Source organism: Panthera leo, chromosome B3 (genome assembly GCF_018350215.1).
Source record: "Panthera leo isolate Ple1 chromosome B3, P.leo_Ple1_pat1.1, whole genome shotgun sequence".
Lineage (NCBI taxonomy): Eukaryota > Metazoa > Chordata > Mammalia > Carnivora > Felidae > Panthera > Panthera leo.
The window spans coordinates 97,401,224-97,521,261 of NC_056684.1; the positions used below are offsets into that span (position 1 = coordinate 97,401,224).

At 46.9% G+C, this 120,038-nt stretch overlaps 1 protein-coding gene, 1 long non-coding RNA gene and 2 pseudogenes across 4 annotated transcripts; 2 read left to right on the forward strand and 2 right to left on the reverse strand.

Annotated features, from left to right (window-relative positions):
* Window positions 1-24,409: 24,409 nt before the first annotated feature.
* LOC122222648 lies at window positions 24,410-26,066 on the reverse strand (annotated as a pseudogene).
* An 8,084-nt stretch (window positions 26,067-34,150) lies between these two features.
* On the reverse strand, window positions 34,151-67,937 carry LOC122222542. Of its 3 annotated transcripts, none has more exons than XM_042943115.1 (2): window positions 67,312-67,937; window positions 34,151-34,916 (listed from the first exon to the last, which is right to left on the reverse strand). In XM_042943115.1, exons 1-2 carry the CDS (start codon window positions 67,705-67,707, stop codon window positions 34,614-34,616), a joined length of 699 nt encoding a protein of 232 aa, XP_042799049.1. In that variant the 5' UTR covers window positions 67,708-67,937; the 3' UTR covers window positions 34,151-34,613. The 3 variants fall into 3 exon arrangements, 1 of the variants encoding a protein (XP_042799049.1); XR_006203791.1 differs by lacking the exon at window positions 34,151-34,916 and adding an exon at window positions 45,711-45,864 and having other exon boundaries at window positions 67,312-67,625; XR_006203792.1 differs by lacking the exon at window positions 34,151-34,916 and adding an exon at window positions 64,753-65,521 and having other exon boundaries at window positions 67,312-67,625.
* A 512-nt stretch (window positions 67,938-68,449) lies between these two features.
* LOC122222543 lies at window positions 68,450-71,190 on the forward strand. Its single transcript, XR_006203793.1, has 3 exons — window positions 68,450-69,983; window positions 70,819-70,904; window positions 71,026-71,190. It is a non-coding gene; the product is annotated as an uncharacterized LOC122222543 (long non-coding RNA).
* A 12,224-nt stretch (window positions 71,191-83,414) lies between these two features.
* LOC122221324 lies at window positions 83,415-83,780 on the forward strand (annotated as a pseudogene).
* The last annotated feature ends 36,258 nt before the right edge of the window (window positions 83,781-120,038 follow it).

The following is a 120,038-nucleotide window of genomic DNA, read 5'->3' on the forward strand; positions in this document are numbered from 1 at the left end:
TGAAATTTTGGGGTCACAAACAATGTTCTATCAGCCTGGCCAATTATATTTGTAAGTTTCCTATTAATATGCTTTTCACATTAATTACTGCATGGTTTGTATGTTATTGATTTGTATGCATTCTATTTTATACTGGATGTTAATTCTGTGTTATTCTGTTGTAAATATTTTCTCTTAGTCTTTATTTATATTGCTTTTTATTTCACAAAGTTTAAAATTTTTATGCAGTTGAATCTATAAATCTGTTTATGGCTTTTGAGTTTTATATCTTGCTTAGAAAATCCTTCCCTATCTCAAGATTATAAATATTCTCTTCTGTGCTTCCTTCTTAAACTCATTTTAATTTTTACATAGGCTTTTTAATCAGTCTGAAATTTTAATCAGTCTGAAATCACCCTTTGTAAGTGAACAAAGTTATACTATTTGCTGCCTAGATTTTTTAATATTTATTTTTCAAAATAGGTGACAACATCAAAGAGCTAAGAAACTGTCAAAGATTTATTTCATTAATTTATTTTTTTTACTTTGGAATAGTCTCCTGTAAGTTAAGCCTGAGTTAGATTCTAAATGGAGCAAATGTTCTAAGTCGATGGTTGCCACCCACATTGCCAGGCATATAAATGGTCAATGACTATTCATTTATTGTGTATTTATGGAATGTTAAAGGGTGGTTTTCATGGACTTAGGGTCCAATGAGGAAGAAGACCCCATTCTGGCATCCTCAAGGTAGCCTGACTGCACATTGGATTTAGATTCTTGGGTCAAGAAAACCACGGCTGCTTTTCTTTCTCCTAAGGCCCCCTCCGAGACTGAGTAGATGCTCCAAAATGGATCATGTGCTCTGAACCCCTCCCCAGTATAGACAGAGGTCCAGCCCAAACTTTACTGCGAATCTCCAGGGTCAGCTTCTGGTTATAGACATGACTTCGCCAGCCAAGTTGCCCACTTGATGAAAACTATTTTCTTGGCTGGCTGGGTGATTGGTATAGGGTCACGTAACAGGAGATCCTCTTCCTTTGTGTGAAATGAGAACCAGCTTCTAGAGCCTGTTAACTAGCAGTGTTCGGTGCTCAGCATGGAAACGTTTGGTGGTAGGCTGTATTTCCAGATGCTCAGTGTGCTTGTACCTCCTTTTTCTTTCTTCCTTAAATATTTTTGGGAAGGCCAGTTACTTGTGACTTAGCTAACATGTTACAGGACTGGAGCTTGAGCTAGGGTATAGAGAAGCAACATCCTCCTTAGCCTGACAAGGACCTTGGTTTTAGGCTGGCGAACTGAATGTGCAGCTATGAACTGTCTGAGCTCGTTTGCTTGGAAATGGCTCTGCTGGGCACGCTCCAGAAATGTAATCAAAAGTGGCCTGAAATCCCAAGGTCTTTTTGCTTGCATTCTGAGTTTTCCAATTTAAGGATTTGGCTGGTGCCTGTCCTAAAGGAATTTTCTACTGTTTGTAACACATGATGTTTGCGTGTGTGTATGTGTATGTGCATGTGCACGTGGGCTTGTCCGCACAGGCATGTTTTACAGCGAAACTGTTTATACCTACAGGCAGGCAGTGATTAAAGAACACAGTGTGTGGCAGATTTGCTTTGATTTCAAGCATCACGTAGCTGGATTTGCAGTTTAGTGTCTTTGGAGAAATGCGATGGAGAATCTCACATAAGTGCACAACCGATCCACTAGGTACAGGACCTTGCCTCAGAAATATCTGAGGATAATTTACTTAGGAGACTTCGCTGTGCCATTTTTGGAGGAACAGGTGTATTTGGCCACACGTTGGGGGAAGTGAAGACCTGAGCTTTGAGGAAGTCAAGTTTCAGGCCATCGGAGGCTGTTATTTATATCAGAGTGATGTGTATTGAAAGCCAAAGACTTTCATTCTGCCACTGTCACGGAACTAGTTTAGAGAAGAGGAAGGGTGTGCATTTTGCCTTGTTAAGGTATCTACTGTGCTAAGAGCTTCTGGCATGGTTCAGATTTCTGGTAACTTGTACCCAGGCTCTATTGTGCTCTATTGTGGACAGAAGGAGCCTACACGGTCTTCCTTCAGCCTACTTTGTGGATAAAGTGGCCCATTTCTGACTGGCTGATAGATGTGTGGACTTGATTCTTGACCCTTTTCCCAAGATGTGAGCAGCCTGGTGTGTGTGTTTAGGGGAGGGGAGAGACCTTGCAACTCTAAGCTCAAGATGAAGGCATTGGACTCTAAGAACCAACAAAAACAATACATTCCCTAATGTATTGTGTTTGCTATTAAAATAAATGAAGTCTCACAGAACTAGCTTCTATTTTTATGTATTCTGAGTTCTAAAGATCTCCCCCACACCCCAACACACCACAGAGCTCTAACCACAGACAGGAGGGGGGGTTCCTGGGTGGCTCAGTTGGTTAAGCGTCCGACTTCTGCTCAGGTCATGATCTTGCGGTTCACAAGTTCGAGCCCCGTGTCGGGCTCTGTGCTGACAGCTTGGAGCCTGCTTCAGATTCTGTGTCTCCCTCTCTCTCTGCCCCTCCCCCGCTCACACTGTATCTCCCTCTCTCTAAAATAAAAATAAACATTTAAAAAATTTTAAGAAAAGAAACCAGAGACAGGGAAGCCCCATTGAAGCCCCATCGGGGTCATTAACAGTTAATCTTTCTTAGGGAACCACAGAGGATATTTCTTCACAGAAACATCAGGTGTCTGTAGGAGGGGAACTTAGTCCCACTTCTACCAGGGGTAAGTGGAAGTTGAAAAGAAAAAAATGTGTGGATTTTTGCTCTCAATAAGACCAGGAGATAGATGTCCAAAAAGCAGAACACCCAGAATGATAGCAATAAGGAAGTGCTAGGTGGCATGAAACAATGGCACAGTTTGCATAAGGGTTGAGATTTTTCTGGGCTTGCCTAATCCCAGTCCTTTGGAGTTTGCCTTTTACGAGGGTAAACATGGTTTAATAGTGAGCAAATATTAGTTCACATAATTAAAACCTGTTGAGTGGAACAGGAAACATTCAAGGGAAATCTGCAGGTACCTTCAAGCAAGGGTGCCACTAGAAACATCGTGGTTTGTCAGTTCCCTCTCCCCCAAGGGGAGTGTCCCTGGAACGAAGCCACCAATGACACGGGAGGAAACAGACGGCTTGTAAAAAAATAGGAGCAGTGTGGAAATGTTCTAAACTTATTAATAATCTGCTCGCCCTGGGGAGAGTGTAAAAGGCATCTGGGGTATTTGCATTTTTGTTTATTGAAGGGAGAAAGGCACTTCACAACTCGCTCTCTCCCTCCCCCTCTCTCTCCCTCCCTCTCCTCTCTCCACTTCATTCGGGACATGAATTTTCCAAGTCAACTGCCATCCTAGGGGTTGAATCTGTTTTCAGCCTCACTCTGGGTTTCACCACACATATTAAAGAAAGATGATTCCAGGATGATTTAAAAAGAAAAGCCAGCCTGCCTTCTGTGATCCAATTTTGCATAGTGGATGCGTTTTCTTCCGGAAGGGAGCCACGTGATCTCTCTCCTCACCATCCCGCATTCTTTCCATTCCCAGGCCTGGTCACATCAGGACAGAAACCCTCATCCTCAGGCTCTCCCTGATGAATGGGAGGTGTGCCTCGCTCCGGCTCTGCCTTAAGTTTCTTCCAAACAAGAGTGGAGACAAATGGGTGTGTAACTCAACATAATCCGTGGCAAAATATGATCCCGACCATGAGAGAAAAAAAAATAAAGTGCTGATGGAAAATTAATCTTATTAGGGAGATTTATTTGTGGTGACATTTGAAATGAGCCCGAAAAACTAGTAGGATTTTGACAGATGGAAAAGAGTGTTACTAGCATTATGATGGTATTCATGTCCAATAATAGCTAAATGAATCTGTATGTGTTTAGGACATCTGGAGCTTCCGCGAGGCCTGGCCTCCGCCTGATGTTCTGCTGGCAGGAACACCCCAGCTATCCTTTGGAGGACCACCATCCCCCCACCCTCAACCTAAGTGGATTGAATGGGACTGACCCCGCCCCCTGGCTCCAGGTGTAGACATGTGACCCAGACTAGCCAATAAGAGAAGGAACTACATTGGTTTACTACATTGGTTGGTTCAGGGGCGGGTGTGTGACCCAAGTTGGACCAGTTCTGGAGCTTTTTCTGGAACCATTGCCCAAGAGGAATCGTCTTTCTGCTGGCGTTGTTAAAACTGGTAGGTAGGAGTTTCGGGGCTGCAAGGGGCCTGTTTTGTAACGGCAGAGGAGAACCTGAGAGATGGGGAGATTCCTGAACACCTGGGTCCAGTCATGCCTGAAACTCTGCCGTCGGTGGTTTTAGTCAGTCAAGCCAATACATTCACTTTGTAATAAGCCATTTTGTGCTTTTCCCTCGCAAATGAAAAAAGCCCTAACCGACACAGACGGTTTAAATAATCTGCTTAAACAGACCAACAAAACCTTAAGGGTAGGAGGTTTGCAGATTCACAAGGCAAGTTCCTGGCAAAGAGAAATCTTTTCTGGTGCTCACGTTACTTTTTTTTTTTTTTTAATTTGTAAATATGTTTATTTTTGAGAGAGAGAGAGAGTGAGCACGGGAGGGGAAGAGAGAGAGGGAGACACAGAATCCAAAGCAGGCTCCAGGCTCTGAGCTGTCAGCACAGAGCCTGATGATGGGTTCGAATTTGTGAACAGCGAGATCAGGACCTGAGCCGAAGTCAGATGCTCAACCGACTGAGCCACCCAGGCACACCTGTTGCTCACATTTTTCAGGTCATCTTCCTAGTTTCCGGTAATGAAGACATTGGAAACTTTGTTCTTAAACCCCCTGGTCTGAGGCTTCTCCCCAGTCTAGCTGACTCCTGTGTGCTGAATATTTTTCCATGAATCAGAAGTGAAATATGCAGCACTGTTACCACAAAGGAATGAAAACAGTTCATTTGCCTTTTGTATTTCTCCAAGCTTTGTGTTTTCTGGGTCACACGTTGTAAGTGAAGAATCATAACGATAATGCTGTTTGGATTCATGAATAGTTGAATAGACTATTGAGAAAAGACTCGTTCATCATCAGAAGTAAATTCACTGTGGAAGAATCACAGACAGTGGGGGAACTGCCTTGAGCCAACTCAGTTTCTGCTCCTTCAGGGAAAACCGTTGGCTGTTTGAGTCGAGTGCCACATCTGCCAATCCAAGAAAGATAATTATTTTTATTGAATGCTTATTATGTCCTTGGTACTAAGAATCCTATTTTGCCTACATTCTCTCTTAATTTCATCAACTCTGCGAGGCGGGTCCTAATCCTGCTTTTCGAGGTAGGGGAATGGAATGAGGCGGCCAATACCAGTTGTTACCCAACATCTATTCTTGCCTTGGTTTCTACAGAGACAACTCCAAGCAGCAGTTACTGCCTCTTGTTCAAAGTTCAGGCTCTCTGGGCAATTTCTGCAGACATTTGTCATTTGGCAAACTTTTTTTTTTTTTTTTTTTTTTTTGCATTTCTGCCCTGCAGCTGTGGATAGCCATGTGCTATGGTTCTAGCCAGTGAGTTTTGAATAGAAGTCTCATGAGGATTTCTGTAAAAGTGTTGCTTTCCTGATTTGGGCATTACCCCTTCCTTCTTGTTCCTTCTGTCTCCCTGCCTGGAATGTGGGTAGGAGGCTGGCGGTGAAGTAGCCATGTTGTGACCTCGAGGCAACCATGGGGAGGACAGCCATAGTTTGAGGGTAGCAGAGCAAGAAGATAGAAGGAAACTAGAATATTCTGGCATGGTGAAACTAACGTTTCTGTCCTGGAAGGCCTACTTTCACACTTGTTGTAGGAAAAAAACCAAACCATTATTTGGTTCTCTCAGTGAGGTTGGGTTTCTGTTACAGACAACTGAATGCACTCCCTAACTGACACAGGGAAACTGAGCTAAAAGGAATTTAAGGGACTTACTTGCATTTCCATATAAAGTATGTCTCAAAGCCGAATAAGACATAGAAGCTACCCTTAAAGAGTTGGAGTCTAGGGTGAAAGGCAGATGCATAAAGAGACAACTGCAATGTAATGTCTTTAATGCAATGACAGCGATTTGCCTAGGGTATCATGGGTACCTAGGAAGAAAGAAAATGAGACAAAAATGGAACAACAGTTCGTCTGGCAGAGGACAGGGTTGGGAAAAGAGATTACAGCTTGAATAAAGGCTTGGAAGTGAGACACAGTGTAGTATGTGCAGAGAGCCACAGGCTGATCTGAGTTGTTGGAGCATAACGTATCGGGCAGGCAGGGGTGAGCAATGCAGTGGGAGACGAGTTTCATTTAGCTCGTGTGGTAAAATAAGCCAGTTCCAAAACTTAGTGGCTGAAAACTAGCACGTTTTATCCTTACCCATAATTCTACAATCTGAGCTGAGTTCAGCTGCATGGTTGCTTGTCTGTTCATGGAATATCTGTTGGGGTTGGAACATCCAAGAAAGCTTCTTTCTTTTCTTTTTTAATGTTTTTTAATGTTTACTCATTTTTGAGAGACCAAGAGAGACAGAGGGTGAGTGGGGGAGGGGCAGAGAGAGAGGGAGACACAGAATCCGAAGCAGGCTCCAGGCTCTGAGCTGTCAGCATAGAGCCAGATGAGGGACTCTGACCCACAAACTGGGAGATCATGACCTGAGCTGAAGTCAGATGCTTAAGTGACTGAGCCCCCAGGCACCCCCCAAGAAAACTTCTTAAGTCCTATGTTTGGTGCCTCAGCTGGGACACACGGAATAGCTGGAGTTGGCTAGGCATTTCTCTTCCCCACCCCACCCCCCACCCCTACCTCTCTGTCTCTTTCTCTCTCTCTGCCTCCCTCCCTCCCTCCTTCCTTCTCTCTTCTTTTCTTTCCATTTGGGTAGCTAGGACTTCTCAGGGTAGTTGGACCTCTTCCATGGCTGATGGCTTCCAATTAAGAAGAAGAGGACACTGCCAGTGCATTTAAGGTCTAGGCTCAGAAGTACCAGAACATCACTTCTACTGTACTTTGTTGATCCAAGCAAGTCACAAGGCCAGTCCTGAGTCAGGGAGAGGAAATAGCTGCTACTTTTTGATGGGAGGAACAGCATGCACATAGAGGGAGAGATGAATTAACAGTGCTAATCTTTAGGGACTATCTACCACAGACGTAAGAAGGAGGCAGGTGAAAGACAACCTTGTCTGCTTCTCAGGTAGGTGAATATGAACACCAGACCTGGGGGGTTTGCCCTGCTGCATGTTTGGGATCTGAAAGGAGAATGCCTCCCAGGCTAACCTGATGGATCAGAGTAAAACAAACCAAGTCATGTGATTAGGCAGAGAAAGGGCTGGAGTTTGGCATCTCTGAACCCTCTTCGGTTTCCATGTGGTGTGGGTGGGACTCAGAGGTTCCCATATGTCATGGGAGATAGTGGAGAGACAGAGAGCTTACTCTGTAGTCTGCAATAGTGGAGGGCAAGGTGCGCCCACAGCAAAGGCTGGAGGGGAGACTCGAAGAGAACCCTTGGAGTCAGAATGGTAGGGAAAGCTGAGCAGGATGACTGAGCCCTGGCTAAGCAGAGAGACCAGAGGAGGAGTTCCCAGCCACCCTGTAGTAGAAATCAGTGAGGATCTGGAGGACACGTTATGGTTTTGAACACCTTGTCTCTTACCCTCTCTACCTCCAGTCCTAAGGTCACAGAAGACAGCACCCCTCCTACCCAGTGAGTTACCCAGACACCATGTCGGAGAACAACAAGGGGAAGAAGAGACCACCTGAGAACCTGAGAATGTGCCTGTGAAGGGACTCCTTATGTATTTAGTAAAAAAAGATTTTTTTTAAGTTTATTTATTTTGAGAGAGATAGAGCAAGCAGAGGAGGGGCAGAGAAAGAGGGAACAAGAGAATCCCAAGCGGGCTCAGCACTGTCAAAGTGGAGCCCAATGCAGGGCTGGAACTCATGAACCATGAGATCATGATGTGAGGCAAAACCAAGAGTTGGAAGTTTAACTGACTGAGCCCCCCAAACGCCCTCCAGGACTCCTTACTTAAATGAGCTCTTCATAGCATTTCCTGGACTCTGCAGAAACCACAATTTACCTGGCAAGAGAGGCTCACAAGGAAGAATAAGTTCTAAGGAAATAAAGAAACCATGTTAAGTGAAGTTACAAAGAAACAATAGGAATAATGACAAATGCAGGACAGCAGTTACTTCTGTGGGAGAGGAGGGGGATGTGGGAGTCCATAGGAAGCTTTGGCTGTTCTGGTAAATTAGAGGATGGGTATATGTGTGTTGCTATACTCTTTCTTCCCTTTTGTGGGCTTTAAATAGTTCATAATGTAACTTTGTTAAAAGCTAGACTTCTGAATAGAATCCTGAGCCCCTGACACCAGGTTTAGGTCTTGAGCATGTTATATGGGAATGGGGATATGGAGGTTTGAAATAAGAGTCAGGTTTGCTTGTTAGGAGAATCACCCTGGCTGGATTTGAGAAAGGCAAGAGTAGAGAAAGGGAGGAGGCTGTCATACTAATCCCGTGACAGGTGACGGTAGCCCGAGCTCCCAGGTGGTGGTCGGGGTAGCTTGGGAGTTTAGTTGCCAGGACTTGGTAATTGGCAAAATGGGGATGGGGAGTGGGCAAGGTTACCCATTTGAGTGGGTGGGTGGCTGTGGACCCCCCCCCCCCCGCCCCCCGACTATTGACTGAGATGAGAGAATCCAAGTGAGGGGTGTATTTAGTTGGAACCGCAAAGGGTTCATTTAGGACAGGTTGGGTTTGGAGGACCTGTGGGATGTCCTAGGGTGGGTGCATGCGTCTGGACCCCATAGTAGAGATGTGAGAAGCTCTAGCATCAATGCAAATTGGAGCTGTGTAGAAGTAGGGGAGATGCCCTGAGGGAAAGTGAGTAGGAGAGCAGAAAGGAGGACCCAGGACAGACTGGAGGCAGCAAGCCCTCAGTCACAGAAAGGGAAGCTCTAGCTGTCCCCAGCTCTACACCCACCCACTTGCCAACCCTTCTGGTAAGCAGAAAGAAACCCCACCCACACCCACTACCACCCCTGCTGGGAGTTCCCCCTCTGGCCTCCCCCTCCGGTGGCCCATCCCTCCCTGCCCCTGCCTAGTCCATTGTTATTTGCCCTCCAGGTATGCCTGCTTGCCTGGGACCTTGCTTTCCTTCCTCCCCTTTAAAAGGGGCCTGGGTGGCTCAGTCAGTTACAGTTTGTAGGTTTGAGCCCTGCATTGGGTTCTGACAGCTCAGAGCCTGGAGCCTGCTTTGGATTCTGTGTCTGTCTCTGGCTCTCTCTCTCTCTCTCTCTCTGAAAAATAAACATTTTAAAAAGTTTAAAAAAAAAGTTTGTTTTTTTTTTTAATATTTATTTATTTTTGAGAGACAGAGAGAGACAGAGCACGAGTGGGGGAGTGGCAGAGAGAGAATGAGACACAGAATCCGAAGCAGGCTCCAGGCTCTGAGCTTGTCAGCACAGAGCCCGACATGGGGCTCAAACTCACAAACCTTGAGATCATGACCTGAGTTGAAGTCGCACATTTAACCGAGTGAGCCACCCACCTCCCAATTTTTTTTTTTTTTAAAGGGGCAGAGAGGAAGGCTTCCCTCCACAACCAGACAAGGTCCTTAAAGGCCCAGCAACCCTGTAGAGCCTGGTGAGACCTCAGATGTGGGAGCCTTCTCTGAAGTCTGGACCTCGGCCTCCCAGATCAGAGGGCAGCTTCCTCCTGGAGAATCTGTTCTGTGGAGAATGACCGAAAGTGAGAGGACGTGGGCCTGCTGAGTGCGGCTTGGAGACGCTTGGGTGCCTTCGCTTCTGTCAGCTTCCATGGCCACTGGGGGTGTGTACCCGCCTCTGTGTGCCAGGCCTTTCCTAGTTGACCGACCCCTCAGCCCCCTCATCTCCAGCCTTTCGGTATTCCTGTTGTGCTGCCACAGTGCCTTCAAACTGAATTTCTAAACGCTGGTCTCTGTGGAAAACTCCCCGGCCTGAGTAGCTGACACTTGATGGTATTTTTCTCCTCTCGATCCCTTCCTCTTTCAAAAAAGGGATAGAACATTTCCTTCATGATGGGTGGGCTGGCAATAGCAGAACACGTGGAAGCTGGTCAGAGCAGTTTGGGTTGAAGGCAAGCTTGGAGGAAGTGGCTATAAGAGGGCCTACAGCCTGGCCGGCCCCTTCCCTCCAGCTTCCCATCTCCCTTTACTTTTTGTTATAATAAATGCAAGAGAGACTCAGTCTTTGTCCCTGTTGACAACCTGGGCATCCCCTCTTCCACCCAGACCTTGGAAATCTCTTTGCTTTTTAAAAGTTGGATTCTGACATGAAGTTTACATTCCGGGTTGGACAGGGAACTGCTCTAAGCTCTAGAGAAAAAGTGTTTCTGCCCTAAATTGGATTAAGAGAATTTGGGGAGTGCCTGGGTGGCTCAGTCAGTTAAGCATCCAACTTCGGCTCAGGTCATGATCACACAGTTCCTGACTTCGAGCCCCACATCCGGCTACGTGCTGACAGCTCGGAGCCTGGAGCCTGCTTGGGATTCTGTGTCTCCCTCTCTCTCTCCCCCTCCCCCGCTTGCACTCTGTCTCTCAAAAATAAATACATGTTGAAAAAAATTAAAAAAAGAGAGAATTTGGGAAAATCAAAAACAAGAAAGTTGCACTTCAGAAATACCAAGGCATTTGTCTAAAAAAAAAGTAGATTTCAGTGTATTTGTAGTGATGTTAGAGGGTTTGGTTTCCCAAGACCAACCCTAGAGCCAAAAGTAATACAGCTACAGCATAAGATAATTGAGAAAGTTGTTTTCATACAGAAAACATGTTAACGAATCATTCCAAACCCTTGTGGCATCTACTCAGAGAGCTTAGAATGGCTTTTAATTTTTTTTAACATTTATTTATTTTTGAGACAGAGAGAGACAGAGCCTGATGCGGGGCTCAAACCCACAGACAGTGAGATCGTGACCTGAGCCGAAGTCGGACGCTTAACCGACTGAGCCACCCAGGCGCCCCTAGAATGGCTTTTAGAGGGATTTACTTGCTAGCACGTTGGAACTCACCTGTGTAAACTGTAACCTTCTGGTATAAAATATATGCCAAGAAGAATAGGCATGTGCAGATAAGCACTCTCCATTTTCAGGACCTTCATTTTTACTCCACTGCCAGGTTTTTATGGAACGGTGCAGGAGATCGCAAAAGGTCCTTTGGTTCATTCCTCTGCCTCCACACTGTGACTATAAGCCATCTCAGATAGCAGGGCAACTGCTCTCTTTCAAGGACTACACTGGAAATCTGCCCACTGCTTTGGCTTTTGGTTTCCTTATCTTAAGCACCTGATTAGTTTCTTTTTTTAAGATTTCACTTTTTTACTTTATTTGTAGTTTATTTGTTTTTGAGAGACAGAGAGAGAACGAGCAGGGGATGGGCAGAGAGGGAGAGGGAGAGAGAACCCCAAGCAGGCTCCGCAATGTCATTGATGCAGATCCCACAAGCCGTGAGATCATGACCCGAGCCGGAATCAAGAGTGGGTCGCTTCATCAACTGAGCCACCCAGGTGCCCCCAGGGGTCTCATGAGTTTTGATGTGCCTTCTAGCTCTCAGGACCTTCCTTCACTGCCACCATGCTTACTCTGGGCTTGCCCTTCTGGGATTGTACCCCTGCCCCAGCCTTTCTATCTGTCCTTATTTTGGGCCAGGTGTTAACAAACAGCTGATTGGATCGATAACCTGGGGAAAGGGTGTGCTAGTGAGGTCAGGAAGTTCAGTGGGGTACTTTTCCCAGGTAATATATTTGCATTTGCACCCACGGTGGGGTGGGGAGTGTTAATTTAAAGACATTTCCAGGCAGGAACTAACTGGGCTCTTGTGCACATGTACATGCTGTGGGAGGAAGAGAGGAGAGGAAGAGAAGGAGGAAGAGGAAAGGCAGGAGGAGGAGGAGGAGGAGGAGGAAGTTAGTGGCTGCCATTTATCAATGTAGCAAAAAGAACATAGAGAACACCCTTTGTCACTCCTGTCCAGAGATGACTACTGCTAATATCTTGGTATATATCCTCCCAAGCACCTAATGTCATAAATATGAATGAACATCCTTATCTCTAACAGTCAAATTGAGACACTTTTATAACACTCAAAAGTTGCACTCATGGTTTCTATGTGTACCTTTTAATAACACTCTCCTTGTTCCAGTAATCCCACTTCCAGGAATTCATCCTACAGAAAAGTCTAGAATAGTAAGACTAACATTAGCTATCATGTATTGAGTTTTAATTGTGTACCAGGAGTTTTACACACGTTGTTCATTTAAGTCTCGCCCCAAGCCTGCAAAGCAGATAACATCATACCTTACCTGTGGCTGGAGAAGTGAAAGGTTTTGTCCAGGGCTGTCTGCTAGCCAGGGGTCTGGAGCTGGGGCTCAGTGTCGGGGAGGGTACCCCAGGAAAAGGTCTCACCCACCTGGGTACTCTCAGAGACGAGCGTACCCCCTTGTCCCAGAGTCTCCTGTCCTCCCCGGATGTCCCAGGGGCCCTGGGTGGGAGGAATGCGATCCAATGTCCCGCCTTCACCTTCACGGGCAGGCTGCAGCAGGTAATGATGCCTGCTGGACTCCCTCCCTGCCTAGTTTCAGCTCCTCTTTGAGCTCCTCTTCCATGCAAGCCTTCCTTTGCTTTCTCCGACCAGTTCTGTCCTCCTTTCTCTGTCCTACCTCAGTATAGCCCAGAAGATATTCTATCGCCTTCCAGCTCATTACAGTGTTTCTCAAAATACGTTCCTAAGATCCCAATCAGAATTCTCTGGGGAGCTGTTAAAAGTGCCGACCAATTAAATCGGAGTCTCTGGTGGTGGGGCCCAGGAACCGGCATCTCGCAAGCGTGCGGTGGTCCTGGTGGTGCCCTCAAGTAGGAGAGAAACTGCCCTGGCACTTACGCCTCTTCAGAGCAGGGACTCGGTCGCGTCGCCCTGGTGCTCCCCGTGGCTTTAGCACAGTGGTGAACAGCGGATGTAAGTGGTGAATTCGATGCAGAGGTGTATTTCTTGGGAAGAAAATGAGAGTGAAGGAGGTGGAAAAGGGGGAAGAAGGGTGCGGGATCATCGCAGAGGGTGTAATTTGAGAGCTTCTGCAGGAGAGTCAATGAGATGGGAAATCTCAGGGCTGATTTGGGAAGCCCACTCTTGGGGTCCCTTGAGGACTCTCAACAGATATTCAGTCAACATCTTCCCCCCCCCCTTTTTTTCCCCTCACAGATGCATGCTTTAGTCCCAGGAATTTTTTTTTGAAACCTAAACTTTCAATGCCAGCATGAGTAATTGTATATAAAGTGGGTCACAAGGAAGTGATAACTAATGCACAGACTATTTTCACTGCTGAATCAGATATCTCTATGCTGTATTATGAAATATGCAGGAAGGAAAATAAGCAGATGATAGGAGGGGAAGGAATCCTAAAATAATGTTTTCACAAACAGTTCTGGCCCCACGTATGCCTGGAGGATGAGGGTAGGGGAGCTCTGATGATACACACTGTTGAGAGTTGAAGGATTGGAATAAAATTGCAGAACTGGAAATTGTTCCAAATGACGTAGGACCTCCTGAGGCACATGACCACTCAACCCCACAGCTCGAAAGGCTTTGGCAATGTCACAGGGCATCTTGGTCTGCTTCACAGCAGAGGTGGGCAGGGCGTAGAGAAAGCAAAGGCAAACAAAACCAAAACCCAGACAATTTTAATGTCTGCTCTGTTTGCTCTTCCTAAAACAAACAAAATCCACCTTTTTTGATTTAATTTGTTTCATAGATTTTTCATTCTTCCACAGCATAAAAATGACCATTTTAATGACCGCATTTAAACGTACAACTCAGTGGCATTAAGTACGTTCACAGTGTTGTGCAACTGGCCCCACTATTTCCAGAAGTTTTTCATCATCCCAAACCGAAACTGTGTACCCAGTCGATAGGAACTTCCCATTCCGCCCTCCCCCCAGTCCATGGCAACCGGCATTCTACTTTCTGTCTCTATGAATTTGCCTATTCTACATACTTATATAAATGCAATAACAACAATATTTTTTTTAGACAAAAATAATGCAACGTTTGTCTTATTTCAAGTAGCACACTGTTTTCAAGGTTCATGCATGTTGTGGCATGCATCAGGATTTCGTTCCTCTTTACGGCTGCATAATATTCTATTGTGTGTACATTCTGTTTATTCCTTCATATGCTGCTGGACACCTGGGTTGTTCCCACCTTCAGCTATTGTTAATAATGTTGCAACGGGGGTGCAAGTTTCTGGTTCAGTCCTTAGCTTCAATTCTTTCAGTATATGCCTAGGAGTGGAATTGCCGACTCATATGGTAATTCTATGTCTAACTTCTGAGGATCCATAGTGGCTGCACCATTTTGCAGTCCTGCCATGCCAGCTCCTCTCCATCCTCACCAGCACATGATATTTTCCTTAAAAAAAAAAAAAAAACAAGACAAAAACAAGAACAAAATCAAGGGCACCTGGGTGGCTCAGGAGGTTAAGTATCCAACTCTTGATATCCGCTCAGGTCAAGATCTCATCATTCAGGAGATCAAGTCCTGTGTTGGGGCTCTGTGCTGACAGGGCAGAACCTGCTTGGGATTCTCTCTCTCCTTCTCTCTCTGTCCCTCCCCTGCCTGCAGGAGCCACACCTCTTTCTCTCTCTCAGTGTAAAAATAAATATTTAAAGGGTGCCTGGGTGGCTTAGCTGGTTAAGTGTCCAACTTCAGCTGAGGTCATAATGTCACAGTTAGTGGGTTCATGCTCTGCATTGGGCTTTTTGCTGACAACTCAGAGCCTGGAGCCTGCTTCAGATTCTGGGTCTCCCTCTCTCTGTGCACCTCCCCCACTCTCTCTCTCTCAACAATGAATAAACATTAAAAAAAAATAAAAATAAATAAATATTTTTTAAAAATTAAAAACTAACAAAAACAGATCCTGGGGTGCCTGAGGTGGCTCAGTTGGTTAAGCGCTGGACTTTGGCTCAGGTCATGATCTCACATTTCATGAGTTTGAGCCCTGCATCGAGCTTTCTACTGTCAGTGCAGAGGCCACTTCAGATCCTCTGTCTCCATCTCTCTCTGCTTCTCTCTCTCAAAAATAAATAAACATTAAAAAAAAAAAAAAAAAAAGTAGGCTGGAACGCCTGGGTGGCTCAGTCAGTTGAACGACCAACTTCCGCTCAGGTCATGATCTTGTAGTTTGTGGGATTGAGCCCTGAGTTGGGCTCTGTGCTGACAGCTCAGAGCCTAGAGCCTGGAGCCTGTTTTGGATTCTGTGTCTCCTTCTCTCTCTGCCCCTCCCCCTCTTGCACTCTGTCTGTCTGTCTCTCTCTCTCAAAAATAAATAAACACTACAAAAAAAAGCTTTTTTTTTTAAAGGTAGGCTTTAAAGAAAAAACAAAACAAAACAGATCCTAATGGGTGTGAAATGCTAGCTCATTGTGGTTTTGATAGATGAAATTTTTTTTTCCATTTTTTTTATTTTAGAGAGAGAGAGAGCAAGAGCAGGGGGTGAGAGATGGGAAAGAGAGAGAATCTCAAGGAGGCTCCATGCTTGGCACAGAGCCCGACATGGGGCTGGATCCCACAACCCTGGGATCATGACCTGAGCTGAAATCAAGAGTTGGATGCTCAACCTACTGAGCCACCCAGGTATCCCAGTTTTGATAGATTTTTAAACAGGAATTATACCCAAGACACATATTATAGGTAATTTCACATAGTTTAGGTTTAAAAGGCAAGCTGGGAATCATAACATGTACAGAAAATAATACTAAATAATTACTGTTTGTAATTCATCTTATTATGCACAGTATCTTTTTGTTTATCGTAATTTGGTGTAAATTTCTAAATTGCCCTCCTATATTCTCATCTTGTATATTAATTTTTCTCTTGATACAAGTTTCAATGTTTTTAAAGACATGTTTTAAGTTTTTTAATTTATTTTGAGACAGAGATCGAGAGGGGTAGGGAGGGGCAGAAAGAGAGAGGGAGACAGAGAATCCCAAGCAGGCTCCATGCTGTCAGTGCTGAGACTGATGTGGGGCTCGAACTCATAAACCGTGAGACCATGACCTGAGCTGAAGTCAGACTGTTAACTGACCGAGCCACCCAGGTCCCCCACATGTTTCAAATTTTATCTAATCTTCCAGAAATAATGTTTGTACATGACATTAAAGATTTTCATCTCTGATGACTTCTGGTATCTAATTGAACGAGCCTTTAAGGTTGAGTAGATTCTTTTATTTAAAAAAATTTTTTTTTAACATTTATTTATTTTTGAGAGACAGAGAATGAGCAGGGGAGGAACAGAGAGAGAGGGAGACACAGAATCCAAAGCAGGCTCCAGGCTGTGAGCTGTCAGCACAGAGCCCAATGCAGGGCTCGAACCCACAAACTGTGAGATCATGACCTGAGCCGAAGTCAGTTGCTTAACCAACTGAGCCACCCAGGTGCCCCTTGAGTAGATTCTTTTAATTTCATGGTTATGTTATGCAGCATTTTATAGTCATTAGGAATAAAAAATAAGTTGTTTTTCTGAAGTTGAGCTGTGGTCTTTTCTCAGAACACTTACTGTAGTCAAATGATTGATCTAATGTATTGAAATACTTGTTAAATCTTAATTTTCTTTGGGCCAACATATTTGACAAAGAGCATTGGTGAACACTTGGTCAATGAACACTTGACCTACTATGAACCAGCTATGGTACTGGGGGTTGGATACACACTGATAACTAAACAGATATTGTGGCATGTGATAGAAGTTTGAAGAAAGAGAGTCCTATTGTTTTTATTGCCTTCTTGACTAACAGCTTAAGGGATAACTTGAAAAAAATTAGGGATAAATTTGGCTCAGGACCAAATTATACTTATTAAAGCTGATTTTACATGTCTTTTCCAAAGAATTGAGTTAGCTTATGAGAGACACATACACTAATGTTAATACACAGAGAGCTAGAATCAAGATCAAGAAGGAAGGTGGTAACATACTAGAGCCCTAAGTTTCACATGTTTGACACAACTGCCATTATGCAATTACTATGTTACTACTTTGACACAAGCTCTAGGGATGTGTTCGCTTGGGGAAAAAATTAACATTGATTGAACAGGTAAAGGCTCATTTATCTCATATAAAAAAAGCCTGAAATTGTGCAACCCGGGGCTAGCATAGTAACTCTCTATCAGTGACCCAGGTTCTTGGTCCTTCTGCTCTGCCATATTTAGTTTTTATTTTAATGTTTATTTATTTTTGAGAGAGAGACACAGAGACAGAGTATGAGCAGGGGAGGGGCAGAGAGAGAGAGGGAGACACAGAATCCGAAGCAGGCTCCAGGCTCTGAGCGGTCAGCACAGAGCCCGACGCGGGGCTCGAACTCACGGACCGCGAGATCATGACCTGAGCTGACCTGAGCTGAAGTCGGACGCTTAACCGACTGAGCCACCCAGGCGCCTGTCTGCTCTGCCATCTTTAGATGTACACCTTTGCTTTCTTATGCCTCATGACCATATGTTCCCCAAATGGTTGCTGCACCTCAAGGCAGAAAGAAAGGAAAAGGGCAAAGGGGCAAGAGCTTTATCTTATCTTCCTCTGGGCAATCGAGATAGACACCCAGGAAGGCCTGCACACACATTGGGTTGCCTTATTGAAGAGGAACCCGGGGCTTAGGGACCCCAAATCTTATGTAATAGGCAGTAGGCAGGCCTGCCCTTTGCTTTGGAGTGAAACATTATTTCTGTCTTCCAAGGTTCCAAGCAAGCCTTCCCTTTGCTCTGGAGAGATAGTATGTCTGTTTTCCAAGGTTGTATGCCTTTCCAACATGCTTGAGAAGATAGTCTGAAACAAAAGACACTCAGTGCCCCTGCTTGCAAGATACACAGTGAGAGACCATGGAGAATTGTCTCCCAACAATATCCTCCTTGAGGACTTCTGCCTGTCTATTACTGGCCACCTCTAATTGCAAGGGAGACTATGAGATTGAGAATTTGGGGTTGGGCACATTGCTTCTCTGAATAAAATTGGTGTTCTATCAGTAAGAAAAGGCAAGCAAGGGATGGAACTTCATAAGAGCAAGGCAAAAACTGTCCCCAGGTGTTTTTATCTGTGCGGCCAATCTCTTTTCCCCACTGCATAAATAGATCTTATGACGCTGTATTTACTGAGCCTGCCAGAAATAATTTGTGCAACTGAGATATAAGAGAATTCCCAGTCAAGTACCATTTTACAAATCTCAGTTAAGCTACTGGGAGTTTAGCGCCGAATTTTAATGTCACAGTTGTTTAATATCTAAGTGTACAAGTCTGTAATTCTTAGAGCTTTCCCCATTAAATAAATCTGTATTAGTTATTTTGACAGACCATTGGCAGGGGGTGAGAATAAAAGTTCTTTGAATTTAAGAGAACATTTATGCCATGAAATTTCCCTCAATCTTGGGGTATCTATTGCTTAAAGAACACATTCTACTTTGTGAACAGATAGGTGTTTAGTAAGAGGTTTATAAATATACTTTTTCTGGTTTCATTTATTTTAAGAGGATTTTTTTTTGTCACCTCATGACAGTCATTTGGGGCTGACAATGTTACCATGGTAACCATGCTCCAAAATGCTGGTTGCCAGTGAATATTGATCCTTAGCCCCTCAGCACCTTTCACTACAGTGCTCACTCCCTTACGTGAAGGAGGCTTTGCTCAGAGCACATTTAGGTCAAGGAGTCCACGCCCGGTGGTGGTTAGGTACTGTCACCAAAATCGACTGGAACCAGTCTAAGGATTCCAATGAGAATCCAGGCCCAACCCGCATCATCACGGCTTATATTTTCACGGCAACAGATAGAGGCAAAACTTCTTTGTTTTCTCTTCAGCTGCGTTGTTACTGTTCCTTTTTTTCTTTCTTTTAATGTTTATTTTTGAGAGCGAGAAAGACGGGGCGTGAGTGGGGGAGGGACAGAGAGAGAGAGGGAGACACAGAATCCGAAGCAGGCTCCAGATTCTGAGCTGTCAGCACAGAGCCCGACGCAGGGCTTGATCCCACGTACCATGAGATCACGACCTGAGCTGAAGTCCGACCCTTAACCTACTGAGCCACCCAGGTGCCCCATCAGCTGTGTTGTTACAGTTTCAAAGCTCAGTCAGTGCAACATACGAGGCATTGAGGGAAAATTTCAGATGTGAAGGGACATGACTTTCCAAGAGGGAAAGAGGTTCCTCAACTACTTTTCAAAGCCCGTACTATATGATTTTGAAATAAAAATGTTTCTCTCCTGAAAGGGAGGGAGAGGTTTTAATCTGGGCAGGGCACTGGAGATTTAAAGATCGATCCAATTCAGAGTCCAGGGATGTCCTGGAGGTGACAGTTCTCAGGGCGGTAGCAGGGCGGTTGCAGATGGAGTTTGCCCCTCTTCTCCATAAATAGGGAAGTGCCCCTCCCCTCAGCAAGGGTTTGTGCATGAGAAAGGGAGGCTTGTTGGAAAGGGCAGCATTGAAACTTAATTCTCTTTGCCAAGAACTAATGGACTGTCTTCAACGTGCATGAAAATATGTTCAGCTCGGTGACCAGAGAAGCCAAAATGAGGCCTCCACAGACCTAATTTGGCATCAGTTTATCTCCACGTGAGAAGATCTGGATGTGCTTATTTTACTCGCTGCTGTAACCAAGAAAAAAACAAACAGAAACCCTCCAAAGGTTCACTGAGACAGCAGTCAGTCATGAAAAAGGAATTTGAACCAAGATAACGTTAGTTACATTTTATCCACATGTTCCTGAAGCCTGAGCCCTAACAGTTGAACCAATGTGCTTTAGCCTTTCATCATACATTAAAACCTAACCAAATCAGCATAGACTTTGTGTCATTCAAAGGATCTGCATACACAGACACCGCACAGACATCTTTGGACTACTGACAGAATTAAAGGGTTCCAAGACCAAGTGAGACATTTCACTTTCTTAACCATCCTTGTTCTGTGTTTGGAGAGGCCAAAGGGTGGAAGTGGAAATCCAGGGAGAAGATGTAATGGAAGAAATTGCTCACCTGTTTCATGCAGCAATAGCTAGCCTTAACGGAGCTCTGACTACGAGCCAGGGATTGCTCTTTGATAGGATTTTGTTGACTGCTCGTTAACAGTCCTATCAGGTAATGGTGATTATAATATCCATTTTACAGTTGTGGCAATTGAGGCACAGAGAAGTTAAGTGACTCTCCCAACATCACACAACTAGTACAGGACCTATACCTCTTGTGCAAGATTATAGACATCCTCACCACCCCCCCTTTCCCCCCAGCTTCGTGGCTCAGGGTGACCTAAGCAAAATGCTACAGCAGGAAGGGGAGAGGAGATCAGGCTGTGGTATACTGGAGGGGAAAAGCAAAGGGAGGCACTTAAAGTCAAGGCAAGGACAATGTCTCCAAGGACAGTGCAATTTCTCATTAGTGAAGTATTGGTCAAGCTCCCCAGCCTCAGAGGCCCGTCCAGGGTTTCTTTGCTGCCAGGGTCACATTGCTCAACTGCCTGTAGGGGTGCTGCAGCCCTGGAAGGAAGCCCAGGCTGTAGGGCTGCCAGGACCCGGCTGGTCTTCTACTCAAAGACAGAGGAGAACGTCATTCCGGGGTAAATTCTCCTTCAAATGACCTTTCTGAGATAAACCTTGTCTGTTTCAGGGTCTGCTCTCCTTAGTGCATCTTCTCTGGCTCCAAAAAGACATGTCCTGGGGTGTCTGGGTGGCTTAGATGTTGGAGCGTCCGACTTAGGCTCAGGTCATGATCTCGCAGTCGGTGAGTTCGAGCCCCACATTGGGCTCTGTGCTGACAGCTCAGAGCCTGGAGCCTGCTTCGGATTCTGTGTCTCCCTCTCTCTCTGCCCCTCCCCCACTCACGCCCTGTCTCTCTCTCTCTCTCTCTCTGTGTCTCAAAATTAAATAAACATGAAAAAAATGAAACAAAACAAACAGACACATCCTCTGCTATCCAACCGGTTCCCCTGATGTGCTTGAGTACTGGTGACTATGCTCTTGGGGGGAGGGGTGGTGGTGGCAGTCATTCCCACTAGGGTTTTTCTGCAGCGATCCTGTCCTACTGACGGCAGTGTGATGCCTAGGACTGATTGGCTTATCAGCAAAATGTACCTCTTTTTAACTTATGCTGCCTGTTTTCCCTGAAGAATAAAGCTCTGTCTAATCCAAATAATATGGAATATGGAGTAATATGGAAATATTTGTAACTGTGATGTCTCTGGTTGGAAACTGAAAAGCAGAGAGGACGTATGCCAACACCTTCCTCTGGGATTTCTTTACCTGCCTTTCAGTATAGGAGCAGAGCCTCTTAGATGTCAGATCATTCACCATTCGTTATTGGTCGCCAAGATGATGAACACCTCGAGTCCTAAAACATGCATTGTTGCAATCATTTGGTTTAAAAATATATGGATAGTTTCAATAAAAGGAATGACTAGACCAATTAACAAACTTTCTGAATCCAAAGTCAAGCCTTCCTGGTTAAATCTATCATACAATAGACTTATAAGGTCTCTTAGGTTTACTTGTTTGTTTTTTCAACAAGAAGATTCCTTTATAATGGTGAATTTGATAACACACAATACTAGAGTAATGATGGCTTCAGTCACTGGTCCACAGGAGGCAGGAGGGAGCAGTGAGAAGAACCAACTTTCCAGGGCTCACATCACACCGACATCCACACCAGGAACGACTGCCATCGACTGCCATCGACTGCCAGGAACGACCTCCCTGAAGTTTCGCCCACCTACTGGTTCAGTCAAGAGCTATGTTGCTTTTAATTTGTCGTTTTTTAAAGTTTATTTATTTTGAAAGAGCGGGGAGAGGCAGAGAGATGGAGAGAGAGAGAGTCCCAAGCAGGCTCTGTACTGTCAGTGCATAGCTGGATGCAGGCCTCGAACTCATGAACTGTGAGATCATGACCTGAGCCAAAATCGAAAGTCAGATGCTCAACTGGCTGAGCCACCCAGGTGCCCCTTAATTCATCATTTTTGCTCATTGAAGATAAAATCCACCGTAGTGGCAAGATTTCAGCACAACACTCTTTCCAGTCATGATAGATAGGGACATCCCAGCTCTTGATGAGAAACAAAATTTCATTTGACTTCTCTTCAAAGGACTGGAGAGAGAATTTTGTTCTTAATGAACTGTTTCAATATTTGTATGTACTTAAAAAAAAAAAAAAGGCAACTAACAGTATATTTATTCTGTGCTCTGTCTCCCTGGAAGATTTCTCATGATCTGGGAGCCAATTAATACACTTCAAAATAAGCAATAAAAATTCTAGTGCAATTCTCAGAAGCAGATGGTGGGCTTGCTGGGGTCGGAAGGGAGAGAAGCAGGTGCCCCACTTGGTAGCAGGGTGCGGCCTTTGGGAAAGCTGAGTGGACACACAGACAGAAGCATCGCCAAGCAAGAAACACAGCCAGGGAAGGCCTGCTTCCTTCTGTGCTCCCCCCAGGTATGGAGGCATCGCCTTTCCCGCAGCCTGACTTCTCAGGGACTGAGGACCCTATCCCTCACTCTCCACTCTCGTGACCTGTATGATAAATTGGGTGGTCTCTGACTGAATCAGGCTTACGCCAAGAATTGGGATCTAACTCTGGAGGACCCAGGTAGATTTCCTTCAGGCTATTCCAAGCAGGAAGTACCTGGGACACTCACTTCAAGTAGCTGTGAAGCATAAAGGGAAAAGGCAAGGAAAGGAGACGCTGGGAAGACAAAAGTGATTAGTGGGGCGCCCAGGGGGCTCAGTCACTTGAGAGTCTGACTTCAGCTCGGGCAGTGATCTCACAGTTCATGAGTTTGAACCCCGTATTGGGCTCCCTGCTCTCAGTGCAGAACCCACTTTGGATCCCTCCCACCACCCCCCCGGCTCACACGCTCTTTCAAAAATAAACATTAAAAAAAAAGTGACTAGCAACACAGTGGCTCTTGACCCAGCTCTGTTTGTGGGTAAGACCCGCTGCCACGGCCACGTTATCCTTGTGCTGGGGACAGACTATGATGAGTCTTCACAGACACTAGCAGCCTAAGGATATTCCATGCTGCTTTCGTATGTATGTATTATTACAAATAATAATTTGTATCATGTTTACCTGACGTAAATGCAACTGATTCGGTTCATTCCCTTTAGCTACAACTGTTCACTTCCCTGCCCTGAAGAGTTCATGGCTTCAGCCCTGCCATCAGGCTCACCCTGGCTTGCCATATGCCCCGCTCCCACCATGGGAAAGTGGCCCCAGGTCAAGCAGAGACGACACACAGTGCCAGAGGTGACTGGAAGGAGGGCCTACCTCAATGAGACTTCTAATTCTGAGAACAAAAGTTACTGTGAAGGACTCAAAGAGGGAGCTGAGCTTAAATGTCACGGCTTTCTTTTTTAAAGTTTATTTATTTATTTATTTATTTAGAGAAGAGGGGGAGGGGCAGAGAGAGAGGGAGAGAGAGAATCCCAAGCAGCCTCCACACTGTCAGCATGGAGCCTGATGTGGGGCTTGAACTTACAAACCATGAGATTATGACCTGAGCCAAAGTTGGATGCTTAAATGGCTGAGCCACCCAGGTGCCCCAAACGCCACTGAGTGTTTTGTTTTTTTTAATATATATTTTGTAACGTTTTATTTATTTTTTGAGAGAGAGAGTGCACAAGCAGGGGAGGGGCAGAGAGAGAGAGGGGGACAGAGGATCCGAAGCAGGCTCCACATTGACAGGCTGAAAGCAGTGAGCCCCACAGGGGGCTCGAACTCATGAACTGTGAGATCATGGCCTGAGCCAAAGTCGGATGCTTGACCAACTGAGCCAACCAGGCATCCCAAAGCTCACTGGTTTTAACTGCAGTTAAAGCAGACTCAGGATGGTCTCAGTCTCCACAAGGGACAACCGGTGGTCATGACAGCACTTGTCACAGAAGCCCTGTCCGCAAGCCGGGCGGTGGTAAGCTGGATGCTGAACTCCTCCCAGCAGCTGTGGCAGTGCTGGATCTCGTACTCGGGCCCCAACCATGACAGCCTGGCCGCCTCCCTCACCAAACCTAGTGATACATCAGTGGCTGTCACCATGCCCCCACAGCATTCTGCACATTCTCCCCCATCTCCCAAGCATCCAGCCTTCCTTGCCCACCCGCCTCAGCAACATCTCACTGGTTCCGTCAGCAGTTGTCATGCATCCGCTCAGGCACTGACCGGGCCTTGGATGAACAGGTGTCACAGAAGCCCTCCCCACAGTGGTGCTTGGTGTTGTTATCTATTTTTTTTTTTTTATTTATTTTTGACAGAGAGACAGAGAGAGTGAGTGGGAGAGAGGGAGAGAGGGAGAGAGAATCCCAAGCAGGCTTTGCCCTGTCAGCTCGGAGCCCGATGCAGGGCTCAAACCCACAAACCGCGAGATCGTGCTCTGAGCCAAAACCAAAAGTCCGACGCTTAACCGACTGAGCCACCCAGGTGCTCCTTGGTGTCTAGCAGATGGTTGCAGCTCCAGTGGCGGCGGGGGGGGATCTGCCCATGAGCCAGAAAGCCACAGCACTGGTGGGCCCATGGCTAAGCTCAGACATGGATTGAGCCAGGACCTTCATTCCAACCAAGAGGCCCTAGGCAGCACTGTTTCTGTCCTTCAGAAATCCGTCAGCTGCAGGCCATACGTGCACAGTCTCAGCCCGCACCGAAGTACCCACAGGACCTTGGTTCCCAAACCATACTGTAGCTACCATAGACATTCGATCACATGCCCAGACCAGGCACAGTTTTCGAGACCCATCCAGGGGGAGTTGGTGGCAGCTGATATCCTGGGCACTACGCTGACTTCCTTGCCTTTTTCCCAGAAGGCCTTGAGGGAATAAACTCGGTCGTCATGCTGGTGTGGATATCTGCAGTGGCCCCTGACTTGATGAGCTACTCCTTTCCTGTGATTTGTGTGGTTCTTACAGCCAGCCCCACAGCAGAGCCACAGGAAGGAGCAGGTGGAGTATTCATCCGGAAAAAAAGGAGTTGTGTGCCGTCTGGTCACTGGGATCTCACTGCTGGGGTGGTCGGCCGGTTGCTCAATGCCTTCAGGGCTTTGAGGAGGACCTGGGGGTGCCAGGCACAGAGAGTGGTGGCACAACACACGCTGAGGCCCAGAGATGCCTGCCGGGTGGTTGGATGTCCTTGTTCCCCTGTAGTGAATGGAACTGCAGGCTTCAGAGCAGCAACCCAGCTTCCAGAGCCGGTTCTGGACAAGCTTCTCTGGCTCGTCTGAGGGGTGATCAGAGCCCAGCAGGTGAGCGTGCACAGTGTCATGGAAAATGACAACCACGTCCAGGCCACGGTGGGCAGTGGGAGCTCCTCGGTGAAGCGCTTCAGGTAAGCTACTGACGTGTCCCAAGGGACTCAAAGAGGTCCATTATGCAGCCCATCTGTAGGAGTTCGAAGGATGACGAGGTCTGAGATGGCCAGGACCTTAAGCAGCAGGGGTGTTCTCTGGCTGAGACTCACCCTAGCCCCTAGGAGCCCCTCAGCGTCTATTACTGCTACTTTGTGGCCTGGGTCACGAGCTGCTCACATCTCCACGGTGCGGGGCTCCTGGGAAGGGGAGGGTCTGAAGGCATCAAGGCCATAAAGGAAAGTGTGGTTGAGGTGTGAGACTTTCCATCACCAGTATTTCCGGAGATGGAGACCACCCTCAGGTGCCGCCCAGGTTTGCAGTCCAATTTCCTCTTCACTGGGTCCCAGAATGTCTTTGCTTTTCTCCACCAGAAGGAAACTCACTTCTGGGCCGGTCATCTTCTTCCTCTTGGCCTCCTCCTGCTCTTCTTCCTTCAGTAGCCCCCGGACCTTGGTGACACAGTACACAGTGAGGAAGTGTCTCCTGTTGCGAGTCCCCCAAGGTGAGTCCTGTTCTGGCGCCCCAGGAACATGTTGATTTTACAGGCCGGGCACCTCACGGCCACCCTCTGCCCTTCGCCTGGTGAGTGGCCCTTGGGGGCCCTCGCTGGGGATCACTAAGGGGGTGGCCAGGTTGGAGTCCTACCCACTCAGGGTTTCTCAGGTGCTCCTGCAGCTGGTGCTTCTTCTCGAAGCAGAGACACTGGGGGCTGCAGGCAGCACTCACCACACCACAAAGACAGCTTGGTCAGCCCCGCTGCAGGCCTAACTTTTCTGACTTCAGGCCCTTCTTTGCTGGGGGAATCTGGGCATTTGCACTCACATGGGTAAGGAAATCACACACCATACAACTATCCCTGGGCTTTCCCCAGGAGTGAAGACAAAGGCTTTGAGTCTGAAGACTATGCAGAATTTCCACAGAGCTCTGAACACCTTAAAACAAAACTGTTTGTTGTCCTATGAGAATATTCACAAATGTTCAAATATTGAATTTTCTTCCTCCACGATTCCCGTATCAGCAGCAATGTTGGTCTGATGCTTTCATTCTCTGCCAGGTGTCAAAATGAACTTGACAGGGGGGTCAAGGGTCTTTCATGGCTTTGAGAGATCTAATGGGTTCACTGAGGTGGGCTTATCAGTTGGGCGTCAGCCACAAGGTTTGGGTAATGCCAGAGAGTGGTCAGGAGCTTTTCAATATAATCGGCCTCACGTCAGTATTTCAGGGGGTATCTCAGGGCAGCGTGGTGAGGGCAAGGTGGGGTTGGGTGACAGCTGGACACTGGTGAGGACAGAGGCTGTTCTTCAGGGCACCAGAGGACCCAGCCTCACCCCCATCTCTGTCCCCCTTCTCCTTCACTGCCTCCTGGGCTCCTCCCCTCCTGTTGTCATCTGGGACCCGCTCATAGGTTTAGGTTTTTTTTTTTTTTTTAATGTTTTTTTAACATTTATTTATTTTTGAGACAGAGAGAGACAGAGCATGAACGGTGGAGGGTCAGAGAGAGAGGGAGACACAGAATCAGAAACAGGCTCCAGGCTCTGAGCAGTCAGCACAGAGCCCGACGTGGGGCTCGAACTCACATACCGCGAGATCGTGACCTGAGCCGAAGTCGGACGCTTAACTGACTGAGCCACCCAGGCGCCCCTCATAGGTTTAGTTTTAAAACTGTGATTTAAAGCACAATTTAGCTGCTAGCTACTCCTCTGAAGACTTTAACTTCAAAAAAAAAAAAAAAAAAAGAATCCAACTGGGGATAATTGTTCACATCTGCCTAATGATGTTTCTATTTGAAGACACAATACAATTTAAAATTTTGAGTTGTGATAGCTCTCAGTTTATAACTGAAATCAAAAGGGTAAAAATTCAAGTGAAAGAGCTAGATACTTCCGAAAGGTAGTCTTTATGTGAGGATTCAAGGCAACACGTTTTGTTAGCAATATCAGAGGTTGATTTTTTTTTTTTTATTCTGATTTTTTCTACTTTCGTGCAGGTGAGGTAGGGAGGAGCAGATGTTTTGTGTTTGGCAAGACAATAGTTCACTTCAGTACGACTAGATGGCTTCACCTTGTTTGTGCTGTTCATTGCTAAGAGGCCCACGATGCTGTCAGTGGGGCCTGAAATGTGCTGTGGGGAGCCAGAGGGCCTTGGGGGAACTGAAAAAGAAATCATTGCTCTGGCCTCACTCAGTCATCTGTTCCCAGGCAAAATCATACCCTGTCATCCATGAAGATTCAGAGAAACTCAACCTTGACTGAGCTGCTGTTTCAGACCACAGCCCTTGTTTCCCTGAGCCCACAAAGGCCTTATCCATGGGACTGAGAACACTAATGCCAGAAAGATGTTAGAAACCAATGGCCCAGGTCATGATCTCACAATTCATGGGATCGAGCCCCATGTCGGGCTCTGTGCTGACAGTGCGGAGACTGCTTGGGATCTTCTCTCTCTGCCTCTCCCCAGTTCTCTCTCTTGTTCTCTCTCAAAATAAATAAATAAACTTGAAAGAAAAAAAGAAAGAAAGAAAGAAAGAAAGAAAGAAAGAAAGAAAGAGAGAAAGAAAGAAAGAAAGAAAGAAAGAAAGAAAGAAAGAAAAAAAGAAAGAAAGAAAGAGAAAGAAAGAAACCAATGGCTGAAGAGTAGGCTTGTGTTGGAAAGAACATAGCTCTAGGGAAAGACTGGTGAATGAGGAAGGGTAGGTGTGAGTGGAGTCTGAGTGGGGCATGACAGAGAAGAAGTCCAAGGGTGCTGGGAGTTAAACCATTGCCAGGATTCCAATGAAAGACTAATGTGGTCTAATACCAGACAGTAGGTACTCAATGAATGCTTCTTAACCAGATAAATGGGAAGATGCTGGTCAGAGGATCCTGGGTGGGGGTGGGTTAGGGAACCAGCTTGGGTTGTTAAGGGTCTGTGGAAAGAGTTATTGAAGCTTAAACCAGGGGGTTTCCTGGGAGGAACAGGCACCAAGCAGCAGAACTGAATACAAAAGCCAGATTTGTTTAAGTAGGGTGGGGCAGAAACTGCTAGTTGCCTACCCAGCATCTACTCTCCCCTTTTTTCCTTAATAACGCAACTCAGATTTTAATCTGGGTGGCAGTGTGCCCAGCCAAGCGCTACATTCATCAGCCACGTTTATAGCTGTGATGGCCATTGAGGCATATGCTTAAGTCGTTGGGTGGGGCTTCTGTGAAGATTCTTTAAGAGGCGTTAGTCTCCTGACACACTCATTTTTTCCCCTTCTCTGTTCCTCATGTGTATTCTTGGAATAGGAAGATCAATGTGATGGCTGGAGCTCTAGCTGCCACATTGGACCATGAAGTGAATGTGAAGATGGAAGCCATATGCTAAGAATAGCAAAACCCGGGCCCTTGATGACACTAGTTCCCATACCAGCCAGACTCCAGCCTTCTTTTATGTGAGAGAGAAATAAGCTCATTCTTGTTGAAGCCACTGTTATTTCTTCATTCACCTAGGACATCACAAGCCTAGTGATCTTGAGAAGGCTTTGAAGACTGAAAAATTAGGGTTTTTATTTGTTTTTCATTTTGGTGTGTGTATTTGTTTAAGTAAGCTGTAAGATAAAGGTGATTAAAAATGACAAAAGATTGTCTGTGTCTCTGGGCTCAGTCATAAAAAGAAACTAAGGGGTTATGTATTATTGTGTTGTGTGTTTATTTGGCTTAATAAAAACAGGCTTTAATCTCTCACGTAACTGAGAAGTGCAGAGGTCAGGTAGGCTTCAGATAAGGCCCGATATAGTAGCTAGAAAATTCAATGAAGACCCAGTATCTTTGGATGTCAGTGAAGACATCAGTCTCACCTAATGACCACAAGAGTCCTGAAGCTCTTGGCAAAGTCTTCTTGCATCTAGTCTGGGTCCCCAAACTAATCCTGTGGCTAGGATGGCTAGGACAATGGAGCCCACTAGATGGACCACTCAGAGACTTGTAATGAGGCCTTTCCTCCCAAAGGCATTGTTGGGAAGCATGGGACCCTGCTAGGAGGGAGGAAAGGAGGCGAATGCATGTGGGGAGGTCACCTCTCCTGGCCATGTTCACCAGCTAGCGTTATGTAAAGGAGCTCCAGTTTTTAAAAAGGCAAAGGTCTGTTGCTCTCAAATGACTTCTTACTAGCCTGGAAGCCAGTAATAGGCTTACTGGTTTGAGGTAAGGCATAGGATTTCCAGAGAACCTTTCCTACTCTTACTTTCATTCATTGATTCAACAGTAAATATTTCCTGGGTGCTAGTTATGGGTCATGCAGCCGGCAGGTTGTGCCTGAGAGGATAGGCACATATTAACCCATTAGGATTGGTCGGCACTAGCAGATGGGGGTACCCAGACTCTTTCAGAAAGTCAGAAAACAAGCAGGAGGGCCTGGGAAAAAGGACAGGTAAGTCTTTCTAGGGATAAAGGAATGGGACTAGACGTTGTGCATAGGGGGATGCCCAGACAGAGCACATCTATGTAGGGGCCTCAGCAAGGCCCCTGAGAAGGTTGAGTTCCGTAAATCTGAGAAAGACAGAGTGGAGTGGGGGTGCATATGGGGACTGCATGTTGTGCCCTTTTAGCAGTCTGACCAGGGCTGGCTTTGTGATTAGGGTTCTGAATTTCCCCGGGTTAGAAAGTCTCTGCGGGGGAGGATGGGTAGGATTAGTGGTTCCTAATGTGGGCTTGGGAGAGTTTCGTAGGTAAAATGCTAGGAAGTGAGAGTAAATCCCTGAAACTCCCAGGGAGAATCTTTCCCAATCCAACTAGCTTGCTACTCTCCTGACCCTGGAACAGCTTGGGGGTTTTCAGTTTATCCTGACACAATTCTTTTCTTCCTGCAGGAGTCAGAGAATAAGGGCTTCATAACCCAAATAGTTCACAGTATGGTATTTGTCTCTATTTAAAATCATCTCCCATGGGGTTCAATTAACAATTTACATGTCAAATTATGTCACACCTTTTACTTGCTCTAATTTGGTCAGGCTGGGTCAGGCAGTCCCTGAACTGATGGAGCTCCTAGCCTCCCAGCTGACAGGCACAGCCTCAGCGCCCGAGCTGTCCTTGGCCTGAACTGCGTCAGGGTGTGATATCCCACTAGGAGTACCAGGCAACACTGTGTGAAAGGTCAAGTTCATGACGACAGCGATCTGTAATAAAGCCCCATTTATCAGAGCTTTGCCCCTGGAGACTGGAGTATGTGGGCTTGAAACCTGGCTCTCTCATTCAGCAACTATGTGATCTTGGGCAAGTTCCTTAACCTTCCTGAACCTCATTTTCCACATCTGTAAAATGGAAATGCTCATAACATTTCATTTACAGGGCTGTAACTGAGGATTAAATGAGATAATGCATGTAAAACATTTGGCAGAATGTCCAGCACTTAATAAGAACTCTGTGCTAGCTATTTCCTAGTAGTAATACTTAATTTCTTTATCTTGTTCAGTCCTTCAAAATTGGGGCTCCTCCAAGGATTACCTACAGGAAATATTTCACCAGCCCTCCAGAAACCCAGAGAAGACAGGCAGCCCTTCCTGGAGGGCATGCGGGGTGGCCAGAGAAGCCACAGTGGTATTTTGACACTAGAATGATTAAAAATGGGGCAAGAGCAGCCTTGACTTTAGGAATAGCTCTGTTGTGGGTACAGAAAACTTCTCCCTTTGCCACGTGGGGATCACAGAATGCCTTTGTGTGGCCATTCAATTGGTCTGCAGAGCTCCAAGAAGCAGATGTAAGAGTGCCGGGTCAGTCATTCTCTCCATTTTAAATAGAGGTAAACTGAGGCACAGAGCAGTCTACATATGAACTGCAGTTCTTTCCCGCCTCTCAGTGGACAAGTGAAACTGTGGTAATTACAGAGCTAGAAGCAGAAGCTCCTGCCCAAATGACTTGGGACTGAGGCATCTGGGTCATCAACCACAACGGAAGCTGATATTGGGGAAATTATCTGGGGTTACAGGCACAAAGTCTATGCCTCTTACTGTCTTCTACACCCAGAATCTCTGCGGTTGTGTGCTACCCACTTTGTGGGTACATCCAGCAGGTGGTATATTATAGAGAAAGCCCCGATGATATTCAAGAAACCTATACTCTGACCCTAGTCCTGCCAAACCAGCTGTGTGACCTTGGAAAAGTTACTTTACCTCAGATTGTACTTCAGAAACAGAAGTGAAGGGTTTCAATGACATCAGTGTTTCCCAAGCCTGACAGCTCATGACTGTACACTGTGTGTGTCAGGGGGTGGGGTTGGGGGTGGGGTGGGGTGGGGTGGGCAGAGCTCTGAAGCATGAAAATCTGTTCTCGGTGATTCTAGACAGCAGTCACCATTGGCAACTCTGGATAGATGCTATCTGAAGTGCCCCTAGCTCCAGTGTTTTCCAAAGCCAAAGCCCCTTTTACCACATTCCACACAATTCCACACAGTTCAGGCCAGAGATGGCAGTCCTCATAGTGAAATCCCATGAAAAAGTCGGTGTGTAATCCCAGGGAAGAGCCAACATGGCAGGGCACCTGGCTAGGGTGGTGCATGGGAGAGGGCGGCCGCATGTTCTGGGGCTCAAGGTCCCTGCCTTTTTGTTGGCCAGCTGGGCTTTGGAGCCTGCAAATTGGGCTTGCCTGGGTCCAGTAGTGCTTTGACCCTGACTGTGACCATCCACTGCCTTGCTCCTGAGGGTCTGGGGACTTCTCACCATTAGGCTGTGGTCTAGAACACCAAATACACCTGTCCTGAAACTGAAAAACACATCAAGAATCCCAACAAGCTGGCCTTGCATCCTCGAGGCTGGCATCCATCACGTGTGCTTTTGAGTTCAGTCATGTATCTCCAGCTATCCTAGAGTTACAAAAAGTTCCTCTTTTAATGAGAAGCTGTGGAATGCTAAGGCTAAAGCTGCCTTTCGCTCTTTCAAAAGTTTCACTTATGGGTTAATCCTGACATTCTTTGGCTTTAGTAAATGCGCAGGAGGTTTTTGTGTTTGTGTGGGGGCCGAGGCAGGAATCAATCATGGCTCTTGGCCTGAATTTGATCCAGGAAATGTGTGTCTAGACTCCCTCTGGGTGGCAGAGAGAACAGGGGAGCGGGGTTCCATGGCGGGAGCTTCAGTGGGGCCCCTTGTGCCTACAAGGCACCCAAGCAGGAGAGGGGCTGCATGGGTGCGTTGGTGGGGGCGGGAGAGGGTATGCCTTGGCCAGTGGGGGCAGCCACCACTTGTTCATGCACTCTGCTGCCATGCGCCAATCAAAGTCTAGTGTTGCTGACACTCCCGGTTCTTGAAAGGAGTCAGAAATCTCAATCTTATCTGAATTCTTCTAATTTTAAAATGCTGAAACATTTCGTTTAGAAAATTCCTCAGATCAAGCAAATCATAACATCCAGCCACAGACTGGGACTCTGAGTAGAGAGCCTGGCCTCTAGCACTGATCTAGGGGACTCTAATATTCTGCTTCCAAATGAGCAGAGCCCCCAAAGGAGGTTCTCAAATCTTAAGAGTGAAATCCACCTTCTACTTGGCAATTTCCTTTGTTGGAGGGAAAGAAGGCCCTGGCTTTCTGAAATCCTAGAAGTCCCCTTTCTCTGACGCAGCATCATGGATCTATGGTCCCCACCTTCCCTCTCCCTCTGTCTGCCCTTGTTCCCAGTAGCCCCCAGTAACAGACAGCCCACTCCCTGGACCATGTCAGGTGTGATGTCCAGTATATAGGCTGTACCACTGTCTCTGTTCTTATGCTAGACAACATTCAAACCCAAATAACAGATGACACCTTAGGACATGGACAACCTCGAGCTATCAACTTAGTTTTAGAGGTAAATAATGTGTGTACTTTGGTACTCTATCAAAAACAATTTACTCGTGACACATGTCCCAGAGGATTGGTAGTAGTAGTTCTAGAATTTCTATATAGGAAAATCTTGGGGGTAGCATTTTGTTTGGCAGCAAGGAATTGCTAAATGACTTTTCCTAAAGGTACATAGTATATTAAATGCTCTTTTTTTCTTAAATTGCACACTTATCTAAAAACCAAAGAAAACCTCTAGGAGCCAAACCTTGGCCCTGTCATTGTGATTGGTCAGGACACATGCAAGGACAAAAAGATAGGCAGAGATATCGACCCCCTTCTAAATGGGGAGGGGGATGGGCAGGATGGGGTCCCAGAACAATCCAGGTGTAACATAAGCCCCATAGCTCAAGAAAACATTCAATTTGGATGTTGAGAGTTTTAAGCCTCGTTCCTGAAAGTGTCCTGGATGAAGAGGATGCGTTCTTGACCACCAGGCTGAGCCATTCTGGAAAAAACCAAACCTGCTCCTTGGCAAAGGTCAGTGGTAATGTCAGAATGTCCCAGACACCTGCTCCCATGAGCTCCTTCCCCCAAGCAGCCAGATGGCCCATTATGACCAACACGCAGCTATCCCGGCCTGGTGCCCTGGCTCATTGGCAACAGATGGCCTGGGGAACAGGGACTTAACCCCATTGCTCAGACTGTAGCCCAGGGGATTCTGCTCATGGTCCCCCTTCTTGTAATCAGCAAACTCAAGGGACCCCAGGGAAGATTTTCTTAGAGTTTACTTTGGAGTAACCTCTAAACTCTAGAAAAGTATCATAAAATGTAATACTCCTTACTTGTCAGGAAGTGGTCGAATTCTCCCCCATCACCATAATGCTACTATTTGGTATTATTTCAAGTAAGTGATCCATGTATAACCCAGAGGGTTATTTACTTTAAAATAAACAAGTAAGCCATTGACCCTTCACTAAATTGGTGGTTTCATCACACTTAATAACTGCCTCACCAGCACATTGTTCCCTTCTGGAAAACCGGTAATCAGCAACTGGCTGGAAATCACACTGTTCTTGCTTAAAATTATCGAATAATCGATGGTTTGACATTACTTTTTTCCCTTTCACTTTTTAAACACCGTAGTAATTCAACACTGAAAGGAATGCGATGTTTGTAGCTTATGCTTCTCTCAGGGAACAAAGGAATCTGGCAGGACATACACACAGGTATGGACAGACACACAGGTGTGAACCTGCCTTCAGAGTCATGTACCATTAGTGTTTTTCAGTTGGAGTGTGTTTGGGGGTTCAGGGGGACAAGAAAGCCACTTGTGCAGCAGGGCTGGTCCACACTGGAGCTTCCTCTGTCCTAAGCCACGCCCCCTGCAGTGGGGCGGGGGGAGGGGGGGTGGTTCATGCTGTGCTCACGGCACCATTGCTTCCATCTGCCTCACTGAGCTCACCACAGCACTTCCTCCCTTGGGCCAGGCTGGCCAGGAAACCCAGCCCCAGCAGAGGCTCCCAGCTGAGCATCTTCAAGGCCCTCGCCCTCCTCCCAAAACGCGGGCTAAGTCACATGGTGCCATCAAGGGCAGGACTGAGGCTGGGGGCCACTTCGCAGGGTGACCACCTTTCGACTTTTCATTTCGGTTTAGAGCTCTGTTGGATTTCTTTGTCTCAAATGCCTTCATCAGTCTGCAGCTCTCCCAGTTTGCTCTGTGTTGGTCTGCTAAACACAGATGATAAGATGACAGATGAGACACGAGTTTTGGTAATATTAGTTCCTGGTAACACGAGATGTAGATGATATGTGTGCGATTTTTCCACACGCAGTCAGCCTGTTAAAGAACCAGAATTCGACTAAGTAAATTTAAAGGTCTAATCGGCTTTATTCAACAATTCGTGAATCAGGCAAATGGAAGGGCACTCTGAGGAGCTATACAAACTGGAAGGCTTTTACTTTTTTTTTTTTTTTTTTTAACGTTTATTTATTTTTGGGACAGAGAGAGACAGAGCATGAACGGGGGGAGGGGCAGAGAGAGAGGGAGACACAGAATCGGAAGCAGGCTCCAGGCTCTGAGCCATCAGCCCAGAGTCTGACGCGGGGCTCGAACGCACGGACCGCGAGATCGTGACCTGAGCTGAAGTCGGATGCTTAACCCACTGAGCCACCTAGGCGCCCCCAAAATGGAAGGCTTTTATAGGCAGAAAAGGGGCGGGGCAAAAAAGTTACTAGCAAAAGAAAAGAAAGGATTGTTTCAGGCAAGGTCACCTTCCCATAGGAGTCAGGGCAGGGGTCTTGGGCAGATGACCCACTAGTGCTGACCAGGAAATTTTAGACTGACTGGTTTAAAACCCACTCCTGGGAGAGGCTGAAACTGCAATTAGATTAGGTGCTAAATCTTGGGTTGGGCCTAACATAAGTGACTCCATTTTGGGTTTGTTTTTCCTTTTTAACAAGCCTCAACACTTGCACATACAGCATCTTCAGAACAGAGTGATTTTAATTTCTTTTTTTAGGGAATGATAGCAATGCAGCAAGTACAAACTGCCTAAGAACACTTACTGTTTTCCAGGCACTTTTGTAAGACCACGAAATTCAACATCAGAAAGTCCCTGCCCTCTGAAGTTTTACAGTTTCGTGAAAAGACATTCTTGCTAACAAGTACAAATCCGAATTACTCTCTCTTCTCATATGTGAGGGTGGTTATAAGCGGGGGTGAGAAGTAGCCTGCAAAGTGGGGGGCAAGCAACATGGAGCCATGGGCTAGACACGGTCTATACTTTCCTGGAATCAAAGGTCCTCAAAGACTTGGAACACTAATTTGTTTTTTATTAAAATAACCACAACACTACCGTGGAATCACATGCAAAGATCATAGAGCCCACTCCACCCCCCTCCTCCCTTGCAGCCCCTCCTCCACCCATGTCTCCTAGTGGAAAGGATGCAGTGGTGGAGGCGCTGGAGGGAGAAGGGGCAGCTGGAACTGTGAGTCAGACAGAGGGCGGAGGCGCTGAAGAGGTGTAACCCCCTGCCAGGGGGAGGTCCACTGCCCAGGTTAGAAGGAGAAACACAGAAATGCTTTTGGGGGACAACGCAAACTTCAGTAGCTCTTCATGTGTCGCAAGTGGGGGAGGGGCACTCCCTAAGCACTTCAAACTGGGGAAGACAGTCTTTGAAGCACCCCAGGGTCCTCTCGGTTGCGGGCTTGTCTGCTTTGAAGCTCTCCTCCACTCTCCAAGGGCAGTGGGGAGGCCCTCAAGTGACTGAAGCAGAGAAGTTGCTTGGAAGAGAAAGAGCAGAGGGCACCACATTATGTCCTGCGGCTAGTCAGCCAGGCAGGAAGCCCTGCTGAGCAACTTTGGTTTCAGTTGGAAACGTTGTGTCATGTTCTTGTCCATGAGGCAGCAAGCAGCATAGGGGAGTGTGGTTAGATTTCCTGTTCCTTGGGGCGTTTGGGGGGATGGGGGTGAAGCAATGGATAAGTGGAGAAGTGATTTACAGAGGAGGTGGAGGTCACACAGAGGGTTTTACATTCACAAAGGCATTTCTGCTGTGGGGAGAACGAGTGGCAACTGCCTCTGGAACAGGCCACTGGAGATTCCAGAGGAGGGATCCACCCAGGCCTCCTCACTTGTGGCTTTAATTATCCAGTTAGTCATTGGTTTACTGTCATCCAAGTTTAATAAGCTTGACTGTGACCTGTGAGCCAAAAAGTTAGCCAGGCTGGGGGCGGGGGGTGGGGGGATGGGAGGGGTGGGAAGCACCACTCTGGGCTGTCGGCAGGCTGAGGCAGGATCCACAGAGCCCACCAGCCCTGGGGAAGTGGGGACCGCCTGCCTTTTCTTTTCTTTCTTTGCAGCTTGTGATCTTGAACACAGGGCCCCAGGCACTGACCAGGCCAGTTAAACTGAAGAAATTTAAGAAGCAACAGCTTATAACTAACTGCTCAGAGAGAAGTTTCACTAGCACAGAGCAGCCTTGGAAAGCAGAACCTGATTGACAAGCCAGGGAGGGTGTGGGTGAGGCGCTAGGATCCTGACAGTCACTGGGCTCCTCACCCACTTTTGCACGGGAAGCGGCAGATCCCCTGTTGGCCCTGGCCCCCTGCCCATGCCCTGGGAGGAATGAGCACGTTTGGGTGGCATCCTCCTGAAGGGGGATAGGCAGGGTTTTGTCCCCCTGACCTTGGAGCGAAGCGTGAAGCTGTGTGCACAGGTCACGTTTCCATTTTGAGAAGCCTGATCCGTCTGACTTGAACACACGGCTCTTTGTCTTTTGCACAACAGGACGGTCCTGCTCCTAGCTCAGCTCAGCGCATGTTCTGGCTTCCAGCTTCCCTCCTGAGCACCTGGTGGCTGTCGGTTTACTGTGACCTCACTGCCATTATATCTGCCTGGGCTTCATTTGCAGCATCTCACCAGGGCTGCCAGGATCCATCTCCCAGGCAAGGCTTTCTCCACAGAGGCTGCGGGGCCAGCAGGAGAGGAGACCTCCGATCCATCTGTCAGCATGTGAATAATTTCATCCACACATACTTCTCTTCCAACCCCCCGGGCTATTTTAGTTTCCCTGAACCGTGCAAGCCAAAGGCGCCTGTCAGCCTGCTCCCTCTCATGAGCAGGACGCATCCCCTTGAGCGCTCCAGGAGCCCCACCACACTGGTTTCTTTGTGAGGTCATCTTTGCAGTGGTTTCCGGGCACTCTGGCCTCCTTCCTGATAGCTTCACACATTCTGATTTGCCAGAGTTCAGTTCAGTAAAAACATAAGGGCCTTCTGAGGGCTCACCCCTGTGCTGTGCATGGTGGGAGATATGAAAATCACAGGGGGGTATCTGGGGGATAGGGTGTAGTCAAGAGTTACCCAAGGTGGGTCGCCCAACTTGAGTCCCAAAGAGAGAGAGTTCAGTTGCCAATTAGATTGGGGAATTTCGACAATTCAAAACACATATTTATATATCAAAGGTTCTGAGAAGTCCTGTCATAAAGAAATTCTGTTCCCCCTTTTTAGCCTACCATTTCCCCAACCCAGCATAATATTGACCATGAAACTTTTCTTATCACAACGACTTACATCTCGATGAACCAATTCATGGTTTTTTGTAATGCATTTTAGGAAATGATCTACAAGTCGTTTTCGGTCTAAGGAGGCACCTCAGTCTCCAGGGTATTTGGATTTAGATGGTGGCATTTTTGCCTGTCACCAAGTTGCGGAGGTGCTTCCGGCATTTGCTGCAGGGGGGTTGGTGGGGGGCAGCTAGTGATCTACACCTCCTGCAGCCCAGCCTGTCCTCACTAAGCCAGGAAGAGCTGTCCTGCCCCAAATGGCCACGGTGCTCCCACCCCCCACTGAGAAGCAGTGGTTGGACAAGTGCTCAGCATTTTGTTAAAAACAGTCTCTGCAGGTCCAAACACCCTGCTATCTTATCCGCCTTCAGATTCCTTGCTTCCTCTTGTTGGGGTGCCTGCATGGTTCATTCTTTTTTTTTTTTATAAATTTTTTTTTTTTTTTTCAACGTTTTTTATTTATTTTTGGGACAGAGAGAGACAGAGCATGAACGGGGGAGGGGCAGAGAGAGAGGGAGACACAGAATCGGAAACAGGCTCCAGGCTCCGAGCCATCAGCCCAGAGCCTGACGCGGGGCTCGAACTCACGGACCGCGAGATCGTGACCTGGCTGAAGTCGGACGCTTAACCGACTGCGCCACCCAGGCGCCCCCTGCATGGTTCATTCTTGACCTTCAGTGAGTCTGGTCTGAGCTGGAGGTGACAGAGGCTACCAGAGGGCAGGGCTCCTTGGTTCCATCTATTCTGGACATGAAAAAGGTTGTGTTCAGGTGACCCTTGGCGGGTGAAGAGGAAGCCGCTCACCTACCTGACAGTCCTCTCGCCTCACCCCGCAGGGAAAAGAATGCCTCCTGGCTCAAGCCTAAAGTGAAAATGCCTGGCGCTTAGCCAAAGTCAGGTGGCTTGAGAAAGACAGTGAAAACGCCGGGCAACCCCCCCCCCCCCCCCCGCCCCGTCCTTCAGGGGTAAAGCGGAGGAGACCCCACACCCAAGATCGGCAACTCCAACTCCAAGGATCAGCGGTGCCCCTGCTCCTGTCAAAACAGAAAACGCCCGTGGCAACCGGCAAGTGTGGCCTGAAACTGCAGAGTGTGTGTTTAATAAAACAAGGGTGGCTCATTGATAGAGTCGCCCCAGCGAGCGTCTGGCCGGGCGCCCGCGAGGCAGCAGGTCCTGGGCGGGGGGGGGGGGGGGGGGGGGGGCGGCTCGGGCTGGAGCTGAGCTGGCTGGGTTTGCCTGCGGGGAGGAGCCGCTGCCGCCCGCACGCCTGCAGCCCCCCTCCGCCCCCGCCCCGGGCGATGCGGCCTTGGACTTCTGACCCGCAGGTGCGCAGTCAGCCTCCTGGCCCTCACTCAGCGGGAGGAGGTCCATCTCTCTTCTCACTGCCCGCTGCCCCGCAGGACTGGGCGGTGTTTTCTGGAGCAGTCAAAAATTATCCTCTCCCAGCCCCGGGAGGTGGGGGGCGGGGGGCGGGGGGTTGCTCGTGTGAATTGCCTCTGTGCTGTTTCCCCTTTCCTCTTTCTCTCTCAGGATTAGTGTGGTGAGGGGCGGGAGGAGGAGTTGCCATCTAAAAATTTTTGAAAATAACTTTTAGGGCAACATCGTGCCAAGTGTGCAGCCCAATAGCCCCCATTTTATAGATGAGGACACTGAGGTCCAGTGAGATCAGATTTGAAGTCATGCTGCTGGGAGCTGCCAAGCCAGGTAGAGAACCCTGGTGCCCACATTCACAATTGTTTTCCCTTCTTTAACACCCACTGAGGCAAAATGTTGATTTTTTTCTCAGTTACGAAGAATTGTTAAAATTTGACAGCTGGGGGGTTAGGGAGTGAGCCAAAAGGCCTTTCAATATTAAAGCGATGTTTTAAGCAAATCTGGGGGTCTTCTGGCTCTCCACCGGAAGGTAACTTTGACTTCATATTTACTATCAATTGGAGTCCAGGCATGCATAACTCTGTAAAATTAGATGACGTTGTGTAGTAACTGTTAAAATGTAAATGACTTTTCTGTTCAGTAGAGAGGCAAATGATTTCTATCTGGTATAAAAAAATAACCCCAAAGGTTATGGTTTTGTTTGTTGCCCCATAGGACATTAACCAGTTTTGAATCTAACTTTGTGGTCTTCAGCATTCCTTTTTGTTCTTTACGTGCACAAAAATCTTTGTTCCCATGTTGTAAACCAGCTTTCTTACCCTGAGGATTCTCTCAGTAATGGATTAATTAAATCATCGACACATACTCATCATCTCTTGTCAAGGCTTCATGTTCCTCTTCCTCTAGAGTCCCCCTCAATCCCCTATCAGCTGAAGTACACACTAAACACCCATTGCCGATTTTCACATGACATCAGGGGGCACCTGGGATACATGCTCCCCAACTTTGCAGAGTAAAAGAAATCCCTGTGATTGTCAGAAACACACTAGGACTGTCAAAAGTGTACAAACTCTACATGTTACTCCAAATAATCTGTTCCCCTCCCCTCTCATGTTTTAATCATGCCATGTCTCTGAGCAGGGGCTGGGGGCTCTGGCCTGCGAGACACCTGCTCTGCTCTCAGTCCCACAAAAGAAACCTATGCTCACACACAGAGCCATACCGGTGGCCCCACCCCGCAGGGTCAGGCACCTGGTCCAAGCAGCAGCCCACTTACTGATTGGTCAGCCAGTGAAGGCTCAGCCCAGCTATGCTAATGAGGTCTTCTATCTTGGCAAATTTGACAGGCAAATTCTAGGTGGAACACTTAGTGGTAAAGGAACAGATAAGGCAGACATTTGAGGTCCGGAAGCAGCAGACACTTAAATAAGCAGCAAGAAGGGCAGGGGAAGAAATGACTATCTGAAAGCCCCACTGGCAGAGGATGAGGGCAAGGATGGGCAAAACCTATTGCTGGGCTGGCTGGGAGATGGGGCGTCTGTGTTTAAAGCTGTGTTTGATTTTGAAAGACCTCTTGGTTCCTGACCTACATCTAGCACTCTGTCAGGCTCCACAGAGTTCTGTCGCCCTGTTCCTCCCAACAGGTGAGCCATGCGGCTTGTCCTGGGTTGCCATTAGACCTGCCATTTGGTCTATGGCCCTTACTTTCTTATCCATGCGTGGCCTTAAAATAAAGCCCACAGTGCTGGAGGGAACCTAGTGGGTCTCTGCTCCTTCCAATCAAAAGACCTTGATTCATTCTCTCACATTTTCTTTAAATTAAATTTTTGTTTCTTTTGAGAGAGAGAGAGACAGAGCGTGAGCAGGTGAGGGGCAGAGAGAGAGAGGGAGACACAGAATCCGAAGCAGGCTCCAGGCTCTGAGCTGTCAGCACAGAGCCCAAGGCAGGGCTCAAATTCACGGATGGTGAGATCATGACCTGAGCTGAAGGACGCTTAACCAACTGGACCACCCAGGCACCCCTCACCTTTTCTAATAACTTAATAAGTTAAATACTAGCACAGGAGTCTTTATTACCTTTTATTTAGACAACTCTGTTGAGGGACATCAAGAATTTTCTAGGAAAGAGCAAGTTTTCTTAGTTAGAGCTGTCCTTCCCTTCTGCTTCCCTCTGTTCATTTATGTTCGATCATTCATTCATTCTCTCCACAAGCACACCATTGATTCTAAAATAAATAAGGCAGCATCCATGCTTTGAAGAAGAGCCCAATCTTGCAAGTACAGGGTTAAGGGACTGGGGTCAGTGCTGGAGTGAAATGAGATGATAGGGGCTACATGCTCCCCCGAGGTGGGGGTGGGGAAGGGCACCCCTTCTCTCCATGGCCTGCATTGGAAGCTTTCCCTCTTGGCTCTCCTACGAATGCTGGCTTTCATGCCTCTGGCCTGGAACCACATGTAACCAAAGCCATATGTTCAACTTGGATTAATTAAATGGAGGCCTCAGCAAATTTCTGGTGCTGCTTCTGATGCTTTCACGCTACAATATCTTTAACATTGTTGCTGTGTGTTGTTTGTTATGTTTAACCCTGAGGCCCAGATTCTATTAGTCTGTAAAGTTTACATGGGGAGAGACTTCTGGTCTTGAACTTTTAAAATAAGGATTATTTTTGGCTTATTCCATGAGAACATGTCGTGTCTTCTCTAGGTTGGGCTTGAGAGGTTTGCAGTCCTGATTTTTCTGGGAGATGACTGTAATCTTAACGGATTCTACGAAACACTGTTAAGAAAAGGCTGTGCTGTAAACTCAAAGTCCTGATTCTTGGTTCTTAGCACCAAAGTGCTGAAAAAATTAAATTCCCTATCCAGTTTCTAACCACGGATGTCCAAGCACCCAAGATGGCAGGGAGAAGGGAAGAGGAGGTGCTCTTCCTGGGAATGGGCATCCGAGGCTTGACCCAGCCCTGGGCAGGCCCGGGAGACCAGCAGCACTTGGCGGGCAAGCGTGCATGAGAGTAAACCTCACTGTGTTCCCTGGGCTGCAGGCCATGGTGCTGCTGCTCTGGCCATTTCCCACTCTCCTCCAGGGCCCAACACCAGTGCTGGTGACATCATGGCAGCTTTGGTCATTTTTCTTTGGGGAAGGGTGGTCACAGTGATGAAGGGTCCCTATAACTTGTGCGAGTCCCCAGAACTGCAGGTCAAAGTCTCAGCTTCCTCTGCAATGCAGGCAAGAGCACCTACTTCAGAAGGTGACAGTGACCAGGCATGGAGGCAGGTGTGCATGTGTGTTTGTGTGTGCGTGCACGCGCGTGTAAAGAGCCCAAGGTGCTCACTAGTGGTATCTATGGGGATAATTTTGGGGAAGGGGCCAGAGATCGTCCTTCTGATCCTCATATCCATAAATGTGAGCTGGAGCAGCTTGCAGACACACACAGGACACTCCTGGCTGTGAGGCTGGGTATTTTCCTTGAGGTGGGTCATCTAGGCATTTCTCTAAGGCCTCCAATCCTTCCGTGGGGGAGGGGGGAGGGGGGAGGGGTGTCGACAGCTATGCTTCCCATCCCCTTGAGCACAGTGAGCTCTACCTGCGCATCTTACTGGGCTGGCTCTGCAGGGAGCTGGGGTTCCCCTTGGGCCCACCTAGTGTAGGTTCCTCGTCCCCCAGCTCTTAACATCCAGCTCTTGTGTCCAGGGAGATTTAAGCCATTACTATTTCAAAAGGCCTGCTTGAACATCAGCACCAAGGTCCGTGCCCCACAGTACAGCTAGGGGCCACACCCTTAGCACCTCCCTTGCTTAGCCCTTCTAGCTTTCAGCTTGGAAAGACACGAATTCCATCTTTCCCTCCCCCTTCTGGTTTGCCTTCCTGGGTCTCTCCCATGGGTTGTCTCTCTAATGAAGAACACTGAAATTAGTAAGCAAGGTTTGCCTCCTGGGCAGGCTTTATGAAAGCCAGGTGCCCCTGGATGTAACAGATTTAAACACTTTGTTTGGGCTGCTCTGCATTGTCCTAATCTTTCTTGGAGAGCTGCCCCTCCCCTACTCACTGTCCCAGAGGTTCTGGTGAGGGGGCCCCACCCAGGCTCAGGACTGACACATGACCTAGGCTTGGCCAGTCAATCTCTATCCACCTGCCTATCAGCAGGGCATTCAGAGGCAGGCCCAGGCTTAAGTCAGTCAAAGGGGCATCATTTCAGGACTTTTGCTGAGAGTATTGAGAAAGCGATTCTGGCTTTCCACAGGGCTTGCTAAGCCAGAATAAGGTGGTCTTAAGGCCCCTGGTGGCCAGCTTGTCACTGCTTGGAGGGGAGAGTCCCACCCCCCCAGAGGAATGTAAAGCCCAGAGATGAACCCGATGACCCTGTGGAATCCCCTGAACCCTGCTGCATGTGAAGCCCCTGGACTTTCCAGCTATATGAGCTGATACATTTCTTCTTCCTTAAGTCCATTGATTTGGAATTTATATTGCTTTCAATTTAAAAACACCTGACTGCTTGCTGGCCGAAGTGTAAACAGATTTCTAGCAATGAAGGATGATGGGTTTCTCGAGGTAAAGAAAAGAGAGGCAAGGAGGAAAGAATAACAGAGCTGGGTGCAAAGGCTTGGGTCTGGAAAACTCTGCCTTCTGTTTTCTCGTTGCTTATTAAAACCATTCCCCTCCCTCCCTCATAACCATGTAATCTGTCTCTACTGCACTTTTTGGAACACACCCTTGAAAAGGAGGCTGCGACTTGCTCTGGTCCTGCAGAATTTTTAGACTGTAGTGAGGTTTTCTCCCCAAGGATCCTTTCCTTGAGAATCCCTCCAGAGACCGTTCTGAACACCCCTCCCACCCTGAACAGATCTGCGTCAGCCCTGTGGCGTGGATCCCCTGCCCACGACTTGGTAAATAGTTCTTAGAGGAAGTGTTTCACTTCCAGAAACCTTCAGACCATCAATGGGACGAGCAGCCCCATGCCCTATCCAGATACCAGAGAATGAGATGCGGCTTTCGACAACCCCACTGTCTACCCCTAAGATGGTTTAAACAAGACAGAGATATGTTTCTTTCTTATGTGAATGAAATCTTGACGTAGGCTTCATGAAGTTGTCCCGACCCAGGATCTCCTTATCTTGCCTTCTCACCATCCTCAGCAGTGGGCATGTGCGTTCTGCTACTCCCTTTCCTAATCCGTCATCCTCTCCCACCCCCTATACCATTTTCACTTCCATCATTGAGCAGTCACTGGGTGGGCGTAGAGATGCGACCAGCAAGGGAAGCTGGAAAGGCACCCTTTACTCTGTGTGTCAGCTAAATATTGGGGGCAGGGGTCCACTCCTAAGGAAGAAAGGTAAATTGGAGACTGGGGGACACTAGAAGTCTCTCCTATGTGGGTTACCCCAGGACATGTCACAGTGAAACCCCTCACAGAAACAGCCCCACTGCTGGTGATGCCCATGAGGGCCACTGGGGAAAAGAATAATTAGCTCCAGACACCTCAGTACAGACACCCTCCTGTTATAAGGGCTAAGAGAAGGACCGGGGCCCACGTGGAGAAACCTTCCCCATCCTTATCTGTCTTTGACATTCAGGGGTCACCGCCCTTAGGGAGTAAGGCCTCCAAACCCACCTCCATTCCTCAAGGACAGCTGGACTACCAATGACATGAGAGCCACAGAAACATCTTAGGAAACTTCCAGGGAGCCAGAGAGCAGGCAAAGGAGCCATGTTCCTACTTGACCCCGTCTCAGCTGAGATTAGACAATAGGAGCTTTCTCAGGGAAAAAATAAAGCAGGGTGTGTTTCTTGATATATTTCACTACCATTTGATGTTGAGGGTCGGTTTCTGAATAAGTGAACTGTGGGATCCCATACAAGGTTGGTGAATCCCAGAGCCACTTTTGCAGCTCAGGAGAACTGGAGCCACATTGGCAGGCCATCCACAACCATGCGGCAAATCATCTTTGGGGAAGGACCCCAAATCCCCACTCACTGCATCACATTTGCAAAGCACTTAGAATGCTGGTTGGCACTTGGTAGGGGCACTTGGTAGTGGGATATGGGCCTGAGGATTCCGGGTGAGAAAAGCACTTATTATCATTATTATTTTATGAAATATTTATTACACATCTACCATATACAAGGGACTGATCTAAGTACCATGGAGGGTCACAGAGGTGAAAAAGACACCACCCTTGCCCATGAGGAGTTTATAGTTCTAATAAAAGTTGTTTCAAAAGGCTGTTTATTTCATGTCAGTTATCAAAACAAAACAAAAAATAATCCAGAGAAGCTTGGGGTCCTGCTTCCTGCACTTGCCATTGTGTCTTTGGAGAGGATGGTTTCTAAATCCCCTTACCTGCTCCTAGAAGAGATGGTAAGGAATCAGTGTAGTTAACCTGGGCTGGGGCTTGGGTAATTGCAGGCAGAACACCGGCCTTGGAAACAGCAGCCTTCTGTTTGTTCCTGTCACCTCCCATGCCCTACCTGAGCTTCTGCCTCAGTTTACTCCTCTCCAAGGTGAGAGCAGCCACATTTGTTTCTTCCCAGCTCCCCACCTCTGTGGTGATGGAAGCAATGGTATCTGTGAATCACATGGAGCTTCCTGAGAACCACTTGATGGTTTTACATCAAATCTTTCTTGGGAATGGGGGAGTGAAAGAGCTGTCCTTTCCAACTGGCTATTTTGTTTTGAATTCATCCTTACACAAGCTCCTCCCAGGAAAAATGATGGAGGAAGGGACAGAAGGAAGGATTAAATGCCCAAGGAAGAGTAAAACAAGATGGCAGAGAACTGGGAGAAGATCAAAGATCTGAAGGCAGCTGTTTGATCTCTGGACACTCATGTCCTCTGGACACCCCGCGACTTGGGCAGCCACAATCCCTACCCCAGCGCCACTCTCCTCCCCAGTGCAGCAAGCTTGCTATGGCCTATATCAATGGGGGCTTCAAAATCATCTACATTTTGTTTACTCATTTGGCAACTCATTTATTCATACTATATTCATCCAACGTATATTGAGCATCATAGGTGCCATCTGGAAGTCTTACTCCCATTTGCTATCAGGAAGGTTGCGTATTTGCATCAATGCTCTGTACAGTTAGTTTCATTTCCCAAGAGTGGTTTTGGACTGGAAAGTAGATATTGCTGAGGACCTTTTACGAAAGTTGCATCTCGAGTTCTCCGGGAGACGCCCACTTCTCCAAAGAAGACTTCCACATCCTTGGCTCAGGAGAGCACCCATCTTCCTGTGCATCCTCACAGCCATTCAAAACTAGGGGCACCTTTGAACAGTCCTGGGTTGTCCCCAGGGTAGTCAGAGGCACCCTGCTGCAACCAACAAAGACTCTTTGTACAGATGGCACTAAGTCACCGGACAGGTCTGAAATGTAACTTCCTCCTCTGGGCCAGGGGAACTGAAGCTGAAAGACTAGAAGGATGGGTCAAAATGAAGATAAAACTTAAAGGAATAAAAGTAGAGTTGTGTGCTTTGTGATTAAAAGAGAAAAGATTTAAAAGGAGAAGGAGGACAAGAAGGAGGAGGATGAGGAGGAGAAGGGGAAGAAGAAGAGGAGGAAGGGGAGGAAGAAATCCCATCTTGATGGTATTATATGTGAAATTGACTTAGAGATTTCGTTTGACTGCAAGATCAGTGTGAACCAAGAGCTGAATTGGCAGCTAGAAACCCAAAGAACCTTTGCCTGCGTTGGCAGAGTCACAAGTGTCTAGAGAGGGACATGGGAGCCCCCTGGGCTGGTCACAGGGCAGGCCATATCTGAAATGTTTAGGCTTAGTTCTAGGTCCACATTTTAACACTTTAACATACTGGCAGGATCGCCTAGGAAGATGGCATCAGTAGAAACCACACCACCTGAAAAACCATTGATGTTTAGTCTATAAAAACAATTTGTGGACATGACAACTTTCTTCCAGTGGTTCACTGGTCAGATGGAAAAGGAAGCCTGAGGAACTGCAGGTTGAAAAGGGCTACATCAGTCTCAGGTCACAGCAGAGACCTTCTGGTGTGGACTTTCCACAGCTGCCAGCCCCTTCACCTCAGAATTTGATTTGCATCTTCCTCCATGTTTTCATCTCCTGTTGCCTCAGAGGGAGAATAGTCCCTCCTCCTTTAGGAGATACAGCTCATCCTCTCCTGTCTCCCATCTCTAGGACACACCCTTCCAATTACCACCCTGTCCGGAGTCTTTAATTTTCCCTTCTCCACTGGCTGCTTCCCCAAAGCCTGCAAATATGAAGAAGATGATAATTTGGGTCCTCATTATGTGCCAGGTGCATAGAGATTTATGTGCCTTGACTAATCCTCACACTAGTCCAAGGAAGTAGGTGATGTCTTGTCCATTTACAGATGGGGAAACCGAGACTTGGAGGAGTTCTGTGATGTTCCCAAGGTCGCACAGTCCAGGTACGTCAGTCTCGAATACTCTGAACTGCACTTGCATTCGGGCTGGTAAGCGCTGCCTTCCCTTTCCAGCCAAATTCCCTTAACAGAGCCTCTCTTGTGTCTATTGCTTTATCTCTCACCCGCCCCTCTGCCTGCTGCGGTCTGCTCTCTGCAGAGGCAGTTCCCCCAAAGGTCATCAGTGACCCGATGGTGAATCCAGCAGCCTCCCCTCAGGGGTCACTCGATCTGGCCCTTCTGTAGCACCTGGCACTGCTGGCCATGCTCCCCTTCCTCCCGTGTGTGTGGCTGGGCTCACCCACTCTTGCCACTTTACCTCTCATCTTTCATCCCCATGTAGGTCCCTCCTTCCAAGTGTCACTAGCCATTTCAAAGGACCTGAGGACTCAGCTGAAGTTGGAAACCAGGGACCTGTGAGTGAGGTTTCCCTGGTATGTGTAGGGGTATGAGATGGGGTGCGCAAAACTGAGCATGCTGGAGGGTACAGTCCCAGTGATCCAGCTGTCCTTGCACTCACCTTGGGGGGAGTTATAGGGCTTGGGGAAGAATTACAGGGCAGAAACAAAAGGACCGGGAATAAGGATTGGCATAGTCTCAAAAATCAGAGAAAGCTGACAGACCAAAAGGCAGTGCTTAGGGGATGAGATGGTGAAGTTCAAGGAGAAAGCAGGCTGATACCCTAGGAAATGATGACTGTGATACAGAGCGGATGAACATTGCTGGGATTACCGATGTCAAGAAGTTAAGAGTCTAGGTCATTGGCTGGCTCATCCACTAGACTCAGAAACGCCCTAAAGTCATGGCAGGCCTTGGGTTTAACTTTCCTGACTCATGCCTGCCTCCTGTGTGAAGCCGTGTCCTCAGCAGCAACAAGATGTTGTACCCCTTGGGCTTGCCAGTGTTCAGCATTCCTGCTCCAGTTAAACAAGGCCACCAACCCAGTGCCATGCTGAGCGGCATAACTCCAGGGGTGCCCTCCACAAGGAAGCCATTCCAATGGCACAGCGCCTGGGCACATAAGCACTTATTGAATGAGCAGATGACGGATGAATTCATTTCTTGTGTGTCTTATTCCAGTTCAGCCCAGCAGCATTCTTTGAGCACCTACTAATGTCAGGCTATGTGTGAGGGACTGGGACAGATCAAATAGGAAAAGGGAGCAGGGACACAACCCTATTGGCCAGGTCCAACTATAGTCGCTGATTCTAAATTAGGGCAAAACTTTAGAGGCTTCCAGACAAAGCCTTAAGCTCCCTCTTCTGGGCTTGGCATTTGCAAATTTCCTTTAGAACTGCAGACACTCGGGGCGCCTGGGTGGCTCAGTCGGTTAAGCATCCGACTTCGGCTCAGGTCATGATCTCGCAGTTTGTGAGTTCCAGCCCCGCGTCGGGCTCTGTGCTGACAGCTCAGAGCCTGGAGCCTGTTTCTGATTCTGTGTCTCCCTCTCTCTCTCTGACCCTCCCCCGTTCATGCTCTGTCTCTCTCTGTCTCAAAAATAAATAAACGTTTTAAAAAAAAAAAAAAAAAAGAAGAACTGCAGACACTCTTTAGCTTGATAAAAGACAGGAAGATGGCACAGGTAAGAAGACCATCCCAGAATATTTGGCCTGTCTCAGGTGACCAGAGTCAAAATGTGTGTGCCTCGGACAGAGCTGCTGCTGGGTCCTCAAGGGAAGACCCTGCAGGCTGCACTCAAAAGAGCCCTTCTGGATTCCCTCTTCCTGATCTCCAAATTGGGTGTGTGTTGAGGGGTCATTTACTGCTGATCCCCTCTGCGTCATCTCTTATCTCATTTTATTCAGAAAGGAGTCTGAGGATCTCTTTTCATTTTCTGTAGAAACAATCCTTGTCTCCAAAACTCTTGGAGTATTTCTCTGAGAACTATCTCTAGGCTGTTGCCATGTGCACCAACAGGAGCTGGAGCATACAAGAGGCCTCTCCTCCTATTCCCCAGAAGGAGAGGGCGGGAGGGGTGCCTGGGTGGCTCAGGTCACGATCTCACGGTTCGTGGGTTCAAGCCCTGAGTCAGGCTCTACGCTGACGGCTCAGAGCCTGGAGCCTGCTTCGGATTCTGTGTCTCCCTCTCTCTGCCCCTCCCCTGCTTGCGCTCTCTCTCTGTCTCTCAAAAATAAATACATGTTAAAAAAAAATTTTTTTTTTTTTTAGAAAGAAGAAGAGTACAGGAAATGAGCCTTCCAAGGAGAGCTCCAAATCCCCACTTGCGTAAAGTCGCTGTTCCCTCGCTCTGCCAAGCAGTGAGGCTTCACTGGAGCAGGGCTAGGGATTCAGCAAGACAGCAGCATAGACTTGGACAGCTGCCACAATGGCTCTGCCCTCAGAGACTTCCAAAAAAGCTTCCCACTCTGTTACTTGCCTTGGTGGCCACTAATGTTCCTGCTGCAGGCCCTGGGCACTCGGGCTCCAGCGACATGAGCTGTAAAATCCCAAGCAAAATTGGAGCATCCAAATGCTGTGGGTATGCTTTTGGCAGGCCTCCTCTGTCAGCACTCTGTCCCTCTCCCCCTCAAACACAGGGACAAATACAGCCAGCGGCGAAGAAGCCAAAGAAAGAAGCTTAGGACCCTGGTGAGGAGGGGGCTGGTCCACCAGCCACTGGGGAATCCCTTTACATGGAGGTCAGCCTTGATATCAGGGTGGAGCGGGGGAATCCAGAAACCCTCTGTCAGAGTCCCAGGACTCTGGTCCTCGTTAGATTCCTAGGGTAGTCCACCCCAGAGGGAGACCCTGGAGCTAGACCAGCTAGGGTGATAACCGGCAGCCCAATATTGCACAATATCGTCAGAAATTTGATCTAATCCAACATTTATAGGTTGGAAGAGTGCTAGATTTGTGGCTTCTTTTGGAGGAAAAACAGATCAGAAGATACTGATAACCTGGACTCTCATGGCAAAATAGACGGTGCTATTTAGATAGAGCGCGTGTCTGACAGTTCTCCACACACCTCCATTCCCTGTGACACCCCTCACACGGGGCCAGGTGCTATTGACCCTGGACTTGTGCTGCTGTTTTTCTTATAGTAGAGACAGATTTCTCTATATACCCTTAGCCATCAAAAGTGATTTTTCCACACTTGACCGACAGGTTCCTACTGGCATTTGAATTTGCAAGCCCTGATATCAGCAAGGCACCTAGAATGGCCGAGACGGTTCCAGTCACGAGGGACAGAAAATAAACCCAAATAATTGAAACAAAAATGAAAAGAGGGGTTGGCTGTCTCGTGCAGCTGGGAGGAGTACCGGGGCAGCTACAGAAGTGAGCGGGGGGACTGCGTGAATCACAGAAAAGGGCCATGCAACCCCGCCAGGATTCTCTCTCCAGCTCTCCCATCCACTGATCTCTGCTTGTCTTTGCATGCTGCCCTCATTCTCTTTCAGCAGAGACGCCTTGGTCATGTGGTGAGGATCGTGGCCACTAGAAGCCCCAATTTAGAAATCCCGGTAGAAAAAAGAGCTTCCTTTCTCCATGTCTTAAAAACAATCCCAGGAAAGGATGCCGGCTTCACTTGGGTCATATGCCTCAGAGTGGCAGGATGTTTTCTTTTTAAGTCCAATATGTAAGTAGCTGGTCACCGGTCTCAGTAGGTCACAAGTAGTAACTTATTTAATCCCTGTCTTTTAAAAAAGCCTATAAGTTAGTCCAGTTACTATCTTCATTGCAAATGAACAAACATGTAAGTGGCCTTCACAAGGTCACAGAGCTATTGCTTGGTAGAACTGGAATTTGAGCCCCAGCAGTCTGGCTCCAGAGTTTGTATTTGTGCCCCCATGTTACAGTTGTACCCTCATGCTATGGTTGTGTGGGATTGCACGGTGTAACTCTAGCAGAGCAAACCCTGGACCTAAACAGCGTGACCTTGTAGGCAACTCAGGGGGAAGGGACTAACACTGTTGTCAGAGTGGACAGGAGACTAATGGTGGCTCCTATTTGGTAGGTGTGGGGGGTAGGTACTGTGACTGACAGCCCCACCTGTCCCACATTTACTGGGGGAGGAGTAGTTCCCCAGAGAAAGAAGCCCAGGCACACAGTGATCACGTATGACCATCTCAGGAGCATCTAGGGGCAGCCATGGCTTCAGTATCTGCCTATCTTCCTGCTCCCTAAAGATGTCTAGATATGAAATGGTCTCTGGGAATGATATTCTGGTCCAGGGTGTCAGAAAAGAGGAGGGGAGAGGGGAGAGGGGAGAGGGGAGAGGGGAGAGGGGAGAGGGGAGAGGGGAGAGGGGAGAGGGGAGAGGGGAGAGGGGAGAGGGGAGAGGGGAGAGGGGAGAGGGGAGAGGGGAGAGGGGAGAGGGGAGAGGGGAGAGGGGAGAGGGGAGAGGGGAGAGGGGAGAGGGGAGAAGAGAAGAGACAATGATTTATTCATCCAAACTATAAAAGATAAATAGCTCAATGTCAATAACACAAAAAAGGCTTTAAAGAAAACTCTCGTAATCACTGTTCACATGCTCTGAGCCTCTTATAACTCCACTTTTTAAATGAGAGACCCCACACAGGTTACCTAACCTTTCTGAATCTCAGTTTCTTCATCTATAAAGTGGGGGCTAAGGCCTATCCATGTTCTTAGGATTTGATGAGATAAGCAGCCATGGCTCATGACACATGGAAGTCTCGAGAGAATGTTAGTCATTAAAGAGAGAATTTAAGTGTCATTCAGAACCCTCTGCTCTCACTTTCAACCTTGTGTAGTGTGTTTCTCGGAGAATTGCACAACTCTGCCAGCTCTCCTAGTTTAGCCTCAGTTTCTCAGGATAAAACACAAGCCCCACTCCCTGCTAAGGACCCTTGCAAAGGGCAGTGAGAGGGGTGTGGGGAGAGGGCCGAGGGGCACTTGGTACAAGTGACTGAAGGAATGCCAAGAGCTCTCATAATGAAACGGGGTGGTGATAAAGGAGATGCTATGAGAACGAGAAGGAGCAGGAAAGGGGGGTGGGGAACTCAACTTTGAAATAAGTAAAACTCTGTCATCATTGCATTTTAGAGTTAAAGGAAACTTAGAGAGGATCCAGTTGAGTGGTTATTCAACCATTTTTTAAAAAATAAAATCGTATGCAGACTCTAAATCTGCAAAACAGATTCAGGGCAAGCCGCCTGGATAGAATGAGGGCTTGGGGAGCCGTCAGTTTGGCCTCCATGCTGGGCTTGCTCCTAGGAACAAAGTTTGAAAACCAGATCTGGGTCAATCCAAGAATCCAACACCACCACAAATATCCACTCTGCTTGCACTCCACAAATGAATTACCTCTTTCAATATCCACCCCCAAACTTAGTGTCTTAAAACAACAACGATTTTATTTGCTCCTGAGTCTGCGGGTCAGTCATTTGGGCTGAGCTCAGCCGGGGGTCTCCTGGGGTTATTTCTGCAGCTGCATCATCTTAGAGGCATGAAAGGGGCTGGGTAGACTAAGATGGCCTCACTCACATGTCTGGTAGTTGGTGCTGGCTCCCTGCTGAGCCTCTCTCCTCCTCAGAGAGCTGCTCTGAGACTCTTTATACATAGCACTGACTTCTAAGAGGACAGGATTAGAAGTTGAAAGTTCTCCTGAGGTATGAGGTAAGAAGTCCCATAATATCACTTTTGCGGTATCCTACTGGTCCAAGCAAGTCACAAGAGCAGCTCAGATTCAAATTGAAGGTGTGGAGAAATAGACTCTTGATGGGAGGAATGTCAAAGTCACATTGAAAGGAGCTGTTTGCACAGGAATGGGAGGCATTTGGGGTTACTCATTTTATTTTTTGGAACCTACCACATCTCCACATTTTCCGTAACCTTTTTTTCAATAAGCTTGGCATATATTTGGTACCCAAAAATGACAACTTGTAGTATATATGGATGAATGTGGCAAATTCTGCTATTATATAAACCCTCTCCTTATTCATTCTCCATTTCTTCTCTATTTACAAAACCTCAGTTCTTTTTTTCAGGGTGGCCATGTGCCCAGTTCCAAATAGTCACCTTCCCAGATTTCCTAATTGCTGGAGTGGCCATGTGACCCAGTTCTGGCCAATGAACGTCACTAGAAGTCTTCTGGGTGGGGCTTCCGGGAAAGCTGTTGTTTTCTTGGTCAAAGGGAAAAAGCTCCATGGCACTTGCCTTTTGCATTTTCCCTGCTCCCTTCCTGTCTCATTCCTGCCTGGATCCCGTTTGTAACACTTAGCGGTGAAGCAGCCATTTTGAAACCATGAGACTAGATACATAGATGCACAGAAGAAGCCCGATCTCCAATGGTATCACGGGACCTCTTCTCTAGTCATGCACTCCCTGCTTCTGACATTCTTGTTGTCTGAAAGAAATAAACTCTACTTGGTTAAGTCAGAGCTGTGGTTTCTGCTATTGAAACAGCAGTGACAGTGAGATGAGACTGGGAAGGAGAGCAGAAGGCTGACCATCAAGGGCCATGACTTAGGAAGACACCATAGTTGCTGCAAACACTGAAATGAGTTTCTGCCTTTCGTTATGCTTATGTGTGCGCTCGTGTGTATTTGGATGTGCCTGAGTCTAGATATACGTGGTTTGGCACATCCAAATACACGCAAGCACACATAAGCATAGGGATGAATGTTTGTGTACAAGGAAATACAGTAGTTTTTGCAAACTTTAAAATCAGATTGGAGTCCAGTGTTTGAAAGGCTGAAATAAGTTGGAGGTGAAAAAATAAGTTCAATGGTAATGACTATAAGCTCTTGTACTTAGATTTTTTAAAAAGATGTCAGCATGGGAGAGCTTAGTTTCACCGCCTGAGGGTTGGAGTTGACTGCAAAGGCTTAGAATGAGCTCACAGAGTGAGCTATGAGCGCCAAACGCTCTGGCTCACCCTCTGACTGTGATGATTATCTAGGATCCAGAACACAGAGAGCAGATGTCCCTCAGCCTCTGCATGGTCAGAGCACCGTGCCCATCCTAGGACTGGCAAATGGAGCCCAGCCAGAGAAAGACCAGGATGCCATCCAGGATCTGGGAAAGTTTAACTTGGACAAGAGAAGACATGGAGGGGCCTGAAAGGATAATAACTGTAATAAGTCATCTCTCACTGCGTCCAAACCACACCTAAAACTGAGTGCCTTAAACCAACAATAACCATTCATTTGCTCAGGATTCTGGAGTCTGGGCCGGAGAGATTTTTCTCTGCCCCACGTGGTGTCATGGGGTGGATTGGGCTCACTGGCACATTTGCAGTCAGCTGACAGGTTGACTGGGGCTGAAGGAGCCATGATTGCTTCACTGGCTTGTCTGTCACCTCAGCTGAGATGGCTGGAATGTCTGTGGACTAGCAGCACTTCTCTGCTCTTTGGGCCCTTTCAGCCTACTTCTCCACGTGGCTCTCATCCTCCAGAAGGCTAGCTCAGGCTTCATGGCTTTTCAGGACAGCAAGACAGTGAAAGTGGATGCTACAAAGCTACCAGTGCTCAAGACTAGAACTTTTGTCACATTCTGTTGCACCATGCAAGTCATATGGCCAGTCCGTATATTGTGTGGAAAGGGACCACACAAAAGTGTGAATTCAGGGGCGCCTGGGTGGCTCGGTCGGTTAAGTGTCCCATTCTTGGTTTCAGCTCAGGTCATGACTTCATGGTTTGTGAGTTTGAGCCCTGCATCAGGCTCTATGCTGACAGTGCAGAGCCTGCTTGGGATTCGCTCTCCCTCCCTCTCTGCCCTTCCCATGTGTGCACGTGCTCTCTCGCTCAAAATAAATAAATAAAACTTAAAAAAAAAAAAAAGAGTGTGAATTCAGGAGTGAGATTCACTGGGGGCTATTTTGCAGCTGTCTTTCCAAATAACTGATATCTAGTTTTTCTAAGGTCTTTACAGTTCACAAAGGATGCTTTCTTGCATTGTCTTATTTGATCCTTACAACTAAATTGAGATTATGGCAAGTGGTATGCTGGCAAAACAAAAAATAAATCAATAAAAAGCTCTGATTTATAGCATTTGCCGCTTACTTTCCTCGGTGTAAATACTCCCACCGTGGTTCATCTTTAGTAAGCAACACGAGATCACTGAAAGCACAGGTGAGAGGAGGGACAGTTGTCATCTGGCTCCAACACATGACTGTATGTAGTGAGGTGATGGGACTTTCTCAAAATCACACATAACCAATACTGGCAGATCTGGTACCCAACCCAGATCCAAACTGTATGCTTTGGTGATAACATCACCCTACCTCATAGTGATTTTCTTCAAACATCTGAAGGCTGCTATAGGGAAGAGGTAGCAATAGTCTAGGTTTCCCCAGAAGGCAAAGTAAGAGTCATTGTGAGTAAATTTCAGAAAGACAGATTTTGGTGTAAGAAATTCAGTATGAAAATGGATTCTGCAATAACAGAGCCACCCAAAGAGAATGAATCGCTTCATGACGTAGTGTTGTCCCTATCATAAAGTGTCTGTCAGAGGCTGGACCTTTGAAGATTTCTGAATTAGGGGAGAGGTTAAAGGTTGAACTAGGGAACCAACATCTAGGTCTTAGATTCTGATTGTAAGAATGTTCTGAACTCCAAAATCTAGAATCACTCAGTGTCCTTTTAAGACCAAAGAGGGCAAGGAAAAAGAAGAGAAAAGAAGGGAAGGAAAAGAGAAGATGAATGTTAAATCCTGGGAGGAGCTTGGCCACAAGAGACATGACAGTCCTAGTGAGAGAAGTCTCCTGAATACATTCAGGTTGGAAAATGGGTCTTCAGTAAGGTAGCTCTGGTCCAAGTGACAGAGACATATGACTCATGACATGGAAGCACAACTTTTATTGTATTCAACTCAAATGACAGAGATAGCCCAAGACCTTGTGTTTGAAATGTTAGAATGTTCTTTGTGTGGCAGAATGCAACTGTTGATATTGCCCGGCTCTTTAGATAATGTTTGCTTTCTAACTGGGCTTCTTTAATTTTTCGCAGAAGGAAACTTGCTGAGGATTTAGCATTTAGTTGCTGGCTCAACCAGAACCCACTGCTCCCGCCTCTGGCTGTGCTGCCCACTTTTGCTTGGGGGTCTGGCAGTCTTGGGCACTTCCCCCTCAGCCCCGAGGGCTTCCTGAAGCAGTTAAAGATTCTAGTTGTATAATGAGAATGGCAAAACTGGAAGCTTTCCCAAAGAAACAGCTCAAAACTTGAGGAATAAATCTCGGCATTTGGGAATAAACACCTGGGATGTTTCCTGGGATGACTCAGGCGTCACCAGCCCTGCCAAGAAATTACATGGGTAATCATAAAGCCTGGGAGCTTCCAGGGAGCGCCCAAGACCGTTACTGAAGTAGATAACTCATCTCTGAGAGAAAGTCCTTCAGCTCAAAAACTGTACGAGTCCATGCATCTCTGGTTGTAAGGAGCTGCTATTTCTGTGTGCTAAACCCAAAGAAAGGAAGGCGAGTTGACCAAGCAAAGCCTGGTTCCCGCTCCTTCAGCAGGCAGCTCTCCCAAGTGGGACCACCCCCCATCAGAGACTTTCAAGGGCGCTTTCACATGGAGGTTCCCAGGTTTCCACAGAGTGATATGCTCCTCCAAGTCCAGTGGGTCCATCACCCATATGTAGAAGGGTCTGGAATGTCTGGACAGGATGTGAAATAAGAAGCAATGATGGGAGGTTGGGGAAGCAATGATGGTCCCCAAGCCACTTCCCTGGAGACACTCTGAAAAACCTTTAGACAATAAGGAACCATCATCAAAGTACAGACAAACCGGTACCAGCCTTAAAAACCAGAGGAACCCTTTCTTCAGGCTCAGAGTGCTCTCAGCTATTTTTGTTTTGCTCCTGCACAGAAAGAGGTCTAAAAACTTCAGTGAAACAGGGCATCAGGTATTAAAGTAGAGCTTCCCATTCCCATCTCCTCACTCAGTAAATGGTAGGACTTGGGCATCCAGCCTGATCATGGGACTGTGGGACCCCTGGGCCTGGGGCCTGAAGCCAGCTCAGGGCTCAGGTATTGGGGCTGCTTCATGACACCCAGCTTCCCTTCTCTCTCTACTTCCCTTCTCCACTCTACCCCTCACCAACTTCAAATCACTAGCATCACACACTTTAGTGAACTTAAAGATCATGCTAGTTTGAGCACCTGATGTTACAGAAAAAGCCCAGAGATGAGGAGCAGAGATGCTGACTTTTGAAGGACACTCAACTAGTTATAGAAGAGTAGCTCATTAGCCAGTTTATACCACTAACCTTTTCAGTACATGACCCTCTTCCCCACTTCTCTCTTTCCCAAACAAGGTATGGTAGCCAGCCTCCAAGATGGCAGTCACACCCTGGCATAGCCCTTCTCCCATCACATCAGGGGAGGTCTGTATGACCAATAGAATATAGCAGATGGAATGGGATGTCACTTCTGAGGTTAGGTTATAAGAACTGTGGCTTTTGCCTTGGGCTCTCTCTCTCTCTCATTCCCTCTCTCTTTTACTTAGATCATTTACTCTGGGGGAAGCCAATTGCCACATCATGAAGACAGGCAGGCTATGACAGGCTCACATGGTGAGGGACTGAAGTCTCTGGCCAACAACCAGTGAGGAACTAAGGCCTACATGACGGAGGTCCCAAGCAGATCCTTCCCCAGTTGAGCCCTCAGATAGCTGCAGCCCTAGCCAGCAGCTTAATTGCAACCTCATGAGGGACCATGAATCGGAAACACCATCTGAGCTACTCCTGGATTCCTAATTCACAGAAACTGTGAGATGATAAATGTCTGTTGTTTTAAGCTGCTAAATTTAAGAGTATTTTGTTATATAGGAGTAGATTAAAACCACTAGAGTTTTTTCCTGGCTGTTTTTTTCCCATTTGGAGAGGGAGAGGGGGAGGGGGAGGGGGGAGGGGGAGGGGGAGGGGGAGGGGAAGGCAAATCCTAGTTTACCAGTCAATAAGACCTTGTCCTACACTATTTTAAGAGATGAAACTGTGGCAAATCAGGGAAAAAAAAAAAAAAAAGGAAGCTTCCCTAGAGGCCTGGGGCAAGAGCCTCATTAGCACAGGATTAAGTGTCTTTCCAGGACTAAGTGAAAGAATTCTAGTTGCTGGGCTGCTAGCATGCACCAGCTCCCTTTATAGAAGCTGTGAGCATGTGTGGCTCATGCAAGTGGTAACCACATAAGATGCATAATGTATAGACCTTACAAAGCTTTAGAAATGGAGTTAGTCTTTGGCGGCTATTTTGTGACTGAAGGGTACTCCCTTAAGTTAAAGGCGATTTCCTGTGATTCTGGCTTCTCTGTTGGGATGGAATTTCTGTGTGGTGTTTTAAGAGGCTTCGGCAAAGGCAGAGCCTAAACTCAATTCATCCTCCCCACCCCTATTCACTCCCCACACGCCCCCTATTCACACCCCTGTCTGCCGAATGTACACAACTAAGAGAAGAAGCTCTTTGAAAGGTGCCTGAGCAAAAAGTGCTCCTTCGGACAGACTTTCTTGTTGGAAGGTCCAAAACTGTAAGGTCCTTATGCAAGAGGCTCTAGCCTACGCACTCTACCCTATATGCTCAAAAGTGAGCTCTGTCTTGTTTTCTATCCAGAAAACCTATAGCTGGAAGCATAACGGGCTTTCCTGTGCCCAGAATTTGTTTCCTAAAATATAGCTAAACTAGGTTAATGCCTTTTTTTTTCCTTATCTTTTTTCTTTTTCTTTCTCTCTTTTTTTCCCCCCCTTGAAATGTAGATTCAGAGCCTCTGGGAAACTTTCTAGCTTCTTATTTTAAAGATACAACAAGAATACAGCTGTTAACTTCGTTTCAGGAAGCATTTCAAGCAGGCAAGCCAGAGAGGTGGGCCTGACCAGCTCTCCCAGGTCAGTCAGAGACAATGAGAGTTGGCACAGAGCCTGTGCAATGCCATGGTGTCTTACTGTACATAATAATGCCAAGTTCATTTGGTGCAGCTGGGGGAGGGCTGGAGGCATTTTCAGAACTATTGTTTCTGAGCCAACAACCTTGTCTCTCCAGCTGTTCCATAGTCTCTTAAAGGAGACCAGGAAGTAGAAGAAAATGAAGAAGTTGGAGCCAGAAGTCAGTTTCGGCCAACAGGAACAATGGGTACAATTGTGCCTCTCACACAGCGGCAACTGGTCTCAAGGAGGATTAAATGAAATTATGTCCATGCTGTTACCATCAGGACAGTCTCACCATGGGAACTTCCGGATGTACTTTTTCAGAATCTTAGGGTTCTGGGAAGACCATTCTAGTCAAAGAGAGATTCTATAAGAAAGTCAGAGAGTGGCCAGTTCTTGGGTGACCTCTAGAAGCAAGAGAAAATGCAAATATGTGCTTTCTTCAAAATGAAGGCAGGGGAATTGATGCTGTTGGAAGGGTTTTTGTGCCCCCCTTTCTTCTGTTTAGAGTCGCTTTCTCTCTTCAACATGGCGTCTGTGTTCCATTTCTCACAACCTGCTACATTTATAGATCAAAAGACCAGTTGCCAAAAACTCAGTGACCCAACTCTCTTACCTCTGCTGATGACTCTCAAATGTCTATCTCCAGCCCTGACCCCATTCCCAGGTACCTGCTGGAAATCACTAGCTAGATGTCCATCCTACCTTAAGTTCAATTTTTCAAAAGGACATCTTTCTCTCAAAATGGTTCCAACTCCCATTGTTAGCTAGTAAATAAGGGATACATTTTTTTTATCTATTAAAAAAATTTAATAGATTTATTAAAAAAATTTAATAAAAATTTTATCTATTAAAAAAAATTTAATTTAATAGATAGATTTTTTTATCTATTAAAAAAATTTAATAGCCACTGGGTGGCTCAGTTGGTTAAGCGTCTGACTTCGGCTTAGGTCATGATCTCGCCATTCTGAGTTCAAGCCTTGCATCCCTCTCTGTGCTGACAGCTCAGAGCCTGGAGCCTGTTTCAGATTCTGTGTCTCCCTCTCTGTCTCTCTAAAAAATAAACAAACATTAATTTTTTTTTTAATTTTGGGGTGCATAGGTGGCTCAGTTTGTTAAGCGACCGACTCCTGATTTTAACTCAGATCATGAACTCATGGTTTGTGAGTTCTGGCCCTGCGTCAGGCTCTGCACTGACAGTGTGGAACCTGCTTGGGATTCTCTCTCTCCTTCTCTCTACACCTCCCCTACTCACACACACACACACACTCTCTCTCTCTCTCAAAAATAAATAAATAAACTTAAAAAAACATTTTTTTTACCCTTTACTCTCTTTCGTTCCCTGTTCCAAACTGCTCCCCACACCTGGTACATGTTCTTTAAAATGTCTTTTGAAGTCCTCTTATTCTTTCCAGATCTTCGCATGCTATCCCACTGCAAGTCTTCCTTCTCTGACATCTGGATTCCTGTCCCTGCTTCTCATCACCTCTTCACTTCCAATGCTCTCTCTCCCATTTATTTGAACACAATGTGACCTTTGTATCAGTCAAGATAGGCTAGGCTACACTGCAGTAACAAATGATTCCAAAATCTCACGATAAAGGCTTAGGTCTTATTTACATTATAGATCCATCATGGACTTGTTCTGGCACTGCTCCCAGTTGTTGTCATCCTGGGACTTAAGTGAATGGAACATTCCCTGTTTGGGACTCTGTTGTTTTCAGGGCAAAGGGAAAAGAGAGCACAGTGAACCATGCTATGATGGTCAAAGCTTTTGCCTAGAAACGACATACATCCCTTTTACATTTCATTGGCAAAAGCATCACACAAATCTGATGTCATCTAGGTAGGGAGGTATAATCCTTTCACAGGGAAAGGACAAATGATCGTGACCACCACTGCAGTCTTCTGTGGTACTCATTCCTGTACCTGAGCTTTCCTCTTCTCTCCAGGACCCAAATCTCATGTGTTGGAACCTCAGCCATCTCACTGTCCTGCTTATTCTCTCTGGCTAAGAGGGATTTCTCTTTTCCATGACCTTTTATAGACTTTATCATCAACAGCTCCCATACTGGATTGGTTTTAGGTGTCTATCTGCCCATGGCCCTTTAGGTGGTCTTGTGATCCCCTACTCCTGGCCACAGCTGACTGGATCTTCAGGGATGGCAAGTGACAGAAGGATAGTCAAAATATAGGCTCACAGAGGCCTAGGGGCTGGACCAATCTAATACAGAAAGAACTACCAAACAAGAAGGAATATACCACTTGAGGGGGTAGTTAAGGCTGAAAGGATGCCTCAAGGTAGAGTCAGAGCAGCTGGAAGCTCTGGCTGAGTAAGCTGAGGTTAGGAGAGAGCTGAAGCCACAGGAACAGAGGAGGTGGCCTTAGAGAGAGGAGCAGACACACACAGCAGGGACACCACGAGAGAGGGCGGGGCCTGCTGAGAGAGAGGTAGAGGGGACTTGCCATGCCTCACCTCTATCTTACTTCCAGTGCCACACACATGGAGTCTTACAATAAGTCCCTATTTTCTTGAGACGGTTTGAGGGGTCTCTGTTTTTAGTATCAGCAAATCCTAAATAAAGTCACCTCGAGCTTGGAGAAATATCGACCGTCAACTTGTTTCACATGAATTCAGTTTGACCTGCCCATTTAGACATCAGGCCCCTAAAGCAAGGCATGCATTTGTGTTCTCCATGAGCCTAACATGCAGCGTAGGCTTCCGTACACATTCTGGAAATGGCTTGCCATCCACGTCCACATGCCTTTGCCTCATTGTCATCATCTTCTTTATGGCCAACTCTAGAAAATCAACCCAAGGCTTTACTGCTGAACAAATCAGAAAGGAAATATGCATTTCCTCCCCTAGGAGACAGTCTCTGTGCCCACCGAGCACAAATTTCTGGGATCTTCATAGTCAACACGCTGTGGACAGTGGGCACAGAGTGCATTTTTCAGAACTGCTGGAGCCCTGTCTCCAAGCCTCTCATTCATTGCCACCCCCCTGGGTAAATTGCTGGGTCTCAGATTCAGCCTCTTGAAAATGGGGTTAACATCTGGTTATGGTGAGAGAAAATAATAAAAGTATAGAACTATTGGCAGAATAAGAAATCAGCAGAATAAGAAATGCTTAGTAGCAGCAAGTCCTCACCCTGCTTAACAAAATGCCCCATGTGCTCAAATCAGCCTGATATGAGATGCGTAAAGTGAGTGGATGGGAGGAGCCAGCTGCTGGCCACTTGGGCCACTGGTCTGCTTCCACAGAGCCTTCAGATAGCCTTTGTCTCTCTTCCCCCATCCCTTCGGCCTCCTAAGCTCCCACGTGGATGTCAAAGTTTGGGGAACAGGGGCAGCCGAGACCACATACAGTTTTTTCATGTGTGTGTTTGTGCATACCCAAGAATTGTTCAACCCAGACAGTCTTTAGTTGGGGTCTGAAGAGACTGCACTACTTTTCCCACCCATCTAGACATTGATTTTCTGCCAAGAAAAGGAAAAAAATAGATTATAGAGATAGATGAAAGATAGATAGATTCACGGACAGACCTCTCCAGTTAACAGCAGCCTTTCATTCCTGGGAAGTGTCTGTGTTTAACATGATTCCCAGGAGGTGAGCAGAAAAGGCTTTTCCTATGAAGGAGTTGGCCCCACTCACTATGCCCCTGGTTGTCTGCAGGTGGAAAGACCACCTGGGTTTCGCTGTTCAGAAGAATGGTCAAGAGAAACTTCAGCTGTTCTCATTCTTCATATCCCAATGCGAGACAGCAGGGAAATCATTTGAGACCAGTGGCTATCCCCAAACTCCCCTGCTAGTTGGCACTTAAGGGACCTTATATTAGTTTGCTTGGGCTGTCCTAACAAAGGAGCACAGACTGTGTGGCTTAAACAACAGAAACGTGTTGTGTCACAGTTCTGGAAGCTAGAAGTTCCATAAAGGGCTGTCAGCAGGGTCGGTTCCTTCCGAGGGCTGTGAGGGGTAATCCATCCCATGTCCCTCCTCTCGCTTCTGGTGGTTTGCTGGTGATCTTTGGCACCCGTGGCTTGTAGAAGCATCACCCCGTCTCTGCCTTGGTGTTCTCCCTGTGTGCTTGTCTGTCTCCAAATTTCCCCTTTTTATAAGGACACAAAACTTGTTGGATTAGGATTTACCTTAATGACTTCATTTTAACGTGATGACCTCTGTTAAGACTCTATCTCCAAATAAGGCCACATTCTGAGATAGCGGGATTTAAGACTTCAACATATTTGTGTGTGTGTGTGTGTGTGTGTGTGTGTGCGTGTGCACATGCCGGGTTCACAATTTAACTCACACAAGGCCTCATCTCATCTGACCCAACATGGGAGGTGTGCACTCACCCTACCAGACCTGAGTTTATAAGCAGACACACTGACTTTCTCCCTTTGAGTCTTGACCTCATGGACTTAGCCAGAGGCTGGGGCAACAGACTGATTAAAGCCCGCACTGCTTGAAAAGCCCAATGCAGGGAGGTTCCTTCCATTAAAGCACCTCCGATCATTTTTGTGATTTTTCCAAGTTGGTGCATGTTCTCAGCTTTTCCCTCTTATTCTAACTCTTTATACGTCTTTGGGAAGGGTGGGGAGGAGCGCCTGAAGGCTGGCGGCCTCCCTGGACTTCGTGTGACTCTCTACAGCAGGACTCTCACCAGGCGGCCACTAAGGGAAGGTAGCAGGAGCTCAAGAAGCTTTGGGCTGTGAAGCTGTCATTCACGGAGGTGGAAACTCTGAGGTCAGGCCTAGCTCTGGTGTGGGAGTTAGGAGACAGAGGAGGTGCAGGGGCGAGGGAAGGACCAGGAGACCAAGGAGGGGACAAAAGAGATTTGTTATTATTATAGGCTTTTCTGTAAGCTAGGTAATATGTGAGTTGTGCAGATAAATGTTCTCTTCATTAGGCTGAAAGGAAATTGTGTGTAGTCGTTGGGATTGTGTTTGACTTTGTGTAACAGAAAATCTGAAAATAATAGAGGCTTTATTTATTTGATTGACCTTTATTTCTCCCTTACATAAAAGAAGCCTGGAGGTAGGCGATCCAGGGCTGATATGGTGTATGACAGTCTCATGGTCATCAGGGAACAAAGCTCTACTTAATATACTGTTTGCCAACTTTAGCTGTGTCTCCTCATGGTCCCTGATGGCTGCTCAGCTGCCAGCTATCACCTCGAGATACCAGGTAGCAGAAAAATGGTCTCAGAGACCCCATACGTTACTTCTGCCTACATCTTATTGGGCAGGTGGCCATGTAATCCTTTCTCTGGGTAATTATGTACCTAGTAAAACCTGGGGATTTGTTATTAAGAAAAGAAGAAAGAATGTTGAGGGCAAACAGTGGTCTCCACCACCACACTATCTATGAAGGAAAGAAGTTGCTATCTAAATTCCCAAGTTCATCCTCAGCAAGAGAATGTTTCTGAAGCATAAATTCTTTGTCCCGGAGGATCTCATGTCCTCCTGGATCTGAACCATCCCTCAGATCTCAGCTTCAGCCTCAGTGCCCCAGAAATCTCCTGGGTCCCGTAGCCTGCATTAGCCTCCCTGTCTTATGCTCTCATTGCACCTTGGGCTTCTTCTTTAAAGCACTCGGCACCCTTGTCGTCATTATCGGATTGATCTCAAGTTATTTGTGTACAGAGTGATTTCCTTGTAAACTGGACAGTAAGCTTCATGAGGGCAGAGACTCTGCCTTGTTCACCATTATCTCCATAGTTGATGGAGGAGAGGAAAAACTTCCCTCTACCCTTTTAGGTTCTGTGGCTGGACCTAAGAATTAAACTGACATAAAACAGATTAACAAGAGAAGAGCCTACAAATTTTATTTCATATTTTTACATGTACACAGGAGTTTTCAAAAGGAAAATGAGGACCTCAAAAAGCTGTTAGGCCCCAGTACACTGTGGGGATGTGATAAGATAAAGGGGCTTGGGTCAGGGGCAGTATATTGTGGGCCGGTGACTAGAAAATGTATGGGGGAAACCAATAAAAGTTAAGTGTTATCTTAGCGGGTTTGTTTGTATGGGTTCTTTTTGGCATCTTCTTCCAGTCTCTGGTGAGACAGGGGTGAAAGTCACCTTTCTCAGAGAAATTTTATGACCTGCTTTAGGTTAAAAAAAAAAAAAAGAAAGAAAGAAAAAAGAGGGGGATGGGGAGTCAGAGAGCCCTTCCTGCATCTGCTGTTACTCAAGTGACTTCAGTTCAAAATAATCACTAAAAGTGGCATATTTTGGGGTGGCACCTTCTGAACCCCTCCAGAGAACTTTGATAAATATTCATTAGCTGACTAACTGTGAGTGATTAGAATACTAGAGAGGCTCCAGATTCAAGGCCATTTCCAATGAGACTTTTCTTTAACTGACTTCCCTGGCTGAGACGGGGCAAACCTGGATTCTCATACACCTGCCAGGATTTGTGCGGCTGGATTGCCCATGCTGATGTCTGGGAGGGATGTGGGTTGGGGCTTTCAGACCAGCCTCTTGGAGGAGGACTCCCATGATAAACTCCACTTTACAAAAGCAGCTCCGTCCAGAAGCACACCCAGGAGCAGGAGCAGAGGGGAACAGGAACTGTAGCAGTGTGGGTGAGTTTTAGATCGGAAAATGCAACTGGCCGCCCAATGTTTTGGGAAGAAAAGTAGGTCACCATCCTGCGCTCAGTCCAATGGCATCCCCAGGGCCTAAAGGGGGAGAGTTGTGTGATCATAGATTGTGGGCAAATTTGGTCATGCTCAACTTTATGAAAACTACCTGCCCCCACACCCTGTCATTCTCCAGGCTCCTTAAAAATCAAGGAAAGATCAGTCCAGGCTGTTCAGCTTTTAAGTCTTGGTTACAGAATCCTTCCGAGTCCAGCTTTTTTTTTTTTTTTTTTTAACATTTTTATTCGTTTTTGAGAGAGAGACAGAGAGAGGGAGAGAGCACAAGTGGGGGAGGGGCAGAGAGAGAGAGAGAGAGAGAGACAGAGGGAGACACAGAATTTGAAGCAAGCTCCAGGCTCCCAGCTGTCAGCACAGAGCTCTACACGGGGCTTGAACTCACAAACGTCACAAAACTTGAGATCGTGACCTGAGCTGAAGTCTCACACTCAACTGACTGAGCCACCCAGGCACGCCTCCTGTGTCCAGCTTTTAAAGAAAAAGCTTTTAAGCACCTTCCAAACCAAAAGGCAGAACCCAGAATCCAGAATGGCTTCCAAACCCTCCATTTTTAACTTATCTAATGAAAGAAGGAGCATTCTGTTCTCTAGCATAGGGTCCTGGGGTTTTAAAAGAGAAAACAAGTTTGGGGGAGCTCTTGGTGGGGGGGCGGGGGGTGGGGCAGAGAAGTCTTACGTGCATCTCTGTTATGAGGCCAATGAGAAGCTCTGTGGACGGGGCTCCCTCCGACGCCCCAGCCCAGGGAAGGAGAGGAGACCAAGATTGAGAAATGAAAACTCCTCCAATTTGGCAAACAAAACCTCACCCCCTGCGTCGTGCCCTTCCACGTTCGGCACTTTGATATTAGTCATAACAATCCGGTCATACAGTAACCACTTCTCCTTTTGACTGAGAAGCTGAAAGTGATACTCACCCGGGGTGTGATTTGGGGATTTTCTGGGGCAGGACTGTTGAGGACATGCTGGAGTTGTCCCCTCCTGGTTTGCAAGAGCTGATTATTAAATATTCGAAAATGTTGTGAGTCTGCTGTTAAACCACCGGTAAGTTGAAATCTGCCGTGGTGGGAGTGTTTACACCGTGGAAACTGGCAAATAGTACAAATTCGGATTTTTGTTTTTCTTTTCTTTTTTTTTTTTTTTTCCAGAGAGCTAGCTGGTTTACCAGCACACACTGCATTGCTCGCATTACTCCTGAGGCAGAAGGAGTTCTGGGAGGGCTGGAGGAAGTGGTGGGAGGAGACCAAGGAGTGAGCGGAGTGACGGTGTTCCGGTGTTTCCCCGGACATCTGTGTGACGTCATCCTTCTCCATTCATCCTGCATTCTCTTGGAGTCGGTGCTTTCTCCGTGGGAACACCGATGGATTCCACTACCGCTTCTTCAGGGAACTTGAACAAGTTTACTTTCACTCGCCCCTGCGCTCAAGGGCTCCAAGAGCACCAGGCCCATTTTTCTCGCAGAAAGAGGAGAAAAGGAAAAGCTGGAGAGGCGCCTTTAATGGCGACAAGTCAACGGAAAAGTAGATATGGTCATCCTGATAATCAAAGGTTGGCTTCCTTCGCATCCTCTGATAAAATCGGAAAGCCAAGTGTGCCAGTGATGGCCACAGGCGGTATTATGGAAGTGGATCCCTCTGCTTCAGATTCCATTTTCAGAAGTCACAAAAGGTTGAAAACGAAATATTTTCATGAAAAGGATAATAAATGAGACCAGGATTGATATAGAGAAAGATTCTTAAATTTTACTGCACTGGCCGGCCTAGGGAAGAGAATGCGTGCAAAAACCACAGATTTCCAGGACTTTCTTTGAAAATTTTGGATTCTGGAGGCCTATAGAGGAGACCAAAAATCAGCCTTTTTAAAATTAATTAATTAATTAATTAATTTTTATTTGTTTCTAATGTTTATTTTTGAGAGAGAGGGAGAGAGAGAGAGAGAGAGAGAGAGAGACAGACAGACAGCGTGTGAGCAGGGGAAGGGCAGAGAAAGACGGAGACACAGAATCCACAGCTGAGCTGTCAGCACAGAACCTGATGCTGGGCTCGAACCCACGAACTGCGAGATCATGACCCGAGCCGAAGTCAGACGCTTAACCGACTGAGCCACCCAGGCACCCTGAAAATCAGCCTTTTTAAAAGCTCCATTCCCACCCATCATTCTGCCACTGCCTCAGGACCCCAGTCTGAGAAACTGGTCTAGAGAGGGTCCTCAGGAGGCATTTGTTGATGGTAGACTGGTTCCTGGATGGGCCCTCCTCAGGGCCCAGGCCCTGCTCTGCCTCAGGTGTTCAAGATTCATCCACTGGCATAAGTGGGCCCAGTACCCAGTTTAGGAGTTTACCCATCCTGATTTCACTGGGGACGGTTACTGTGGTGGAACAGTGAACACTAAGGACAAAGCACTGGATGATTTGGTTTGAGTCAGTGTGCCAGGCCTCAGCCTCCACTAGCTGCTCTCCAGCCCTGGGAGAGGCATAAAGGGGAGTGTGGGGAAGCTCTGGGAGGTGCCCTTCATCTAGAGGGAGGTCAGCCCTCCAAACTCCTGTCCACCCACACTGGCCACCCCGCCTGCAGCCACCATGCCCCAGGGCCATGCCCAGAGCAGGAAAGGCTCCCTCCCCATCCAGCCCCCTCCAGGTGTCTAGGGATGACAGTGGATTTTTGTATCTCAGCATGAGTGCAAGGACGCCCTCCCCCCATGGGCTCAGAGAACCTTCTGGGAACTATTCAAAGCTGCCAGAATCGGTTTTTCTTGCTGGAAGCACCTCTTGAGAGTTTACATTTATAAAGCCTGGCAAAATACATTCTGAAGAACCCAAATTAATTTGCAAAGATGAGGTGAAAAGGGGCCATAGCATCCCACATATGGGCTCCCTCTGGAGAGAAGCTACTTATCCACAGTGGTTCCCCCTCTGCCACCCCGGGAAGACATCCCACTCCCCATTCAGATGGCCCAGCCCTGCCAGAGGGCGTCATGGTAAGAGAAAGAAAAGAAAAAAAGAGAAAAAAGAAAAAGGAAAAATGCCAGTCTTCACCTCTGTCTATTGTACACCATGTCATCCGAGAAGAATTCTACTGCACTCCTTCCTTGACTGTGCTCTTTATATTCTGTAAGCCACTTCCTGTTTCCATTTCTGGGTCATAAGCCAAGCTTACAGTTGGTATGATTCACTCAGCCAGGAGGCCCAGCTATTATCACCCCTCAGAGATCATGGCTGCCTCTCAGGGAGGGATCAGAGGATACAACTTGGAAGGACAAGATATCGGTTCATTCTTAGGAAAACATATGAATTTTCCTAGGCTTTTTGGAATGCTTCATGCCTAGGACCAGAAGGTTGGCATGCCTGAAAAATCTGTGACTTGATTGGTTTGCATTTTTCTGCTGTACTGATGCCCAGCTCCTCAGCTCCTTGGAGAGACTTTTTGCAAAGACCTCACTGGATGCTTTGCTTTGCCAAGGGGTCAGGCCTGCCAGGCAATCTTTAGGCAGCAGCTGGTAGTCCCTGAGGAAGACATGAACAAGAAGCCATTTGAAAGCATTATCTTCTAGAAACTAAATTTCAAAACAAGGAAGAAACCACAGCTCAGATGTAAGTGGTTGTTCAGTAACCTGAGTTCACATGAAGATGGTCAAAAATAGGTTTTGCACAATTCTATCGCCTTCCCCTTATGATTGCTAAGCAGTTTACTCCTCCTGATTTAATCGGGAAGGATTATTTTGGAGGAACACTGAGTGCTAAGGACAAGACACTAGATGGTTTGGTCAAGGTCAATGTGCCAAGTCTGTATGGACTGCTATTGTGTCTTCCCAATTCCGTTCTCTGAACTTTTTTCTGTGAAAATGTAAGCTGGAACCCACCTGAGATGGCCCAGAAAATGCAGAGTGCGAATCTTTTCCCCATGCCTCTGAGTGAGCCACGCAGTCAGGGATATGTGGGGCCAGGGGAGTGGGGCAGGGCTCCTGTAAGGGTCGCCCATGTTGCAGACTTCTGAACATTACCTCTTCCTCTACAGCAGGGAAGAGAAGGGGGAGACAGAAGAACAGGGAGAGAAAGGCCCAGAAACTCAGGCCAGCCTGTGAGATAGAGATGAGGGTTGCTATCCGGAAAGCAGTCAGAAATGCTGTCCTGACTCTCCAGAGAGCTTGGTCCTGAGCTCAGGGAGATATCTCACAAGAGAAAAACAGATATTTGGAGTCTAGTCATGTAGAGAAGCCTCAATGCCTTATGTAGATCTACAGAAAACAACACGAAAAATGTCTTCCTCTTCATTATTGAGGGTGTAGGGACATAGGAATTTTCATACTCTACTGGTGGGAATATAAACTGGAGAAATTTCATAGGTTGGCAACTCGGTAATGTATGTTTGAGGCAGAAACAATGCTCTGCACTCACCAAACTCTGTGTTTTCTTCCTGCACACACAGGGAAACTGCATTTCCCGCCTCTGTTGAGTTAGGAGTGGTCATGTGACTGAGTTTCAGACAACTGGAATGTGGGCAGAAGAAGTGATGTGAGTCAATTTCAAGCCTGGCCCTAAAACCACCTGTGCAATTCTCCATTCTCTCTCTCCCTCTGTCCTCTCTCTCATCCTTTGTCCCCCTCTCTCATTTTCTCCTCCTTTTGCTTATCAGCTGAAATCAGAGGATCCGCTGAAGAACTCCAAGTCACTGCCAAATGGAAAGCCATCATAGGAATAAATTCTGTTTCCAGAGGACTGCTTCCACCCCCACCAACCAGATGACCTATACTGAACTGTAATAAAAGAGAAATAAATCTTTACTGTGTTAAGCCAATGAGATCTGGGTGCTTGTTACAACCTTTAGCCTATCCTGACTGATGGGATATGAAAATCCTTAAAAATGTCCATAAGCTTTGATCTAGCAATTACATTCTTCAGAACATATCCAAAAGGAAAATATTAAGAAGAGTTACTATAGTATTGATTATAATAGTAAAAAAAAAAAAGTTGTCAACATTAACTTCCAATGAGATTCATTAAGTACAACTCTTCAAAGAAACTTTAGACACGTAATATCATTGAAATGTATCTATTGACATGAAAAGTGTTTATGATATGATAGTACATGAGAAAGAACAAGTAACAAAAACATGGAGGGTGTGAACACATAACCATTTATACAGGCACATATGCATAGAGAAAGTTCTGGAAATATACCACAATAACAGTGATTATTTCTGGTAATAGGATTACAGATGGCTGGCTTTTTTTTTTTTTTTAATTGTCTCTTTTCTGCAGTTGTATGCTCTTTCTACAATGAGCATATATTTCTCGAGTTGAAAAAATTTTTAAATTTTTTTTAATGTTTATTCTTGAGACAGAGACAGAGCGTGAACAGGGGAGGGGCAGAGAGATAGAGGGAGACACAGAATTCCAAACAGGCTCCAGGCTCTGAGCTGTCAGCACAGAGCCCGACACGGGGCTCAAACTCACGGACTGTGATATGACCTGAGCCGAAGTCCGACGCCCAACCAACTGAGCCACCCAGGCACCCTGAGTTGAAAAAAATTTTAAAGTAGCCTACTGGAAATGGGTAGCTCTCCTTCAAACCTGAAGGCTGGCCTTGCTCTTGCTGAGTGTAAGTGTACTGTGTGCAAGGGAAATCCAGGTCCCTTGGATGCTCTACGGGTCAGGGACTAAAGCCCCACCATTCATAAGGGTAAACATCTATTTCATCTCCATCAGTGGGAACAGCTCTCAAGCCCTTCACATGGCACTAGGCTCAGTCCACCGGAAAGACCGCCCTGGCTTTAAGGAAGGAAATGCCTTTTCATCACAAGGTTTTCCAAGATTTCCTCAGAGAGGACCCTTTTTAGATCCTAGTTTAGAGGATTTGGGAAAATTGCGGCCTCAGATCTCCTTCCCCCCTGAGAGGAGCTGGGTGATGTAGTCGGTGCCCATGCTGTGGGGAGCAGGGCAGGAAATTACACTCTAACTATAGGTCTTTATTCAGAAACCAGAAGCCTCACCACAAAATAAATTCAAGAGCCCTGAAGCCTTGGTGCCTTGACCTACAAGATCAAAGAGTCTCACGCAATCTCTCCAAGTGAACTTCGAACAAGAGGCAATGTGGCAGGTTTTTGTTTTGACCTTCCAACCACATGATCATGCCAGAATTAAGCTGTAACTCCAGCTTTTTTTCTTCTGCCAAATTATTCCCTGCCCTTTTCGGCAGACCCTCACACAGAGAGAATAAGCCACTGAGGTTTCCTGTTGAGGAAGGTTCTTTGTGTTCTGTGAGGGGACCATATATTAACACAACCCATGCATAAGTTTTATGTATAGTAAGACCAAGCTATTTTAGTTGAACTTAATGGCCTTTTGGCAAACCACACGTCCCCAAAATGAAGACATGTGAGGAAACGAAGACTTATTTTTGACATGAGATCCCGATGTACTGCATCAGGAGACGGGCTTCCCCTGGAGCAAATGAAGAGCAAAGCATAAGGACCTACAAGAAAACCTTAGTAATTCTTTTCCATTCGCCTCCATGACTCAAATCCTACCTGCCCTTCAAGGCCCAGCTGAAGAAAGGGCCCATGTAGGGCTTCTGTGGGCAAGTCAGCCCACACCAATGCCTTTCCCGTCTCAAATTCCTTTCTGGTGAAAAGGCTGGCTTGAGCATTGTAGCCTGGATGCTGTGGGCTCTAGGTGGACACCTTCTGTTCCAGTACCATCAGGTTCACATCAGTGCACAGTTTTAGGGTTTCTTGGGGTTCCCACCCACTCAGGGCCTCAACCCCTTGAAGATTCCTCTTTTCCCCAGGTGCTGGGAACCCAACAGACAGTAGCAGCTAAGCACATAGGCATTGGAGCTAGAGTGCTGTGTGATCTTGAGCAAGTCACTAGCTTTTCTCTGAATTTTAGTTTCCTCTGTGACTGGTTCTTCGTTTGCACCCAAACTATTGAAATGCTTTGATGGCTGTGAGAGTTAAATGAGAGAATTTGTGTCATACGCTTCACACTCAAAAAAACTTAGTGTTTCTGTTTTTAAAAGTGGCCCCCAAATTCTTGGACACCTCCCAGCCAATGGTGCTCTGGGTCACCCCTCCTTGAATCTGGTCTCTGAAACTGCCTGACCAATAGAATATAGGTAAGAGATGCCACACCAGTTTCTGGCCCCAAGCCCTCAGAAACTGGCAGCCTCCACACCCTGCCTCCCTCTTGGAACCCAGACACCATACTCTGAGGAGCCTGGCCACACAGAGAGGCGTGTTCTGGCAGAAAGCCCCAGCTAAGGCATAAGCCAACAGCCAGCATAAAAGCAAAGTAGCTTTTGAGATGACTCCAGCTGCAGCCACCTTCTGACTGTAACCATGGAAATCGGAGATCAGAAGCCCTGGGCGAGAACTGCCTTGCTGATGATTCCAGTCAACTCCCAGAACCACGAGCCATGAGGGTAAATTGATTGTTGTTTAAGTCACTAAGTTTTCCAGTGACCTGATACTCAGCCATAGATATCAGCAGCCTTTACTTGTTGCTTGAAGGAAGTCTTGCATTGGTGCATGTGACCCTGGCCCTCCCAGTTTTGTAGAGTTGGTAGCGCCCTTCCCTGCCAACATGCTTACAGGAATCTGAATCCATCTGTGGACCGATGCGGGTTTTCTTCCCAGAGGAAATTTCTTAGCTCCCATGAAAATCGGTCCATCCAAAGAACTGTTTGGGGGGAAGGGCGCTGCCCAATTCTGCGACAGAACAGCCCCTTAACACCATGTGCTACCTTGTTCTATTCACGACATTTTCCATGGATGTTAGATCTCATTTTTTCAAAAACAATGTAAGTTTTCTTAAGGATAGGGACCCTGTCTAAATTTTATTTTTTGAGCAAGTTGCGATATTTGAGAAGCCCGTTATCACAGCTAATTGGAACCAGTTGAGTCTGTGAAAAGCATTAAGTCCATGATGATACTCAAAAGGGACAAATAGTCAAAAGTGTGCTAGAGAAAAGCCACACTGCCAACAGGAGTTTATTGGTGCCCAAACTCTCAATGAAAGAGAAAAACATATGGGGAGAAATCATTCTTTTGTTATTTCAGGGTAAAGATGGTTCGTGTAAATGAAAAGTCCAGGGGTTGGAGGGTTTCAACTGTTTCAGATTGTTTCAATGTGGATTCCTTATTGGGTCATTCAAGTAGTTACTGTGGTCGGCTCAAGATTTAAGAATGATTTTACCTACTGAGTTGATAAAAAAAAAATTAAAAAGATTTTTTCAACTAACATTTATTTATTATTGAGAGACAGGGAGAGACAGAGCATGAGCAGGGGATGGGCCAAGAGACGGGGAGACACAGAATCCGAAGCAGGCTCCAGGCTCTGAGCTGTCAGCACAGAGCCCAACGCAGGGCTCGAACTCACAAACCGCGAGACCATGACCCGAGCTGAAGTCCGACGCTTACCCGACGGAGCCACCCAGGCGCCCCAATAGTTGCAAAAATCTTAACACTTAGGTCTAGGGCTGGATTGCATGAATATTCAGGCATGAAGGATATTCAGTGGTGGGGTTGGGGGTCTTGGGGACAATGGTGCTGTTGGGGAGTGTCATGCACTCTACCCAATGGCTCATCTACAAGCCACTATCTGGAAGCATGTGTACATCTCCTGCTCTGTGGAACCATCTCCATACCTTTCCTTATCAACTGCCAACAAAGTGGCTTAACATGCTCTGTGTCCATTGGCTTCTATCAGTCAATCACATGCCTTTCCTATTAGGACAACACTGCACCGTACCCACCTCCAGGCTGGGTAGTGGCATCTTCTCTGTGCCCCAGGCTTTCGGTGCTTATTTTTATCTCAGTCATTACTCTGCTGTGCTGTGTCTCTACCCCTCTTCCAATAGACTATGAGCTACTCGTGGGTCTCGGACGGTCATTTGTTTTCCTCTTCCTGTTCCCTGGAAGTAGCAGGACCCTCCTTCAATCAAGTTTTAAATGAACAAGCGAATGAATAAAGTTTCCATCATTTCCTTAAAGTTTCAACTGGCACAGACTACCTGCTTTTCCCCAGATATGCCCTAATGCTTCTTTGTCTCTGAGAGAACTGTGTTTTCCATGTTCCAGGAAGCTTTCCTCGTACACACAGGAGTGTAGCAGCAAGATCAGCTGCAAAATTTGTCAGACCCAGTGAAAGAGGAAGATGCCTGGTCAAAGTCTCTGTCTTCAAAACTTACTAATAATTTTGGGGCGCCTGGGTGACTCAGCTGATTGAGCATACAACTTCTACTCAGGTCATGATCTCGCGGTTCATGAGGTCGAGCCCCATATTGGGCTCGCTGCTGTCAGCACAGAGCCTTCTTTGGATTAAGGGTCTTTCTCTCTCAATAATAAATATCATTTAAAAAAATCTCTATAAAAAATTATTAAGAATTATAATAAACCAAACACAGTGTCCATAGCATTAAACCAAACGCAGTGTCCTTCTAAGTACAGGGCCTCCTGTGGCCACAGTACCAACCCACGGAGCAGCTGCCCATTGCCTCACTCCTGCATGCCATGCCCTTCTTGGTAATCGTGGTTTTAATGTGGGAAACGACCTTTCCCTTTCCATGTGGCTTGGATGTGACTGATGCCACCACTGCTACCCCAGGGGTGATCCTGGTCTGGCCAATGCGAGCATCGCAGCACCCTGGCCACCGTCGGTTCACAGATGTGCATGTGACTCAAGTACAACCAATGAGAACCAGACCTCAATTTTGCTGAAGGAAAAAAGGTCCCTTTTGCTGGTGCTACTAAGTTGGCAGGAAGCAAGTCTAGAGCCCCTGGGAGTCACCACTTGGGGACATTCTGCCTGAGATAAAGCTGATCCTGAACATCAGAGCTGTGAGGGTGTAGCAGGTAGGGGAGAGATTCTTTTCAGCGTCATTTCAGTAGCTGATTGAGCCTGCCCTCTGGACTTGTCTTTCTCTAAAATTTGTAGAAACTGATACATTTCCTTGGCTTCAGCTACCTGTTACCTGGCCTTGCGTCTCAGTCCCTTGTAATCAAAACAGATCTAATGGGTTGGAGCTTAATAAATACCTTTCAGTTTGAATAGACTAGCTTGAAGGAATCCATTGTTTTCCTCTATCACTTGTCCTTTGCTTGGTTCAATTTGACTTGAGAATCAGGACGAGGAATAGGATAGCCCAGAGAGACTGTAACTGTGTTATTAAAATGAGAATTTAATAGTACGTTAAGGACTTATCTCTTACTCGTGCTTATTGTTTTGTGTTTAGAGGGAGACAGGGCTGAAGAACATGGGTTTGAAGGCTTTTTTTGGCTTTGGAGACTTGAAAACAAAGTTTTTATGTTACACATAAAAGGTTTTACTTTTATAATATGAAAGAATGTAGTTTATTGCTAAAAGGACTTGAAAAAATGTGACTCAAGCCAGTTTACCTTTCCACAGCCCTGCTAGGGCACCAGTCCCATGTAGTTAATGCTGACCGACAGACCAACCCTTCATCTAAAGCCAAACTTTGTGGAGACACCAGTCCAGGCGAGCCCCACTCTCCCTCACCCCAGGACCCAGCCTGCCTCCTCCTCCCCTCTCTGCTCAGGAGGGCTGTGCCAGGCCAATAGGCCCACCGGGTATTTACCAGCTTGGGCCTAACCATGCCCCCACCGGCATCCTTTCACGTTTCTTTTGGAATCCTGAACAAAGGTCTCAGGTTGCTGACCATACTGCCACCAGGAAACATGATCTATCCTCTGGATATGTTCACAGGAAAACTAAACTCTTTTACCTCCAGGCTGGCCAAAATCTGAAGGCCAGTCACCTCCCCTCATGATCTCATCCAGGCCATCCTTTACTTCTGCCCAGAGTGCTTCATCTGTGCTCAGCAGGACTCTCAGAGAGCCCAGCATTGCTCTCAGATGCTCCCCAGACTTGCCTCCCCCACTGCAGACAAGTCCTTCCTTTGGGTTGACCTCCCTCCTCTGTTCCACTGTAAACTGTCTCTCTGTGCTGTAGTCTCCTGAATCCTTTTTACCTTGGTCTATCATCACCCTGGAAAAGTTTGATTATTTATGGGTGTCTCAGCCAATATTCTACCTCAAGTTCGTACCCTTCCTCAATTTCAGGGAGCTTTGTCCTCTGTCCACTTCAGCCACATCCATCTCAGAACTGAAATGTGTTCTCCAGACTCAGAACTGAAATGTTAAACTCCAACAACCCTAAACTTGTTAAAACAAACAAACAAATGCCCTCCAATATCCCACTTTCTAAATTCCATTCCTTGGTTACCAGCATTCACAATGTCAAATATTGGCGTCTTTGCTTTATTGGGACTTCTGGTCAGTGGTCAACTCCATTATCCCCCAATTCCCATGTTCAACAAGTATCTACTGAATCCACAGGTTCTGCCAGGCAAAGCCTGAGAAACTTCATTCTCATGGGAGCATGTATCAGTTACCTATGCTGCCTAACAAACCTCCAACACCTACTGACTTCTAAAAATAAGATTTATTACGTCTCACAATTCTCTGGCCAGGAATCGGGTCAGGGTTTGGTTAGACAGTTCTGCTGCTGCTGTGGGCGTCAGCTGGGCTCACTCACTCATCTACATTTAGGCATCACAACCTGTCTGTCACTTCAGTGCTCCTCCATGAGGAAGCTTGAGCTTCCTCAAGGCATGGTGGTCTCACCACGGGTGTAGTTGAACCCATTACGTGGCAGCTGGCTTCCAAGAGTGAAAATGGAAGCAGACAAGCCTCTGAAAAAAGTTAGGTCCAGAACTGAGACTGCATCCTTTCTGCCACATTCTGTCAGTCAAGACAAGAAATAAAGAAGTCCAAAGCCCAGTCCAGATTCAATGGACAGAGAATCAGACCTCACATCTTGATGGGTGGGGCAGCAGGTGCATATAATGAGAGAAGGAATTGGCGGCTGCCAGTTTTTGAGACTACGGACTATAGAGGAGGAAGCCAATAAACATAGAGGCGAACAAACAGGAAAACACTAGATAGTGATAAGAGCTGCTCAGAGAATTGAAACACGGTGATTTGTCAGAGAACCACTGAGTAGCTCCTGTAGATGGAGGGGACTATCAGGGAAAGTCTCTCTGGGAAAGTGGTATTTAAATTATGGCATGAAAGGAAAAAATTTGCCAGCTGTGTGAGGACCCAGGCAGGAGGAAGAACTAGCATAAAAGAAGAACCACGTGTTAGGAGTGTAGACAAGGACAGAGAGTGCAAGTGGAAACGAGGTCAGCTAAGTGGGAACAGCCAGATCAAGTGCCCCTGAGTGAGGAGGTTGGCTTGTTTTCCAAGAGTAGTCAACGGAAAGCCATTGAAGGGCCTTAGTAGCGAAGGGACATAAAGCAAGTTATATCATTGCAAGGTCATTCCTGCTACCCTGTGGGGAACAGGCTGCGAAGTACAAACATGGAAGGAGCCAAACTATTCAGGGGCTCCTGTGGGAGCTGAGGGCCCCAGGAGATGGTGGCTTGTTTGGTGGCTTGGTATGGGGAAAAGAACGATGTCATGCTGTGATACTTTGCATGTGATTCCTAGTCACAGAAGACAGAGAATAAGCTAAGTTAGAGTAAGACAAGATGGAGTCACGGTGGCCAATGTGAACTCCTGTATTGTGTGTCAACGACCAATGTAGGACTTGGAGTGTGTCCCTATAGATAAGCTGTGTGATGGATAGATAGGTAAAACTTGTTTGGAAATATCTGTGGAAAGACTTGGGTGAGACCAAGACTGCACCAATATGGCAAAGATCAATGGACGTAATTGTTAGACCCACCTAAGCGGACCCTAAAGCAGTAGCTCCAGGGCAATCAACCACCTGCACCGTACACGTTGGGAGGCTGCTCTGGACAGAGGCTCTGCCTACACAGAAGATGACCTGACCGCGGCCCAGGCCAACCCTTGTCACGGGAAGTAAGACCAGATCAGGTCCTCCCCAGATCTTCGAGTGGCTCATTAATCCTTCCTCTAACCTTCTTGTGTGACTAACTTGTGTGATAAAGTTGTGCAATAAACAGCGTGATTCGCGAAGGTGCTATCGGCGCTCCGTGGTTAATTTGAAACATGTCTCAATCCCAGATTCTTACCTGACCTCGCTGTTCTCCTTGATTCAGGAGATATGCTTGGGGGTTGGGCCAAACAAGAGTGGTTGTGCTGAGGATTGTGCCTGTTCTGTCTAGTCCCCTGCCAGCAGCCTCTGGTCTGCACCCCACACCCAGCTATCACAGTCAATGCCCCTCCTTCAAAGGATCCTTAGAGTGTTCAAGAGTGTTTCAAATTCCTGTCTTTGCATACAATGTGGCTCTTCTCGATGGGCTCTGCTCCGGTCCCTACTCGGGCTCATTTCCTGTCCCTGTCTGGTGTATATTGATTTGATAGGATTTCAAATCCACTTGTTTATGACAAAAATGAAGTTGTTTCCACGAGTAAAGTTGTTTTGATTAAGAGTGAAGTCAGCTGTGACAGGATGTCATCCACTCATCTGTTGTTGATAACTCAGTAGCTCTGGCTACGGAGGGGCCCTTCCCGCGGGGGTGCTGATCAATAAAAACATAATGAAGCAGCTACTGTGGCAAGGGGGCATTTGATTATAAACACAGAGTTTGCGAGCACGGAGAGTGTTCAATCTGGGCACTGAGACTCTTCGCCGATTGAAACAGCTCTCTGAAGACCTTGGGGACAATTAGCTCCTGCCAGTAAAACTAGTTCTCTTACTGACAGCGGGTAAAAACCTGTGCAGCAACCCAGAAAGAGGATATCCTCTTTGAACCGTACCCTCGTTCCCTAGCAACGTGCTCTAGCAACAGGGAGGGGATGCTTACTTGTGCACCTGCAGCTGGAGTCCCTCCGGGTTGGCTAAAGCGCCTTGCCTGAGCAGCAACCTGATAAAAGCACAGACCTCCGCTAAATTTGAACTCCATTCCCTCCATCTACCCTTGCTTGGCACAATAGTGTGATTCATCCGCCACCGGTTTGGAGTATGTTATTTCTTTCAAAAAAATTATACACGAGGCGCCTGAGTGGCTCAGTCGGTTAAGCGCCTGACTTCGGCTCAGGGCATGATCTCAAGGTTCGTGAGTTCGAACCCCGCCTCTGGCTATGGGCTGACAGCTCAGAGCCTGGAGCCCGCTTCAGATTCTGTGTCTCCCTCTGTCTGCCCCTCCGCTGCTCGCATTCTGTTTCTCGCATTGTCTCAAAAATAAACATTAAAAAAATTCTTTTTATTATATATATATATATATATATATATATATATATATATACATACATACACACACACACACGTACATAAGTTAATTTATTTTGAGAGAGAGAGAGAGCAGGGGAGGAGCAGAGAGAGAGAGGGTCAGAGAGAGTCCCACATGCTCCACAGGCTCTGTGTTGTCAGCACAGAGCCCAATGCAGGGCTCGAACTCACCAATGGTAAGCTCATGAGCCAGCCGAAACCAAGAGCCAGAGGCTTAACCGACTGAGCCACCCAGGTGCCCCCTAGACTGTTATTTCTTTATTGGCTTGTTAAAAGACATTATCCTGTACACTCCTGGCTTGTGAAATTCCCACAGTGAACCTGTGTTAAAGAAATTACCGAAGACAAACAGTCTCCGAGCATTAATTTGGCTCCTGAAACAAAACACTCTTCCACACGTGCCCTTTGCTACCGGCATATCGAATTATTCAGTGTTCTCTGACCATGTCCTTGTTCATGAACCCGTGCCTGGCACGTAATGTTTCTTCTTCCGAGAAGGTTCTTCCTCCACCTCCAATCATCATCCACAAACTTCTATTCCTCCTTCTAAATCCAACAGGTGTCACCTCTCCCACAAAGCCTTTCCTGAAACCCCAGTTTTATTTAGATGCACTCAACAGACAGCACCACAGATGTCTTTCTTTTTTCAACCGACTGTGAGTTTCTTCAAGACTAGAACCTAGCACAGTGCTTTGTAAGGGAAGAGGGAGAGGAATAGAAGATGCTATCGTGTTTGGTATGATTTGCCCTTGGAGTCTGAAAATGTGCATTACAAGGTCAAATCGCCATCGAACAGGCATTTGCTAGAGCCCTTTCTCAAGTTCCTCTCTTCTCCCAGACTGATTCTGAGCAGTGAAATCCATTTCTTAAAAGGCCAGAAAACCTCCAAGGGATAGAACTTATGTTCCTCTCTGCTCAAGATTCTCCAGGAAGGGTCTATGCACCCACAAAGTTATCAACATCATTGTTAATAAGAGTATTAGAGAAGTAGTACTCAAAATGCCTCTCCTGCCCGAGTCTTTGGGAAAATCTGAAAAGCCTCCTAATTGCCAACGTGACGTTCATTGTGAGGTGTAATGGTAAATACGCTATAAGCTGCCAAGTTTCAAATCTATACCCAGGTCCTTGCACTGAACTTCAGACTCTTAAATCTAGTTGCCCAGTGGACTTCTCTACCCAATGTTCCCTAAACTTGGCAGGTCTCAAACTGAACTCATCATTTCTCTTGCTGGGAGTCTACCAGCAACTCACCAGTGAGTCACTGATGAATATTTCTCAAGTTCACCCCCCTCTTCATTCCTATTGCCAGGATCCTGACCCGAGTTCTCAGCTTATCTGGCCTGGACAACCGCATCAACCCCTTCACCAGGCGCCCAGCTTCTAGCTTGGCCTTCCCGCAGTTCCCAGGGGATCTATCTGAAATGCAAATCTGATCTTGGCACTCCCTGTCCGAAACCCTCTAATTGCCCAACACAGGTTGCCAAACCGGTTTGCATCTGAATCACCTTGAGAGCTTCTTAGCCTTGCAGATTCCCCAGCCCAGCCCTAGAATCGGGTAGGTGGGGCCTGAAGGATTCTGGTAGAGCTGAGACAGTCCCACCTGAGAAACACTGTGAGCCATGGGCTGAATCCGATCTCCTCATTCACTTAGCAGGCCCCTCTTGTCCCTTGCTCTTTTAGGAGAGGTCCTATGCACCTCTCCACCGTCATCCACCTCACCCCACACACCCTGCTCTCCATGGTACTTCTCACCTTTGACCTGTGCTTTGGCTTGCCTACAACCATATCCTCTGTGAAAATCCCTTTCAATGGGGGCAACTCTTTTTTTAAAATTTTTTTCAACGTTTTTTATTTATTTTTGGGACAGAGAGAGACAGAGCATGAACGGGGGAGGGGCAGAGAGAGAGGGAGACACAGAATCAGAAACAGGCTCCAGGCCCCGAGCCATCAGCCCAGAGCCTGACGCGGGGCTCGAACTCACAGACCGAGAGACCGTGACCCGGCTGAAGTTGGACGCCTAACCGACTGCGCCACCCAGGCGCCTCAATGGGGGCAACTCTTAATCAGCCTTTGTAACTCAAACCATCAGCATCACCTGGGAGCTTGTTAGAAATGCAGGACAGACCCCCCCCCCCCCACCCCAGCCCTAAAGAATCAGATCCCAGCTGATTCCTATACATGTTAGAGAATGAGAAGCACAACTTTGTAACTCAGTTCAAAAAGCGCGTCTTGTGGAAAACCTTCCCAGAATGACACGTACCCATCAAGTATTCTTCCAAACTGACACTGGGCATCACAACTGCTGCACTTGTAACGTTTCACAAGTTAGGGCTCCTGTAACCCAGTCCCAGGCTGCAGTAGAAATGCTTCTTTGTGTATCTGCCTCCCCCATATTCAAACAGTAAGCATCCAATTAGTTTATGAACACCCAAAATATTCTTCCCAGGGTAGGAAGAGCAATGGCCTGGGAGCCAGAGGCCTGTTCTCACAAGTGGCTCTGCCATTGACTGGTAATGTCACCCTGGGCAGGCCACTGTGCCTCTTTGAATATCTGGTTCTTGGTCTATAAAGAAAGAATAATAAACCTGTCTTGTTTACCTCATTTCTTCCATAAGGTACTTCTGAGCCAGGACTATGCCTGGATGTGATGCTCCCCTGCACGATAACACATGCACGCACACACACACACACACACACACACACACACACACACACACACACTCCTACTCATAGCCACTTGCTGTCTGTGCTGTTTGTCAGCCCAAATAAAACAGAGCAAAACCCCAGTCTTTCCATGCCACCATAATGGTGCTCATGAATGTACTGACAGATGCTCTCAAGAGCACCAATGCCACCCAAAAGAAAGGCAAATATCAGGTTCTTATTAGGTCATGTTCTGTGGTCATGGTCCAGTTCCTAACTGTGATATGAAGCATGGTTACATTGGTGAATTTGAAATCATTGTTGCTCACAGCTAGGAAAATATTTGTGAGCCTCACAGGAAGGTTAAACAAGTGTGGAGCCCTAGATCTGATGTCCAACTCAAAGAGCTAGAAAAATGGCAGGACAACCCACTCCCGTCCCTTCAGTTGGCTTTATTGTACTGATGATCTCAGTTGGCATTATGGATGAAAACACACAGGAGAGAAAATCCTGAGATTCTTTTTCTAGGGATGTAATACATACAATAAAATGTCTCAAAGGGCAAGAGAGATAGAGACAGAGAGAGCACACACAAAGCTCTGGGTCAGCTGTCTGCCAGCTGCTGCTGAGTCCTAGACAGAGTTCTGGATGAGGAGGAACTCAATCCCTTGGCATCCACATGAGTGTCTAGACTGGAGATTGTCCTGGGGAAGGCTGGGTAGCTGGTACATGTGTAATTCTCACTGAGAAGCAACCGGGAGCCATCAGCGTGCACAGAAGGTCACTGGCCATCCAGGGAGCCCCAGCCAGCCGAACCCCAGGCTTGCTTCAGCAGAAGAGAAAGGGACTATAGCACCTTCAGCCAGGGTGCTCGCAGAGGACATCTATGATGCCTTTATTTTATCTTTTACCTGCTAAGTGGAGGACAAGTGGATGCTATCAACTGATACAGGGCCAGAGAACAGGTTTTACATTGGGAATGGTTATAACTCTTAGGCAGAAATGAGATTTGAAACTGATCTATTTCTGTCCTCCTCCCCCTGCCCCCATTTTGTTAGCAGCAACGATTTAGGACACGTCTACTATGTGCCACACATAGCATCATGCACTTGACGTGCTATCTTCATTCACACACTTTTTTCGCAAAGTTAGAAATGAGGCCCAGAAGCTCATGTGAGTTTTAGAACTTAAAACAGAACTTGGAGACTCCAACTTCCAACTCCATATTCCTCACTCCTTGGCTTGTCCCCAAGGGTTCTCAGTAGAGTGCCAGTGGGGAAGGACCTTCTGTGGGAAGGACAGAAGGAGTGTCCTAGGAGTGTGAATGTGTATGTGTGTGTCTGCGTGTGTGTGTGTGTTCGTGCATGGGAGCATCACATCCAGGCATAGTCCTGGCTCAGTAGAAACACCTTATGGAAGAAGTGAGGTAGACGAGACAGGTTTTATTATTCTTTCTTTATAGACCAGTTTGGGAGTGTCTGCATATCATGTCCCTTTCAGTTTCAGGATACTATGATCTTAAAAAACACAGAACGCCCTGTGGCCTGAACCACAAAGAAACAAGCTCAAAGAGTTAGTGCAACAGCATAGCAGCATCGGGGATTGAGATCAGCTTCTCTGAGGTGTTCTTGGTTTTCATGACTCTAACGTGACTGCAGCAGCTCCAAGCTCATTTCTTCACACGATAGTGTCCAAAGACAGGAAAAGGCAAGTGCTCATCCTGTGTTTGTTTAAAAGTGAGGAAAACCTTCCTAGAAGTCCCCAGGGCTGACGTGCCTTACATCCCATGGGCAGAACTGCATCTCATGCCCACACCTAAAGCAATCACTGTCAAGGGCGGTGGCCCAGACTTTCCACCATGCCTCTGAGGAACAGGGGAGGAGCCCACGAAACACACAGGTATCATAAGCAAAAGCCAGGTTTTCTGAGCAAAGAAGTGAGGCAGGGAATGGTGTTGAGTAGGAAATCCACAGGGTTTTCTGCACACTTCTCGAAGACTGACATCGCACATTAGTATATTTAAGGCTGTACATACTAAAGAAACCCATTTTACTTCTTTGAACCCAATGCTTCCCAAACTAGTTTTTCCTTGGAGTTCTTATTAACTTCCTTCAGGCACACTGAGAAAAGCTAGATCCCACCATGCGGCTTGTCCCCCGTTACACGACTGTCCTGAGAGCTCTCGAACATAGCCCCAGAGCCAGACAGTGCCCCGTGCAAACACAGAGCTCTGAGAACAGCTCAGTAATTTGGAGGAGAGTTTTCTTTGGCTCAGTTAACAGGAAATACGAGCAGTTTTCTTTTTTCTGCAGGCTCCTTTTCCTTTTGGCCATTCAAAATTAATAGGTTCAAGACATTACTTTTAGTTGAATTTCTTTCCAACTAGCCTTGCCACCAGGGAGGGAGAAAATGATGGCTTTTAATAATGATGAAAGAGGGACCAATGGTTAGGTCAAACCAGGACTGCATTTCCTCCCACTCTGTGTGTGCATCAGCATTAGCAAAGCCTGTGAGAATGCTCTCCTTACTCATTACTTCCCGTGGCCACTTCTCCAAAGCCAACAGCTCACCAGAAGCTGGATGGCAGACAGGCAGCTCTCACAAAGCTCTCAGCTCAGCAAACCCCTCCCCTTCCCTCCTCCTCCTCCCTCAATAATCCTCCTTCCTCCCTCCCCACTCTCCCTTCTCCTCTGTGCCCCTTCCCTTGTTGGACATTTGTTACCGGTTTACAAAAAAGAAACCCATGAGGTTTCTTTGACATTGGTATCTGAATGAAAATAGAATCCCAGTTGTAATCCTCTGCCTAGGAGGACAGCCAGGCCCCTTATCTCCACAGTCAGGTCCTCAGAACTGACTGAAAAGGGGAAGGGGTTTGGGCAGACAGGAAGGTCACACTTTGCATTCAAGATAACCAAGGTTCAGGTTGATTTCACAGATATAACCATTGTTCTCTCTCCTGTCCTCCTGTGGTCTGGCCTTTGCTCCCATTTATATGTGTGTGTGTTAAGAGGCCAAGCCATGCAGGGAGGCATGTCAGGGAAGGACAGGTAGCCTCAGCCTTCACAAGTTGTTCTGCAAGGTGACAAGATGAGCCCTCCAGGCTAGGATCTGGAGGAAAGATCGACCGGTGAGGCACAACTTGTCAGGATGCCAGAGGGGAGCTCAGCTCACTCTACCTGGCTTATCCAGACACAGGACAATGCAACCAAGTGCCATTTGCAAAACTGAGGTTCCCAGACCTGGGATATAGGCCGGTCTGTGATGGACCCTGCGTGGGCTTTTATTCTCCATCTTGTGGTCTTCCCCCTCCACTCTGCTGTAAGCATCTTCCTACTCTTGGACTTCAACGTCTGCCTGGTTGAATCTTCCCATTCCCCGGGCACTTCCTTCCTTGATCTGTTCACCAACCATTTCTTTTGCCCTATGTTCATAAAAGGTCTCTCATCCACCTGCTTCTCTCCCATGGCCTCTAACAGACTTTAAGTCACTACCATCTCTTACCTGGACTGGTCGGCTACATTTTCACTCCTTCATGGCCCAATCCACTCTCTACACCACATCCAGTGTGACCTAAAATGTCACTCATCTGCTTGAAACCCTTTGATGGTTTCCCATTGGACGAAGAACAAAATGCTAAGAATAAAATACTTGCAGGGACCCACAGATCCTGGCATTATCTGGCCCCTGGCCCTTATCTGCTGCCCATTGCTCACTGTGATCTGTCATATGGCCTCTGCTCAGTTCTCAGCAGGGTCAGTTTCATGGGCCTGAGACCAGTGTAGCCACATCAGACCTTATTCTCAGAAGGGGAGCCTGTAGTTGGGGTTTAATACCCTGTGGTCACCCCCATCTTGAATTTTTTTTTCTTTTTAAATGTTTATTTATTTTTAGAGATGGTGGGATGAGGGACAGAGAGAGAGGGAGAGAGAGAATCTTAAGCAGGCTCCATGCTGTCAGAGCAGAGCCCGATGTGGGGCTAAAACTGATGAACCATGAGATCATGACCTGAACTGAAATCAAAAGTTGGATGCTTAATCAACTGAGCCATCCAGAGGCCCCACCATCTTGAATTTCTTTTTTGTTTTTAATTATTTCTTTGAGAGAGAGAGAGAGAGAGAGAGAGAGAGAGAGAGAGAGAACACAAGCAGGGGAGGAACAGAGAGAGAGGAAGACACAGAATCAAAAGCAGGCTCCAGGCTCCAAGCTGTCAGCACAGAGCCTGACACGGGGCTTGAACTCACCAACTGCGAGGTCATGACCTGAGCCTAAGCTGGATGCTTAACCAACTGAGCCACCCAGGTGCCCCCACCTTCTTGAATTTCTTAATCATCTTTGAATTCGTGTTTTGCAAGTGACGCCTGATGGGACAATGGAGCAGGCCAGTTGCACTAGGCTTGGGACCTCAGCTCAACTGTGGTCACACCTCCTGCCACTTTCCTGTTCCCAGGGGCCCCAGGTCCCACCTGGCCTACCTTTCCTTTCTCTATGTCCTCCTTATGACCACTGCCACCCTGAGCCTGAAGCAGTAACTAGGCACATTGGCAGTGGGAGGCCCACATTCTGCTGTCACCCTTCACCCCTGGCAGCAGGCTGTACAGGATTGTAGGGAGGGTCAGAGTCAGGCACCTGACATGACATCTCCAGACAGGGCACAGCAGCAGTGATCTCTGCTCAGGCTGGTGGCCCCACAACACATTAGGCTCTTAGTCAGGATCCAGGTATCACACATGTCCTGGGACTGAGGCTGAAATCCTTTGGGGGTCTCCCATCTGCTGGGGGTTGGAGCAGCAAGCCCCTGGGAAGAGGAGATTGACTTTCCCACCCCTGACTGGGGGCCTGCATGTATTTTCCTTTGCAATAGTGTAGCGAATTACACAGCTAGTCCTGCTTCTGCAACTCTGGGGGCCTCTGCCACGTCTGCTCTTTCCAGGTTGTTCTTGCTCAGCCCTCAGACGTCCATTCACAGCTCACCCCCTCTGAAGGTTCGGCTCTGCTCCTCCTACCCAAACTAGGTCGCCCCTGTTATCCCTGCTTGTTTTTTTCCTAGCATTCATTAGGATGTGTAATAATGAAATACTGCTGTGTTCTGTCTGCCCAGGGTTTGTTAAGCTCCATGAGGGCAGGTTGCTCGTCTGTCTTGTTCACAATTATGCCAATATCACCCGGCACCACCTTCAGTACAATGCCTGGCATATAGTGTATACTCAACATGTATTTTTCTAGATGCTGTGTGGCAAAGATGGTTCCTATTTAAAGCAAACGTGTCCACGGGTGCCTGGGTGGCTCATTCGGTTAAACGTCCTACTCTTGACTTTGGCTCATGTCACCGTCTTACGGTTCGTAATTTCGAGCCCCACGATGGGCTCATCAGCACTGACAGCCCGGAGCCTGCTTGGTGCTTGGGATTCTCTCTCTCTCTCGCTCGCTCTCTCTCTCGCTCAAACAAAAAATCCTTTAAAGTAAACATGGCTAACAAACTGCACAGTGGGTCTACAAGTAAACGTTTGTTATTTTATTCTAACTTTCCTGTATGCTTAAAATGATAACATTTAAGGAAGTTTTAAAAGAAAACAAAGTATTTGGGGGTGTTCAGATACAAATTCTACAAATCCTGTAGGTATTATTTTCAACTTGCTACTTTCCTCTGCACAACAAAACTGGGGGGGCCTCTTTCTACATCAGTCCACATAGATCGATTCATCACTTTTAAACTGTTCAATGCTTTTCCGTGTGTTGTGGCAAGGGCACACTTTATTTAGCTGTTTCCCTATTGCTAGACAACTAGGCTATTTAAACAGCCTTTTTGCTGTTATAAGCAAGGCTTCCCTACATGCATGTGAGCATTGCTCTAAGCTAGATAGCACAACAAGGAATTGCTTGGTTTACAGAGCTTGTGCATGTTTTTTGTTTAATTTTTTTAATGTTTATTTATTTTTGAGAGAAAGAGAGACAGAACAAGAGCAGGAGAGGGCAGAAAGAGAGGGAGACACAGAATCTGAAGCAGGCTCCAGGCCCTGAGCTGTCAGCACAGAGCCTGACACGGGGCTGGAACCCACGAACTGTGAGATCATCACCTGAGCTGAAGTTGGATGCTGAACCGACTGAGCCCCCCAGATGCACCCCCCCCCCCACGTTTGAACGTAATAAATACATGCCTTTAAACCACTGGTCTCCTTAGCACAGAAGGACCTCCTGGAAGGCAAAGTAAGTGAGAAGAGGTGTGTGGCACTGAGGACCTCCAGCTCCCTTCCCAGCCTCACACACTACTGCTGTTGCCTCTGCCTCCCCAGTCCCTTATGGTCAATAGGGGAAAGATCCTGGTAATTACTTATCTCTAGGGGAAAAAAATGATTCCCTCTCTATATTTCTGCTCAGAGTCACTTCCTCTTCTCCATGGGGTGGGGAAGGGAACAGGAAGGACTTGAGAAAAGTCCTTTGTTTAAAAATAGAAGAGAATTGCCCCCTTGGCATTTTTCCTTTTATTTATTGAAAAATCTGATTCTAGCTCGAGTGCAAAATGGAAGATGGAACGGTATGGAGCCATGCCAGAATCTAGCATGTGTTTGTTTACCCAACAAGTCCTCACTGAGCACCTCAGGGGCACAGAATGGGCACTGATTAATTAGGATGTCACTGGCCCTACTGTAGAAGGGGGTTCCTGGAAGCCCTTTACTGTGTGAGTCAATGTCTATGTAGTTGGGGTCATGGATTGAACCTCCCCCATGTTGTGAACCTCCCCCCCCCCCCCAATTCATATGTTGAAGCCTTAATTCCCAACGTGATGGTATTGGAGATGGGGTCTTTGGGAGGTAATTAGGGTTAAATGAGGTCATGGTGTCGGAGCCTTGGTTCAATGAGATTAGAGTTCTTCTAAGAAGAAACTTGGGAGAGTTCTCGCTCTTGTTCTCTCTGTGAATGTGTGTGTAGGGGGTGTGTGTATGTACACAAGAAGGCAGCCATCTGCATGCCAGGAACAGAGCCCTTGCCAGTAATCTCTCCAGGAATTGAATTGGCCAGCACCTTGATATTGGAATCCCAGCCTCCAGTGTTGTGAGAAAATACATTTCTGTTGTGGAAGCCACCCAGTTTGTGGTATTTTGTCATGGCAGCCCAATCTGACTGTTGGGTACCATGGGAGGGACACGGGGCAGTGGCTAGTCACTAACTGGTACAGAAGTGTTTCAATATTTTAACAACTGGTTCATATATACTGTGGCGTACCAGCACTGTTCATAGAGTTTACATTCTAGTGAGAGGAGACAGACAATACACAAAATAAGCAACACAAATAGTATGTTAATGGTGTTACATGATATGGAGAAACAAAAGGCAGAGGAGAGAATTAGGAAGTGCCATGAAGAGGGAGGTTGCTATTTTATGTCACAAGAAGGAGGAAAGGAAAGGAAAATGGCATGTTTTCTATCCTTTAAGGGCACTTAATGGAAGTTGCACACAACACTTAAAGCCTATTCCTCAAAACTTCCTCCCACAGCCACACCTTGCCGCAGGGGAAGATGGGAAATGCAGACTTAATTCTGAGGAACCACAGGCACAGCCACTGTGGGGAAGTAGGGTTCCATTCTTGACAATGTAGAAAATGGATATTGGGGAACAATCAGCCACAATAGGGAGAGAGCATGATTGGACTGTGTCATAGAAAGAGAACTTTCATGGACCTGTTGAGAAGCAGTTCTCTGCGGGTCTCTCACACTTGTGGATGTCCTATGAGCAGTGGAACTTGCTGCCTTTCTCCTGGGCTATCATTCCAGGGAAGGTTGTACAGCAAGTAGTCTTGGAAGACAGAGATAGTGTCTCCCCATGGAGCAAAGTGCAGGTAAGCTGAATGTCCAGTACGATAAAGATCATGCCTCCTCTGCATAATGGCCCATAACACAATGCTTGGTTCCCTAAGCATGGGGTTCCTCCCCTGGAATGTAACCCACCATGTGCCCAGGCGTCACCTGGCCCTCTTTGCACTGACCTGTGGGAGTTGGGGCTAAGGGAACTGGCATAAGAATATATACTTAATTATTCCCAGATATTAAAGAAAACCAGTACCTTTATCACAAAGAAATCTGGTAGATACCACCTTTAGAAAATGATCAAACACCACCACCAATAATGGGACAAATTGACATCATGTGCCTCTTAATGTAATGCCCTGAGAAGGACCCACATCATTTCTGTTGTATTCTCCTTAAAAATATATAGCATGATTCTAATCATAAGGAAAAACAAATCCAAGCTGAGAGCTATGCTATAAAAATATTAACATCGTGAAATCAAAAAAGGAAAGAAGAACTAGAGATTCTAAACTACAAGGGACTAGAGGGGCCTGGGTGGCTCAGTCAGTTGAGCATCTGACTTCAGCTTAGGTCATGATCTCGCAGTTTGTGAGTTTGAGCCCTGCATCGGGCTCTGTGCTGACAGCTCAGAGCCTGGAGCCTGCTTCAGATTCTGTGTCTCCCTCTCTCTGCCCCTCCCCCACTTGCACTCTCTCTCTCTCTCTCTCTCTCTGTCTCTGTCAAAATAAACATTAAAAAAATTTAAACTACAAGGGACTAAACAGGACAACTAAATACAATTTGTCACCTTGATTGGATCTTGAATTGAAAAAAGAAAAAACTATAATAATATTACCCAACACATATCCATATTCACATTTCCCTTGGAAAAAATGGAATACAGATATATATTAGATAATATTATGTCATTGTTACATTTCTCGAATGTAAGCATGGTATTGTAATTATTTAGGAAAGTGTTCTTTTTTTTTTTTTTTAACGTTTATTTATTTTTGAGACAGAGAGAGACAGAGCATGAATGGGGGAGGGTCAGAGAGAGGGAGACACAGAATCTGAAGCAGGCTCCAGGCTCTGAGCTGTCAGCACAGAGCCTGACACGGGGCTCGAACTCACGGACCGCGAGATCATGACCTGAGCCGAAGTCGGCCGCTTAACGGACTGAGCCACCCAGGCGCCCCGGAAAGTGTTCAAGTTCTTAGAGACACAATGAAATGCTTAGGACATAAGTGTCATGATATCAACAACTTCTTTTCTCTTTTTAAATGTTTACTTATTTATTTATTTAGAGAGTGAGAGCACAGGGGAGGGGCAGAGGGAGAAAGAGAATGCCAAGCAGACTCCGAGCTGTTAGTGCAGAGCCTGACGCAGGGCTTGATCCCACGAACTGTGAGATCATGACCTGAGCCAAAACCAAGAGCTGGACACTTGACTGACTGAGCCACCCAGGCGCCCCCAACAACTTATTTTCAAATGGTTCAGGAAAAGAATGTGTACATGCATATAGAGAGCACACAGGTGGCTAAATTGCTAACAGTTGGTGAACTAGGGTGAAGAAGAGCTGGGTGTTCATTGAATTATTCTGTAATCTTCTCTGTAGTTTGATCTTTTTTAAAACAAAAAGTTGGAAACAACGGTACCGCATCCTGGTGACCCTGTGGAGGATAGGATTGGGCTAAGGGAGGCTGGATTAGGAACTCCATCCCTTCAGGAATTCTCTCCCTGTCACTCGTCAGCAAGGTCTCCCTCTGCCCTGCTGCAGACAGGCTTTTTCCAGGCAGCAGGGCGCATGGCCACAGGCCTCCCAGTTGGTAGCCAGGGAGGAAAGGGGTGTCCAACTCCCTGATGCAGCTTGAAAAACCCTGGGAAGAAAGCTCTGATGGACTCAGCTTGGGTCATGCACCTGCCCGGGTCAGAAAAGGTCAGGGGAAGCTGAGCAGGGTGGCCAGGCCCCAGGACCGCCTATGCACTCCAGGCAGTGAGGGGAGACTGCAGGCCTTCACGAAGGCAAAGAGAATCAGTTACACGTGGAGAGTGGGAGGAGGAGAGGAGCAGAGGAAATAAAGATGATTCAACATTTGCTAACTACAGTGACTCTCAGAAGGGGAGGCCATCAACTGCAGGAGAGAATACAAGAAGTTTGGAGCGCTCTATTATCAACCTGAAAGCGGAAGTTCCATGGGCATCTAAGAGGAGAATTTTCATAGATTGTTGGAAATGCAGCCCTGTAGCTCTGGAAAGCCTGGGGGTCCCAGCCGCTCGAGGAAGGCGTGGATGTGCCAGCTCCAGCGCCAGAACCTGGAAGGTGCCGCCTGGTCCTGCAGCCCCTTGGTGAGAGAGAACCCCCCCCCCCCAGCCTGCTCCCCTCTAATTATGAGGGAGGAGAGGATGAGAGCCATCAAAAGGCAGGGTATCGCATTTCTGTTTCATGCCTCAGCATCCAGTGACTCAGCACGGCCCCTCCTGCTACTTGTTCCAAAGGAACTGGGAGCTGTTAGGCAAATACTGAATAGTATTTGGGTCCTAACCCTGCCAGTGGCAGAGCTTCCTTCCTCGGTGTAGACAGCCCTCTCAGATTCTTCAAGCCCAGCCACAGTAGGGGCTGTTGAGCCCCTCAGTGCTCAAGCCTGGCTTTCCAGAAACAGCTCACTGCCAAGGAAGGCGTTACTGGGGGAAAGAAGGAAAAAGCAGGATCACCCGAGGGCCAGGAAACTGGCACCCGTCTCCTATTTTTCTCTCCAGAAAACAGCTCCCCCTTTTTCACTATCGTCCCTTTGCCCTCTTAGTTTGTGTTTAGGAGAGTTTGCATCTGTCGTTAATCCTGGAGATCCAGAATTAGTCAGATATGGGTCTGGAGTCCAGTTTCTTTATCTACCACCTCAGAATAATAATGCGACTTCCCCCTGGGAGGAAGTGAAAGTCAGTGAGACAATGCAGGTTAGGAGCCCTTGGCCCATGGGGGGTGCGAGACAAGCATGAGCTGTTCTCCCCCCGGAGGGGTCTGAACAAGGCCAGAGGTGGACACATCCATTCCTTGTGCCCCTCACACCTCCCCTGGGGAGATTTCCAGTCACAAAGCAGAGGAGATGGGCCACAAATGCCCCAGGGGGCGGTATGGAGGAAGGCTGGAGGAGGGTGGCTGGGACTTCGCTCATGTGAACTGCACACCTAAAATAAGGCCAGGCAGAAGACTGGGAATTTCCTATAATCTTCGCTGTGGATGTCCTATTTATAAAGCTGAGTCACTGCCAGCCGTTGCTTCGCCGCCACTCAGCGTGTGGAGACAGGCTGCAACAGGAAGTTAGGAGCACACCCAGAAACATCCGTCTCACTCAGGCTTTCGGGGACACCCTGGGTCTGGCCTGGCCCTTCAGCTCTCAGAAGCACCTTGACAGGTCAGGGCATTTGCTACCTCACCAGGCTTACCGTCTCTCCTTTTCCTGGCTTCTTTCCTCCAGAATAGCCTCCTCTGTGTTGAGGTTATAAATTTACAAAACACACTTTGCCTTCTTCATGGCTTGCTTACAAACACAGCCAGGCCTGTCTGCCCCCGAGACCCAAGGGGTCTGGCGTCTGAGTTGGATTTGAAGGCATCTGTCTGCTTCTCCACAGGAACAGACTTCCTGGATGCCTCTGCTCCTCCCATCTGTTAAAGGCAGCAGATTCTCCAAGGACAGTATTCATACATTCAGGGCTCTGGGAACCTGGGTTGCTGAATTCATGAAAGTCAGTAAAAGAGCAAAAAAGGCAAAGGCAAAGGCCACCCCATCCTGGCCCCCAGCAGTCCTGTCAAATACTGTGCAGGGCAGAGGGCAGCCCTGTTGTGCTCTCAGATGCGCCGAGAGGTTTTCAAACCAAAGCAACCTTAATAATTCAGCTACGGTTCCTCATTAAACGAGGCAGACAAGCTGCCTAGTTAAAACCTTCTCAACTCCTGACCTCCCCTCAGGAAACTTCTTTTCAGAACCAAGTGTAGGGTTCTCAACGTGGCCGTGCATTGTGGACCCAGCTCTGACTTGCAGGACCTCTGGGGAAGTACAGAGTTCAGACCCTGGGAAGTTCCTAGGCCCTGTGGCTTTGGGTATTTGGGTCATAGCAGCGCATGGTGACAGCAGTCACAGGGCAGGGCCTCTATCAGTCAGTCGGCATGGCTGGAGGCGGGAGGGGTTTGGAGGTGCCCGCCTATCTCCAGCTTCTTGATCTCCTCACCCCCACATTAGTTGACCAACACCCGCCCCTGCCGCCTCCAGGGCATTTTTGGTGAAACTGCTAGATGGTGGGTCTCTGGTCCAGCTACTCTTCTGGAACCAGACTTTTTTTTACCATCTACTGTCTCTGATACTTCCCAGGCCCCCAGACTCAGCCTCCATCTGTCAAAGTCCCCCTCAAAAGAGTCTTTCCCTTTTCTCTGTCTTCCTACTCCTCTCTAAATCTCTCCCTCTCACTTTTGGGTGACATTCCCTCCCATCCCCTTTCCTTGTTGCCAGAGAACTTTAGGCCTCCTTTTCTCCCATTACAAGCAGGGGTGTGTGGGGGCGGGTGGGGGGGGGGAGGCAAAACTCTGAAGCTTCGGAGAACCCAGATGTCAGCATCAGAGACACCCCCTTCCTGTAGTGGGGGGAGGAGGAAACACTTTCCACTGCTCCCCAGTGAGTCGGCCCCTTTAATTACCACCGCTACCTGCCACAAATTAAATGGGGGATGTTTCTTCCTGCAGCAATGAAGAAACAGTGTCAACTTAGAAAAAACAAAGACTCGAACAAATCAGAAACTAATAAGGTTTAGGAAGTTTGCCAGGTACGAGATCAACCTGCACAACTCAGCAGCATCTCTCTTCGCTCACAATAGCTACTAGAAGATACTACTAAAAAGATACCCTTTACAATAGCAACAAGAACTACAAAACATCTAGGTATTAATCAAGAATACGCAAAACTTCCATATAGGTTTTTGAAATTTTAATAAAGAAAACGAAATGATCTGAATAAAGAGTACGTTCCATGCTTTTGGACTAGGTGACCTAATATAGGGTGACCTATCTTGGATGACTCTATAAAGACCTAATTACATTAATGATTAACCTACAAAGTCAGTGCAATCCCGCTCAAAATTCCAGTTGGGATTTCTTTTGGGGGAGCTCAAGAAATAAATAAGTTAACTTTTTGACAAAGCAAAGTAAAGAAGGGAGTCTTGCTCAGTGCAACACAGGGTAAACCATAGTAACAACAGCATAGCACTGGCTCAGGAACAGTCAGCTGGGCCAGCAGAACAGAAGAGAAAGCTCTGTAACCCACCCATGTGCTGCATGTGTATAGAAACTTGACATAAAAACACGCCTTCTCTGTGGGTGAGGCCACAGGTTAAGGTTTAGTTGAGACATTCTACTACGCCTAATGTAATTAGGTCTTTATCATTGTAACAAGCATACCTAAGGAATAACAAAATAGGTATGTTGAGGTCCTATGAGTGACTCAAAATGAACTACCTAAAACTGGCTCTGTGGTGAGCACAGCACTGAATGCTCCACAGGCCCAACCTTCTGGAACTCTCTGCCGATGTCAGCAGCAGCGGCGCGTGGCACAAGATGCAGGAAGCCAAGCAGAGAATGCTGAGGCAGGCTGGTGCACAAGGCCACGGGGCATGCATCTCCCCACGTGAAAACCCTTGTGTAGCCAGTGAGCTGATGAGTGCCAGCTGCCAGAAGAGCTGGAGGCAGAGTCAAAGGAGGTGGATTTAGGCTGAGTTCCCTTCTGGGTGCCCAGCGACTTTTCCTTCCGCGAATTCATCCAGACGTTCAGCTCTCCTGGATTCCTAAAAAGCATTTAAAAACCTTAAGAAAAATATGACATAAAAAATCAAGTCTCAGGGCCCCTGGGTGGCTCAGTTAGTTAAGCATCTGACTTCAGTTTAGGTCAGGATCTCACGGTTTGTGAGTTCGAGCCCCCCATCGGTTCTGTGCTGACAGCTCGGAGCCTGGAGCCTGCTTCGGATTCTGTGTCTCCCTCTCTCTCTGTCCCTCCCCTGCTCGTGCTCCCTCTCTCTCTCTCTCTCTCTCTCCCTCAAAAATAAACATTTAAAAATAAAATCAAGTCTCATAAATTTTGTTTCCATGCTCTTTACTTATCTGTCATTTAGTATTTGTATAAAATCAGGCTCCTCCCCCAGTTTTTTCCCCTAGTCTAGGTTGTGCTAAGTAGCAAACTAGCCCCCAAACACAGAGGTTTAGGTCTTGATACTCTTGGCAGTTAAAGAATGGGTACAGTGGGTTGGATACACTATTGCTTCTGCTTTTATAGGTTTGAAAATTTCCATGATAAAGGTTTAAGTCTCCCTGACTTAGAACAACAAAAATGTATTTTTTTAGTATTTGTTTTATTTATTTTGAGAGGGAAAGCACGAGCAGGGGAGGGGCAGAGAGCGAGGAAGAGCGAGAATCCTAAGCAGGCACCGTCAGCGCAGAGCCTGATATGGGGCTCGAAGTCAGGAATAGAGAGATCGTGACCGGAGCGGAAATCAAGAGTCAGACGCTTAACCTAACCGACGGAGCCACCCAGGCGCCCCACAAACATTTATATCTTGGCCATGTAACATGCCCATCACGGATCAGCGAGGTATTCCCACTTTGTCCTTGCAGAGACCCTAGTGAGCTTCCAGGACCGCGCATCGCTGGTCCCGTGGCACAGCAGGGGAAGAGCCACAGGGAAGCCCTGGGATGGTTTATAAGGCTTTTGCCTGGAAGTAAAACGTGCCGCTCACATTTCGCTGACAAACCAAGTCGCACAGCCACACGTGGCTGCAGTAGCTCAGATAGCTGCAGTAGATAATCCTACTATGTGCTTAGTAGGAAGACAACGGAAATATTTGATGAACACCACATGATTACTACAGCCGTCAAGAGATATGCATTTAGAAATTAATTAAGGGCAAAAAGGTGCTGGGAGACACCGTAGTTTTTCCCAGGGGATTTCACCCCCAAACAAAAAATGCTCAGCTTTCTCATTTGTAATAAAACACTCAAAATGATACCAAGAGTGGGAGTTCCACACTGCCAGGGACAGTTTCTCTGTCCTTACCTTGCTGATGCTGAGCACCCTGGCTTGTCTTTACCAGGTGCTAAAGTAAGATTTGCTGAACTGAAGCAGGCCTTCTCTTCCAGAACCCACTGCTCATCTTTGTTCTTCCTTTTACCAAACTCGGTCTTATGGCGCTCTCAGGCAGAGTGGGGAAAGGGCTGGCGCTTTTCTAGAACACTGGGTTATTAAGGCTGTCCTAGATGGCCAATCTTCCTCAGCTGAGAGCCTGAACTTGAATTTACCAAGGGAGCCTCGAGATCATCCAATCCCCGAACATGCATCTTACAGGTGAAGAAAATGAACCCGAGAGAAAGTAAGGACTTCTTTTTGCTTTAAGAGTCAATGGCCCCTTGGGGCACCTGGGTGGCTCAGCCGGTGGAGCATCTGGACTCTCGATTTTGGCTCAGGTCATGAGTTCGAGCCCCGGGTCAGGCTCTGTGTTGACAGTGTAGAGCCTGTTTGGGATTCTCTCTCTATCCTCTTCCCTGCCCCTCCCTGCTTCTCTTTCTCTCTCTCTCTCTCTCTCTCTCTCTCTCTCTCACAAAATAAGTAAATAAACTTTACAAATTATAAAAAATAAAAGTCTATGGCCCCTTAAGTCCCTTGGCCTTAGTATTCTCCAAAATGTTTGTGGCTGAACTGACTTTGCAACCTGGGTATCCTGGATCCCAGGCCAATGCTCTGCCATATTGTAATGAGCCATGTTGTAAATGTGTTCAGCAAAACTAAAATTAACAGAGAGAGGGAGAGGGAGAGTGCTATTTAAATGAGACAGAGTTCTGCCTGCAATTCCATTCAATGAATGGATAGGAGTCTGCTGTTCCCAAGAGACCTTGGTTCCTGCCTTCTTCTCTTTGTGTAAGAACTAGCTAGCACAGCCCTGGACCCAGGCTACCCTTCACTTGGGGCTGCACTGAAGAGACATTCTTCTTTTTTTTTTTTTAATTTTTTTTAACATTTATTTATTTTTGAGACAGAGAGAGACAGAGCATGAACGGGGGAGGGTCAGAGAGGGAGGGAGGCACAGAATCTGAAACGGGCTCCAGGCTCTGAGCAGTCAGCACAGAGCCCGATGCGGGGCTCGAACTCACTGACCGCGAGATCGTGACCTGAGCCGAAGTCGGACACTTAACCGACTGAGCCACCCAGGCGCCCCAAGAGACATTATTCTGTTCCAACACTGGAGGGAAAGCTGGGCCTGCCGGACTTAGTGAGAAATGGTGGCATGGTCTCCGACACGGCAACTTCTACAGGATTTCCAAGGGTCGTTTGGACCATCCTCACGGTCTTTAGTACCTAAGCCTGGGTACGATGTGCCTCTGCTCTAATCATTGCCAGTGCAGGAGACAGGCTGCCCAGAAAGGACCCATTCAGAACAGTGCCGTGTGTTCAATAAGCCTTTGATGGGCTCTTACTGGAACATCTTATGGGCAAGGGAGCATGGAGAGAATGAAAATTTGAACAAACCTACACATCACTGCACTACAAAAGTCATTAAAATATTGAAGGATTTAAAGACTTAATGACCCAGCAAAGATGGAAAATACTTTCGAATGCAGCTCTCAGTCGTTAAAAATGCATTTTGCATGCCACGTTTACCTCCTGTGAAAATGGGGGAAAATACATTCAGGGCAAGATTGCCACAGCTTCCCAAGAAGAAAGCAAGTGACAGTCCTCAAAGAGTGACCAGTGAGGTGAAAGCTCTCAGGTGCTCAGGTTGTCTTTCTGTGGGGACTGGCGACCCTACGGCCATTTAAAGCCATAGCCAATCTGGGGCGCCTGGGTGGCTCCGTCAGTTAAGTGTCCAACTCTTGATGTTGGCTCATGGTTCGTGAGTTCAAGCCCCACATTGGGCTCTGCACTGACAGTGTGGAGCCTACTTGGGATCCTCTCTCTCTCTCTCTCTCTCTCTCTCTCTCTCTCTCTCTCCCTCCCTCTCTCTCTGCCCCTCCCCTGCTCATGCTGTTTCAGTCTGTCTGAAAATAAGTAAATGAACTTAAAAAAAATTTTTTTTAAATCTACAGCCAATTCACCATTCCAGAGACTTCCGAACTGTGCAAGATTCAGAAAGCATATTTCTGAGAGAGATCCCGACATAGAGAATGATGCCAAAAAGAGTCTGGCTTAGCAGAAACATCCAGAAGGAAAGCATTAGGAGAAATGTATGTGGCAAGAAACACTGAGGGAAGCTACTTACCCAAGAGACCAAATAAATCTCCTACCAGTGCATGTTTATTTATTTATTTTTTCTTACCAGACCTTGGTTTCTGGATTAGTTTGCTAGGGCTACCCTAACAAAGTACCCCGGATGGGCAGCTTAAACAACAGAAATATATTTTCCCTGCGGTTCTGGAGGCTACAAGTCTGAGATGGTGTTGGCAGGCTTGGTTTCTTCTGAGCCCCTCTCCTTGGCTTACAGATGGCCACCTTCTCCTCATGTCTTGACATCACCCCTCCCCCCACCCAGCCAGTCTGTGCCCAAATTTCCTCCTCTTAGGAGACACCAGTCATATTGCATTAGAGTCCACCCTAATGACCTCTTTTTAACTTAATGACCTCTTTAAAGACCCGGTCTCCAAATCAGGTACACTGTGAGGTGCTGGGGTTTAGGATTTCAACATACGGATTGGCGGGGGTTGGGGGGCATGCACAATTCAGCCCATAACAGTAACTGATTATAATAGACCAAAAAGGAGCCGGTGAGGGTTTTTGTTTCGTTTTACACAGAAAATTAAAAGTTCCTGTTGTGTGGAGTGGCTTCTGCCTTTCTAAGGTGTTCGACTCCATGAAACTTCAATTCACAAGCATTCCTATTGGCATGGACAGAGAGGGGACGGATGCCAGGTCTGTTAGCCGTGAACCGGTTCTGTGTTCTGTGCGTGCTTATAGGCAGTTCACATACCCCTCCCAGGCCTGTTTCCTCATTTGTAAAACAAAGAAATTGGGTCAGGGAGAGGGATGTGGGGACTGGCACTCAATCCCCTTTCTGGGAGCTTTCCTGTGTGGCAGAGAGGAGAAACCCGCAAACTACACTTCCCAGATTCCTTTACAGCTAGGGTTCTGGCTGTGACTTAGGTAGCTCCGAGGAGATGCCCTGGCAGGAGACAGGGACAAAATGAAGTCGAGGCCGTCTTTCTGTGGTTTCTGCTGTGGAGGCCTTCCCAGTCACACGGAAAGGAAGCGAGGGGGCTGCAGTTATCATTCCGGTGTCTGTAACCAGGCTGAGGTGGGGGCGCAGCAGCAGGGGAGCACCTGGGGAGTCCTTCCCAAAGATACACGGGGAAAACAGGAAACACAGGCACAAGCATGTTCTTTGCTGCACTGTTGTAGTATGCGACTGGTAACAACCCTAATGTCCTTTCATGGCAAACTGCAAAAATAAATTATGGTGTATCCCCCCCCCCCCCAAATGTTCTGCCGCTCTATAACGAAATAAAGACAATGTTTCCATATACCGCTATGGAGTTAACCTTTAAGATATACAGTTAAGTGAAAAAAAGCAAAGTGGAGGAAAAGGTATAAAGTAGATTACCGTTTAGAAAGGGGAGATCGGTATGTATGTTTTTTTAAAGAAATCTAAGAACAAAAACAAGAGGTAGCCCCAAAGATTTAAGAAAAAAATTTTTTAATGTTTACTCATTTTTGAGAGAGAGACAGAGCATTAGTGGGGGAGGGGCAGAGAGAGAGAGGGAGACTGAATCCAAAGCAGGCTCCAGACTCTGAGCTGTGGGCACAGAGCCCTACAGGGGGCTCAAACTCACGAACCCTGAGATCATGACCTGAGCCAAAGTCGGACTCTCAACCAACTGAACTACCCAGGTGCCCCCCCCCCTTTTTTTTTTTCTTAAAGAAATTTTTTGTTGTTTATTTTTGAGAGGGAGAGAAACAGAGCATGAGTGAGGAGGGGGCAGGGAGAGAGGGAGACACAGAATCTGAAGCCAGAGGCCTAACTGGCTGAGCCACCCAGGTGCCTCCCCACCTTTTTTTCTTAATGTTTATATATTTTTGGGAGAGAGGGAGAGAGAGAGAGAGCAAGCGGGGGAGAGGCACAGAGAAATTGGGAGACAAAAAATCTGAAGCAGGCTCACTGAGAGCAGTGAGCCCAATGTCATGAGATCATGACCTGAGCCAAAGTCACCAAAGTGGGATGCTTAACTGATTTTGCCACCCAGCACCTCCCCCACCCAAAGATTTTTTTTTAATGGTAGGAGTGTGACTAAGAGATCAGGTTCCAAGCTCCTGTAGTGAAACAAGACAGAAAAGAGAAAGGGACAAGCGGGCAGGCCTGTTTTTTCCAGCGGTTCAGACTTGAGAAGGAGGAGGGAACAGAAAGCCCCGGAGATGTGGAAGGGAAATGAACCTTTACTGAGCGTCTGCCCTTTATAGCACCTAGGCCAGGTGCTTCAAATACATCTTCTCTAATCTTCTCCAGGTTTGATTTCAGGTAGGTATTTTTATTGTCCTCGTTTTGTAGATAAGGAAAGGAAAGCAAAGAGGAGTTAAACAACTTGATCAAATTCATAAAGCAAGCAGTGTCAGAAAATAGGACTTTGCACCCAAGGCTTTGAGATCAGCTATATACAGCCTCACTCTCTTGCTGGGTCCCCAGATGGAGACCTTCGGCAGTAGCCACAGGGAGATGACACCTTAGAACCCCGCTGTCTCCTTCCTTTATCTATCCATAGAGTGGGGCACTAGGCCGGGCTGCAAGGGTTGGGCCCCAAGCTTAGCCAGGGCATCTCCCAGCCTCCTAACCTGTCCCCATCTGGCTGGGGGACAGGGGAGTGCCTCTAGGCCATTGGCTTTCAATCTGACTGCATATTAAAACCACTGAGGATCTTTAAAAAAATACTGATGCACAGGTCTTATCCCCAGAGATTCTGATTTAATAGATATGGGTTGCAGCCTAGGCCTGGGGTTTGGAGAAGCTTCCCAGGTAATCCTAATATGTAGCAAAGTTTGCAAACCACGGCTCTGAGCTGTTGCGGTTTCCACGTGTAGTCAGGGCCAGAATGATTGGCATTCACCTGAGAGCAAGTTAGAAATGAGAAATCTTGGGCCCCACCCCAGACCTACTAAATCAGAAACTTGTGGGGAGGGAGGAGTGAAGGGAAGGAGCCAATGATCTGTATTTTCATTAGCCTTCCACATGGTTCTAACGCACCCTAAAAGATTGAGAACCACTGCTCTAAGCAACAAACTAGAGACATCACCACATGCTGTGGTTTCCTTTGTCAACTACCCCCCAACTGCTATGTTTGTTGCAAAGTAGGACAAATTTGATGGACCTAGGCAATGAGACTGTCCAGGCCATTCCCCCAAGAACAAAACGTTAAGATGTGAGAATGTATTTAAATGTCACTTGGAATCATCTGGAACTCACTGCAGCTTCAGAAAGGGAGCAGCGTTATCAAAGTGGTAACATACCAAAATTTGCCAAAGGGAGCATCGACCGCCAAGGGAAAACATGGTCCTCCAGGACAGATGAACCAGGGTGAACAGCGCAGGGGAACCAGCAGCCTCGCAAGTCCTCATAACAAGGCTTCTCAATGGGAATGGGGTGTTAGTCTCCCAGAACTGTCATAACAAATGACTGTAGATTTAATGACCTAAAACAGTGGAAATCTGTTCTTTCACAGTTCTGGAGGACACGAGTCCAAAATCAAGACATCAGCAGTGTTGGTTCCTTCTGGAAGGTCTGAAACAGAATCTGTTCCATCCCTCTCTCCTGGCTTCTGGTGGCCGCTAACAACCCTCAGAGCTCCTCATTGTGTAGACACATTGCTCCAAATCTCTGCAGGCCTTCCCGGTCTCTGTATCCAAAATTTGTCTCCTTTCCGTACAAGGATAATCATTGGATGTAGGGCCAGCCCTCAATGGAGGATGATCTTATCTCGCGATCCTTCACTTAATCACAACTGCAAAGATTCTATTTCCAAATAAGGTCACATTCACAGGTTGCAGGGCAGGGGTGGGGTGGGAGAGGAGGGGGCTATTAGGACTTAGACCTTTTTTTTTAATATAAGTTTATTTATTTTGAGAGAGAAGGAGAGCACGTGCGCACCAGCAAAGGCATGAGTGGGGGAGGGGCAGAGACAGAGAGGGAGAGAGAGAATTCCAAGCAGCCTCCGCGTTGTCAGCACAGAGCCTGACTTGGGGCTTGAACTCATGAACTGTGAGATCGTGACCTGAGCCAAAATCAAGAGTCAGAGGCTTAACCGACTGGGCGACCCAGGCACCCTTGGACCTTATTTTTTTTAGGGCCACAACTCAACCCACTACAGATGGGAAATAAACTTCACTTTCTTACAGCTGCCCTTCAGCTGCTGATTCTAAGCAGAGGAATTTCCTGAGGTAACTCAAGACAATCATGAAGGGCCTGGAATACAGCACTAATTACTGTCTTCACAGAGTTCGACAATATACAGAGTGCTTTCATGTGTGCTCACAAAGCCTTGCCACAGAGCAGGGATGTTTTTCTGCTATTGCATAGGAGGAAACTGAGCACAGGGAGGCTGGGTGGCTCGCCAAAGCTCACAGTAGCTGTCAGCTACTGTCAGGAGTCACAATTTCACCCTATTGTCTTCAAGAAAGTGGGGGGCAGGCAGATCTCTTACCTAAGACAGCGGTCTCGTCGAGATTCAGCATTGCGCCAGCCAGTGGATCGCCAGCGATTCTGGTCGCTTTCTCAGCTTCCCATGCCCTTTCTCAACTCCAGTCCTAGAGAGAGAGTCTTGTATATGCTGGGCACTTGACCTCAAGGAGGAACTCAGTAAATGTAGACAGAATGATTTTGTTTGTTCTGGCCCTAGCTCAGCAGGAAATCTGTCTGATATACACAGATTAATATGCACCTATTCCAGGAGTTAATCCAGATGACCCTCAGACATACTTTGATGCATAATGAAAGCATAAACGGTGGGTTCTGACATCAGTCTCCTTACTCTCTTCAACTCAAAAATGGATGAAAGCCTGTAACCCTAATGTGGGTGTCTAATCTATCTCAGGGGCGTGCCTACTCTTCTATGTGGTCTGGTCAGTGATACTATGTTGGCTTACCTTTAGGGTCTTTATTCCTGAGCCCCAAGGTCTCAGGTTTGCTTGCTTACCTTAGCCATGGCTGCTGTTTCCCCTTCTAGGAATTCAGAGACACATGTGGCTTGAATAACCTTGGTCTCCCTGCTCAGGACTCCCGCCTCCCCGGCCTCCGGTGCCAGCTCTCAGCCCTCGGGTTTCCAGCCACCATCATGACTAGCCTACCATCACTTCAGACTCCAAATATCAAAAGTCAATCCTATCGTCCCCTTCTGAATAGTTGCCCCTTTTGAATATTCCCCATCTGCTTAATGGCACCACCTGGAAAACAGACGTCATTGTTCAGCCCTCTTCTCCCCCATCTTCCTCTGAAGGCAACCCTTTCCCACAAGATGGGGGTGGGGCACAGAGATGGGTAGATGAGCGGAGCAAACATTTCTGAGCACTCACTACGATGAGACAGACCCCGTGCTGTATGCCAACTCACTGATGTCAATAATCCAGCTTGGTGGGGACAGTATTTGTGTCCTAGTTTTACAGGTGGAAAACAGAGGCTCAGAACGATTCAGGGCCTCGGCCACACAGCTGTAAGGCAGAGAGCAGAACCCAGCCTGTGCCCTCTGCACTCTACTGTGATGTGCTGTCTGATTCATTCTTCCTTTGGTGACTCCCAAATGTGCTGCTTCTCTCCTGCCTCTGCTAGCATTAACCCTAGTCCAGCCTTCACCTCTCCTTCCTGAATCGCTCAACCAGCTTCCTAGTATTCTCTTCTCTGCATGTACTCTTTTCTGCTCCAATTTGCCTGTGTCCAACTGCTTAATATTTCTTTCATATCTCTCATAATGCCTGGCCCAGGACTAGACATGGAGTAGACACTCAGCACATTTTGTTAACAGAATATGGGTGTGGCACAGCAGGAAATTTATTTTCTACCATCTAAGTATGATTTTAGATTAGGCTAGGTGTCACCTGCAGGTGCCTTGAGACAATGTAGTAACTCATACCAGATGTAGAATAGGTTAGTAACGTGGTTGACTTGTTACCACCCTTGGTCATGAAGGATGACAATGGAATTTACCCAGAAGTTCATAGCTAATCTACAATGCTTACCGTGGCTGACAGCTTTTATCTTCTCTGCTGACAAGTCATAGCCAGTCTTGTTTCTCTACCGCTGTACAACTTCAGGTGAGGAGAAAAAGTCCCAAGGCATCATTACCTACATACAGAACCCTCCAGACCAGGTGGGAGTTTGTAGAAGCCACACGTCAAAGGAGTTGCTGGATTCTCAGAGGAGACTTGGATGAAGACAGTCAAATCACTTCAGCTTAACCTGACCCAGGAATGCACACTTTAAGATGTATATTTCAGAGGGAAAGGTGGATTTTACCGATCTGAATTCCATGTGCTTATCTGATGTAATCAGTAAAGTGTACAAGTTTGAATCACAAATATTCCCTTTACCAACCTAGGTGTAGATCAGAAGAGTTACAGTGTTAGGAGGTCCCAGTGAAATATGGAAAATATCCCATGCAAGTGACCACTTGCCAGTTGCCAGGCATGAAAACCGCACCCAATTTTTCTCCTTTGCCATGAAACTGTCACCGCCAGGGCTCCAACAGGCTCTTCCCCTTCCACTCACCAACTCAAAATATCTTCACAAATGCACCCATTCCCTTTAATACATTCATCATCAGCCTTACCTGTTAAACCACACAGCAAAGCTGCATTTCATCTGAGAATCTACTCAGATAACAAGGGTGCCAGACTCAGTGTTTAAAATTCCTTCTCCTGGTGCCTGGGTGGCTCAGTCAGTTAAGCGTCCGATTTCGGCTCAGGTCATGATCTCAAGGTTGGTGAGTTTGAGTCCTGCCTCGGGCTCTGTGCTCAAAGCCTGGAGCCTGCTTTGAATTCTGTGTCCCCCCCCCCCCCTTTCTGCCCCTCCCCGACATGTGCGCACACGCGCTCTCTTTCTCTCAAAAACAAATATTAAAAAAATTTTTTTAAATAAAACTCCTTCTCATTGAGAGCAAATTGGTGTAAACTCTTTGTAGGATGACTAGGAAATATTGATTAAAAATTTAAATACAAATATCCTCTGACCTAACAGTTCCACTTCCAGGAATTTTCTTCCCAAAATAGCAAAACCGAGGCAAAACAAATATACACGTGTGTGGAAACATTAATTTCAGCATTGTTTGTGAGAGTATGAGAATAGACACAATTAAAATGTCTCTTTTTTAAAAAAATTTTTAATATTTATTCATTTTTGAGAGACACAGAATGCAAGTGGGGGAGGGGCAGAGAGAGAGGAAGACAGAATCTGAAGCAGGCTCCAGGCTCCAAGGTGTCTTCACAGAGCCCGATGCAGGACCCGAACCCATGAACCATGAGATCATGACCTGAGCTGAAGTCTGATGCTCACCTGACTGAGCCACTCAGGTGCCCAAAAATGTCTTTTAATACAGATGATGGTTAAATAAATTCTGATACATCCAAACAATGCAGCTCTATGACATCATGAGAAAACGAGGTAAATCTTTAGGTGATAATATTGAATATGGAGCGTGCTACAGGATACATTAAGTGAAAAAACACAAAGGGGCAGTGGAATGGGCACAGTGTGGATAGCATGTGTGTTTGGATATGCAGGATGTTTCCTTGCATATAAAAAGGGTATTGGAGCATTTATTCATTTATTTATTTTTTTTAATGTTTATTTATCTTTTGAGAGACAGAGACAGAGCATGAGCTGGGGAGGGGACAGAGAGAGGGGGAGTAACAGACTCTGAAGCAAGCTCCAGGCTCTGAGCTGTCAGCACAGAGCCCAACGCGGGGCTCCAACTCATGAACCATGAGATCATGACCTGAGCCGAAGTCGGCCGCCCAACCAACTGAGCCACCCAGGTGCCCCTATTCATTTATTTATTTATTTATTTATTTTTAATTTTTTTTTTAACGTTTATTTATTTTTGGGACAGAGAGAGACAGAGCATGCATGAACGGGGGAGGGGCAGAGAGAGAGGGAGACACAGAATCGGAAGCAGGCTCCAGGCTCTGAGCCATCAGCCCAGAGCCTGACGCGGGGCTCGAACTCACGGACCGCGAGATCGTGACCTGAACTGAAGTCGGACGCTTAACCGACTGAGCCACCCAGGTGCCCCTCATTTATTTAAACTAAAGTACCAGCAAGTGCCTCTTCTCCATGTATTTACTTGCTACTGAGTTTACTGTAGATTTCTGAGGACTAACTTGTCCTGAGAAGCAATGATACCATCATCTCCGAATCAAAACAAAAAGGAAAAAAGGGACTAAGAAACTGTTGCCTCTTTTTAGCCTCAGGAAAAAATGGAATAGATTTGCTACCACGGCATCCCTATCTTGTTCTCCTCACAGAGACATCCTGCTCCCTTTAAGCTGACATTGGTGGGTCTTGGGGGTGGGTACATGCAAGTATCTTTTACAAAAATCTATAATACTGAGCCTGGTGTGGCTCCTTATGCCATTTGTAGACTGAAGAGCCAGAGCCAGGTCCTGATTTTCATCCAGCAGCACAAAGTCAGGGGTGAATACTGGAGATTATCAAAGATCCCACCTACGTTTCCAGGGAATTTCCAGACCAGCTATGGTAGGGGAAGCTGGATGGCATTAGGGACCATGGGATTCAGCCCCATATACTTGACCTTGGAATAGTAATAACAATGAAAAGTATATGTTCATGAGGAATGAACATCTCAATAGTTCCTAGTCTCTTAGGTTCCATACCTTGCTTCTCTCAAGGTGGCAGAGCAGAGTGGGTAAGACTCTGTAGCCAAATTCCAAGATTCAGTCCTGGTGATGCCATTTATTAGCTATTTGATCTTGAATAAGTTACTCTCTGCTCTTAGCTTTCTCATCTGTAAAATGGGGTAATTCTGGCACCTATCTCCTAAGACTATCATGAAGATTACACAAGTAAATAGAAGTGAAACATATACCAAGTACTCAATCAATGCTACATCCTTAAAAGCTAATCTGCTTCAGAAAACAGTTGTATTTCCGCACAGTAAGCATTAAAAGCTTCAAACCCCTCACTGCCTCTCCCCTCTCCAAGCTCCCCAAGGCCATGAATTAAAATAACAGACATGATCTTTGTCTCCTAAGTTTAACAGAGCAGTTTTTCTTAAGCAATGTTGTCTAGTGCCGTGCAAATTAGTGTAAAGTATTCATTTTATCTCAAGATCATTTTGGAATTCCATAGTCATTAATTTCAAACCCAGACTTGCCTTTGTACTTAATTATTATTTCTTCTCTCAGGAGTTGAGAACATAGCACTTTCATTCATCCACAAAAAGTTCAGGTGCTCATGGTGGTGGTCGTGATGTCTGAAAGGATCCAGCGGAATGCTGGGGGTGGTGGGTTAGCGACTTCCAGCTGCTGCTGCAGAAACGGACACCATCTCAGTGGAGCTTCTAGGCTAAAAGGATGGCAGTTTCCTTACTGTGTAGGCAAGATCTGGGATTCCAGAAAAGGAGGTAGCTGTAAGATCCTGAGCAAGCCCTCACCTGTCTGCATCTGAGTTTCATCATCTCTAAAACAGAGGGATTGCATTAAATGCTCTGGTGGTTCTTTTCAGCCCAAAAGACTCCAGGTAGATATATGAATCCTGTCTCAGCTGGGCTTTTTTTTTTTTTAAACTACACTGAAGCACTCCCCTCTGATCCCAACATTGCCACCACACACCTGAACACACACACACACACACACAACACACACACACACACACACACACAGTAAAATAATAACAGCTCCCGTTTACTGAGTGCTGAGTGCCAAGTGCTTTACATACGTCATTGCACTTAATGCCCATGATAAACCTCTGAGGCAGTTATTGATTTTTCAGACACCCAGAGAGGCCAAGGTGAAAGCCAAAGAGGAAGCCGGGATTCCAGGTCCTCCCAGTTCTGTATCATTCTCTGTATCTAGATCAGTGGTACCCTCAGGCCTTCCAAGTCAGCCATGTGTGCGGTGGGGGGTCCTGGAACGGATCCCATGGGACTGCCCCGACATTCAAGGTGTGAAATGGCACCATCACCCTTGGATTTCTACTTTTCGAGTTTGTTTTGTTTCAGCCATGCTGGTGTTAGGAAGCAGCGTCCGAGGAGTTCTCCGAAAGCCCTCCCAAGAGTCTCCGCGGCAGAAGAGAGATTCTGCACATTTGATTCCAAACCTCTTCCCTTCCTCGCAAAAACTCAGAGCCCTCCACAGTTCCACTCAGGAGGGAGATGCAGCCGAGTTCCCCTCCTGTGAGTTCCCAACTTGCGGCAGACCTCTGGGCAAGGCTGACCCAGAGTGTGGAGGGAGAAGACCTCACTTTCCGTGTCTGGCTACAGTGCACAGATTTGAGTCTTTGATTTTACCGCAGCTGCACATTTTCTGAACGTTTATCCTCCTTCCCAGCCTTAAGCATTTCAGTCTACCAGCCAATCCCTCTCTCTCTTTCTCTCTCTCCCTCTCTCTCTCTCTCTCTCACACACACACACACACACACACACACACACACACACACACTCATATCCTCATTCATTCTCTCTTTGAGGATGTTTCATAGCTGAAAATAAACACATCAAAATTAAGACTGTTGCCTGTGACAAGAAAGCGTATCCGAAAGAATTACAAGCCAGAGTTCTTAAAACCTCAGTCATTAAGGAATGTCTCTGGAACCATCCTCCTCTTTACAGGGTAGAGAGCTGCAATAAATAGAACTCATCAGAGACTGAGACATACTCAGAATAAGACATGCACACATTTATTATGAGCAGCTGCATTCAGCTGAGTTCCTGGAGGGATGTGGGAGAAGTCTGGCATTCATTCACTGCTCTGGAAAAGGCTGATACCAACAGCACCCAAAGGAACAAGTTCCCGGCACCGTGGGTGGCGCCCATCAGGCAGCAGCATCCACACGGGCGGGGCCAGCCTCTCCCTGGGCCTTGGTGCCCTGGGCCTCCTCGCCCCCACCACTCGGCTACCCCGGGTCGGTCACCAACCCTGCATCCTCCTCTCAGGCCTCCAGCTCCTCAGAAGTGGGGTGGACTGTGAGGAAGGGCTTCCTGAGCCGCTCCCCTAAACCCTCTGATGAGACCGTCCAAGGGCCCTTAGATGCGGCCTGCCCGTGGGGTGGGAGAGGGGCAGGGCCCAGCCAGGCAGCCTGCAGCCCTCTCATCAGCCACTCAGGAAGGAAATCCTGCCATTTGCCACATGAATACACCACTTCACTTCCCACTGGGCCTTCACTTCTGTGGGGCCTTACCTCTGGATCGCGATGAGCCACAGAAATAGAGAACACCCAGCTGAATTTGAGTTTCGGATAACAAATAATGTTTCAGTATGAATATGCCCCGAATACTGCACGGGCAAACTTATGCTAAAACACCTTGTTATTTATCTGAAATTCACATATAACTGCGTGTCCTGTGTTTTATCTGGCAGCCACACCTTCTTTGTAGTCTTCCCTCCCTCCAGCCCTTCCCAGGGAGTGTTTATTCTAGAGATGGGCTCTTAAGCAAAGATTTGTTCAGTTCTGGTTCTCTGCGGATTCCTGGTGGAAAGGAAAGGCTTCAGGACACATCTACTGAATAAAATCTCCATGGGTAGGTCCCAGAAATACACATTTTATCAAGTTGTTATTCAGGTGATTCTGATGCACATTTGTATTAGTTATCATAGCTTCTGGGCAAATTACCCTCAAACGCAGAGGCTGAAAACAACCAACATTTATTATCTCAGAGTTTTTATAGGTCAAAAATAGGGAGTGACTGAGCTCTGTGATTCTGGCTCAGGGTCTCTCGTGATGCTGTGATCCAGGTGTTGGTTCAGGCTGTAAACATCTCCAGAGTCCACTGGTGCTAGAGGATCTACTCTTAGGCTCACTGGCATGGCCTTTCGTAGGGCTTCAGGTCTTCTCTGGCTACCAGCTGGAAACTTCAGTTCCTCACCACATGGGTCTCTGGCTTTCCCCAGAGCTAAGGATCTGGGAGGGGGGGAGGAGGACGTCCCCAAGACAAATCCAAATCTCGACTACACTCAGAGGAAGAGAATTACACAAAGTCATGAATACCAAGAGGCAGGAGTCATTGGGGGCCACCTCAGGGGCCGTCTACCACAATGTTCAAGTTTGATGATTACTACAGATCAGTCCTCAACATACTGCAACCGAGATCACATGTTAAAAATGGGAGCAAATGTCTTTCTTCACCTATTTTTTTCCTGTTTCTATCCTTCTTCCACATCCACCCGTTGGATATTTGGGGTAACAATGGAGAAGAAATGGAGAAGAAAAAATAGATTGTCAAAATGACAATTTTAGAATAGCAAAATATTAAATTTTAAAATGCTTGCAAATATTGTTTGAGTAGAAGTAAATTACATGCAAATCGCATGCATATATAACTGTCCTCTTAAAAATTTTACCATTCAATGTGGCTTTTGAAGAATATCCTATGAGGACTTCTGGTAACATAACAAGTAAGGTGACCAGCTGTCTCAATTGGCCCAGGAGTCTCCCATGTCCTGGAAACCCTTCAGTCCTGGGCAAAATGAGATGGTTGGTCTCCTTGACAAGGAGTCAACAAGGAATCCCATCAGCCACTCTACCCCTCTCTAGAGACTGAGTGGGTCAACCTTGTGCTGAAGTAGAGAGAGCATGGGCTTTAAGTTAGAATGTGTGCCCCAGGGGCACCTGGGTGGCTCGGTGGGTTAAGCATCTGACTCTTGATTTCAGCTCAGGGCATGATCTCACAGTTCATGAGTTCAAGCCCCCCGTCGGGCTCTGTGCTGACTGTGCAGAGGCATTCTCTCTCCCTCTCTCTCTGCCCCTTCCCCACTCTCTCTCAAAATACATAAACAAACAAACAAACAAACAATGTGTGTCCTTAGTTGTGGCCTTACATTATCTCATCTAGAAGATAGGGACCATATGTCTGCTTTAGTGAAGCTTGAATATAATGATGCACATGGGATTGCCTTGTAAACTGAGAGGTGCCATACAGATGATGCTCTTGAGTGCTATTCTGAAAAAAGCCACTCCTAGCATGAAAGGGGAGGACCAAAAAGGTCACCCCTTTACACTGTTGCAACCAAATCTGACATTTTCTCGTTCAACTAGGCTGGCTCTGCTGACTCCCTGAAAAGGTAAACACAGCCCACAAAAGCCACATTACACACCTTAATTTTTGCTTTAATTTGCAATTTAATCCCCCGATTGATTTACTGTCTCCTCTGGAAAACGCTCAGCTACCAAAAAGGACAGTCATGTCTATTGTATCCTCAATGACAAGTTTCCCAGAAAATCCTTGTGAAGCCTTGATAGAAAAGACATGATTCATTTTCACAGCTCTGCTGGTGTGACTCCCGCCTCTCAGGGAGAAAACCTGTCAGCAGTGCTGCTCCTTCCGCCACCCTCCTCCACCTCAACTCCTCAAGGTTTGGGAGATTTTTTTGTTGGTGAGAAAAGCAGTAATCTGCAAATTGTGTTAACATGCTCATCCTCTCTTCTTTTCTTCTGCCTTTACCGCTTCTGGGCAGCCCTGCACATTTACAGGATGCAAAGTCTCTAGTTCAAAATAGACAGTGCCATTTTTGAACGGACTTCCTTTGAGGTGGGCCTGTTAGCAAAAATGGCCTTAATTTACTTTTTGTCCATTATTCTCCTCCCACTCGCCCCTGTATCCTGGCTGTGTGTCCCAGGCACCCAACAAAGATGCTGGATTGAATGTGATGTTACAGAAAGACTACGTGGGTCTCATCTCTTCCCTGCCATTGTGCAGCCATAGGACCCGGAACCTCTCTCAGTCTCAAGAAGAAAAATGGTGTCTTGGCCTTCCTGCATCATGGGGGTGATTAAATATAAGGGTTTTGTTTTTATTAGAGTCCTTCCTCTGGCATGTTTTAGATATCTGGCCAGCTGAGTATTCCTATAGCATTGTTATTTGCATTGTTTACTAAATGACAGTTTCTACCTACTGACCTTAGCAAGCTTACCTAATAATTATAATAATCTTAATACTGCCACACAGCTGTTGCCTTATGATTTCTGTTTTATAGTTTTAACACTTAAAAAGCTGATTTTTGCCCCTTGCACTGTAGTCCGGTTTCCAAGGTGCGTCTTCCCCTGACATTCAAGATGGTGAGATTTTAGTTGATGCAGACTTTAGCTTTGAGTTTCATACCCTTTCTACATAGATACAGCGTGTTTAAAAAAAAAATCTTTTTTTTGAAGTCAGCAGTTCTACATCAATAATATTGATTTTTAAAAAAATGAGCAATTGCTTAAGCAAACCTTAAGCAAGTACCATAATTAAAGAGAAGATTATAAACACATTTTCCCTCTGGTTCATTAAGTTGCATGTTAGCTTATAGTTAATAAATAATGAAAACATTACAACCATATCAAAAGAAATGATGACAGAAAAAAAAATGTTCACCTACAACCCTACCAGCCTGATACAACACAGTAAATGGTTTCATTCCAGCATTTTTCTTCTGTCCAGAAAAGATGGAGAGCCGGACTCAAGACTCAGACTTCTCCCGCAACCCCTCCTCCCCTTCCCAGGGCATCAGGGCATAGGGTGAGGTTCAGTGACACATGTAAGCTCTCAGGAAATTCTTGATGGAGCTGAGAAAAGACATCGTGATGGTTAGTTAGTCTTTTATTTGTCAACTTGGCTAGGCCACAGCGCCCAGATATTTGGTGAAACACCATTCTGGATGTTTCTGTGAAGGAAGATTTTTGGAGATTAAACTGGTGGACTCTGAGTAAAGCAGATTGCCCTCCTTAATATGGGTGGCCTTCGCCAATCAGCTGAAGGCCTAAATAGAACAAAAGACTGGAGAGCCCCAACTGAGTCCCTCACTCAACTTCTCTCGGCCTTGATTTCCTCATCTCAAAAACTGAAAGCACTTCAGAAACATTGCTATATAATGTCTTATGTTATACTTATCATATTTCCTAAATTGATAGCGATAGCTAACATTAGAGGACTTTGTACGTGCCAGGCTCGGAGCCATGCACATATACTGTTTCATTTGATCCATTCGACAAGTCCATCTGGTGAATAGTAGTATTGTTCCCATTTTATACATGAAGAAACTGAGGTACAGAGAAGCTAATCCACTTGTCTTAGGTCACACAGTTGGGACTTAACCTATCTAGAACTATCAGAACTAGGGAATGTTCTCCCTAATGATTAGCTCTGTGACCATGGGGAGTTATTTCACTGCTTTAAGTTCTTATATTCTTGCACGTACCACGGGATACCGTCTATCTCCTAAGCCTGTTGTGAGAATTCAGGGAATCACATTTGGGGTGTGCACTCAGGAAGGGCAATGAGAATTTCCATGTAGACCCCCCACCCCCCACACTGTCAGCCCCTCTGTACAGAGGGCCGTCTAATCGCACGTACGCACAGGGGAAGCAGCCAGATTTGCTGTAGATCAATGACCAATCTGCCACATTTATCAAAATCTTGGTTTAAGAAATATTCTTCCTGCAAAGAATCAATGATTTTGAACAGATTTATGTGAAGATTTTAAAAATGTTAAACGAATATCTTCTTCTTGAATATATTTGAGAAGACTACTATAAAACTCAAGCCTTTTGACAAATTCAAACATTCCTCTAAATACTGAGGAAATATATCTTCTATTTTAAAATATAGTTATAAGATTATTGTGTTAGTTTGCTGGGGCTGCCTTAACAAAGGACCACAGACTGGGTGGCTTATACAACAGAAATGTATATTCTTACAGTTCTGGAGACTAGGAGTCCAAGATCAATGTGTTGGCAGTCTTGGTTTCTTCTGAGGCCTCTGCCCTTGACTTGTAGATGGCCGTCTTCTCCCTGTGTCCTCACATTGTCTTCCTTCTGTGCCTGTGTCCTAATCTCTTCTTGTTCTTTTTTTTTTTTTTAAATAAAGTATAGAGACTCTTTTTTAAAAATTTTAAATGTTTTTATTTATTTTTGAGAGAGAGAGAGAGCAAGTGCATGAGCAAGGAGGGGCAGAGAGAGAGGGAGACACAGAATCTGAAGCAGGCTCCAGGCTCTGAGCTGTCAGCACAGAGCCCGATGCAGGGCTTGAACTCATGAACAATGAGATCATGACCTGAGCCAAAGTTGGATGCTGAACCGACTGAGCCACCCAGGTGCCCCTCTTTTTCTTTTAAAGACACCAGTCCTATGGGGTCAGGGTCTACTTTAATGACCTCATTTAACACCCTATCTCCAAACAGTCACATTCTGAGGTATTGGGCATTAGGACTTTAGCATATGAATTTTGGAGGGGCACGATCCAGCCCATAATAAATACATGTTTATTAACTATAGTCACAATAAAAATACATTCCTATTTGTTGAACATCTTCAGAATCATTGACTATGCATGAAGAATATATTTATATTCACTGACTCTATTTGAGAAAAAATATATGCATGCATATATTCATACAGAGAGTACTCCTTGAAACAAGCTTTGGGAAGTTGGTTATTTTGGTAAATTTGACAAGTTGGCCATATGGTAAATTGATACTTCGTTGAACTGTCTCTCTGAGAATTAACAATTGGGTATATTGATCCAGAGCTGATGTAAAGTCTGTGCGAGCCAAAATCTAATGGGACCTCCTGACCCGCCAAGAATATCACACTATTATCTGAGAGAGAAAAGTACCCAATTCCATGAGCTACTGAAACAACAGCAACACTTAGTTGACAGGTAGAAGGCAAGGGGCATTCTGAGGGAAGAGGGGAGGTTGGGCCTGGGGTACTTGGGAGCCTGGGGAAGGCCAGTTCAGTGGAGTGTTCCCTGGGAGCTTCTGGATCCTGGTATGTGGGGTGAGGGCAGGGGAGGGAGGGAAAGATGATCCTAGGGATAACTCTGTTTCCCAGCTTTGCTTTTCTTTCTCTTCCCTTTTTCCGGATCTCCCCCAATCAGGCCACACGGCCATTTCTGTGTCACAGATGCCACTGCCAACTCACCCCAGCCACGGATCAGGACTCATGTGCCTTTGATTCATTTAGCAGTGAAAACCCAAGGACATTAGTGGTGATCCCCTTTCCCCTCCACATCCATGTCCAAATGTAGCTCCATCCTCTTTCCTTCCTTAGTCTACTGAAAGGGTGACCCTCTTCTTTCCAGAATCAATTCATCTGTCTGTGCTCTGGATCTCATTCCTTCTATCTGGGATCCTCTGCATCTCACTTCATAGATTAGCAGCCTCTCCGGACCCCGGTAACCCTCTTTTGTCTTCAGCCAACACCCCTCCCCTTTCACTGTTTCTTATCTGCCTTCTCTCAACCCTAACATTCTCACTCACACCAAACTCTAAAGCTACTACTCTTTTTCCACTCCATTGCCTCACTTGTCACTGACATCTGTTCATGTCTGTGTTCTCTCAGGACCTATTCAACACACCGTAGGAGCTCAAGAAAAGATAGCTGGAGTAATTACTGAATTGGACAATGGAATATTCCTCTACAAATAAGTGCAAGGATCCTAGAGGATGCATGATATTGTTCTTGTCTCCAAGGAGGGGGCTGTGGAGTTAGCAAGACACATGAAACAAGACACATGAAAAACTGTCACCAAAGCCACACTGTGAACAAACAGAACACAATCTTTAAAATGGAGGAGGCACCTAGAGAGGTCTCTGGGCTAGACAAACACCTTCCTGTTTCCACCCAGCACTTACGTAAATGCAAATCAACAAAGTCATAGAGAAGTGCAAGGACCAAAGGGGAACCCCAGCCACTGTACCACAACCGGGGGTTTACATAAAATGAATATAATACGTATTTTGGGTTCTCTTTGGTCGAAAAGAACGGTGTCCTAGGAAGGAGGAAGGCGCCAGTGGACAAATGGGCTCTGAGCAGTGGTCAACTCAGAGCATGAATCAGCATCCGCCGCACTTGCTCAGTGTCTGGAGGACTGAAGTGGGAACCAGGAGCCGGCTGGTCCTGGCTCTCCCTGGTGGGGTGCCACAGCCTTGCCAGCTGCCAAGGGCGGAGTGGTGCTTTGAAGACCGGAGCGTGCAAGGCAACCTCAGAACGATTTGCACTCTGCACAACGTCCTCCACCCCCTGCAGGACCCGCCCTTCCAGGCAGCCACAGAACTTCCTCTCTGAGCAAAGTTGGCAGCTGAGAGCTTACCCAGTGGGTTCCTGCAGCTGAGCTCTCCTGTGAGCTTCAGCCCCAGGGAGAGCCCTGTCCAATGAGCCAGGCCCTGAGGGGCCCTGGCAGCCCTGCAAGCCCAGGGTCGAATGCCTCGGTCTCTCCAGCAGGGTTTCCAATGCGCCGGGAGCTCCCATAATCCAAAGCAGAGTTTGATAGCCTGCCTTGGTGACCTGCAACCCTAATTTTTTTTCCAGAAACGATGGAGTAAGACACAGTGTTGAATTGAGGAGTCCTCTCATTTGATAAGCTGGAGAAGTCAAAGGAAACATTTGTAAAAGCAGGCCAATCCTCTATGCTCCAATACTACGATTACTACTACTAGTATTTATAAAAATGGCTGGCATAGCTTGGGCTCTGTCCTACAGCATCTAACTCCTTTCGGGAGCTGGCTCCTTTACATGCCAGCAAGCAACTACAGCTCGCTGGCCTCCCCGGCCCCCACCATGAGTCCTGGCCCACTGAACACAAATGAAGAGAGATGGTGACTCTGTCTCTTCATTCATCCTGTGAAGAGGAAAAGTGAGGGAGAAGATTGATAAGATCTGGCCCAAGATCAACTAGAGTCTGAGAGGAAGAAAGCCTGAGAAACCAAGGGGAACTGATCCATAGTCTACCTCCACTCGCCTCTGCAGACCTTCGGCTAAGAAGCCCTGCTCATTCAATGATGCAGCAGATCCACAAACAGCTGCTGAGAACCAAGAAAGCTAGCGCTCCTGGAGAAATGACTGTTCCGAACGGAGCGTGCTGGGCTGAGTAGGGGGAAGAAGGAATCACGCCTTTTGTCAAAGGTGAGCACCAAAGGCAGTAACTCACATTTCCATTGGGCTTTGAGGTTGACATTTGTCTCTCACACCCATTTTCCTATCTGAGCATCTTAAGAACTCCGTGGGTGGACAGAACAAATGTTGCCACCACCACCACCATCATCATCATCCCTATCTTACAGATGAAGAAACAAAGTCAGACTGAGGGACCTGCCCAAGGACTCACAGCCTGTCCACAGCAGAAGTAGGAGCTCAGCCTTCACCATCTGGTCTTCGTCTAGCCCAGAGAGCTTTCCCCAAAAGGTGCTGATGGAAAATCTTTAATCAGGAGAGGGACAGTGTGACCTGAGGGGACTCTGCAAATCACAGTCAATGCGTGGTAGCAAAACGCTCTGGGAACTCATGGATCAGCCGGAGAGTCATGTGAACTCTCCTGTGGCTGGAGAAACATTTCTCAGGAGATACATAAGCTGGAGCCATTTTGTTCTCCTCCTGAGCACAGGAGGGTGGGCAGGCCAGCATCCTTGGGTCTCTCTTTAGAAAGAATTCCACCCTCCTTGCCAGGTCCTCATGGAAGGACAGCAAACAATGCCATTCTTTTTGCTCTGGAGTAACAGTCACATTTTTCAAGGCTATCTGGCAAGATGTGACTGTGCTCCAGACACTGGTAAGAAAAATAAAGCTGTAGAATTCTTCCAGCCTTTTATCAACTAATTAAAAACCTGCTTATAGCCTCCACCCTTCCTTATACACACACACCATCATTCTCTCTGCTCATATTACACAGGTCTGGGGAGAGATCTTTATCTAAACGCAAAACTCTGAATTGCTAAGTGGCGATATTAGCTTGAGTCTTATGTTAGCCCTGATCACATTAAGCAAGATCACATCAAGTGGCACTTATATCATTTTT

Excerpts from the sequence above, each read along its gene's own strand:
- LOC122222542 (XM_042943115.1), bottom strand. The coding sequence starts at position 67,707 with ATGGAGAAGGATGACGTCACACAGATGTCCGGGGAAACACCGGAACAC. Across the intron at positions 34,917-67,311 it reads ATCCCCAAATCACACCCCGG|GCTGACTGCGTGTGGAAAAA; the intron begins GTGAGTATCACT and ends GTTCTTTAACAG.